At 46.9% G+C, this 116,273-nt stretch overlaps 3 protein-coding genes across 16 annotated transcripts; all 3 read right to left on the bottom strand.

Moving 5' to 3' along the window:
- Positions 1 to 21,227: 21,227 nt before the first annotated feature.
- LOC146023302 (urea transporter 2-like) lies at positions 21,228 to 82,838 on the bottom strand. Of its 4 annotated transcripts, none has more exons than XM_083155355.1 (10): positions 82,737 to 82,838; positions 33,443 to 33,571; positions 31,951 to 32,122; positions 31,531 to 31,720; positions 29,756 to 29,884; positions 28,002 to 28,194; positions 25,664 to 25,811; positions 24,314 to 24,448; positions 23,373 to 23,422; positions 21,228 to 22,004 (listed from the first exon to the last, which is right to left on the bottom strand). In XM_083155355.1, the coding sequence occupies exons 3-10, from the start codon at positions 32,114 to 32,116 to the stop codon at positions 21,831 to 21,833; spliced, it is 1,185 nt and encodes a 394-aa protein (XP_083011481.1). In that variant the 5' UTR covers positions 32,117 to 32,122; positions 33,443 to 33,571; positions 82,737 to 82,838; the 3' UTR covers positions 21,228 to 21,830. The 4 variants fall into 4 exon arrangements, with proteins under 4 accessions (XP_083011481.1, XP_083011478.1, XP_083011480.1 ...); XM_083155352.1 differs by lacking the exons at positions 33,443 to 33,571; positions 82,737 to 82,838 and adding exons at positions 39,219 to 39,242; positions 39,347 to 39,748; XM_083155354.1 differs by lacking the exon at positions 82,737 to 82,838 and adding an exon at positions 39,347 to 39,747.
- On the bottom strand, positions 40,825 to 60,656 carry LOC146023348 (urea transporter 2-like). Of its 3 annotated transcripts, XM_083155356.1 has the most exons (10): positions 60,250 to 60,656; positions 60,124 to 60,147; positions 53,220 to 53,391; positions 52,793 to 52,982; positions 49,774 to 49,902; positions 47,818 to 48,010; positions 45,033 to 45,180; positions 43,890 to 44,024; positions 42,953 to 43,002; positions 40,825 to 41,601 (listed from the first exon to the last, which is right to left on the bottom strand). In XM_083155356.1, exons 1-10 carry the CDS (start codon positions 60,316 to 60,318, stop codon positions 41,428 to 41,430), a joined length of 1,284 nt encoding a protein of 427 aa, XP_083011482.1. In that variant the 5' UTR covers positions 60,319 to 60,656; the 3' UTR covers positions 40,825 to 41,427. The 3 variants fall into 3 exon arrangements, with proteins under 3 accessions (XP_083011482.1, XP_083011483.1, XP_083011485.1); XM_083155357.1 differs by lacking the exon at positions 60,124 to 60,147; XM_083155359.1 differs by lacking the exons at positions 60,124 to 60,147; positions 60,250 to 60,656 and adding an exon at positions 59,980 to 60,003.
- On the bottom strand, positions 61,729 to 107,222 carry LOC146023205 (urea transporter 2-like). 9 transcript variants are annotated; one of them, XM_083155342.1, is made up of 10 exons: positions 103,500 to 103,553; positions 98,988 to 99,047; positions 74,124 to 74,295; positions 73,697 to 73,886; positions 70,678 to 70,806; positions 68,722 to 68,914; positions 65,937 to 66,084; positions 64,794 to 64,928; positions 63,857 to 63,906; positions 61,729 to 62,504 (listed from the first exon to the last, which is right to left on the bottom strand). In XM_083155342.1, exons 1-10 carry the CDS (start codon positions 103,536 to 103,538, stop codon positions 62,331 to 62,333), a joined length of 1,290 nt encoding a protein of 429 aa, XP_083011468.1. In that variant the 5' UTR covers positions 103,539 to 103,553; the 3' UTR covers positions 61,729 to 62,330. The 9 variants fall into 9 exon arrangements, with proteins under 9 accessions (XP_083011468.1, XP_083011469.1, XP_083011476.1 ...); XM_083155343.1 differs by lacking the exons at positions 98,988 to 99,047; positions 103,500 to 103,553 and adding exons at positions 79,376 to 79,399; positions 80,214 to 80,382; XM_083155350.1 differs by lacking the exons at positions 98,988 to 99,047; positions 103,500 to 103,553 and adding an exon at positions 107,125 to 107,222.
- Between the last annotated feature and the right edge of the window lie 9,051 nt (positions 107,223 to 116,273).

Consider the following 116,273-nt stretch of genomic DNA (forward strand, 5'->3'; position numbering starts at 1 on the left):
AAAAGGGGCGTGGTATTGCACATTAGACCACACACCGTAATGCCCATTACACATGATGCCCCACACCGGTGACGCCAATACATATTATGCCATCCCATACAAGTGCCATTTACCCATATGCTCATTGCTAGGAGATTCATTCTCAATGCCAGGGGCTTCATGCTTTATGCCAGGGGTTTCATGCATACCTCCCAACAGTCCCGATTTCAGCGGGACAGTCCCGATTATCAGGGCCTGTCCCGCTGCCGGCAGTGTCCCGCGGTTAGGGGGGGCTGTTGGGAGTCCCCCTGTCGGCTGCTAAACAGCGGGGAATAAACGCTTTGCGCATGCGCACAGCGTCTATTCCCGCAGCCAGGGGGCTGGGGGCATGGCTAGAGGCTCACAGAGCCTCTGGGTCATGCCCCCATAGCGGCAAAATGGGGGCGTGGCCTCACGGGAGAGCTGCGAGTATAGGCCACGCCCCCGAAATTAGGCACCACCCCCGGCGCGCAGCAACAATGTCCCTCCTCCGACACATCAAAAGTTAGGAGGTATGCTTCTTGTTCGATGCCAAGGGGATCTAATGCTCGTTGCCACTGGGGATTACATGCTTGTTGAAACAGGGGATACACATGCATGAATGGAAGCAATGGGGAGGGAGCACCAAGATAGCCATCATCAGTCAGGAGGAAGGATAGGGGCCTTTGCATGAGCTAACCCCTGCAGGAGTGGAGATCAAGAGCAGGCAGTGGGTGCTGTCGGCCGCAGGCTCCCCCATAGTGAGGTGATCCTCCAAGGCTGCGGGAGTTATGCGGCGCCGGGAGCTGCCACAGTGCTGAGCAGCCAGCCAGGCAAATAAATCGAGGCCCAGGCTCTGTTAATGAGGTAGGCCGCAACCGGGTAAATGGTCCCCCGGCTCTGCGACAAGCGTCGGAGGGGGCTGCTGGGTAGCCAATCAGAAGCGGCATTGATAGTACTGATGGCCGCTCCTTATTTGCTGCCGGACCGCTAGCTCCAATTGTCTCGCAGTCACTGCCACTGCTTAACTTTGCCAGTAACTATACAGCCGGGCAGCGCACAGCTCTTGCTGTCACTTCTTTAAATTGTGTTTGATGCGACGGCCGGCGGTCTAATGGGTGGTCCGGTGCACCCCCGGACCACCCCCTAGATTCACCTATGATTGTAGATGAGTAGGGACAATCAGGGCCGGCGCCACCACTAGGCAAATCTAGGCATTTGCCTAGGGCGCCGGCCACTGGGAGGGCGGCATTTTTTGCCGCCCGGGTACCTGTCCTACGGCGCTGTCTATTTAAATCTGGCGGCGGAGGCAGCGGGGGGTCCCTGCAGTCCATTAAAAATCACGAGCGCTACCCGCCGGGCTATGTGGAAGAGCTTCTAGTGTGAAAACTCTGGCAGCACGGCGCACGCTGATCTCAGCCAATCAGCGTGCTGCCAGTGTTTTCACACTAGAAGCGCTTCCGCATAGCCCGGCGGATAGCGCTCGTGATTTTTAATGGACTGCAGGGACCCCCGCTGCCTCCGCCGCCAGATTTAAATAGACAGCGCCGAACGACAGGTACCCCCCCCCCCGGCACCGGGGCGCCCCCAGCCCGACTCGCCTGGGGCGCTCCGGTGCCTTGCACCGGCCCTGGGGACAATATTACTTTACTATTCTAATGGAATTGACTCATATAAACTCCACGATTCCCCATTGATCCGCAAATTGTGACAATTAGTTGTGAGGGGTGGGACTTAGCAATGTCATGCCCATGGTCTCTTCTCTGTTGGGGAGGCAGTTTTCTGGGTACTCGTAAACCCCCCCTGTGTGCGCTAGTTAATAGTGTATAGGATGCATTCAAAATAGGAGAGGTAATAAAAGCAGATCCCCTTTTATTTCAGAACATGTAATTCACAGAAAATTAAGTCATCAAATTTTATCCTTTTGACCTTTTGGGCTTGGACGTGTTTTCGGAGAACTGACCTGTATTTCTAATTAAGACTCACAGGAAAGCAATTTCACCCTCCCTGCTGTAAATACCAAGTGTGACTGAGCTGCTGATTACTGATGTGGCCGGAGACAATCTGTATTATCAAAGGCTTGAAAGAGAAGTTTTTGGCTTCAGATGAACATAAACAGATGGGGACGAGGAACCTGCCTGACAGCTGTTGGAGGCAGTAATTTAAGACTGAAGTCACGTTTCCCAGCGCTAACACAATACACCATTGCCATTCTACATAAACAGGATGCCTGGGTCGCTCGGACAGAATGGATATAAAAAAAACCCATCTTGATAGAATTACAATGGGTGACCTGACTACATACACATTGTTATATTGCCAGACAGTACTGCTGAAGGGGTTTGCGACATTATGAAGGAGGGATACCGGGGATCATGGACCGCTGGTACTGGTTTGTTGTGATGGGACTTAGTGAGTTTTTTTAGGGTGCAGCTTGGCCAGCGTTTAGTCTAGACCAAGTTGTAGCCAATCGGAGCATTAGAACATAACTAAGCTGTAGCCAATCAGACAGTTGCAACGTGCAATGGGTTCAATCCGACTGTGGCCAAAATTACACCCCCATGTATTAATGGCATGAGCGGACAGCGCAGGATCGTGACGCAGATTACAGTGAATGTGAAATGAATGTTGAGCGGCCATGAGACAATCATTGTTTTTGAAAAATGTCTCCATGTTGAAAGCAGTTTGTGCACACTGGATAACTGCACGGTTGTCACGGTTTTGTGCCAAAAAGGGTGTGTGGCCTTATGACCCAAGCCTCACTTTCATCACTCCAGGGGTCTCAGAGATATTGGACTGACCCTGGAGACTGCCTGCATTGCCGGCTCCTGCACTGTAACAGGATCCTTGTGCTGAACATGATGTTACAGAGCAGCACTTGGCTCCTTTCACTGTGGAGGAGCCGGCATATTGGAGTCACTCCTTCTTCTGAACCCCTTTCATCCCCATAGTGATGCCACTGCTAAATGGCATGACGTGGACAAGAGGATGTCCGGAAGCATACACTGTATTAAAAAAAAACTTTAAAATCCCATAACCATAATTAGTTATATCCTACTCCCTATAAGGTATAACTATCAAAGGTTAACGGTTAAAAAAGGTTTAAAATGTAATATGTATTACACAGTAATTTATCCATAAAATAGTATCCCCATAAGGAAATCTAGCTACTAGACAAATACCGTTGCTATGTACTGCTATACCTAATAGAGGTTCCCCCTTTAAAACAGACAAATCAGTGCCCAAAAAACTAGGGCTGAAGAACAAACTGTTTTTTTTCTCCCCACAAATCCCCGAGGAGAGTATAGGGGTGTCCACATTACCTATGTGTGAATCTGACATTTCTGACACTCCTTCCAGCATTCCTGCACCCTCTGCAAATGTGGGGATATGCAGAACAAGTCGAGATGGTGCCACAGAAATTAAGGATGCTACTTTGGAAATGCAACAGTATGATACAGATACAATACATGGACAAAAGTATTTAGACGCCTGACCATTACACCAACAGGGACTGTAATGACGTATTCAAATTATTATATTCTTTACTATTTGTCCTCCTTTTGGAGCTAAATCAGCTTCTACTCTTTTTGGAAGGCTTTCCTCAAGATTTTTAAGTGTTTCTGTGGGAATTTGTGTAAAGCATTTATAGGGTCAGGCAGTTTACGGCAAACATATGTACACGGGAGACATACAAAAAGGACATACACCTGGGTCATTACCATCATTGGACACGTAACGATTTTACTTTACTATTTACTACTAGAGATTTCCCTATACCTTGTGTTCACTTTACGGGAAAGACTGGCTTACAATCTCCATTCCAATTCATCCCAAGATGCATGATTTGGATGAGAGTGCAACGAGTCAGGCAAGGGGACACGCTGCTATGTTTCAGTGTCTGTGTCGACATTTGGTACAAAAAAAATGAAATACCCATGTCGACCTTTTGACTGTCAACCTCTCCCATGTCGTCCTAATGCTTGTGTCGACTGAATGACCCTGTTGACCTAATCCATATCGACCTTCAGTCATGAAGACCTTCCTGCATGTCGACCTTCAGTCATGTCGACCTAATGCTTGTAGACCTAGTGACCGTATCCTGAATACATTGATTCAAAATCTGTAGCTAAGTACATTAAATATTTACTTCATTTTATATGTTGTAGTGTGTGTACTTTTGTTTTCACGTAATACTCCATTGCACTCCTGAAACTCAATAACCTGTACCACCCTGAACATATAGCAATATGGCTCAATCCGATGGGACTCTCCTCAGGATATGTCATTTTTGATATTGGGGCAAATGTATTAAGCATTAACAAGAGATAAATGCAAGGGTGATAAAGAGAGATAATTGTCCAGCCAATCAGCTGCTAACTGACTTTTTTCAAACACGTCCTGTAACATGGCAGTTAGCAGGTGATTGGTTGGATGTTTATCACCCTTGCATTTATCTCTTGTTAAGGCTTAATACATCTGCCCCATTGCGAGAGCGTTACATCTGGGCGAATTTAGAAATGTCCCATGTTTTGCAAACACAATAAAGGCCCTTATTCTGATCTCGGCGGTACGGCCCGCGTGCGGCCGTACCGCCGATGTTTTCACTCTGCACATGCGCAGAGGTCACTCTGCGCATGTGCAGGCGAAATCGCCGCACAAAAAATGTATACGCCGCAAAGGGGGCGTATAGGGGCGTGAGGGGCTTAATAGCCTCATTACCCTATGCATACGCCCAGCGTTTCATGGGCGTTCCCATGCAAACGCGGGGCGTATGCATGGTAATGAGGCTATGACGCCAGTGATGGGGGCGGAAAGCTGACATCGCCGGATGTCAGCTCTCCGCCCCCATACAAGCTTTCACACGGACGATTGTCCGTGTGGTCTAAGCTTGCGGGAGCTGGTGGAGCGTGCGGCCCTGCCTTCGATGGTCGCCGACCATCGAATGCAGGGGGCAGCTCCCACCATGGTGGAGGCGTACGCCCCACCATTTTCATGCGGATCGCCAGCCGTCCGCGTACGGACGGCCGTGGCGATCCGTATTGTAGGCGGGGATTGGTTTGTGCGGCCGGAGCAACGTATGCGGCTCCGGCCGCACAGATCAGAATAAGGGCCAAAGTTTGTGGTACAGAAATTTTATGTATGTATGTACAGACATTTTATGTAAGCTACTGAATCCATTTGAAGTAGTACCAATGAAGTGAGTTCAGTCACTGCAAGTCTGTCAGATGATTCCCCTGATTAAAGTACTGGAAAAGCAGCTAGAGAAACTGAAAAAGGAGATGAAATAAACCAATTACACTTGTAGATCAAGTTCTTTATTTGCTTCACCAGGACTACAGTATTGCCGTTCTCACAACAATGCAAGATCACAGATTTAAGGCATATATATACAGGGCTGCCAAGAGAAATCATGGGCCCGGGTACAACAACTTTCCGGGGCCCCCATGGAGGGCGCTCCCAGCAGACTCCGCCGGCGCGGACTCCCCCAAGCCACCGCAGAGTCTGCGGACCCTTCGCTATGCCAATGCTTCCTAGGTGGGTGCTTACTGAGTGGCAGCTAATATATATATATATATATATATATATATATATATATATATATATATATATATATGGGAAAAAGGGGGGTTTTCCAGAGGGCGCTAGCCAATAACAATCAGGTACAGATCGGTTTTTACCGTTTAATATAAAAGTGGAAAAAAACCCTTATTGGGGTATCACAAATACATCTAATATACACATACAAATATGTGTATATTAGATGTATTTGTGATACCCCAATAATGGTTTTTTTCCACTTTTATATTAAACGGTAAAAACCGATCTGTACCTGATTGTTATTGGCTAGCGCCCTCTGGAAAACCCCCCTTTTTCCCATTTCTATTCTGGGTCTTGTCTAACAGAGGACCCCCCAGAGGTGCTGCTCCCACTTTCTCGAGCGCAGAAAGGGTACCCCCATTTTGCTATATATATATATATATATATATATATATATATATATATATATATATATATATATATATATACTGCCTGATTAAATTTATATGACTTTGCTACAAGACTGGTGAGTGTCTCCTATACAGTATATATATATATATATATATATATATATATATATATATATATATATATATGTATTTTGGTAGGGCCAGCACACACAAATCTCAAATATCAGCAGCTGGGGTGCCAACTTAGGCTTGTAGTCCCAGGGGTACAGCCAAATATAAAGTCCAATATAAAGAGCACTCACCAGTCTTCCAATCTCAATGCCAATAAAAGTTTAATACAATGGTGCAGCGTTGGGGTAGGTGGCACTCAGAAATAAATACAAACCGACGTTTCAAAGGAACATTCTTGCCAGCACCTTGATAAAAAAGCCCACAGGCTTTGAAGCGACGGTAACTCACACCGCCTGCAGTCTTGTATTTATTTCTGAGTGCCACCGCCCCCAACGCTGCATAGTATATCACTGCTAACCCTGCACCCACTCCCCATGCACACCATCCTATCACCGCTAACCCAGCACCTGCGCCCCATGCACACTATACTATCACTGCTAACCTTGCACCTGCTCCCCACACACACTATACTGCCGCTAACCCTGCACCTGCTCCCCCACACTATAGGGATACGGTCATCTGTCAGACCAGACTTAGGTCGACAGTCATTAGGTCGACCACGGAAGGTCGACTGTCCCCAAGGTCGACAGGGTTAAAGGTCGACATGGCTCAAGGTCGACATGACTTAAGGTTGACATGGTTTTAGGTCGACAGTCATTAGGTCGACATGAGTTTTTCACTGTTTTTTTGAGCTGACATGTGCCGACAGGTGGTATTTCATGCCCTACCATCCACTAGGGCGTGGTGGGAGAATAAAATACTGTGCCGAGCACAGCGAGGCACTGTGTCCGAAGCATCGCGAGCGAAGCGAGCGATGCGAGGGGCTGCGGTTCGACTCCAACTGCATCCATGTCGACTGTGTCGACATTCGGGTAAAAAAAACTGTGAAAAACTCATGTCGACATAATGACTGTCGACCTAATGACTGTCGACCTTGGACCATGTCGACCTTAATTCATGTTGACCTTTAACACACCCCCCCCCAGCAGAGTTAGACACACAATCATCAATATAGGTACCGTACATAAGTTTTTTGTGTATGCAAGAGTAGCAGGCAGGCAGGCAGGCACCCCTCCTCTCTCTCTACCTTTCTGTCTCTCTGCTCCAGTCCATAGGTCTCTCTTCATGACCAGGATGCAGCTTCTCTTCTTCTTCCTTCATTTGCAGTAGGGATGGACATCGATGGTCGATGTTTCAGAAACATCGATGTTTTTCTTTCGATGTTAGTGTTTTTACCATTATGGTGACCTTCTGATGTTTGTCACCATCGATATAAGATATGCCTCCCCTGGCTGCTGTGTCTGTGTCAGGGAAACTTCCTAGGTTCGTTGGAGGCTGTCTGGCTTTCTCTCTGCTTCCCTCCCTCTCCCTCTCTATGGTTGCTGTAGCTGCTAGGCAACAGGGCCCACAGGCTAGTTCTGATTGGCTCTCACTGACTCAGAGAGCCAATCAGAGCACAAACCTCACCCTGCAGCACCAGTCACTCAAACAGCAGCAAATTTCACAGACACAATAGCTCTGGAGGATCAGAGAGGAGGAGACAGTGACGTCACTGAATGTTATACCAGCTCAGGCAAGCTACAATAATAATAAGTACACAATACAACTAGCTACAGATATTTGTGAATGTCAGTCACATACAACACTCATTAATAAACTGCATTAGTATTACCAGGCAGCAACCACTATATGATCATCAGTGAAGTGTTGGTCAGAGATTGTCTGTTTCTGTCAATATAGTGAGGAACAATATACACAGTCCTGGGGTACCAGTGGAATGGACCGAGCTAAAGGTGCCCATACACTGCTGTGACGCCTCGCCGCAGTGTACGGACACGGGACAGCCTGCAAGGCACGGACGCATGCGATCCGTTGTGATGGATTGCATGCGTCCCTGCTTCCGGCCCGCCTCACCACCAGGAGGAACGGGTGGACGGCCTGCTGGTCCGACCACCTGGTCGGGTCCGATGCGCACGGGACCCAACGGCATGTCAGGGAGAGGCGATTTGGTCCGATTTAACGGGTCGATTGGTCGCAATTGGCCAAAATCGGACCAAATCGCCTCAGTGTAGGGGCACTTTAACTGTTTTTATATATAGTGAACTATTTTTTATATTACGTGACCTGGTCGCTAGCGATTGGTATTTTACTGGTGACCAGCAATTCTAGCAAGTTCCTGCGACTAGTGACCGCTGGGCTGCGGTGGGAGCGCACACACGGCGAAGGTCACTAGGTATCACCGGCAATATGGTCACTGAGCGACCATATAGCTGATGATGGAAGCTAGAATCGCCTAGTGTGTAACATTATTAGTGGTGCCCCCACAGATCCTGGCACGATAGGCAGCTGCCTAATGGTAGAGCCGGCCCTGCTCTTTGCAATATTTATCTCACCATAAAAATGATGTGATGACCACTGTACCATCATCTCCCTTATTTGTGTGTGTGTAGTTACACTTGCCTTAATAAATAGACATTTTCCTATCTGGAAAAATAGTGAAACCTAAAGCCAGTTAGTTTACAATTTATCTAATTTTATTACATTTTAATTACTTGCTGATAAAGTGTTAATAATGTGTACAAAATTAATATACTACTTCATCATTGGGCATTGTGTGAATATTATATATGTATATTATACACACAATGTCCAGTGATAAAGTAATATGTTGCTCAGAGCCTGGGCCCTGCCACCAAACCCAATTACCACATTACAAATGGCAATACAGGCTTTTGCGCATGCGCTAGTCATATAACTAGTTTTTACCATCGAATACTTTTGATGCGATGGTTAGTTACCATCGCATTGAAAGTTTCAATGGTGGAAGCACTGCCATCATTTGATGGTTGGCTTCCGATGTCCATCCCTAATTTGCAGCAGACTCCGTTAAGCCCCGCCCCCTATTTCACTCTTGTGTTTCCTGGAAAGGAAACCTGGCTCCCCATTGGTCAACGGCGGCCATCTTTTTGGAGCCTGGCATGTAGGCAGTCATTTTCTGTTAGCCCCGCCTGCCACATCTTAGCTGAGCTGCGCAGAGGAGTCAAGAGTCGGAGAGCAGGAGAATTCTCCTACACTGAAGCTGCCGCTGTACACACTGTAAGTGACAGCTGACCCCGCCGCTCTCCTATTCCTCCAGTATACATTCAGCGCCCGCCACGCTCTCCCATCTGCGCGCCCGCCACTACACACAGGCAAAATCATAAAAAAAAAAAAAAGTATGTGTGTTCCCAGCCCGGGACCAGGGCCCCCCTGCCAAGCCCGGGCCCAGGTAAAATGTACCTGCTCCCCTCCCCTCTCGGCGGCCCTGTATATATATATCTTTTGAACTGACACAGATCTTAAGAGATGCAAGGAGATCCTTGCAAGCAAGTTGTCAGCTAAAGGCACATGGCACGGCAACATCTCCTGCTCTAGTTTCCTCTACAAGTGCTGCCTGGTGATGGGGATGGGTGAACTCATCAAAATGAAACAGCATTGTGGCATCTATACAAGCCTAAAATAATTGGCCAAAATTAATGGCACCTCTACCTCAATTTGCTACAGTAACCATGAATAGAATGGTGGAGGGTTATTTTAATGATAATGTACAAAGTAGCGTGGCAGACAGTCCTTTTGAACGTCTGCCAGGGGGGGGGGGGGGGGATGAATAGAATTGCTTTACTTAAGCTGTCCACCTTCCAGTGTGTGACAGTGTTCTGCACAGATAGGCAAGTGTGGAAAAGATGGCCATAAAAATGAGTCCTATCCTGCCAATTACATAAAAAGTACAGACTTACAGTATGTAGTGGTGGATTCCAGTGAGGATGTGCTAATTTTGTGTAATGATGATATTAGCACTTGTGGGGATGAGGAATTGGATGAGGAGAATTACAACTTTCTTTTTTTTTTAAACATTAAATTTTTATTGCAAGAAATTTCGTCTGAAAGACATTTTATATGGGGGGGGGGGGGGGGGGTACAGAAAGGAAAAAGGGAGGGAAGGGAACATGTACTGAAGAGAGATACAGAGAGCATTTGCATTGAATTGCTTATCTAATAACAGTCATATTTGTACAAATAGGTTTCTCTGATCTAGAAGAACAAAAGCATACCAGTATTTCAAACAGTTGGTGTACCGTCTGACTCTAGAGGTATATAGTGTAACAATATATAATATAGGTCAGAGGCTAAGAGCCAACAGAGGAAGAGGTTAGATTTCAGGCCTCAGAAGGATCGCTTAAGAGGTTTGTGGCGCCCACCTTATCACAGTAGAGGGACCATCCAAACCATTTCATCGGGATTGAATTAGATGCAGAGGAGTATTTCGCTCCGGTGGTTTCAAAGGTATAATGTTTGTGAATTTTTTTACGAATGGAGTCTACTGTCGGAATGACCTCTGATTTCCACTGTTTGGCGATCATAGCTTTGGTGGCTATGAGCACATGTCCAACTCGATATCTGTCCGCAGCAGAGAAATAGGGTGGAAAAATGTGAAGCAGTGCAAATGCTGGGTCTGGGGCAATGGGGCGGGTAAGTATAATGCCTATCAGGAGAAATACCTCAGCCCAGAGAGGCCGCAAAGCCGGGCACTCCCAGAAGACATGGATAAGGTCTCCAACCAATCCACATCCCCTCCAACAGAGGTTCGTGGTGGATGGCCAGATCCTATGCAACCTTTCCTGGGGTGAAGTAGGCTCTGTGGATGAGTTTAAAAAACATTTCAGAGTGGTGTAGGCAACGTGAGATCTTAAAACACGACTTGAAGATATCATCCAAATCCTCCTCAGAGAGGGACATTTTTAGGTCTCTTTCCCACTGTGTTTGGGAAGGTGATTTATGCCCATCCGAGGCTGGGGTGAGCTGGGTATACCATCTAGAGATTCCTCCCTTGTGGGAAGGGCCACTCGCTAAATTTTTTAAATATGTAGGAAGGAAGGGGGACTGGCTTGATGCTGGTAGGTGTGCTTGGAGCCAGCTTCTTAATTGTAAATATATAAAGAAGTCCTGCTTTGGAATATTATAATTGTTCTGTATATCCGTGAACGACCGGAGGTGTCCTCCTATGTAGAGATCGCCCACTGAGGATATGCCCTGAGCAACCCATCTATTCAGCTGAGGTATAGGGATTAGAGACTTGAGGGTCTTAAGTGACAAAGGAGGGGCTGGTAGGGTTGCCCTATCTGTAGATCCTACCACTTTATGCCAAGTGTCAAGTGTTACTTGGATAGATTTACACTGTGCTGCGAGTTTACGCGATATCGTAGGGGGTAGCCACAACAAGTCTACCAATGGGATGGGGTGGGGGTAGGAGCTTTCCAGGACTACCCAGGGTTTTTGATCAAGAGGTGACATCCAGTCCCTAATTTGATTAAGGATACAGGAAGCAAGGTAGCGCTCTAAATCAGGGAATGCCACACCTCCACCTGTTTTGGGTTTTATTAGGGTTTTCTTTGCTATCTTCGGTCTAGCCCCCTTCCAGACATATTTAGTTACAAGATGGTTGAATCTTTGAAGAACGGCTTTAGAGGGAAGTCTTGGGATAGACCTAAAAAGGTACATTAATTTTGGAAGGAGAACCATTTTGGCAGCCGCAATTCTCCCCAGCCATGAAACATCGTGCAGCATCCAATCTCTAGTTAATTCTGAGAATACCTTTAATAGGGGGTTGTAATTACAATCAATGATATGTTTTCCAGGAGCCAATTGAATTCCTAAGTATTTTAAAGAACAGGACTGCCAGGAGTAGTTGTAGCTTTCTTTCAACTGAATGACCAGGTCTGGCGGGAGGCCTAACGGTAGGGCCTCCGTCTTACTAGTATTGAGTTTATAGTATGAAACTTCTCAATATTCTCGCAGTACCTTATGTAGGGCAGAAAGGGAGTTTATGGGATCTAGGATACATAATAGAACATCGTCTGCGAATAAACTGATCTTATGGGAAAGATTGCCGATCATCGGACCTAGAATGGAGTCCTCGCATCTAATGCGTTCAGCTAGTGGCTCAATTGCGAGAGCGAATATTAAGGGGGATAGGGGACACCCTTGGCGAGTGCCATTGGTGATTTGGAAGCTTCGTGATGTACAGCCATTGGTGAATACTTTAGCGGAGGGTTGAGAGTAAAGGGCCAAAATAGAATCTAATATACGTCCCTGGAAGCCAAACCTCTCTAGGGCTGATTGCATAAAGCCCCAGTGGAGCCTATCAAATGCCTTCTCGGCGTCCAACGACAGGACCAATAGGGGGATCTTTTCTGCCGAGCAATGTTCAATAACGTCTATTACCCTGCGCGTGTTATCTGGGGCCTGCCTATTTAAGACAAATCCTACCTGGTCATTTTTAATGAGAGAAGGGAGGAGAGGGCTTATTCGATTTGCAACAAGTTTAGCATAGAGCTTCAGGTCCGAATTGAGAAGCGCAATGGGTCTATAATTTTGGACCGATGTAGGAGGTTTACCTGGTTTGGGTATAGTGACTATGCGGGATTCAAGCATTTCTGAGGGGAAACGCTTAGTTTCAGAGGCCTCATTGAAAACTTTGACAAGTAAAGGGGATAGTTGGGATTTAAATGTTTTATAAAAATTTGATGGGAAGCCATCTGGTCCCGGGGCCTTGTCATTCGGAAGGGAGTCAATGGCGCACTGGACTTCCTCCGAAGTCCAGGGGGCATTAAGGGATAAACGGGCCTCCGGGGACAAAGTAGGTAGGGAGATTTTGTCAAAGAAACTCTCCATTCCCCCAGCGTCAGGCTGGGGGGTGGTGGGATCCCCCCGTAGATTATAGAGTTTAGAATAGTATGTCGAGAAAACATTGGCTATCTCGTTCGGATCATATACTTTCGCTCCATGGTCTGAGTATATCAGGTGGATCTTTTCTTTGGCTCTCTTGCCCCTCAACTTCCTAGCCAACATCCTTCCCGCCCTGTCTCCGAGGAGGTAGTATTTTTGGTTCAGCCTAGCAATATTGCGGTGTACCGTGGCTAGATAGTGACCATTAACCTTGTCTCTGGTTTCGTTTAGGCGCTTAAAGAGGGATTTGTCAGTCGGGTAGGCCTTATGGGCCGCCTCCAAGTAGGCAAGGGCAGCTTCTTCTTGTTCTAAGGATTTCCTATATTCTTTTTTAAGCTTTGCCGCTATCTGAATCGCGGATCCTCTTACCACCGCCTTAAGGGCACACCAGTGGGTGAATATGGAGGTGTCCCCTGGGGAGTTTTCTGAGAGATAATGCTCTACGGATTCCTGAATTACTTTGTGGGACACTGGCTGGGTGAGGCTTTGAGAGCTTAGCCTCCAAGGACCCGGGGTGATTTTCCTATTGGCTATGTCCCACTTCAGAAACAGCGGAGAGTGGTCCGACCACGATCTAGGGAGTATTTTGACCTGGTGAAAAGAGTTAATAGACCACTTATCCGAGAGAGCAAGGTCAATTCTTGAATATGTACTGTGGGGATGTGAAAAGAAAGTGTAGTCCTTCACCGTTGGATTTTTAACCCGCCATAGGTCATATAGGTCGTATTCTATGAGTAGCTGCTTGATACTCTTCGAGGGGGGGAGGGAATGTCTACGGGGCGAGGAATGGTTACGAGAGCTATCTATTGATGGGTCTGGTACTAAATTAAAGTCTCCTAATAGTAGTAGGGCTCCTTTAGCTAATTGCTGGATCTTGGTGAAGAGTTTCCTGCAGAATGTAATTTGCTTAGTGTTGGGGGCATAGCAAGATGCTATAGTAACTTCCTTATTGTCTAAGAGGCCCGTTAAAATCAAAAATCTGCCTTCAGGGTCAGAGAATTGGGAAGTGAGGGAGAAGGGGCATTGTTGGGAGATCAAAATTGCAACTCCAGCCTTCTTGGCTGGGCCATTGGCTGTATAACAGTGAGGGAAGTGTCTATCATGAAACATCGGAGGGGCGGAGGCCATAAAATGCGTTTCTTGTACAGCCACAACATTGGCCCTCTGTTTGTGGAAGTATTCTAGTGCTAATCTCCTCTTATTTGGTGAATTGAGGCCCTTGGCATTAATAGAGAGACAGTTAACCATAGTCTAAATATGGGTACATAATATACGATACCATAGTCAGATATAGAGGCGAAAATAGCTGGTATGTGGTGAGAATGACAGGGGAGCGAGGTTGAGGGGAGGGAGAGCAAAGGGGTTGGGTGGGATTGAAACCCCCTGCAGGGGGGATGGTAGGATGCCAAACCATGGCAACTCGGAACATCGGTGGGGGGGTAGTGGATGAGTAGGCGGGGAACCGCCACACCTGGACATTTGATCAGAGTCTAGAAGATGGATAGAAAAGAAGAGAGAGAGGACATGGAAGAGAAAAAAAACAAACACAATAACCTGTCTGACACTTTCAACATTGAAGAAATATGGTAAATAATGAGTCTCTGGGCCACCCAGGTTTCAGCACTAAATACTGCGAGGTATCGACAGACTTTATGTCTGCCGGCAGTATCTTGTCCTACAGGAAGGTCTAATCAACATTTTTAAGTAAATAGACTAATTAAACTAACTTTACTAGATAAATTCAAGTTTTATAGCTAGCGGTAACACACCCATGAGGATCTTAGGGAAAAATATAACAAAAGGTACCGCTTCTAGTGATCCGTGCCCGGGGCAGACCAGTCCAGCTGAAGTCCACTCCCAGACGGGTGACCCAGAGAAGAGCTAGCAGAGTTCAGGCTTGAGAGAAAGTGCTTCCCTTCCTCAACAGTCGAGATTACTACTGTGGAGCCGCCTCTGTTAATCAGCAGTTTAGTTGGGTAGCCCCATCTGTAGAGGATATGTTCTTTTCTGAGGACAGCAGTGATAGGGTACAAGGACCGTCTTTTGGCCAGCGTAGCTTGGGATAGATCCCCAAAAATTCGTAAGGGGCCGAGAGCTTTCGCTGAATCCTCCGATGGTCTGGCCGCCTTCAGGATTGCTTCCTTTATATGGAAGAAGTGGATCCTCATGAGAACGTCGCGAGGGGCGTCTGCTGGGGCACCCTTGTTTTTGGGAAGTCTGTGGATCCGATCTATCAGTAGATCTGAGGATGAGCTGTTTGGGAGGAGTTTCCGGAAGACAGCCGTAGCATAGTCGTTCAAGCTACTGTTAGAAATTGTTTCTGGAACCCCACGTAGTTTGATATTATTTCGCCGAGACCTGTCCTCCAGGTCGGAGAGTTTATCCCGCAGGACAGCAACTTCAGCCTGTAGAGCTTCATGGGAAGAGATCAGGTCATTATGCGAAGCAGCAAATTCACCCATTTTAGATTCCATGTGATCTGTACGGTCTCCCAAATCGTCAATCGATTTCTGGCAATCTTGTAGTGTACTCTTAAACTCCTCTGACACATCCTTCTTAAATTGAGACAAAAGAAGCTTCATTGTGCCTACTGTGAGTGCTTGGTTGTCATCTAAGGCACCAGCGTCTGAAGGAGAGGTGGCCATTGATGCTGAGGGGGGCTGTGTCGGGGAGGAGGAGTGCAGTTTGGGCGAGTTTGAGCCTGACTCACTCGCTTTTTTACTTGAGCTCAGAGAGGGAGACTTAAAGAAGTCCACTTGTGACACCGGTTTGGGCGTCTTGCAGCGCTTGTTGGGCATTTTAGAAACCAATAGCCCTCCTTCAGCTGGGATGAGAAAAGATCAGGATCCAGTAAATAGAGGCGGTAAGGATGAAAGTGACAGGTCTTACATCAATTAAAAAAACATATCCAGGTGTATAGATGCCCGCCTAGGACATAGCTACAGCAACATAGAGGCTGTTGGAAGACGCAGCAATATCCAGCACCTCCAGATGGCGCACCTGTTTAAGGGATTGCTGAGGCAGTGTTATAGAGGCAGAAATAAAGCAGGCACATTGGTAGTTTGTTATATTCAGGAAATTAAAGGAAAGTGTTCAATGGAACTGGGACACACTGCTTAAGTGAGAAATGAGCCCCTCACCAGGTAGGATCCAGATAAGGTAAGGCAACATAAAACACAGGGGTCTTGAGAGAAAAGTGGAAGGCCCAAGCAGGGCTGTTTGTGCATCAGGGGAGAAATACCTGGCTGGTTGCTGTGGCTTGTTTTGGGCTTCCCAAGGAGTTTAGGCACAAGCCAGGGGTCTCCACCAGGCTGGGCAGGTGGCCACTGTGTCAGGGAGGAGGCTGGAGGCCCCGGGGCCTCTTTCTTCGCTTTCCGGAGCCGCCGATCGGCAATGGAGCCCGCGCGGCGGCCGCGGCAATAAATTTAGGCCCCGGCTTCGGTTGTCGAGTAGGCCGCGGTTTCCAAAACGCTGCCGGTTGGAGCGCGGGGACCAGGGACCTCTCCGTCCACCCCGAGTACCACAGGGGAGCCGGAGGGAGTCTCCAGAAGTGCCGGTTTGCCCCCAGGAAGGGTTAAATTCGGTGCGGGGAGCAGGAGCACCAAGATGCGCGTCCTTCCCCGTATGCGTCCAGGCCACGCCCCCCAGAATTACAACTTTCAACTGTACAGAGTATTAACAACACTGTTAGCTGACTTAAGCCCATTGATAGCTTGTTTTGTGGTGGCTCAAATAAACCAAACACTTTAGCCATGAAAGTTGCTATCCCTGTCATTGAAGTGCTTGGTTTGTTCAAGTGTGCATATCCTTTTTTAACATCCAACATACATATGTGTCCCTTTCCGTTGTTGCTCGTGATGCATTTGTGGTGGGGATGTACAATGAATAAATTTGCCTGGTTTGTTTTAACATACAAATCTGTGCCCGCACATAAATTACCTGTCGTGTGCCCCTGACATACCAGCTAGGTAACCCTTTATTTTATAGATAAATAATCAAAGCGATGGCAGACCCATTTCCAATCTATACAGTATATGATGCTATAATGAATATGTATCTCAATCATGTATCTTAGCAGTACAAAAACATTGTTAATAGTTAATCAACAAAGTCATATTCCAATAGTACATAGTAAATAAAAGCATTTAGAGCAACTGTATTATGGAACATTATTACATTACAAAGGTAAAGGTATTTACAATGTATCTCTAGGGTCCTAAATTCCACTAGAGAGTGTAGTGTAAGTGTAGAGCAGGGGTTCTCAAACTCGGTCCTCAGGACCCCACACAGTTCACGTTTTCCAGGACACCCGGCAGGTGCACAGGTGCATTCATTACTCACTGACACATTTTAAAAGATCCACAGGTGGAGTTAATTACTTCACTTGTGATTCTTTGAGGAGACCTGGAAAATACGCACCGTGTGGGGTCCTGAGGACCAAATTTGAGAAGCTTTGGTGCATGTTATAGCATCTAATCAGCTATTAATTGCGGGTGACATAAGATTAAAATCGGTGGTGCCGTGCTAGGAAACAAGTACCCAACGCTTTAGTAATCCCCCCCCCTTGTGTTGTATAATGATATAAGGGTTGAAGCCCTCCTGTATAATCACTACTATCTCTCTAGGTTGATAACATAATAACCTATAGTTATAAAAGTCAGAGGGTTGAAATGATTTTTAAAAACCCACAAAGATTATATAAATTAAATATTTGCTATTTCATAAAACTCACAGCTGTATAATATTAACCTTTATCCTTATTATTATTATATACCACAGTCTCTATTTATACGTTCTATGTGACCTGAAAACCATGTGATTCATGTAGATTAGCGCTATTAATGTATCCTGGAATTTAGGACCGCAGAGATACTGTACATTGTAAATAGCTTTTCCATGCTCTGACAGTCATTTCACTGTATTACTGTACATCACGGGATCTGTTTACTAAGCCTCGGAGAGAGAAGATATATGGAGATACAGTACCAGCTTCTAACTGCCATGTTACAGGCGGTGTTTAAAAAAATGACAGAATCGGATGGGTTGGTACTTTATCTCCATCTACCTTATCTCTCACTGAGGCTTAGTAAATTGACCCTATAGTCACCCTAAATGCCTTCATTATCTAATTATAATTACTACTATGGGCAATTGTTCTGTAATAATCCAACAGATGAATTCCATAAATGCTCATTACCATTATATTGAACATACCTCCATCAGGAGCATACATTACATTGGGCGGTATTCAATGTGGATTTTGGCGATGTGCAGCGAATCCCGTTTAGGACGCCGCAGGGAGCCTGAGGACGGTGGCAGGCAGGGAGATGGAAGTCTCCCTGCCTGCCCCAGAACGTTTGTGGGGGGGAGGTGGCACAGGCTGCCCCCCGGGGGTGCCTTCAGGGGACCGGGTATATTCACTACACCCGATCATGAATATGTAATGATCGGGTGAAGTGAATATATGAATATCTAATGAGCGGCTTGGCTCCGGCCCCCTGCTGGCTGGTCTGTGTAAAAAAAAAAAAAAAAAATTTTTTTTAATTAAATATATATTCATGTGCTTACAGCACATGAATAAAAATAGCATGCCCCTCCTCAGAATAAAATTCCAGATTTTTTGACACCAATTGTAAAACACAAAACACTTTATTTTAAAAGTTCACCTTCCACTTCACCATAAAAAGATAGCGATTGCTACTCGGTGAATCATGGCGAAAAAAACCTTGAAATGTATTCGCCATCTGGTCATTGAATAGGGCGATTCACCGTTTTAGTCAGAAATTCGCCTTAAAATCGCCATAAAAACCTGGCGAATCAGCCTCATTGAATACCGCCCATTGTGTTTGCACTCTTTAACCTGCTGACTTTAACCCTATTGCCACTGTTCTATGTTGACCATTTTTATATGGATAAATGGTGCTCGTTTGGGGTTATGCTTTTTTATTAGATCAGTAATTTGGAAGCCACCACACACAAGATGACGCAGGGTAAATGCATTAAGATGGAGGTTCTATTGAAGATGGGATGTTGCCGATAGCAACATCCCATCTTCCACCACCAACACCTTCATCACCAACATCGTATTTAGTAATCAGATGCAGCCCTTCCCTTTTGGTGGTTCAAGCAAACCCAGCACTTCAGCCGTGAAAGTTGCAGTCCTTGTAGCTGAAGTGCTTGGTTTGTTAAACCGCATGCGCCGCCAAGCTCCTATACCCCTTCTGGTTTCCTGCAGCAAAGCAACTATATCCCAATCCCATGTATTTTAATTTATCACAATTTAACACCATTTTTTATTGTCCAAGATGTTGCTGCACGGCCTCTGCCCTAGTACAAGAACATGATGGGCACTTGGACCCAGAGCCTGCTGGGAGAGTTGCAACCTCTAATCTTATTTGATACTGCAGTCATCTTCTCCACTGTGTAAAATTAAAAAGGTGCCCATACTCTAGTGCAATTTGGGCCCTTTCCATCCGATTCATCAGGCTGAGAAATCGTATGAAATGTGTCAAATCGCATGTGTTTTACCGCAGATCTGATGCGCGGTCAGATCAGAGTCGAAGATTACAATACATCATGTGCAAAAGAACCACATACGATGTATTGTATTCTCTTCTGCCACCCAGATACTTCTTGCTATTACCCCGTGTTTGTTACCACTACAGTTATCCCCTTTATTGCTACCACTGTTCCTGCATTATCCTAATTACCAATAAAAAAAAAAAAAAACACCTTACAGATCCCAGGAGCCCAGAATTCTGCAGGTTAATTTAAAACAAGCAGATGCAATTTCTGACCAGCCATTGGATCGGTTTACTTTGTGTATTCCTGCACCAAGTTGTAGCATCCAATATATAAAGCACGTCCCATTGACTCTCCAACCCCAGGCAGTGGGGAGATGTGCGGTTACTTCCCCCAGCACGACTGACAAGTCATCCCATAAACAGCCCGGACATCATATATACATAGTATTACTAATACAGCCTGTACCTGTAGCCACCAAATATAGCTCCTCTGCTGGCATTCTGTGCCGGTCACTCCTCTGCTAATTCAGTAGTATTTCCAAATATCGAAAACCCCATCAATGATTTGAATCCGTACTATGTAAGCGTCATAGAAGAGACACTTGCGGCTACTCTCAGGCCCTCTGTCTGTTGTGTCTAGTAGGAAGTTACTGGCAACCTCCTCTGTATCCTCTGATACAGCCTCACGGCTTCTGGCAAGTTGTTACAGTTGTTATAGTCGCACACAGGGGCTGTACAAGGCCGCCTTATCTGTGCCACAGCTGCCGCTCACTCCCATAATGCACATGGTAAAGGGAGATAGCAAAAGTGCAAAAGCAACATAAACAAAATGGGATTTAAAAAACAACAAAAAAGAAAAATTTTAAAAGGGGGATTTTTATCAAAGCATAGAGAGAGATATTGGGCCAGATTATCTGAGCTTCAAAAGTGATAAAATAGAGAGTGATAAACATTCAGCCAATCAGCTCCTACCTGACATTTTTCAAACACAGTCTGTGACATGACAGGTAGGAGCTGATTGGTTGGCTGTGTATCACTCTCCATTTTATCATTTTTGAAGCTTAGAGAATCTGGCCTAGAGAGAGATAAAGGGGCAGATTTATTAAGCTCCCGAGGTAATAAAGTGTCTGGTACTTTATCAATGGGCAATCAGCTCCTAACTGTCACTTTGCAGACTCAGACATTAAATTGAGGATTAGGAGCTAAATATATCTGCGCCAAAGTTACAAAACAACAAGCTCCTGACTGTCATGTTACAGGCGGTGTTTGAAAAAGTACAGTTAGGAGCTGATGGGTTGGTATGAGGGGCCTGATTCAGCCTCAGTGTAGTTTAACGAAGATTTACTGAACTACAACTGCCAGCATTAGGCTGCGAGGGGGCCGTTCAGCACAGCACACCAGGTCCTGCCCTGTGATGTGCCCATAAAAAATTTCAGGCACATCGCTAAAGTGCGAGCGCATCGCTACACAGCGCACCACTCGCATTTTACCAGCAGCCGCGGCCCTCCCCCTTATGGTCCGGACACACCTGCCTTATCTGGATCGCTCACACAATATGCGGGGTTGTCAGAGGCCCGGCTAGCACTGATGCTGATCTCCGGTGATCGCAGTTTCAGGGCGCATGCCTGCGATGAAAAGCAAGAACGCTGAATAGCGATTTCTATACTTCTGCTATGTGGTGAATGTGTAACCGTGCTTTTCCTTTTGTACCAAGAGAGTGCTTTGAACCCTGTACTGCAAAGACACAAACCAGATAGGTTGCAGCGATTTCATTATTTTATTCAACGCGTTTCACACAGAATGAAAATAGAATATTAGGTTGCAGCGATTTCATTATTTTATTCAACGCGTTTCACACAGAATGAAAATAGAATATTAAGTCACACATTGTGCGGAGATACAAACACTACTTATTCACAATGATACAGGGTGCACAGAAAGACCAGGACAGCAAGTACTGTAAGTCACTGACATACCACAGTTTTGTGGTATACAGTTCTCATCAATAACCTGAATCATCCCGACAAGGGACACGCGTGAGAACGGTGGCATTGTCCCTCGTAATAAAGCGCTACATGGAACATCGACCCGCTGTATATAAATATCAAAAGGTGCTGGAAATCGGCAGTTACAAAATAATCTACATACAAGCTAATGGCGGTAATGTTACATTCACATTTCCCTTTAATTCACAACAGCCGGAAACAATCTTCTCGTAGGATATAGGTTTTGCAAACCACACATCTTTTCCACCATACCCGTCTTAGTCCTTTTGCCGCGTCGATTTTTACTGGTGCAAAACAGCATGACTGGTCCTCGAAGCGAACAAGTTGTAGAGAGAATGATCCATTATAGATGGGATGATTTCTTAAACCAAAGTAAAAAAGTGCAAAAACTCTTGAATTTTTAGTTCATGTGGCGCTCAGAGATGATTTTTCTCTTTCCGATTCTTCAGGTTGAGATAATAGGTCCTATTCGCCTCCGGGTAAGTGACCTTGGACAGCGGCAGCTTGTAAATGGCCGGGTTGTTCGTCGTGATCAGGAGGAAAGTGAGAGCGGAGAGGCAGAACGGCCAAGTGCAACACGGTAACCCAACCTACAAAGAGAGCGAAAAACAGGAAGAGGCGGAGTTATAGGCCGGTGTAATAAAACAGAAGGTCATTTGTTTCCAGCATTATATTTGAAAAAGGATATCTATGACGTGCCGTCATTCCCGTCCTCCCATAAACTAAGATGTCTGTGGGGTTCCACCGTAGGGACTGTGGCTCAATTTGGAACACACATGATCCTTTATTCAGATCTGATCGCAGTACAAATTTGTTTGGAAAATGGGCAAAACCATGTTGCACTACAGGTGGGGCAGATGTAACATGCATAGAGAAAGTTAGATTTGTGTGAGTTATTTTGTTTCTGTGCAGGGTAAATACTAGCTGCATTATTTTAACACTGCAATTTAGATTTCAGTTTCAACACCAGGGCAGCCGAGAGGAATTCCGGGCCCCGGTAAATGTTGGGGGCGTGGCCTAAGTGTGGGAGGTGTGGGCACCTCCCACACTTAGACCACGCCCCCAAAATGTTTAGAGGAGTGTGAAAGAAAACGCTAAACTGTAATCTCAGCAGCAGCAGCACACACCTACAGCATGTGCTGTGCTGACAGCAGGCTCAGCATTACCTCTCACGCTGTCAGTGAGACACTCATGCTCAGCCTGCTGTCAGCACAGCACATGCTGTAGAATTGTGTGATGCTGTGGCTACCCGGGAGGGACAGAGAGGGAGGGGTGGGGGTCGGACCAGGGCCCCTGCGGGGCCCCTCCAGTAAGCCTGGGCAATTAGTACCCGCTCCCCCCCCCCTCTCGGCTGCCCTGTTCAACACACCCCACCCAAATCTAACTCTCTCTGCACAGGTTACATCTGCCCCACCTGCAGTGCCGCATGGTTTTGCCTATTTCCCAAACAAATTTGTACTGCGATCAGATCTGAATAAGGGCCATGGGTTGACACGTTCTTTAGCAGCCCCTAAAGGATTCTACAGGGGAAATTCTATTTCACATGGGCAACCAATCAGATGCTCTCTATTATCTTCTAGAAGGTGCTAATTAAATTAAAGTAGATTCTGATTGGTTGCCCGAAGCAACATCCCATGTAAAATAGAACTCCCATCTTAGTTAATTTCCCCTTACAGCCTTTGCAGTTGGAAACGGAGGGTGCCAGATCCTCCTGAACTCCTGGGGATCCATAGCTTTTGTAGGGATTCCCAGAATACAGCTCCTGTTGGGGATATCACAACAAAATGACTAATATATACCAGGAAGGCGGCAATACCCTAGATTTATCATACTGGTACAAACATGTGGACAGCACGCCATTATTTTCATATAGTTAAAGCAATGGCAGGCCTAAGCATAACGATATTCCTGCAACAGACGATAAGCGATACTGTTATACAACAAGAAGTGATACTTACCACAGACATCATGTTTCCCAGCGACGCACCCAGGTACGCACAGAAGAGAGCTACAAGACAGAACAAATACATTATAATGGTCTTAGTGTACAGTTCATCGTCACAATGTAATACCACCCAACATACAGAGACCAGCTGCTGCACCACAGTTCAAAATTCAAATAGGGGAGGCACAGCAACTGCCATTCCAACCTGACTCACTGGCAGTGGGTGTGGATTCCCGATTTGAATTTTGAACTGTGCTGTAGCCCCGCCTCTGCAGCCTTCATTGCACAGGACCCATTCGGTGTGTGCACGAATGGGTCCTACGGTGTCGGAAGCAGGGCAGAAGTGGGAGGTCATTGATTGAAAGTCTACTGCCATTTCAGAAGCAGGGAGAGGGCTGCTTGGGAAAACGGCGACATGTGAGCACCGTTTGGGGGTGAGAAGAGTTCAGTGATCTCCATGGTAGAATGAGATTTCCTGGCCTCTGTGACGGGTCACTGGCTCCATAGGGGAGTAATAATCGATAGTGACAGAGTAATCCGATGGTGCGTCTTAGGACACAGGTCAGATCCTTGCGGTCGGAGGAGGCATCTGTTCGTACTAGATATGCAACACGTATGGTATTTTGTGTTTTTCATCTTGCGGGCTCACACTTTGACCTTAGAGGAGATCTGTAAAAAACAGGCACTGCTAGGGGTCCCCGAGGACAGGAGCTGGGAAACACTGCTCTACAGAAAGTGCCCTACAGAGCAATTTGGCCACGCCACCAGATCAGTTCCAGCGTGGCCGGCCCCATTATCATGGGAAGAAGATGAGCCACAAGTTTGATAGTGGCCATTTTCATACTGCATCGATCAATATGTCCAATGGAATTATTGGGTTGACATTTGGACCCATTGGCGGACATCGCAGCACCTTTGTCTAGCGCTAGATTGTCCAAGCTACGATGTACGTACCGCATGCAAGAGCGAGCAAGTGGCTCTGCCAGGTGAGAGCGTAGAACATTCCCCCCACCGCGATGCAAGCCAGGACAGAATTGTAGCCCCACAGTCCAAAATAGATTTTCTCAAATGGCGTTGCGAGGCTTAACCCTGAAAAACAGAAAAACGCTGTCAGAGAAAAATCAGCCAATACAAAATCAGCAAGAAAAAAAAAAAAAACTGGCGAATCTACACTCTTTGCCTGTGCGCCTTGGAAACATGTCTTAACCAAATTTGCACCAAATATAAATACCAATATTTATTGAGGTCCTGATTCAAAGATTGACATAAATGTAATATGTATGCAAGTCTCCGCTGTGTGCAGATCTGCGCATGTTCATGCAGGTGATGTGATATTGCATCTTCAGAATGCAGCAACAGATCAGAGTAGTTGGTAGGAGGCCTCTACTTGGGCACCTCCTGTGCATTTGCATATTGCAGCTGCATATAAAGAAGCAGATGAGGCTCTTATAGCAACCTGGTGGCATTCACATCTCCGCTAGGGATCTGTAACCAGGGCTGCCGAGAGGCATGCCGGGCCCCACTAATCGCGAGAGGCATGGCCACCTTCCATAATTAGATCACGCCTCCAACTTGTTTAGGGGGGGGGGTGAAAAAAAAAAACACTATAATGTGGAGGAGGGAGTGTTGTCCCCCCCCTCAGCAGCAGCAGCAGCACACCTACAGCATGTGCTGTGCTAACAGTAGGCTCAGCATGAGCTCTCACGCGGTCAGTTAAGGTGCCCATACACTAGTAAGATTTATCTTCAGATCTGTCTGGTTGGAACAAAAACATGGTTATGGATGAGTGACAGTTTGTCCGTTTTCCAGCATTTCCAAGCAAATGGTCAACTGTCATTTGCTCTCATCCATAACCATGTTTTTTTTCTAACCACCCAGATCTGAAGATAAATCTGCGTGTGCATGGCCACCTTTAGACGCTCATGCTGAGCCTGCTGTCAGCACACCACATGCTGTACGTGTGTGCTGCTGCCCGGGAGGAATGGAGGGGGGTCAGATCAGGGCCCCTGCCGGGCCCCTCTAGCAAGCCCAGGCCTGGGTAATTAGTACCCCCCTCTCTCGGTGGCCCGGTCTTTAACTGCAGTCTTTTGTGCAGCAGAGAAACGGATATGGGCAAAGGAATGAGAGAATGAGGGAGACCAAAATAATGACACACACAGCGAAACACACGTCGGGAAATTCAGGCTCCAACTTGAAGAAATATAAAAGAGGATACAAGATTTCCTTATGGTTGTAGCTTGACAGCCTAAGAGTATACATATTTTATTTTGCTATACACAGTACATAAGAGAGTCACATATTTACCTGCAATCATGCCCAAAGCTGATCCAATTCCTGCGTGCATGCAAATCACCGGGGAAGAGATGAAAAGAGCAGCCAAGAAGATTCCCCCAGTCCACGGGTTGTCACAGCCGTACACCTGACCGACCCCAACCGGGACAGCCTTCAGCAACTGCAAGACGGAACGCAGAGGATTACTATACACCAGTCCACACAGGTCCAAAGGAACCGAATGTTTCCTACAGAACTTACTGCGCCTTGTGAAGAAATGTGAAAGAACACCAAAGAGGAATAGTTCAGTTCCTCCAAAATACACAATTCATACCCAAAAAAATGGGTATTTCTAATCTCGCTCAATAAATAATGTGAAGTAAGGATATATTTACGTATCCAGGTATTATGGATCCAAATGGAAGGGTGCGTACACAACTCCTCCGACATCTCGTATATGTAAAAAAAATCAAAAAGAAAATCTACATAATGTAATACTGTAAAGAAAAGTCTCTTAAATTCCATTTTGGGGCCAATATATTAAGAGACTTTTCTTTACAGTATTACATTATGTAGATTTTCTTTTTGATTTTTTACATATACGAGATGTGCCGGAGGAGTTGTGTACGCACCCTTCCATTTGGATCCATAAAACCTGGATACGTTTATATATCCTTACTTCACATTATTTATTGAGCGAGATTAGAAATACCCATTTTTCCATACAGGTCCAATGTCTGCATTCTCTTAGATTTACCATGGTGCTATTCCGCTATAGCAGGAGAGGATGGATGATGTAGGGCAGGCATTCCCAACCACGGTCCTCAAGGCACACCAACAGTGCAGGTTTTAGTGATATCCAGGCTTCAGCACAGATGGTTTAATCAGAATCACTCAGATACTAATTAAGTCACCTGTGCTCAAGCCTGGATATCTACAAAACCTGCACTGTGGGTGGGCCTTGAGGACCGTGGTTGGGAATGCCTGATGTAGGGTTCGCTGGTTTCTGCTAGAACGTCAGTCACATAGATATTAATTACTCATACTTAAGGAACAATGGATTATAGCAACAGGCGGGGGCTGATTTAGGGATGAAGGCGCTCCTGCTCCGCTCTCTGAATGTCACATCCAAAATGGCCGCCCTACAGCAGACCATTATTTAGGATGCAAGATTCTGCGGCGGTTATAGATTCCACAGACCCCGTGGTGCCCAAACTTCCCCAAGCGACCGCGGGGGCTGAGGAGCTATTGCTACGCCACTGACTAAGGGGCCCATTTATCATGGATTGGATTTACAATGCGATCTTTGTGGAATGCTACCAATGCAATCCCATCGGAGGTATGTATCATACCTGAGGACAGGGCTCTGAAAAGAGCCCGTTCCTGTGATGGTCTGAGCAGGAAGCCTGTGGGGGTCTGCGCATGCGCGGTTAGTGCAGACTCCCCGCCGGCCCTGGTGGCAGTGCGATCATCCCACAGCCATAGGCTACAATGGGCTATCGGGGGAAGGATAGAGGTACACCATACGGTGTCACTCTGCGCTCTCCATCACTAGTGAAAGGGTTTCAGTAAGGTAGAAATAAATTACTATACCGTGGTTTCAAATGGATGATCTTTATATTGTACAGTACCTCTATCCTTCCCCACATTCTGTAAGGGATCTGTAGTGTACCTATTATACACTCCACCGCCCAATCACCAATACAGTCCACAGCGCAACCTCCTACCACCCCACCTTACAATGGGCTATCGCCATTCTGAGATGGCAATAGCCCATTGTAAGGTGGGGTGGTAGGACGCTGCGCTGTGGACTGTATTAGTAGCCCAGGGATGCCAAGCCGGGCTGCGTGATGATCCATCGGGCAGATTCGCATCCCCCCATAGAAACCTATGGAGGATGCGGCCGGCGGCGGTGAGGGGGGCATCGCAGCAGGGGATACTTAATATTTGCGGCTAAACCCAGAAAACTGGTGTTTTCGGGGATTTTGACGCAAAATATGGTTTGATAAATGTGGCCCTAATACTCCATGTTATATTATGTGCAGTTCAAGGTTAAAGTTTATACTACCTCCTATTCTCTGTGGCACTAAAAAAAAACCATCCCATTGTCAGCCTAATTCTGGTGTTGACCTAACCCTTGTTGACCTTCTGTGTTTGACCCATGACCCTTATAGTTGTAGATATAAGTCACACACTAAGAAAACAAGATCATATTTAGATACAAGAAACAAGGACAGCGACAGCTTAAAGAACATGCTAAATAGATAAGTAGAGTCTCATTGGTTTCCCATAGCAACATCCCATCTGAAAGAGAACTCCCATCTTGGTATATTCCCCCCAATGTATGACAACGGAACAGTGTTGAACCTACCTGCGTTACTTGGACATCGGACCAGGTGATGTTCGGAACAGCATCTATAGGTCCGATATCCACAGTGGGAAAGAATATATTGTACGGCCCAGTGGCGGATAAGTGCAGGCACACGGCAATGTTAAAGGGTAGCGTGAACACCGGCAGGTCCCATTTACTGAATACGGACGCCAACGCGCTGGACAGGACCGGGCTGGAGAGAGAGACAGTTACCGGTTAGAACGATGCAGTGACACAATGACAGATCGCTTTATTCTCCCAGATCAGAGATCCATTCAGCAGATTACGGTAACCTTGTTATATATAGAGAGCCGCTCCAAGAAGATCATACTTAGCCATTACGTAACATCTAATGATATGCACGATAACGATAATTTCATGCATCTTGTTAACGACGAGCACTCCTGCAACTCATTAACAATGTCCACCATCGAACTGCAAGTACAGATGATGGAGGACATCATTAATGAGGGCAATTTGGTCCCCGCTCCACCCCCACACCATCGTTGTTGCCGTCGGTCCATACCCTCCAACTGTACGTTTTTGGCGTGACCAGTACCTTTTTGTATGGCCTGTAGCCTTTTGTAGGTGCCCAACTGCCCAATTTAAGTATAGGAAAAAGGGCGTGACCACACACCCTTTACCTGCGACCAAGCCCCCTTTCCGAATTTGGACTGGTTTTTGCTCTTCAGATGTTGGAGGGTATGACGATATAGTCCAATGTGTGCCCAGATCATTAAGAGGGAGAGGCTATCGCCTTATACATCGGGGAAAGAGCTACTGTGACTGCTAAAATTTATAATTCTCACAGTAGGAGATGGTTTATTATAATATGTTGTTTTTATTAAACTTTTTTCTTTTCCCGTTATTTTTCATAGGGGGTTTATTTAAATTTGTATGTTCCTTGATTACCACGGTGTGCCTTCATCTTCTGCACTGTAATCAGTGGCGTAGCTACATATGTGGCAGACCCTGCGGTGGCTTGGGGGAGCGGGGCCAGTGGGGTCTGTGGTGGGCACCACTGGCTGAACTGACAGAAGACCAAGGCAGCAGGGAGCACTGAGCTGGTCCCGCCCTGTACATATCTAATGAGCGGGGATGCAGTGCAGTACATATTGAATGAGCGTGTCCCCGCCCCGTGCATATGTAATGAGTGGGTCCCGCTCATTACATATGCATGGGACGGGGACCCCGCTCACTGCTGCCTGGGTCACCTGTCAGCTCAGCCAGCGGCGTCCATAGTCAATCGCCTAACCCCTTCTTGAGGGGGCGCTGGAATTTTTTTTGCCAGGGGGAGGGGGGGGGGATTTCTAGCTACGCCACTGACTGTAATATCTTGCAGATAATAAAAAGTACTGTTGTCAGAACACCATACTTGCCTACCTGACCCACTGGGTTCCTAGGTAATGTATGATTGCCATCACCTGTGGTGAAACACCTTTCTTATCAATTACCTAGCTCCCCCTACAAGTGATGGCAATCATACATTACCAGGGAAGTCCAGGAACAGAGCATTTTCTCCCTCATGGAGAGGGGCAGGTAGGCAAAAATGAAGGACACCAAAGGGTCCAATCTGCAAATCATACAATATTTGAGCAATCTCGAATACCAGGGGAGGGGTTGTACTACTCAACAATGTATAAATATGCCCCAAAGAACTGCTGAAAATTATTGCATCACTAACAGAGTCCAGACAGAGCGATGACATCATAAAATCAAACGTTTAAAGCAGTAAGTAGTGATGTAGAACTTACCAAGTCATGGACATGACGGCCACAGGAATCAGCAGCCACCAGTACCAGTCTCCTTTAGCAGAAAACACTGCCATGAGCAGGCCTACCAGGATCCCGTTGTAGCCATGGAGACCTGCGGCTATGGCCGATCTGTGGTTTAAGGCAGACATGATGGTTAGAGTAAAATAGGTGACCTTTACTTATTGAGGACTACCAAGTTACTAGAACCAAGGTCTAACATATTTAAGATCAATTATGCAAAGTTACTACACAAGTCCATCATCCATTCCTAGAGTTTGGTTCGGTTCTTGATTTGAACCACAGAAAAAGAAAGAAAAAAAAAAAAAAGTGGAAGGACGGACAAGGTGCAAGAATAATTCCACCATGTAATCTGCTGCTCCTTACAGAGTTAGTGTCCCTGATGTGTGGGAACCAGAATTGCATCCTTGTCTGACATTTTCCAGTCCAGTACAGATTCATGCATTAGGATTTGGACACTTCCACCATTAGGAGAAGATTCTCATTAAAGCAGATTTAAGGATCAGATTTATAAAAAAAATATACATATTTGTGTGAAATTATAAACACCACAAATACTGTATTATGCATATGTGGGAAGTATCTTAGGAGGACCACAGCAGGCATTGGCGATATCTGCTGTGATCGAATTTACAATGCCATTAGCCATACTGTACCTCTCAACATTGTTGTTGGGGGAGCAGCATAAGTGCCCTAAAAGGGCATCAACTGAAGTGGGCGTGCCACAACAGCGATTGACTTCACTGTGACCGTTTGACGTCGCTCAGAGCGGCTGGACATGCGCCCATGTCCCACTTTCTCCCTGAATACATGCTGTGCCATTGCAGAGCAGCAAATGACAGAGGGTCTCCCAACCACAGGACGCTTCTACCTGCGGTTTGGAAAATGGGACAGGCCCAAAAGACATGACTGTCCCATTTTGCTGATACCATAATATTGGATCGCCAAATTCTAATTATCGAGTCTAAGCTCAACAAATTTGCCCCGTACTAGTGAGGCAGCATGGGAGTATATTGTGTCCTAATCTCATTATTGAGCCAAGGATCCAGCGACCTGTCCAATCAATGATGCAATGTTCCCCATGCCTTACTGAGCACACCGACTGATAACGACTTCGTAGACCGCGTGCTCATGAAAATTACAGCACACCACAGAATGGGTAATGGACGTGTGGCGGCTCTCGGGGTAGGGCTGCAGCATAGTTCAAAATTCAAATAGGAGAGCCACCAACTGCCACCGACATTTCACTTGCAGTTGGTGCGTCTCCCCTTTGGAACTGTGCTTCAGCCCCTCCACTACAGCCACTGGTACAAACCAATGGGTATGAACAATATCGACAGGGTTTAAAAAAAAGGTCTACACTGTGGTTAGGACAACATGTAAAAGGTTGACAGGACAAAAAGGATCAAGACATTTTTGAATTTTATTTCGAAGAAATGTACGTGCTCTGCAAGTTACTATTCCTGGTCGTAATCCACATGGCCGGTATAGTATAAATAGAAAGAAAGAAAAGGTTTGGCTAAATGTGTCCACCATATGCACCGACTCCACCATGCCAACCTAATTTGTCTCTTCCATATGGTCTTGAGCTATTGATTGTTGACCTATCATCCTGATACCCCACAAATTAGCTGGGTGTACTGTAAGTAACCGTACACATTGACTCCCCAGCCTAACACTTGCTCTGGACGTATATACTCCATTCTTTGCTACTCAGATAGGATATCTAACAAAGACCTACAGTATTTGGTTAATACCTGTCCTGGCTGAGAAGGAGAGCGGTCAAAGTTGACACGGCCGTCCCTAGGCAGCCGGCAATCGCCCACCATGGATTCTGCAGGAAGAGTCCAGCAATAATTATAAGTCCGCTGATGGGATTGTTGACAAACATAACCTGGGACGTTCCACGCAAGAACCAGTCAATGAACTGGAACGGGACGGGTTTATCTGGAACGGAAGGAAATATTACATGATACTTGCTGTTACAGATAAGATAGTTTGTGCATTATGTACTGTACAGGTCACATTCTGTAGTCATTACCAACAAAACTAACCAATATTGTAGAAATAATACAAGAGTAGCCAAGACCGCTTCTGCCACATTGACGGTCAACCGGAAATAAATGGATCGGGTTATCCGAGTGCGATAGACGTGCAACCCATCCACCCGCCTTTACCTTTCAGCCAGTTTCCAAATTCCTTCATCTCTCCTGAAATGTAATGGACCGCCGTACACAATATCCCAGAGCTAGTGGTGCACCGCCCCGGACTCGCCACCGGCTTTTTCTCCTCCGTTTGGACCATATTTATGGGAATTTGACTCTCCATGGTTTGTACTTTCATGTATTGCTAGAAAAGAAGCATTGGATATTGAGTATATTAACACCACGTAGATAATCGATACATCACAATCACGTGGCAGGTGAGGACTTTACGCCAATACCCTACTACACCAATGATCCACATTTTTTGTGACTGTCCTTCAGTTGTGTATTCGGTTAATGTCTAGTTCTGAATTACTTGATCACAATTATTAAACGGTACAAAATGGTCTATGTTAGGGTTGCCTACCCTCCCTGAATGGCCGGGAGGGTCCCAGAAATCGGGTCCCCCTCCCGCAAAGGTGGGCAACCCTCCAGCACAGCCCTCCATCTCCCGTGAACCGCCCCTCGGCAAGGGGGTCAGTGTGTCAAATGACGTGTTCATGTCATTTTAGCCCTGCCCCCACAGTGCAAAGCCTGAGATACTGGCATTGCGTGGCGGAGGGTGTGTGGCATAATGACACGATTACTCTAGCCATGCCCACAAACAGGTCAGCCGGCCGTCCGTGGCTCAACCTCAGCTCCGCCACTTTTCGTTCCTGTCGATGGACCCACCCCCCACCTCAGGGCATACGGTCGTATTGTCGACCAGACTTAGGTCGACAGTCATTAGGTCGACACCGTTGTGTAGACAGGCAACAAGGTCGACGGGGTTCTAGGTCAACATGGTGTGAGAATAAAATAGTGTGCCCGAAGCGAGGGGCTGCAGTTCACTTCCAACTATGTCGACATTCAGGTAAAAAAAAAAAAACATGTCGACCTAAACCCATGTCCACCTAGAACCCTGTCGACCTTAGCATTGTAACCATACAGAATGGGATTATTGGATAGACAGTAACTAGGTCAACACCACTAGGACAACATGGGTTAGGTTGACAGGTCATTAGGTCAACATGGGGTTTTTCACTTTTTTTTTGGGTCCCGAAACTCAACACAGTTGACATGGACACTGAAACGTAGCACCGCGCCCCCACGCATAGCTCGCCATGCTTCGGGCATGGTGCCTCACTACACTCGGCACACTATTTTATTCTCCCACCACGCCATAGTGGATGGTAGGGCATGAAATACCGCCCGTCGGCACAAAAAAAAACGAAAAAAAAAAACCCATGTCGAACTTTTCACTGTCGTCCTTCAGTCATGTCGACCTAGTTACTGGAGAGCTAGTGACCGTGTCCCACCTGTGATCCCCTTACCACACATTGCACTCTATGGATCAGTACACTACACCGGTTCCTGTATAACAGGAGATACACAAGGTCTGTCCACTGGAATACATTAGTGGGAATCTTTTGGGACATATAGAAAAGGAATTTACCCTATAGAATTATATTTGCTCCCAACATACCTCAATTTACTACAGATACAGAACCAGCAGGTATTAGGATATTGTTGCTATGGGCAACACCTTAACTTGATGCCTTGGGAAGATTTGGTATTAAACAAACACCCATCACGCACAAAACGGCCTCATGACCTGAAGGACAAGATGGAAACTTCAACATATACTTATTTATTGGCCACAAATAGCAGATAAATGATAACACTGCCATCTGTAGCTGGTTTCCCTACCTGACACCCCAGTCATGTGGCCTACCCAGTCAGGGGTGTGAGATGTATAGCTTAGTACTTCTGCTTGGGTAGGCCGCCGTACAGTATATTGCACTAATGGCCGGTTACTGTGAAATGGTTTCTAGGTTTGCCATGTACAGCGCAGCGTACACTGTTGTGGCAGCTTATAAGTAAAAGCGAATCACAACAGTATCCGGCAGGCCCCTGCCAATGCCTGTACCTGCTGCTGAGCATTCCGGGATTTGCACGATAACAGTCAGCCGAGGATGGTTGACAGGTGGTCACTGACAGGACGGCTGTATGGGCTATTCCAGTGGTCCTTAAACGTGGTCTTCAGGACCCCAACAGGTCCTGTTTTCCAGGTCACCCGGCAGGTCGACATGTGTATAACCACCTGTCACATTTTCAAGATCCACTGGTGACCATAAACTGAGGGCTGAGCTTGAGACACTGGTGCTACCTACGTGGTCATCATGACACAGGGCAGAGTTTATAATGAAAACCTTTGTATCTGTAGGGAAGTATGGGTTAGTGGTGCCAGCAGAGGCCCAGGGCACAGAGCCACCATGGGTGTACTATTGGGGACCAGGTGGTTTTTTTTAAAAAAAATGGTGACTGAAACGTTCAGATAAGGAACAGAACGATATAAGATCAATTTAAGCTTTTCTTCTTCATTGCAGACTCATAATTCAGTGACAATGGGCGGTCAGGACGTCCTCAACAAGGAGATGAAATATGTAACCAGCTACAGAGGAGATCAATAAAGCTTTGATTTGTGCTCGTCTGTATTTACCAGCTATGCCGTCTTTGCCCTAAATATTTTGAATACATTCCACAATTGAATACACAGGGATGTAGTTGGCCTCACGGCGGGCAAGACGCTGGTGGTAAGGAGACCAGCGCAGGAATCCGTAAACCACTGAATACCAACAGTCACCATCTTGAACATAAGTATACCGGGGTGGGATAGGGCAGTGGTTCCCAAACTTTTTTGACTCACGGCACCCTAGAGTATCAGAATATTTTTCAGGGCACCCCTAGGCCAAAAGTTTGTTACCAAAAATAAAAATAATAATTAAAGTTGTGCTTAAATGTCATCCTTAGGTCCAGTTATATAGTGAAGAAAATGATTCACTTCTGTTTATCCACATATTTTATAATTGAAAGCCACAAGCACTGATTTTGCCTATTACATTGAACATAAATAATTTGAATTGGTTTTGGACCAACAATCTGAGGCACCCCTGCAAGTGCTCCGAGGCACCCCAGGGAGCCTAGGCGCACAGTTTGGGAACCACTGGGATAGGGGGAGGGTAAGGAGAAGAAATAACAAGCTTCCTAAAATTCGTCAGAATTCTAACTGTCAGAATGCAGCTTAGTGTTCATTCTTGCACCCGTCATCTTTGAAAACCCATGCAGTTCCTGTTCGCTGTTCCTGGGGGTGGGGTGTCGCTGTCTGCTGTGGTGTTTCTAGCACAGTTCTGGTTTACATATCAGTTCTGATATACAGACCACACTGTGCTAGAAGCACTAAAGCAGACAGCGACACCCCAAGCAGGGAAGAGGAACTGCATGGGTTATCAAATATGGCGGGTGCTAGAATGAACACTACCACTGTCAATATTCTGTCGACAGCCCATTACCAACCTACTGTAACGGTATAATAATGGCACAGATCAGTAACAGGGGGTGTGGACTGAAATGTCTACATGCAATAGGTGGACACAGACAAAATTTTTACATAGAAAATGTCCACGCACAATCGGTCGACAGGGCCAAAAGGTTGACACAAGCAAAATGTTTACATGGAACATATCGACATGAGTTTTTCACTTTTTTGTCAGCACCTGTCAACACGGGCCCCCAATTACTGTAGCGCGTACCCTCACACATGAATGGTAAAGTATGGAGAATTCCAAAAACTGAAAAACAAAAATTTGTGAAAAACTCATGTTGACCTTTTCCTGTGTTGACCTCGTCAATGTCAACCTTTCGGTGTCGACCTACTGACGGTCTATCTAAGATTTCTGAATGGCGCCACTGCACCCATTTACTTATACAGTACATACGGTACTGTGCAGACATCGGAGCCTAATTAGCACATTCCGCAGCTTAAACGTTTGGGATGTGATGAAATAACTTCTCTAAACAAAAATTTATACTTTTTGCTCAAATATTTGCATTGTTCTCCTGCTGAGACACGGACTCCGATAAGAGCGCGTCCCGCCAAATAACGGAGAGCAGAGCGATGACTAATACGGTCATTTATGGGTTCAGACCCCGTCACCCTAAAACTGGTGCACAGCTTTAGCCCATAGGGCAAATGCCATCTTTAAAACGGGGGCTTTTTGGAGGGCCAGAATGCCCATCCAAGAAAGGCCGGTGGGCCGATCCAGCACCGCAGAGAGAACGAGGCAGGCCAAGCAGCATAGATAGTTAGACCCCACATGATTCGCCCATGATTACATGCCAGGGCAGTTATACAGGTCCTGTCCATCCCTGGCTGCTGGTAGGATTTAAATAGAGGAAAGATCTGCCGTTGTCCCACACTAGGGATAGACACTGCATTGCGATGGTTCCAGTGGCGTAACTATAAATTTTGCTCCCCCCTGCCAAAAAGTTTTGTGGCGCGCCCCCCCCCCGGGCTCCTCTCCAGCGTGTTTCCCCAGCGTGTGCTGTGATGACGTCACACGCATAATGGAGAAGCTGAAGCAGGATAGAGGAAGAGAGACCAGCAGACACTGCAGCTTCCCCTGGCTCTGACGCATCCCAGGCCGCCCTAGCACTTCCATCTGCCGGCTCATCCGGTACACAGTAGCCAATAGCCGGCTCTGTGTACAGTCAATTGAATCAGTGGGAGAATTTGTCATCTCTGCCATGGCCACACCCGCGATGCGGCTGACTCGCCTCCAGTGCTCAGTCAGTGGGCAGCGGCAGGCAGCAGCATGTCAGTGCGTCGAGCGGGTGCCGGCGCCCACACAGGCCCTGCTGCTGCTTGCTCCCCCAAGCGGCTGCTGGGGCTGCCTTACAGTAGTTACGCCACTGGATGGTTCACAAACATTGATGTTTTTGTTCCGTTGTCAGCGGCTTTTACCATTCGATGGTGGTATTGCGATGTTTGGCGTCAGGGAATGGCATACACATAGGCGAATCTAGGGGGTGGTCCGGGGGTGCACAGGACCACCCATTAGCCCTTTGTAGCTGAGGGATGGGGCTTTCCAACAAGCCCAGCCCCGTGTCTCTAGCCCCCTGGGAACCGGAGATACTGCCAGGCAAAGCTGGAACGTTTTCCCTATAGGATAACATGGGACCCGCTAATTCCGACCCCCCACCCAGTTCAACGGCTGCCAGTTCTCCCTTCAGCATCACTGAAGCTAGAGGTTGATCTCAGTCAAACCCAAATCGCTGGGCCTTTAATCTGATACCAGGCTGGATCCATATGGGTTAATTGGTTCCAGGGATATTGAGGTTAAACCGTTTTTTTTTTCATTTCTTAAATGTAATTTCATGACATGTTTATGTTCTTTGAGGACAGATTTCTCTGGAACCAAACAGCCCAGATTCACGGGACCAAAATCATTCAAAGCCAACTCAAAAGTTCTTCAATATGATACTGGTCTCATGTAAATGGGTCATTTGGTTCCGAAGATAGAGCTGGTTGGTTAAAGGGGGTAGGGAGAGGGGAGTGGTTGTCTCTCCCCCTCACACCAGAAAATGCAGGGACTAGGCTGGTGTATAAGGGGTCAGCCTGGGAATGTCCCTGCATGATCCTGAGACAATATACCCGGGTAAATCCCTGCATTTTCTGTTGTGAAAGGGGTATTATTTCAAACAGCCGTGACCTGCAGTGCTCTGAATACAGCCAGGCAGCCCCCTGCTCTCTGCCCAGCTGTCAATGACTGTCACCCCTGCAGCTTCCGCTCCAATTCTTCTCCCCGCTTTCTCCTCAGCCCGCCCCCCCCCCCCTAATCATGTGGTGCCGGTGCCCCCCGACGTCACGCACAACAACAGCGCGCACAATATTTCAAATGTCCACTCGGCAAGAGGGGACACTAGGAGGGGAGTGGGAGCGTGTTCTGCGCTGCGCTCTGCTCCTCTCCCCATAGAAGCAGCTGCACCGCTCTCCATCTCTCCCTGCAGCAGCAGCGAAGGCTCATATAAAAATTTACAGTAAGTGGCACTTTTGGGGGCATTGCTTAAGGGATGCTACAAGTGGCGGTATGTGGGGGCATTACGCATAATGTGTGGCTTAATGTGTAAGGGGCATGACGGTGTGCAGCATCATGTGTAAGGGACATTATGCGTGCAGCATCATGTGTAAGAGCATTATGTGTGCAGCATCATGTGTAAGGGACATTATGCGTGCAGCATCATGTGTAAGAGCATTATGTGTGCAGCATCATGTGTAAGGGGCATTATGTGTGCAGCATCATGTGTAAGAGCATTGTGTGTGCAGCATCATGTGTAAGGGGCATTATGTGTGCGGCATCATGTTTAATGGGTACTATGGTGTGCGGCATCATGTGTAATGGGTACTATGGTGTGCGGCATCATGTGTAATGGGTACTATAGTGTGCGGCATCATGTGTAATGGGTACTATAGTGTGCGGCATCATGTGTAATGGGTACTATGGTGTGCGGCATCATGTGTAATGGGTACTATGGTGCCATCAAGCAAGAACCCCCTAGCAAGGAGCACGTAGGTAAGCAGCACTTATGTGGCAAATATGTAATGGGCATTACGGTTTGTTATATCGTATGTAATGGGCATCATGATGTGTGGCACAATGTGTAATGGGCATTATGGTGTGTGTGGCCTTATGTGTAATTGGCATTACGGCGTGTGGCTTTATGTGTAATGGGTATTACGGAGTTTGCTAAAATGTGTAATTGGCATTACTGTGTATGGTCTAAAGTGTAATAACACACCCCTTTTTGTGATGCCACGCCTCCTTCCCATGAGGCCACACCCCCTTTTTTGATGCGCGGCTACGCCGCGCAAAGGACCCCCTACTTTTATGTCTAGATCTGGGACCACCCATTACCTTAATTCTAGATTCGCCTATGGGCATACACTAATTGTATTGCGATGGTCCTACACCATGTCCCATCCCCAGCCGGCCACATATTTTAATCATGGTTACATCATACATACGTAGTCATCTTTCGGCATTCTTTATGAACAGCACCATCGTGACCTGTACATTGGCGATACAAATAATACAATGTCCAATGCGTATAGGTAACAGTTTACCACCATTGTATGGTGTGCCGTCATTAGTTCAACACCATCTAGGTTGACAGTCATTAAGTCGACCCCTGAAAAATGTCAACATGCATTAAGTTGACATGGTCAAAAGGTCAATATGAGTTTATGTTTTTTTTGAGCCGACCCGTTTATACCTTACCAAGCTATTGAGCACAGCGAGACACGCGAAGGGGCTGCGGTACACTATTGCAGCGTCCAAGTTAACCTATGTCGACAAAGACACCAAAAAATGAGAAAAACTCATGTAAGCCTTTGTTCCCCATGTAGACCTACTGACCCGTACCTTATTAAATGTCAATATCCAGTTCTAGAAACAAAAAAAAGTTTTGTTTACTGTGATCATTTTTGATAAGTATTTCTTCTTAAATACTCCCCCCCCCCCCCCCCCACAAGTGCCAGACACATACTCACCAGGTTTAATAACACTGGACGGTTTGTTTGCCAACTTACAAGTTGTAGCATCCAATATATAAAGCACATCCAATTGACTCTCCAACCCCAGGCAGCGGGGAGATGTGCGGTTACTTCCCCCAGCACGACTGACAAGTCATCCCATAAACAGCCCGGACATCATATATACATAGTATTAATAATACAGCCTGTAGCCACCAAATATAGCTCCTCTGCTGGCATTCTGCACCGGTCACTCCTCTGCTAATTCAGTAGTATTTCCAAATATAGAAAACCCCATCAATGATTTGAATCCGTACTATGTAAGCGTCATAGAAGAGACACTTGCGGCTACTCTCAGGCCCTCTGTTGTGTCTAGTAGGAAGTTACTGGCAACCTCCTCTGTATCCTCTGATACAGCCTCACGGCTTCTGGCAAGTTGTTACAGTTGTTATAGTTGCACACAGGGGCTGTACAAGGCCGCCTTATCTGTGCCACAGCTGCCGCTCACTCCCATAATGCACATGGTAAAGGGAGATAGCAAAAGTGCAAAAGCACAAAAGCAACATAAACAAAATGTCACTTAAAAAACAACAAAAAAGAAAAATTTAAAAGGGGGATTTTTATCAAAGCATAGAGATAAAGGGGCAGATTCTCTCAGCTTCAAAAGTGATAAACATCCAGCCAACCAGCTCCTACCTGACATTTTTCAAACACAGTCTGTGACATGGCAGGTAGGAGCTGATTGGCTGGCTGTGTATGTGTATCACTCTCCATTTTATCACTTTTGAAGTTTAGAGAATCTGGCCTAGAGAGAGATAAAGGGGCAGATTTATTAAGCTCCCGAGGTAATAAAGTGGCTGGTACTTTTCACAATGGGCAATCAGCTCCTAATTGTCACTTTACAGACTCCGACATTAAATTGAGGATTAGGAGCTAAATATATCTGCCCCAAAGTTACAAAACAACAAGCGCCTGACTGTCATGTTACAGGCGGTGTTTGAAAAAGTGCCGTTAGGAGCTGATGGGCTGGTATGAGGGGCCTGATTCAGCCTCAGTGTAGTTTAACGAAGATTTACTGAACTACAACTGCCAGCATTAGGTTTGCGAGGGGGCCATTCAGCACAGCACACCAGGTCCTGCCCCGTGATGTGTCCATAAAAAATTTCAGGCACATCGTTAAGTGCGAGCGCATCGCTACACAGCGCACCACTCGCATTTTACCAGCAGCCGCGGCCCTCCCCCTTATGGTCCGGACACACCTGCCTTATCTGGAATGCTCACACAATATGTGGGGTTGTCAGAGGCCCGGCTAGCACTGATGCTGATCTCCGGTGATCGCAGTTTCAGGGCGCGTGCATGCGATGAAAAGCAAGAACGCTGAATAGCGATCTCTATACTTCTGCTATGTGGTGAATGTGTAACCGTGCTTTTCCTTTTGTACCAAGAGAGAGCGCTTTGAACCCTGTACTGCAAAGACACAAACCAGATAGGTTGCAGCGATTTCATTATTTTATTCAACGCGTTTCACACAGAATGAAAATAGAATATTAAGTCACACATTGTGCGGAGATACAAACACTACTTATTCACAATGATACAGGGTGCACAGAAAGACCAGGACAGCCAGTACTGTAAGTCACTGACATACCATCGTTTTGTGGTATACAGTTCTCATCAATAACCTGAATCATCCCGACAAGGGACACGCGTGAGAACGGTGGCATTGTCCCTCGTAATAAAGCGCTACATGGAACATCGACCCGCTGTATATAAATATCAAAAGGTGCTGGAAATCGGCAGTTACAAAATAATCTACATACAAGCTAACGGCGGTAATGTTACATTCACATTTCCCTTTAATTCACAACAGCCTGAAACAATCTTCTCGTAGGATATAGGTTTTGCAAACCGCACATCTTTTCCACCATACCCGTCTTAGTCCTTTTGCCGCGTCGCGGCATGTTTATCTGGTGCAAAACAGCACGACTGGTCCTCGAAGCGAACAAGTTGTAGAGAGAATGATCCATTATAGATGGGATGATTTCTTAAACCAAAGTAAAAAAGTGCAAAAACTCTTGAATTTTTAGTTCATGTGGCGCTCAGAGATGATTTTTCTCTTTCCGATTCTTCAGGTTGAGATAATAGGTCCTATTCGCCTCCGGGTAAGTGACCTTGGACAGCGGCAGCTTGTAAATGGCTGGGTTGTTCGTGGTGATCAGGAGGAAAGTGAGAGCGGAGAGGCAGAATGGCCAAGTGCAACACGGTAACCCAACCTACAAAACAGGAAGAGGCGGAGTTATAGGCCGGTGTAATAAAACAGAAGGTCATTTGTTTCCAGCATTATATTTGAAAAAGTATATCTATGGCGTGCCGTCATTCCCGTCCTCCCATAAACTAAGATGTCTGTGGGGTTCCACCGTAGGGACTGTGGCTCAATTTGGAACACACATGGTCCTTTATTCAGATCTGATCGCAGTACAAATTTGTTTGGAAAATGGGCAAAACCATGCTGCACTGCAGGTGGGGCAGATGTAACGTGCATAGAGAGAGTTAGATTTGTGTGAGTTATTTTGTTTCTGTGCAGGGTAAATACGGGCTGCATTATTTTTACACTGCAATTTAGATTTCAGTTTCAACACCAGGGCAGCCGAGAGGAATTCCGGGCCCCGGTAAATGTTGGGGGCGTGGCCTAAGTGTGGGAGTGTGGGCACCTCCCACACTTAGACCACGCCCCCAAAATGTTTAGAGGAGTGTGAAAGAAAACGCTAAACTGTAATCTCAGCAGCAGCAGCACACACCTACAGCATGTGCTGTGCTGACAGCAGGCTCAGCATTACCTCTCACGCTGTCAGTGAGACACTCATGCTCAGCCTGCTGTCAGCACAGCACATGCTGTAGAATTGTGTGATGCTGTGGCTACCCGGGAGGGACAGAGAGGGAGGGGTGGGGGTCGGACCAGGGCCCCTGCGGGGCCCCTCCAGTAAGCCTGGGCAATTAGTACCCGCTCCCCCCCCCCCCTCTCGGCTGCCCTGTTCAACACACCCCACCCAAATCTAACTCTCTCTGCACAGGTTACATCTGCCCCACCTACAGTGCCGCAGGTTTTGCCTATTTCCCAAACAAATTTGTACTGCGACCAGATCTGAATAAGGGCCATGGGTTGACACGTTCTTTAGCAGCCCCTAAAGGATTCTACAGGGGAAATTCTATTTCACATGGGCAACCAATCAGATGCTCTCTATTATCTTCTAGAAGGTGCTAAATAAATTAAAGTAGATTCTGATTGGTTGCCTGAAGCAACATCCCATGTAAAATAGAACTCCCATCTTAGTTAATTTCCCCCTACAGCCTTTGCAGTTGGAAACGGAGGGAGCTAGATCCTCCTGAACTCCTGGGGATCCATAGCTTTTGTAGGGATTCCCAGAATACAGCTCCTGTTAGGGATATCACAACAAAATGACTAATATATACCAGGAAGGCGGCAATACCCTAGATGTATCATACTGGTACAAACATGTGGACAGCACGCCATTATTTTCATATCGTTAAAGCAATGGCAGGCCTAAGCATAACGATATTCCTGCAACAGACGATAAGCGATACTGTTATACAAGTGATACTTACCACAGACATCATGTTTCCCAGCGACGCACCCAGGTACGCACAGAAGAGAGCTACAAGACAGAACAAATACATTATAATGGTCTTAGTGTACAGTTCATCGTCACAATGTAATACCACCCAACATACAGAGACCAGCTGCTGCACCACAGTTCAAAATTCAAATAGGGGAGGCACAGCAACTGCCATTCCAACCTAACTGGCAGTGGGTGTGGCTTCCCGATTTGAATTTTGAACTGTGCTGTAGCCCCGCCTCTGCAGCCTCCATTGCACAGGGCCCATTCGGTGTGTGCACGAATGGGTCCTACGGTGTCGGAAGCAGGGCAGAAGTCGGAGGTCATTGATTGAAAGTCTACTGCCATTTCAGAAGCAGGGAGAGGGCTGCTTGGGAAAACGGCGACATGTGAGCACCGTTTGGGGGTGAGAAGAGGTCAGTGATCTCCATGGTAGAATGAGATTTCCTGGCCTCTGTGACGGGTCACTGACTTCATAGGGGAGTAATAATCGATAGTGACGGAGTAATCCGATGGTGCGTCTTAGGACACAGGTCAGATCCTTGCGGTCGGAGGAGGCATCTGTTCGTACTAGATATGCAACACGTATGGTATTTTGTGTTTTTCATCTTGCGGGCTCACACTTTGACCTTAGAGGAGATCTGTAAAAAACAGGCGCTGCTAGGGGTCCCCGAGGACAGGAGCTGGGAAACACTGCTCTACAGAAAGTGCCCTACAGAGCAATTTGGCCACACCACCAGATCAGTTCCAGCGTGGCCGGCCCCATTATCATGGGAAGAAGATAAGCCACAAGTTTGATAGTGGCCATTTTCATACTGCATCGATCAATATGTCCAATGGAATTATTGGGTTGACATTTGGACCCGTTGGCGGACATCGCAGCACCTTTGCCTACTGCTAGATTGTCCAAGCTACGATGTACGTACCGCATGCAAGAGCGAGCAAGTGGCTCTGCCAGGTGAGCGCGTAGAACATTCCCCCCACCGCGATGCAAGCCAGGACAGAATTGTAGCCCCACAGTCCAAAATAGATTTTCTCAAATGGCGTTGCGAGGCTTAACCCTGAAAAACAGAAAGACGTTGTCAGAGAAAATCAGCCAATAAAAAAATCAGCAAGAAAAAATAAAACTGGCGAATCTACACACTTTGCCTGTGCGCCTTGGAAACATGTCCTAACCAAATTTGCACCAAATATAAATACCAATATTTATTGAGGTCCTGATTCAAAGATTGACATAAATGTAATATGTATGCAAGTCTCCGCTGTGTGCAGATCTGCGCATGTTCATGCAGGTGATGTGATATTGCATCTTCAGAATGCAGCAACAGATCAGAGTAGTTGGTAGGAGGCCTCTACTTGGGCACCTCCTGTGCATTTGCATATTGCAGCTGCATATAAAGAAGCAGATGAGGCTCTTATAGCAACCTGGTGGCATTCACATCTCCGCTAGGGATCTGTAACCAGGGCTGCCGAGAGGCATGCCGGGCCCCACTAATCGCGAGAGGCATGGCCACCTTCCATAATTAGATCACGCCTCCAACTTGTTTAGGGGGGGGGGTGAAAAAAAACCCACTATAATGTGGAGGAGGGAGTGTTGTCCCCCCCCCTCAGCAGCAGCAGCACACCTACAGCATGTGCTGTGCTAACAGTAGGCTCAGCATGAGCTCTCACGCGGTCAGTCATGCTGAGCCTGCTGTCAGCACACCACATGCTGTACGTGTGTGCTGCTGCCCGGGAGGAATGGAGGGGGGTCAGATCAGGGCCCCTGCCAGGCCCCTCTAGCAAGCCCAGGCCTGGGTAATTAGTACCCCCCCTCTCTCGGTGGCCCGGTCTTTAACTGCAGTCTTTTGTGCAGCAGAGAAACGGATATGGGCAAAGGAATGAGAGAATGAGGGAGACCAAAATAATGACACACACAGTGAAACACACGTCGGGGAATTCAGTCTCCATCTTGAAGAAATATAAAAGAGGATACAATATTTCCTTATGGTTGTAGCTTGACAGCCAAAGAGTATACAGTACAGATTTTATTTTGCTATACACAGTACATAAGAGAGTCACATATTTACCTGCAATCATGCCCAAAGCTGATCCAATTCCTGCGTGCATGCAAATCACCGGGGAAGAGATGAAAAGAGCAGCCAAGAAGATTCCCCCAGTCCACGGGTTGTCACAGCCGTACACCTGACCAACACCAACCGGGACAGCCTTCAGCAACTGCAAGACGGAACGCAGAGGATTACTATACACCAGTCCACACAGGTCCAAAGGAACCAAATGTTTCCTACAGAACTTACTGCGCCTTGTGAAGCAATGAGAAAGAACACCAAAGAGGAATAGTTCAGTTCCTCCAAAATACACATTTCATAATAAAAAATGGGTATTTCTAACCATGCTCAATAAATAATGTGAAGTAAGGATATATTTACGTATCCAGGTATTATGGATCCAAATGGAAGGGTGCGTACACAACTCCTCCGACACATCTCATGTAAAAAAATCAAAAAAAAAATCTACATAATGTAAAGAAAAGTCTCTTAAATTCCATTTTGGGGCCAATATATTAACTCTCCCCACCTATATATGGGATAAATAGAACATCCATACCCAATTGGTGTTGAATTAACCACACTGGATTTTGTCTGCAACTAATTGTGTTTTTATGAAATTGTGTTTTTTATCACTGGCAAGTGTTATATACTATATGTGTATTTAAATATTTTTTTTAGTCTATTAAATATTTGCATTAATTCTGATAAATATTGTTTCCAGCGCGTTATATGTTTTTTCTCAATATATAAAGAGACTTTCCAGTATTACATTATGTAGATTTTTTTTTTTTTTTTTTTTTTAGAAGATGTTTTGTCGGAGTTCAAAGTGTGTACGCACCCTTCCATTTGGATCCATGATACCTGGATACGTTTCTATATCCTTACTTCACATTATTTATTGAGCGAGATTAGAAATACCCATTTTTTCCATACAGGTCCAATGTCCACATTCTCTTAGATTTACCATGGTGCTATAGCAGGAGAGGATGGATTATGTAGGGTTTGCCGGTTTGTGCTAGAACGTCAGTCATATAGATATTCAGTACTCATACTTAAGGAACAGGCGGGGCGGATTTAGGGATGAAGGTGCCCCTACGCACAGCAATAACGGCAGACCCTCCTGCCTAATTGTATTATTTTCATTGATTAGGTATAAGCCCTCATTTGAGGATAGCAATATAATAGAATAATTAAAAAATGCCACTAACTGACATTTTTTATTGTTTATTATTGATACAGATTTACTTAGTAGAATAGCGCACAGGGGCAATATCTGCATGTTCTCTCCATTTACATTCTATTCAATATGGAACTTAGTACAGTACAGTGGAAGTATTTTGCATTGTACATTTCAAAATGACAGTACTATCACAAGCATCCAAGTCCCGACCCCCAGACATGTGCCCAATGGGAATTTCGGCACTGGCAACAGGTAGAAGATTCACATATGCTTGAGAATCTGTTTGTTGTGCCAGTGTACTCTGTTGTGGTCTTCTTTCTGTTACTTAGGGCAGTGGCCCGGCGCTCCTGCTCCTCTCTCTGAATGTCACATCCAAAATGGCCGCCTTACAGCAGACCATTATTTAGGATGCAAGATTCTGCGGCGGCAATAGATTCTGCAGACCCCGCGGCGCCCAAACTTCCATAGCGCCTCCAACGACTGCGGGGGCGGAGGAGCTATTGCTACGCCACTGACTTAGGGGCCCATTTATCATGGATTGCAGTTACAATGCGATCTGGGTGGAATGCTACCAATGCGATCCCAATCGGATGTATGTATCATACCTGAGGGTGCAGGGGCAGGGCTCTGAAAAGAGCCCGTTCCTGTGATGGTCGGAGCAGGAAGCCAGTGGGGGTCTGCGCATGCGCCGTTAGTGCTGACTCCCCGCCGGCCCTGGTGGCAGTGCGATCATCCCACAGCCATAGGCTACAATGGGCTATCGGGGGAAGGATAGAGGTACACCATACGGTGTCACTCTGCGCTCTCCATCTAGTGATGGAGAGCGCAGAGTGACACCGTATGGTGTACCTCTATCCTTCCCCCGATAGCCCATGAAATGGTTTCAGTAAGGTAGAAATAATTACTATACCGTGGTTTCAAATGGATGATCTTTTATATCGCCCAATCACCAATACAGTCCACAGCGCAACCTCCTACCACCCCACCTTACAACGGGCTATCACCATTCTGAGATGGCAATAGCCCATTGTAAGGTGGGGTGGTAGGACGCTGCGCTGTGGACTGTATTAGTAGCCCAGGGATGCCAAGCCGGGCTGCCTGATGATACATCGGGCAGATTCACATCCCCCCATAGAAACCTATGGGGGATGCGGCCGGCGGCGGTGAGGGGGGCATCGCAGCAGGGGATACTTAATATTTGCGGCTAAACCCAGAAAACTGGTGTTTTCGGGGATTTTGCCGCAAAATATTGTTTGATAAATGTGGCCCTAATACTCCATGCTATATTATGTACAGCTCAAGGTCAAAGTTTATACTATTCTCTGTGGGACTAAAAAAAAACCTTCCCATTGTCAGCCTAATTCTGGTGTTGACCTGACCCTTGTTGACCTTCTGTGGTCGACCCAATGACCCATGACCCTTATAGTTGTAGATATAAGTCACACACTAAGGAAACAAGATCATATTTAGATACAAGAAACAAGGACAGCGACAGCTTAAAGAACATGCTAAATAAATAAGTAGATTCTCAGTGGTTGCCCATAGCAACATCCCATCTGAAAGAGAACTCCCATCTTGGTATATACCCCCCAATGTATGACAACGGAACAGTGTCGAACCTACCTGAGTTACTTCGACATCGGACCAGGTGATGTTCGGAACAGCATCTATAGGTCCGATATCCACAGTGGGAAAGAATATATTGTACGGCCCAGTTGCGGATAAGTGCAGGCACACGGCAATATTAAAGGGTAGCGTGAACACCGGCAGGTCCCATTTACTGAATACGGACGCCAACGCGCTGGACAGGACCGGGCTGGAGAGAGACAGTTACCGGTTAGAACGATGCGGTGACACAATGACAGATCGCTTTATTCTCCCAGATCAGAGATCCATTCAGCAGATTAGGGTAATCTTAAATATATATAGCCGCTCCAAGAAGATCATACTTAGCCATTACGTAACATCTAATCATATGCACGATAACGATAATTTCATGCATCTTGTTAACGACGAGCACTCCTGCAACTCATTAACAATGTCCACCATCGAACTGCAAGTACAGATGATGGAGGACATCATTAATGAGGGCAATTTGGTCCACGCTCCACCCCCACACCATCGTTGTTACGGTCTGTCCATACCCTCCAACTGTAACTTTTTGGCAAGTACAGTACCTTTTTGTATGGCCTGTGGCCTTTTGTAGGTGCCCAACTGCCCATTGTAAGTATAGGAAAGGGGACGTGACCACACACCCTTTACCATTGACCAAACCCCCTTTCCGAATTTGGACTGGTTTTTGCTCTTCAGATGTTGGAGGGTATGACGATATAGTCCAATGTGTGTCCAGATCTGACAAAGAGATCATTAAGAGGGAGAGGCTATCGCCTCATACATCGGGGAAAGAGCTACTGTAAACCAAACTATACCAACATACATATATTCTCTTATCTCAAAATATCATCCAACACGACCTCTACGCTCCTCCCAAGATCTGTGTCTCTAATCCACACTCACTACTCGCTCCCATTCCCGACTGCAGGACTTTCTACGGGCTGCACCCACTCTGTGGAATGCCCTCCCAAGCACAATAAGACTCTCCTCCAGTCTCCAAACCTATAAGCGTTCCCTAAACTCATCTCTTCAGGCAAGCTTATCAAGTTCCAGAACCAGTCATAGAACCTTGCGTTCTGGTGGAATCAATGCAATAAAGAATAAAGTATCTATCCTTATGTATCAATGCCTATTTCCCTATAAATTGTAAGCTTGCGAGCAGGGCCCTCCTACATTTTGACTGTCTGTAAATACCCTGTTTTGTTGTATCACTGTCCCCTATGTAAAGCGCAACGGAATATGCTGCGCTATATAAGAAACTGTTAATAAATAAATAAATACTGTGACTGCTAAAATAAATTATTCTCACAGTAGGCAAAGGTTTATTATAATATGTCATTTTTATTAAACCTTTTTTTCTTTTCTCGTTATTTTTCATAGGGAGTTTATTTAATGTTGTATGTTTTTCATAGAAAAGTTAATAATCACAGCTGTATGAGGGGCTTATACAGTATCTCTGCGGCAGTAAGAGGGGAGAAGGGTACGGGGGTGCAATTTATGGTTCCTTGATTACCACGGTGCGCCTTCATCTTCTGCACTGTAATATCTCGCAGATAATGCAAAGTACTGTTGTCAGAACACCATACTGGCCTACCTGACCCACTGGGTTCCTAGGTAATGTATGATTGCCATCACCTGTGGTGAAACACCTTTCTTATCAATTACCTAGCTCCCCCCACAGGTGATGGCAATCATACATTACCAGGGAGGTCCAGGAACAGAGCATTTTCTCCCTCATGGAGAGGGGCAGGTAGGCAAATATGAAGGACACCAAAGGGTCCAATCTGCAAATAATATAATATTTGAGCAATCTCGAATACCAGGGGAGGGGTTGTACTCCTCAACAATGTATAAATATGCCCCAAAGAACTGCTGAAAATTATTGCATCACTAACAGAGTCCAGACAGAGCGATGACATCATAACATCAAACGTTTAAAGCAGTAAGTAGTGATGTAGAACTTACCAAGTCATTGACATCACGGCCACAGGAATCAGCAGCCACCAGTACCAGTCTCCTTTAGCAGAAAACACTGCCATGAGCAGGCCTACCAGGATCCCGTTGTAGCCATGGAGACCTGCGGCTATTGCCGATCTGTGGTTTAAGGCAGACATGATGGTTAGAGTAAAATAGGTGACATTTACTTATTGAGGACTACCAAGTTACTAGAACCAAGGTCTAACATATTTAAGATCAATTATGCAAAGTTACTACACAAGTCCATCATCCATTCCTAGAGTTTGGTTCGGTTCTTGATTTAAACCACAAAAGAAAAAAAAAAAAGGGAAAGGACGGACAAGGTGCAAGAATAATTCCACCATGTAATCTGCTGCTCCTTACAGAGTTAGTGTCCCTGATGTGTGGGAACCAGAATTGCATCCTTGTCTGACATTGTCCAGTCCAGTACAGATTCATGAATTAGGATTTGGACACTTCCACCATTAGGAGAAGATTCTCATTAAAGCAGATTTAAGGATCAGATTTATAAAAAAAAATATACATATTTGTGTGAAATTATAAACACCACAAATACTGTATTATGCATCTGTGGGAAGTATCTTAGGAGGACCACAGCAGGCATTGGCGATATCTGCTGTGATCGAATTTACGATGCCATTAGCCATACTGTACCTCTCAACATTGTTGTTGGGGGAGCCGCATAAGTGCCCTAAAAGGGCATCAACTGAAGTGGGCGTGCCACAACAGCGATTTACGGTACTCTTTACCTAGAAGGGCGCCAGCGATTGAAATCGCGGGCATCGGGGGTAAAAAAATCGCGGCCATCGCGGGTACATTAAAATCGGGTACCCGCGATGACAGCGATTTTCCCATAGGGATCAATGTTAAAAACGGTGATTGACCGCGATTTTAATGTTAAATGCCTCAATGCCCGCGATTTGGCCATAGGAATCAATGTTAAATGGGCCACAGAGCCCTAATAGTCACCGTGAACTCTGAAATGGCCCCCACAATTGTTACCGCCACCCCACGATCAACGTCAACCCGAAGCGTGGCGAGCGCAGCGAGCCCGCGAGGGGCGGCGGTACGCGTCCTCCGACCTTTTCATGCCCTACTATCCACGTCGGCGTGGAGTTGAGAATAGAATAGTGTGGCGAGCGCAGCGAGCCCCCGAGGCCCGAAGCGTGGCGAGCGCAGCGAGCCCCGCGAGGGGACGCGGATACCTTTACAGGTAAACGCGTCCCCTCGCGGGCTTCACAGGTGTCCGCTTTTCGCCACGGACACCTGTGAAGCCCGCGAGGGGACGCGTATAACTGTGAAGGTATCCGCGTCCGCTCGCCACGCTTCGGGCCTCGGTGGCTTGCCACACTATTCTATTCTCAACTCCACGCCGACGTGGATAGTAGGGCATGAAAAGGTCGGAGGACGCGTACCGCCGCCCCTCGCGGGCTCGCTGCGCTCGCCACGCTTCGGGTTGACGTTGATCGTGGGGTGGCGTTAACAATTGTGGGGGCCATTTCAGAGTTCACGGTGACTATTAGGGCTCTGTGGCCCATTTAACATTGTTTCCTATGTAAAAATCGCGGGCATTGAACACTAAAATTGGGTCCAATCTGATTTTTAACATTGGTCCCTATGGGAAATCGCGGCCATCGCGGCCATCGCGTCGCACCCGATTTTTAGTGCATTCAATGGTCGCGATGGTCGCCCTTCTAGGTAAAGAGTACCCGATTTAGTTCACTGTGACCGTTTGACGTCACTGTGTGGGCATGCCCAGATCTCTGAGAGCGGATGGACATGCGCCCATGTCCCTCTTTCTCCCTGAATACATGATGTGCGCACAGTACTATACCTATTATCGCAGAGCAGCGGATAACAGAGGGTCTCCCAACCGCAGGACGCTTCTACCTGCAGTTTGAAAAATGGGACAGGCCCAAAAGACATGACTGTCCCATGAAAATGGGACAGTTGGGAGTCATGCATTAGACGATATAGCTTTTGGGCTATTTACGGTACAATCCACCGGTAGAGGATTCTGCAGCAATGGCTTCTCGCTCTTGCGCATTCCGATGATGCAGTAACAGACCCCAAACCAGGAAGTACATTAATTACATTAGCGATCACTTTACTTTGAATTGATAGCATTGATGGGCTCTTATTGCTGCCCCTGCATGTGGGTATTGGCCCATTTTGCTGATACCATAAACCATAATATTGGATCGCCAAATTCTAATTATCGAGTCTAAGCTCAACAAATTTGCCCCGTACTAGTGAGGCAGCATGTGAGCATATTGTGTCCTAATCTCATTATTGAGCCAAGGATCCAGCGACCTGTCCAATCAATGATGCAATGTTCCCCATGCCTTACTGAGCACACCGACTGATAACGACTTCGTAGACCGCGTGCTCATGAAAATTAGAGCACACCACAGAATGGGTAATGGACGTGTGGCGGCTCTCGGGGTAGGGCTGCAGCATAGTTCAAAATTCAAATTGGAGAGCCACCAACTGCCACCGACATTCCAAACAGTTTCACAGTTGGTGCGTCTTACCTTTGGAACTGTGCTACAGCCCCTAGTCTGGAGCCGCCACTGGTACAAACCAATGGGTATGAACAATATCGACAGGGTTTTAAAAAAAAATAGGTCTACACTGTGGTTAGGACAACATGTAAAAGGTTGACAGGACAAAAAGGATCAAGACATTTTTGTACGTGCTCTGCAAGTTACTATTCCTGGTCGTAATCCACATGGCCGGTGTAGTATAAATAGAAAGAAAAGGTTTGGCTAAATGTGTCCACCATATGCACCGACTCCACCATGCCAACCTAATTTGTCTCTTCCATATGGTCTTGAGCTATTGATTGTTGACCGATCATCCTGATACCCCACAAATTAGCTGGGTGTACTGTAAGTTTCCCGTACACATTGACTCCCCAGCCTAACACTCGCTCAGGACGTCTATACTCCATTGTTTGCTACTCAGATGGGATATCTAACAAAGACCTACAGTATTTGGTTAATACCTGTCCTGGCTGAGAAGGAGAGCAGTCAAAGTTGACACGGCCGTCCCTAGGCAGCCCGCAATCGCCCACCATGGATTCTGCAGGAAGAGTCCAGCAATAATTATAAGTCCGCTGATGGGATTGTTGACAAACATAACCTGGGACGTTCCACGCAAGAACCAGTCAATGAACTGGAACGGGATGGGTTTATCTGGAACGGAAGGAAATATTACATGATACTAGCTGTTACAGATAAGATTGTTTGTGCATTATGTACGGTACATGTCACATAGGTTTTGTGTAGTCATTACCAACAAAATTAAACCAATATTGTGGAAATAATACAAGAGTAGCCGAGACCGCTTCTGCCACATTGACGGTCAACCGGAAATAAATGGATCGGGTTATCCGAGTGCGATAGACGTGCAACCCATCCACCCGCCTTTACCTTTCAGCCAGTTTCCAAATTCCTTCATCTCTCCTGAAATGTAATGGACCGCCGTACACAATATCCCAGAGCTAGTGGTGCACCGCCCCGGACTCGCCACCGGCTTTTTCTCCTCCGTTTGGACCATATTTATGGGAATTTGACTCTCCATGGTTTGTACTTTCATGTATTGCTAGAAAAGAAGCATTGGATATTGAGTATATTAACACCACATAGATAATCGATACATCACAATCACGTGGCAGGTGAGGACTTTACGCCAATACCCTACTACACCAATGATCAACATTTTTTGTGACTGTCCTTCAGTTGTGTATTCGGTTAATGTCTAGCTCTGAATTACTTGATCACAATTATTAAACGGTACAAAATGGTCTACTTTAGGGTTGCCTACCCTCCCTGAATGGCCGGGAGGGTCACGGAAATCGGGTCCCCCTCCCGCCCCCCCGCAAAGGGGGGCAACCCTCCAGCACAGCCCTCCATCTCCCGTGAACCGCCCCTCGGCAGGGGGGTCCGTGTGTCAAATGACGTGTTCATGTCATTTTAGCCCTGCCCCCACAGTGCAAAGCCTGAGATACTGGCATTGCGTGGCAGAGGGTGTGTGGCATAATGACACGATTACTCTAGCCATGCCCACAAACAGGTCGGCCCGCCCGTGGCTCAACCTCAGCTCCGCCACTTTTCGTTCCTGTCGATGGACCGACCCCCTGCCTCACGGCATACGGTCGTATTGTCAACCAGACTTAGGTCGACAGTCAATAGGTCGACACCGTTGGGTAGACAGGCAACAAGGTCGACGGGGTTCTAGGTCAACATGGTGTGAGAATAAAATAGTGTGCCCGAAGCCAGGGGCTGCAGTTCACTTCCAATTATGTCGACATTCGGGTAAAAAAAAAACCATGTCGATCTAAACCCATGTCCACCTAGAACCCTGTCGACCTTAGCATTGTAACCATACAGAATGGGATTATTGGATAGACAGTAACTAGGTCGACACCACTAGGACAACATGGGTTAGGTCGACAGGTCATTAGGTCAACATGGGGTTTTTCACTTTTTTTTGGGTCCCGAAACTCGACACAGTTGACATGGACACTGAAACGTAGCACCGCGCCCCCACGCATAGCTCGCCCTGCTTCGGGCACGGTGCCTCGCTACACTCGGAACACTATTTTATTCTCCCACCACGCCATAGTGGATGGTAGGGCATGAAATACCGCCCGTCGGCACAAAAAAAAACAAAAACCATGTCTAACTTTTCACTGTCGACCTTCAGTCATGTCGACCTAGTTACTGGGGAGCTAGTGACCGTGTCCCACCTGTGATCCCCTTACCACACATTGCACTCTATGGATCAGTACACTACACCGGTTCCTGTATAACAGGAGATACACAAGGTCTGTCCACTGGAATACATTAGTGGGAATCCTTTAGGACATATAGAAAAGGAATTTACCCTAAAGAATAACATTTGCTCCCAACATTCCTCAATTTACTACAGATACAGAACCAGCAGGTATTAGGATACTGTTGCTATGGGCAACACCTTAACTTGTTGCCTTGGGAAGATTTGGTTTTAAACAAACACCCATCACGCACAGAACGGCCTCATGACCTGAAGGACAAGATGGAAACTTCAACATATACTTATTTATTGGCCACAAATAGCAGATAAATGATAACACTTCCATCTGTAGCTGGTTTCCCTACCACACCCCAGTCATGTGGCCTACCCAGTCAGGGGTGTGAGATGTATAGCTTAGTACTTCTGCTTGGGTAGGCCGCCGTACAGTATATTGCACTAATGGCCGGTGACTGTGAAATGGTTTCTAGGTTTGCCATGTACAGCGCAGCGTACACTGTTGTGGCAGCTTATAAGTAAAAGCGAATCACAACAGTATCCGGCAGGCCCCTGCCAATGCCTGTACCTGCTGCTGAGCATTCTGGGATTTGCACGATAACAGTCAGCCGAGGATGGTTGACAGGTGGTCACTGACAGGACGGCTGTATGGGCTATTCCAGTGGTCCTTAAACGTGGTCTTCAGGACCCCAACAGGTCCTGTTTTCCAGGTCACCCGGCAGGTCGACATGTGTATAACCACCTGTCACATTTTCAAGATCCACTGGTGACCATAAACTGAGGGCTGAGCTTGAGAGACACTGGTGCTACCTACGTGGTCATCATGACACAGGGCAGAGTTTATAATGAAAGCCTTTGTATCTGTAGGGAAGTATGGGTTAGTGGTGCCGGCAGAGGCCCAGGGCACATGGGTGTACTATTGGGGACCAGGTGGTTTTATTTAAAAAATGGTGACTGAAACGTTCAGATAAGGAACAGAACGATATAAGATCAATTTAAGTTTTTCTTCTTCATTGCAGACTCATAATTCAGTGACAATGGGAGGTGAGGACGTCCTCAACAAGGAGATGAAATATGTAACCAGCTACAGAGGAGATCAATAAAGCTTTGATTTGTGCTCGTCTGTATTTACCAGCTATGCCGTCTTTGCACTAAATATTTTGAATACATTCCGCAATTGAATACACAGGGATGTAGTTGGCCTCACGGCGGGCAAGACGCTGGCGGTAAGGAGACCAGCGCAGGAATCCGTAAACCACTGAATACCAACAGTCACCATCTTGAACATAAGTTTACCGGGGAGGGTAAGGAGAAGAAATAACAAGCTTCCTAAAATTCATCAGAATTCTAACTGTCAGAATGCCGCTTAGTGTTCATTCTTGCACCCGTCATCTTTGAAAACCCATGCAGTTCCTGTTCCCTGCCTGGGGTGTCGCTGTCTGCTGTGGTGTTTCTAGCACAGTTCTGGTTTGCATATCAGTTCTGATATACAGACCACACTGTGCTAGAAGCACTAAAGCAGACAGCGACACCCCAGGCAGGGAAGAGGAACTGCATGGGTTATCAAATATGGCGGGTGCTAGAATGAACACTACCACTGTGAATATTCTGTCGACAGCCCATTCCCAACCTACTGTAACCGTATAATAATGGCACAGATCAGTAACAGGGGGTGTGGACTGAAATGTCTACTGCAGGTTAATAGGTCGATATGCAATAGGTGGACACAGACAAAATTTTTACATAGAAAATGTCCACGCACAATCGGTCGACAGGGCCAAAAGGTTGACACAAGCAAAATGTTTACATGGAACATATCGACACGAGTTTTTCACTTTTTTGTCAGCACCTGTCAACACGGGCCCCCAATTACTGTAGCGCGTACCCTCACACATGAATGGTAAAGTATGGAGAATTCCAAAAACTGAAAAACAAAAATTTGTGAAAAACTCATGTTGACCTTTTCCTGTGTTGACCTCGTCAATGTCAACCTTTCGGTGTCGACCTACTGATGGTCTATCTGAATGGCGCCACTGCACGCATTACTTATACAGTACATACGGTATTGTGCAGACATCGGAGCCTAATTAGCACATTCCGCAGCTTAAACGTTTGGGATGTGATGAAATAACTTCTCTAAACAAAAATTTATACTTTTTGCTCAAATATTTGCATTGTTCTCCTGCTGAGACACGGACTCCGATAAGAGCGCGTCCCGCCAAATAACGGAGGGCAGAGCGATGACTAATACGGTAATTTATGGGTTCAGACCCCATCACCCTAAAACTGGTGCACAGCTTTAGCCCATAGGGCAAATGCCTTCTTTAAAACGGGGGCTTTTTGGAGGGCCAGAATGCCCATCCAAGAAAGGCCGGTGGGCCGATCCAGCACCGCAGAGAGAACGAGGCAGGCCAAGCAGCATAGATAGTTAGACCCCACATGATTCGCCCATGATTACATGCCAGGCCAGTTATACAGGTCCTGTCCATCCCTGGCTGCTGGTAGGATTTAAATAGAGGAAAGATCTGCCGTTGTCCCACACTAGGGATAGACACTGCATTGCGATGGTTCCAGTGGCGTAACTATAAATTTTGCTCCCCCCTGCCAAAAAGTTTTGTGGCGCGCCCCCCCCCCGGGCTCCTCTCCAGCGTGTTTCCCCAGCGTGTGCTGTGATGACGTCACACGCATAATGGAGAAGCTGAAGCAGGATAGAGGAAGAGAGACCAGCAGACACTGCAGCTTCCCCTGGCTCTGACGCATCCCAGGCCGCCCTAGCACTTCCATCTGCCGGCTCATCCGGTACACAGTAGCCAATAGCCGGCTCTGTGTACAGTCAATTGAATCAGTGGGAGAATTTGTCATCTCTGCCATGGCCACACCCGCGATGCGGCTGACTCGCCTCCAGTGCTCAGTCAGTGGGCAGCGGCAGGCAGCAGCATGTCAGTGCGTCGAGCGGGTGCCGGCGCCCACACAGGCCCTGCTGCTGCTTGCTCCCCCAAGCGGCTGCTGGGGCTGCCTTACAGTAGTTACGCCACTGGATGGTTCACAAACATTGATGTTTTTGTTCCGTTGTCAGCGGCTTTTACCATTCGATGGTGGTATTGCGATGTTTGGCGTCAGGGAATGGCATACACATAGGCGAATCTAGGGGGTGGTCCGGGGGTGCACAGGACCACCCATTAGCCCTTTGTAGCTGAGGGATGGGGCTTTCCAACAAGCCCAGCCCCGTGTCTCTAGCCCCCTGGGAACCGGAGATACTGCCAGGCAAAGCTGGAACGTTTTCCCTATAGGATAACATGGGACCCGCTAATTCCGACCCCCCACCCAGTTCAACGGCTGCCAGTTCTCCCTTCAGCATCACTGAAGCTAGAGGTTGATCTCAGTCAAACCCAAATCGCTGGGCCTTTAATCTGATACCAGGCTGGATCCATATGGGTTAATTGGTTCCAGGGATATTGAGGTTAAACCGTTTTTTTTTTCATTTCTTAAATGTAATTTCATGACATGTTTATGTTCTTTGAGGACAGATTTCTCTGGAACCAAACAGCCCAGATTCACGGGACCAAAATCATTCAAAGCCAACTCAAAAGTTCTTCAATATGATACTGGTCTCATGTAAATGGGTCATTTGGTTCCGAAGATAGAGCTGGTTGGTTAAAGGGGGTAGGGAGAGGGGAGTGGTTGTCTCTCCCCCTCACACCAGAAAATGCAGGGACTAGGCTGGTGTATAAGGGGTCAGCCTGGGAATGTCCCTGCATGATCCTGAGACAATATACCCGGGTAAATCCCTGCATTTTCTGTTGTGAAAGGGGTATTATTTCAAACAGCCGTGACCTGCAGTGCTCTGAATACAGCCAGGCAGCCCCCTGCTCTCTGCCCAGCTGTCAATGACTGTCACCCCTGCAGCTTCCGCTCCAATTCTTCTCCCCGCTTTCTCCTCAGCCCGCCCCCCCCCCCCTAATCATGTGGTGCCGGTGCCCCCCGACGTCACGCACAACAACAGCGCGCACAATATTTCAAATGTCCACTCGGCAAGAGGGGACACTAGGAGGGGAGTGGGAGCGTGTTCTGCGCTGCGCTCTGCTCCTCTCCCCATAGAAGCAGCTGCACCGCTCTCCATCTCTCCCTGCAGCAGCAGCGAAGGCTCATATAAAAATTTACAGTAAGTGGCACTTTTGGGGGCATTGCTTAAGGGATGCTACAAGTGGCGGTATGTGGGGGCATTACGCATAATGTGTGGCTTAATGTGTAAGGGGCATGACGGTGTGCAGCATCATGTGTAAGGGACATTATGCGTGCAGCATCATGTGTAAGAGCATTATGTGTGCAGCATCATGTGTAAGGGACATTATGCGTGCAGCATCATGTGTAAGAGCATTATGTGTGCAGCATCATGTGTAAGGGGCATTATGTGTGCAGCATCATGTGTAAGAGCATTGTGTGTGCAGCATCATGTGTAAGGGGCATTATGTGTGCGGCATCATGTTTAATGGGTACTATGGTGTGCGGCATCATGTGTAATGGGTACTATGGTGTGCGGCATCATGTGTAATGGGTACTATAGTGTGCGGCATCATGTGTAATGGGTACTATAGTGTGCGGCATCATGTGTAATGGGTACTATGGTGTGCGGCATCATGTGTAATGGGTACTATGGTGCCATCAAGCAAGAACCCCCTAGCAAGGAGCACGTAGGTAAGCAGCACTTATGTGGCAAATATGTAATGGGCATTACGGTTTGTTATATCGTATGTAATGGGCATCATGATGTGTGGCACAATGTGTAATGGGCATTATGGTGTGTGTGGCCTTATGTGTAATTGGCATTACGGCGTGTGGCTTTATGTGTAATGGGTATTACGGAGTTTGCTAAAATGTGTAATTGGCATTACTGTGTATGGTCTAAAGTGTAATAACACACCCCTTTTTGTGATGCCACGCCTCCTTCCCATGAGGCCACACCCCCTTTTTTGATGCGCGGCTACGCCGCGCAAAGGACCCCCTACTTTTATGTCTAGATCTGGGACCACCCATTACCTTAATTCTAGATTCGCCTATGGGCATACACTAATTGTATTGCGATGGTCCTACACCATGTCCCATCCCCAGCCGGCCACATATTTTAATCATGGTTACACCATACATACGTAGTCATCTTTCGGCATTCTTTATGAACAGCACCATCGTGACCTGTACATTGGCGATACAAATAATACAATGTCCAATGCGTATAGGTAACAGTTTACCACCATTGTATGGTGTGCCGTCATTAGTTCAACACCATCTAGGTTGACAGTCATTAAGTCGACCCCTGAAAAATGTCAACATGCATTAAGTTGACATGGTCAAAAGGTCAATATGAGTTTATGTTTTTTTTGAGCCGACCCGTTTATACCTTACCAAGCTATTGAGCACAGCGAGACACGCGAAGGGGCTGCGGTACACTATTGCAGCGTCCAAGTTAACCTATGTCGACAAAGACACCAAAAAATGAGAAAAACTCATGTAAGCCTTTGTTCCCCATGTAGACCTACTGACCCGTACCTTATTAAATGTCAATATCCAGTTCTAGAAACAAAAAAAAGTTTTGTTTACTGTGATCATTTTTGATAAGTATTTCTTCTTAAATACTCCCCCCCCCCCCCCCACAAGTGCCAGACACATACTCACCAGGTTTAATAACACTGGACGGTTTGTTTGCCAACTTACAAGTTGTAGCATCCAATATATAAAGCACATCCAATTGACTCTCCAACCCCAGGCAGCGGGGAGATGTGCGGTTACTTCCCCCAGCACGACTGACAAGTCATCCCATAAACAGCCCGGACATCATATATACATAGTATTAATAATACAGCCTGTAGCCACCAAATATAGCTCCTCTGCTGGCATTCTGCACCGGTCACTCCTCTGCTAATTCAGTAGTATTTCCAAATATAGAAAACCCCATCAATGATTTGAATCCGTACTATGTAAGCGTCATAGAAGAGACACTTGCGGCTACTCTCAGGCCCTCTGTTGTGTCTAGTAGGAAGTTACTGGCAACCTCCTCTGTATCCTCTGATACAGCCTCACGGCTTCTGGCAAGTTGTTACAGTTGTTATAGTTGCACACAGGGGCTGTACAAGGCCGCCTTATCTGTGCCACAGCTGCCGCTCACTCCCATAATGCACATGGTAAAGGGAGATAGCAAAAGTGCAAAAGCACAAAAGCAACATAAACAAAATGTCACTTAAAAAACAACAAAAAAGAAAAATTTAAAAGGGGGATTTTTATCAAAGCATAGAGATAAAGGGGCAGATTCTCTCAGCTTCAAAAGTGATAAACATCCAGCCAACCAGCTCCTACCTGACATTTTTCAAACACAGTCTGTGACATGGCAGGTAGGAGCTGATTGGCTGGCTGTGTATGTGTATCACTCTCCATTTTATCACTTTTGAAGTTTAGAGAATCTGGCCTAGAGAGAGATAAAGGGGCAGATTTATTAAGCTCCCGAGGTAATAAAGTGGCTGGTACTTTTCACAATGGGCAATCAGCTCCTAATTGTCACTTTACAGACTCCGACATTAAATTGAGGATTAGGAGCTAAATATATCTGCCCCAAAGTTACAAAACAACAAGCGCCTGACTGTCATGTTACAGGCGGTGTTTGAAAAAGTGCCGTTAGGAGCTGATGGGCTGGTATGAGGGGCCTGATTCAGCCTCAGTGTAGTTTAACGAAGATTTACTGAACTACAACTGCCAGCATTAGGTTTGCGAGGGGGCCATTCAGCACAGCACACCAGGTCCTGCCCCGTGATGTGTCCATAAAAAATTTCAGGCACATCGTTAAGTGCGAGCGCATCGCTACACAGCGCACCACTCGCATTTTACCAGCAGCCGCGGCCCTCCCCCTTATGGTCCGGACACACCTGCCTTATCTGGAATGCTCACACAATATGTGGGGTTGTCAGAGGCCCGGCTAGCACTGATGCTGATCTCCGGTGATCGCAGTTTCAGGGCGCGTGCATGCGATGAAAAGCAAGAACGCTGAATAGCGATCTCTATACTTCTGCTATGTGGTGAATGTGTAACCGTGCTTTTCCTTTTGTACCAAGAGAGAGCGCTTTGAACCCTGTACTGCAAAGACACAAACCAGATAGGTTGCAGCGATTTCATTATTTTATTCAACGCGTTTCACACAGAATGAAAATAGAATATTAAGTCACACATTGTGCGGAGATACAAACACTACTTATTCACAATGATACAGGGTGCACAGAAAGACCAGGACAGCCAGTACTGTAAGTCACTGACATACCATCGTTTTGTGGTATACAGTTCTCATCAATAACCTGAATCATCCCGACAAGGGACACGCGTGAGAACGGTGGCATTGTCCCTCGTAATAAAGCGCTACATGAAACATCGATCCGCTGTATATAAATATCAAAAGGTGCTGGAAATCGGCAGTTACAAAATAATCTACATACAAGCTAACGGCGGTAATGTTACATTCACATTTCCCTTTAATTCACAACAGCCTGAAACAATCTTCTCGTAGGATATAGGTTTTGCAAACCGCACATCTTTTCCACCATACCCGTCTTAGTCCTTTTGCCGCGTCGCGGCATGTTTATCTGGTGCAAAACAGCACGACTGGTCCTCGAAGCGAACAAGTTGTAGAGAGAATGATCCATTATAGATGGGATGATTTCTTAAACCAAAGTAAAAAAGTGCAAAAACTCTTGAATTTTTAGTTCATGTGGCGCTCAGAGATGATTTTTCTCTTTCCGATTCTTCAGGTTGAGATAATAGGTCCTATTCGCCTCCGGGTAAGTGACCTTGGACAGCGGCAGCTTGTAAATGGCTGGGTTGTTCGTGGTGATCAGGAGGAAAGTGAGAGCGGAGAGGCAGAATGGCCAAGTGCAACACGGTAACCCAACCTACAAAACAGGAAGAGGCGGAGTTATAGGCCGGTGTAATAAAACAGAAGGTCATTTGTTTCCAGCATTATATTTGAAAAAGTATATCTATGGCGTGCCGTCATTCCCGTCCTCCCATAAACTAAGATGTCTGTGGGGTTCCACCGTAGGGACTGTGGCTCAATTTGGAACACACATGGTCCTTTATTCAGATCTGATCGCAGTACAAATTTGTTTGGAAAATGGGCAAAACCATGCTGCACTGCAGGTGGGGCAGATGTAACGTGCATAGAGAGAGTTAGATTTGTGTGAGTTATTTTGTTTCTGTGCAGGGTAAATACGGGCTGCATTATTTTTACACTGCAATTTAGATTTCAGTTTCAACACCAGGGCAGCCGAGAGGAATTCCGGGCCCCGGTAAATGTTGGGGGCGTGGCCTAAGTGTGGGAGGTGTGGGCACCTCCCACACTTAGACCACGCCCCCAAAATGTTTAGAGGAGTGTGAAAGAAAACGCTAAACTGTAATCTCAGCAGCAGCAGCACACACCTACAGCATGTGCTGTGCTGACAGCAGGCTCAGCATTACCTCTCACGCTGTCAGTGAGACACTCATGCTCAGCCTGCTGTCAGCACAGCACATGCTGTAGAATTGTGTGATGCTGTGGCTACCCGGGAGGGACAGAGAGGGAGGGGTGGGGGTCGGACCAGGGCCCCTGCGGGGCCCCTCCAGTAAGCCTGGGCAATTAGTACCCGCTCCCCCCCCCCCCTCTCGGCTGCCCTGTTCAACACACCCCACCCAAATCTAACTCTCTCTGCACAGGTTACATCTGCCCCACCTACAGTGCCGCAGGTTTTGCCTATTTCCCAAACAAATTTGTACTGCGACCAGATCTGAATAAGGGCCATGGGTTGACACGTTCTTTAGCAGCCCCTAAAGGATTCTACAGGGGAAATTCTATTTCACATGGGCAACCAATCAGATGCTCTCTATTATCTTCTAGAAGGTGCTAAATAAATTAAAGTAGATTCTGATTGGTTGCCCGAAGCAACATCCCATGTAAAATAGAACTCCCATCTTAGTTAATTTCCCCCTACAGCCTTTGCAGTTGGAAACGGAGGGAGCTAGATCCTCCTGAACTCCTGGGGATCCATAGCTTTTGTAGGGATTCCCAGAATACAGCTCCTGTTAGGGATATCACAACAAAATGACTAATATATACCAGGAAGGCGGCAATACCCTAGATTTATCATACTGGTACAAACATGTGGACAGCACGCCATTATTTTCATATCGTTAAAGCAATGGCAGGCCTAAGCATAACGATATTCCTGCAACAGACGATAAGCGATACTGTTATACAAGTGATACTTACCACAGACATCATGTTTCCCAGCGACGCACCCAGGTACGCACAGAAGAGAGCTACAAGACAGAACAAATACATTATAATGGTCTTAGTGTACAGTTCATCGTCACAATGTAATACCACCCAACATACAGAGACCAGCTGCTGCACCACAGTTCAAAATTCAAATAGGGGAGGCACAGCAACTGCCATTCCAACCTAACTGGCAGTGGGTGTGGCTTCCCGATTTGAATTTTGAACTGTGCTGTAGCCCCGCCTCTGCAGCCTCCATTGCACAGGGCCCATTCGGTGTGTGCACGAATGGGTCCTACGGTGTCGGAAGCAGGGCAGAAGTCGGAGGTCATTGATTGAAAGTCTACTGCCATTTCAGAAGCAGGGAGAGGGCTGCTTGGGAAAACGGCGACATGTGAGCACCGTTTGGGGGTGAGAAGAGGTCAGTGATCTCCATGGTAGAATGAGATTTCCTGGCCTCTGTGACGGGTCACTGACTTCATAGGGGAGTAATAATCGATAGTGACGGAGTAATCCGATGGTGCGTCTTAGGACACAGGTCAGATCCTTGCGGTCGGAGGAGGCATCTGTTCGTACTAGATATGCAACACGTATGGTATTTTGTGTTTTTCATCTTGCGGGCTCACACTTTGACCTTAGAGGAGATCTGTAAAAAACAGGCGCTGCTAGGGGTCCCCGAGGACAGGAGCTGGGAAACACTGCTCTACAGAAAGTGCCCTACAGAGCAATTTGGCCACACCACCAGATCAGTTCCAGCGTGGCCGGCCCCATTATCATGGGAAGAAGATAAGCCACAAGTTTGATAGTGGCCATTTTCATACTGCATCGATCAATATGTCCAATGGAATTATTGGGTTGACATTTGGACCCGTTGGCGGACATCGCAGCACCTTTGCCTACTGCTAGATTGTCCAAGCTACGATGTACGTACCGCATGCAAGAGCGAGCAAGTGGCTCTGCCAGGTGAGCGCGTAGAACATTCCCCCCACCGCGATGCAAGCCAGGACAGAATTGTAGCCCCACAGTCCAAAATAGATTTTCTCAAATGGCGTTGCGAGGCTTAACCCTGAAAAACAGAAAGACGTTGTCAGAGAAAATCAGCCAATAAAAAAATCAGCAAGAAAAAATAAAACTGGCGAATCTACACACTTTGCCTGTGCGCCTTGGAAACATGTCCTAACCAAATTTGCACCAAATATAAATACCAATATTTATTGAGGTCCTGATTCAAAGATTGACATAAATGTAATATGTATGCAAGTCTCCGCTGTGTGCAGATCTGCGCATGTTCATGCAGGTGATGTGATATTGCATCTTCAGAATGCAGCAACAGATCAGAGTAGTTGGTAGGAGGCCTCTACTTGGGCACCTCCTGTGCATTTGCATATTGCAGCTGCATATAAAGAAGCAGATGAGGCTCTTATAGCAACCTGGTGGCATTCACATCTCCGCTAGGGATCTGTAACCAGGGCTGCCGAGAGGCATGCCGGGCCCCACTAATCGCGAGAGGCATGGCCACCTTCCATAATTAGATCACGCCTCCAACTTGTTTAGGGGGGGGGGTGAAAAAAAACCCACTATAATGTGGAGGAGGGAGTGTTGTCCCCCCCCCTCAGCAGCAGCAGCACACCTACAGCATGTGCTGTGCTAACAGTAGGCTCAGCATGAGCTCTCACGCGGTCAGTCATGCTGAGCCTGCTGTCAGCACACCACATGCTGTACGTGTGTGCTGCTGCCCGGGAGGAATGGAGGGGGGTCAGATCAGGGCCCCTGCCAGGCCCCTCTAGCAAGCCCAGGCCTGGGTAATTAGTACCCCCCCTCTCTCGGTGGCCCGGTCTTTAACTGCAGTCTTTTGTGCAGCAGAGAAACGGATATGGGCAAAGGAATGAGAGAATGAGGGAGACCAAAATAATGACACACACAGTGAAACACACGTCGGGGAATTCAGTCTCCATCTTGAAGAAATATAAAAGAGGATACAATATTTCCTTATGGTTGTAGCTTGACAGCCAAAGAGTATACAGTACAGATTTTATTTTGCTATACACAGTACATAAGAGAGTCACATATTTACCTGCAATCATGCCCAAAGCTGATCCAATTCCTGCGTGCATGCAAATCACCGGGGAAGAGATGAAAAGAGCAGCCAAGAAGATTCCCCCAGTCCACGGGTTGTCACAGCCGTACACCTGACCAACACCAACCGGGACAGCCTTCAGCAACTGCAAGACGGAACGCAGAGGATTACTATACACCAGTCCACACAGGTCCAAAGGAACCAAATGTTTCCTACAGAACTTACTGCGCCTTGTGAAGCAATGAGAAAGAACACCAAAGAGGAATAGTTCAGTTCCTCCAAAATACACATTTCATAATAAAAAATGGGTATTTCTAACCATGCTCAATAAATAATGTGAAGTAAGGATATATTTACGTATCCAGGTATTATGGATCCAAATGGAAGGGTGCGTACACAACTCCTCCGACACATCTCATGTAAAAAAATCAAAAAAAAAATCTACATAATGTAAAGAAAAGTCTCTTAAATTCCATTTTGGGGCCAATATATTAACTCTCCCCACCTATATATGGGATAAATAGAACATCCATACCCAATTGGTGTTGAATTAACCACACTGGATTTTGTCTGCAACTAATTGTGTTTTTATGAAATTGTGTTTTTTATCACTGGCAAGTGTTATATACTATATGTGTATTTAAATATTTTTTTTAGTCTATTAAATATTTGCATTAATTCTGATAAATATTGTTTCCAGCGCGTTATATGTTTTTTCTCAATATATAAAGAGACTTTCCAGTATTACATTATGTAGATTTTTTTTTTTTTTTTTTTTTTAGAAGATGTTTTGTCGGAGTTCAAAGTGTGTACGCACCCTTCCATTTGGATCCATGATACCTGGATACGTTTCTATATCCTTACTTCACATTATTTATTGAGCGAGATTAGAAATACCCATTTTTTCCATACAGGTCCAATGTCCACATTCTCTTAGATTTACCATGGTGCTATAGCAGGAGAGGATGGATTATGTAGGGTTTGCCGGTTTGTGCTAGAACGTCAGTCATATAGATATTCAGTACTCATACTTAAGGAACAGGCGGGGCGGATTTAGGGATGAAGGTGCCCCTACGCACAGCAATAACGGCAGACCCTCCTGCCTAATTGTATTATTTTCATTGATTAGGTATAAGCCCTCATTTGAGGATAGCAATATAATAGAATAATTAAAAAATGCCACTAACTGACATTTTTTATTGTTTATTATTGATACAGATTTACTTAGTAGAATAGCGCACAGGGGCAATATCTGCATGTTCTCTCCATTTACATTCTATTCAATATGGAACTTAGTACAGTACAGTGGAAGTATTTTGCATTGTACATTTCAAAATGACAGTACTATCACAAGCATCCAAGTCCCGACCCCCAGACATGTGCCCAATGGGAATTTCGGCACTGGCAACAGGTAGAAGATTCACATATGCTTGAGAATCTGTTTGTTGTGCCAGTGTACTCTGTTGTGGTCTTCTTTCTGTTACTTAGGGCAGTGGCCCGGCGCTCCTGCTCCTCTCTCTGAATGTCACATCCAAAATGGCCGCCTTACAGCAGACCATTATTTAGGATGCAAGATTCTGCGGCGGCAATAGATTCTGCAGACCCCGCGGCGCCCAAACTTCCATAGCGCCTCCAACGACTGCGGGGGCGGAGGAGCTATTGCTACGCCACTGACTTAGGGGCCCATTTATCATGGATTGCAGTTACAATGCGATCTGGGTGGAATGCTACCAATGCGATCCCAATCGGATGTATGTATCATACCTGAGGGTGCAGGGGCAGGGCTCTGAAAAGAGCCCGTTCCTGTGATGGTCGGAGCAGGAAGCCAGTGGGGGTCTGCGCATGCGCCGTTAGTGCTGACTCCCCGCCGGCCCTGGTGGCAGTGCGATCATCCCACAGCCATAGGCTACAATGGGCTATCGGGGGAAGGATAGAGGTACACCATACGGTGTCACTCTGCGCTCTCCATCTAGTGATGGAGAGCGCAGAGTGACACCGTATGGTGTACCTCTATCCTTCCCCCGATAGCCCATGAAATGGTTTCAGTAAGGTAGAAATAATTACTATACCGTGGTTTCAAATGGATGATCTTTTATATCGCCCAATCACCAATACAGTCCACAGCGCAACCTCCTACCACCCCACCTTACAACGGGCTATCACCATTCTGAGATGGCAATAGCCCATTGTAAGGTGGGGTGGTAGGACGCTGCGCTGTGGACTGTATTAGTAGCCCAGGGATGCCAAGCCGGGCTGCCTGATGATACATCGGGCAGATTCACATCCCCCCATAGAAACCTATAGGGGATGCGGCCGGCGGCGGTGAGGGGGGCATCGCAGCAGGGGATACTTAATATTTGCGGCTAAACCCAGAAAACTGGTGTTTTCGGGGATTTTGCCGCAAAATATTGTTTGATAAATGTGGCCCTAATACTCCATGCTATATTATGTACAGCTCAAGGTCAAAGTTTATACTATTCTCTGTGGGACTAAAAAAAAACCTTCCCATTGTCAGCCTAATTCTGGTGTTGACCTGACCCTTGTTGACCTTCTGTGGTCGACCCAATGACCCATGACCCTTATAGTTGTAGATATAAGTCACACACTAAGGAAACAAGATCATATTTAGATACAAGAAACAAGGACAGCGACAGCTTAAAGAACATGCTAAATAAATAAGTAGATTCTCAGTGGTTGCCCATAGCAACATCCCATCTGAAAGAGAACTCCCATCTTGGTATATACCCCCCAATGTATGACAACGGAACAGTGTCGAACCTACCTGAGTTACTTCGACATCGGACCAGGTGATGTTCGGAACAGCATCTATAGGTCCGATATCCACAGTGGGAAAGAATATATTGTACGGCCCAGTTGCGGATAAGTGCAGGCACACGGCAATATTAAAGGGTAGCGTGAACACCGGCAGGTCCCATTTACTGAATACGGACGCCAACGCGCTGGACAGGACCGGGCTGGAGAGAGACAGTTACCGGTTAGAACGATGCGGTGACACAATGACAGATCGCTTTATTCTCCCAGATCAGAGATCCATTCAGCAGATTAGGGTAATCTTAAATATATATAGCCGCTCCAAGAAGATCATACTTAGCCATTACGTAACATCTAATCATATGCACGATAACGATAATTTCATGCATCTTGTTAACGACGAGCACTCCTGCAACTCATTAACAATGTCCACCATCGAACTGCAAGTACAGATGATGGAGGACATCATTAATGAGGGCAATTTGGTCCACGCTCCACCCCCACACCATCGTTGTTACGGTCTGTCCATACCCTCCAACTGTAACTTTTTGGCAAGTACAGTACCTTTTTGTATGGCCTGTGGCCTTTTGTAGGTGCCCAACTGCCCATTGTAAGTATAGGAAAGGGGACGTGACCACACACCCTTTACCATTGACCAAACCCCCTTTCCGAATTTGGACTGGTTTTTGCTCTTCAGATGTTGGAGGGTATGACGATATAGTCCAATGTGTGTCCAGATCTGACAAAGAGATCATTAAGAGGGAGAGGCTATCGCCTCATACATCGGGGAAAGAGCTACTGTAAACCAAACTATACCAACATACATATATTCTCTTATCTCAAAATATCATCCAACACGACCTCTACGCTCCTCCCAAGATCTGTGTCTCTAATCCACACTCACTACTCGCTCCCATTCCCGACTGCAGGACTTTCTACGGGCTGCACCCACTCTGTGGAATGCCCTCCCAAGCACAATAAGACTCTCCTCCAGTCTCCAAACCTATAAGCGTTCCCTAAACTCATCTCTTCAGGCAAGCTTATCAAGTTCCAGAACCAGTCATAGAACCTTGCGTTCTGGTGGAATCAATGCAATAAAGAATAAAGTATCTATCCTTATGTATCAATGCCTATTTCCCTATAAATTGTAAGCTTGCGAGCAGGGCCCTCCTACATTTTGACTGTCTGTAAATACCCTGTTTTGTTGTATCACTGTCCCCTATGTAAAGCGCAACGGAATATGCTGCGCTATATAAGAAACTGTTAATAAATAAATAAATACTGTGACTGCTAAAATAAATTATTCTCACAGTAGGCAAAGGTTTATTATAATATGTCATTTTTATTAAACCTTTTTTTCTTTTCTCGTTATTTTTCATAGGGAGTTTATTTAATGTTGTATGTTTTTCATAGAAAAGTTAATAATCACAGCTGTATGAGGGGCTTATACAGTATCTCTGCGGCAGTAAGAGGGGAGAAGGGTACGGGGGTGCAATTTATGGTTCCTTGATTACCACGGTGCGCCTTCATCTTCTGCACTGTAATATCTCGCAGATAATGCAAAGTACTGTTGTCAGAACACCATACTGGCCTACCTGACCCACTGGGTTCCTAGGTAATGTATGATTGCCATCACCTGTGGTGAAACACCTTTCTTATCAATTACCTAGCTCCCCCCACAGGTGATGGCAATCATACATTACCAGGGAGGTCCAGGAACAGAGCATTTTCTCCCTCATGGAGAGGGGCAGGTAGGCAAATATGAAGGACACCAAAGGGTCCAATCTGCAAATAATATAATATTTGAGCAATCTCGAATACCAGGGGAGGGGTTGTACTCCTCAACAATGTATAAATATGCCCCAAAGAACTGCTGAAAATTATTGCATCACTAACAGAGTCCAGACAGAGCGATGACATCATAACATCAAACGTTTAAAGCAGTAAGTAGTGATGTAGAACTTACCAAGTCATTGACATCACGGCCACAGGAATCAGCAGCCACCAGTACCAGTCTCCTTTAGCAGAAAACACTGCCATGAGCAGGCCTACCAGGATCCCGTTGTAGCCATGGAGACCTGCGGCTATTGCCGATCTGTGGTTTAAGGCAGACATGATGGTTAGAGTAAAATAGGTGACATTTACTTATTGAGGACTACCAAGTTACTAGAACCAAGGTCTAACATATTTAAGATCAATTATGCAAAGTTACTACACAAGTCCATCATCCATTCCTAGAGTTTGGTTCGGTTCTTGATTTAAACCACAAAAGAAAAAAAAAAAAGGGAAAGGACGGACAAGGTGCAAGAATAATTCCACCATGTAATCTGCTGCTCCTTACAGAGTTAGTGTCCCTGATGTGTGGGAACCAGAATTGCATCCTTGTCTGACATTGTCCAGTCCAGTACAGATTCATGAATTAGGATTTGGACACTTCCACCATTAGGAGAAGATTCTCATTAAAGCAGATTTAAGGATCAGATTTATAAAAAAAAATATACATATTTGTGTGAAATTATAAACACCACAAATACTGTATTATGCATCTGTGGGAAGTATCTTAGGAGGACCACAGCAGGCATTGGCGATATCTGCTGTGATCGAATTTACGATGCCATTAGCCATACTGTACCTCTCAACATTGTTGTTGGGGGAGCCGCATAAGTGCCCTAAAAGGGCATCAACTGAAGTGGGCGTGCCACAACAGCGATTTACGGTACTCTTTACCTAGAAGGGCGCCAGCGATTGAAATCGCGGGCATCGGGGGTAAAAAAATCGCGGCCATCGCGGGTACATTAAAATCGGGTACCCGCGATGACAGCGATTTTCCCATAGGGATCAATGTTAAAAACGGTGATTGACCGCGATTTTAATGTTAAATGCCTCAATGCCCGCGATTTGGCCATAGGAATCAATGTTAAATGGGCCACAGAGCCCTAATAGTCACCGTGAACTCTGAAATGGCCCCCACAATTGTTACCGCCACCCCACGATCAACGTCAACCCGAAGCGTGGCGAGCGCAGCGAGCCCGCGAGGGGCGGCGGTACGCGTCCTCCGACCTTTTCATGCCCTACTATCCACGTCGGCGTGGAGTTGAGAATAGAATAGTGTGGCGAGCGCAGCGAGCCACCGAGGCCCGAAGCGTGGCGAGCGCAGCGAGCCCCGCGAGGGGACGCGGATACCTTTACAGGTAAACGCGTCCCCTCGCGGGCTTCACAGGTGTCCGCTTTTCGCCACGGACACCTGTGAAGCCCGCGAGGGGACGCGTATAACTGTGAAGGTATCCGCGTCCGCTCGCCACGCTTCGGGCCTCGGTGGCTCGCCACACTATTCTATTCTCAACTCCACGCCGACGTGGATAGTAGGGCATGAAAAGGTCGGAGGACGCGTACCACCGCCCCTCGCGGGCTCGCTGCGCTCGCCACGCTTCGGGTTGACGTTGATCGTGGGGTGGCGTTAACAATTGTGGGGGCCATTTCAGAGTTCACGGTGACTATTAGGGCTCTGTGGCCCATTTAACATTGTTTCCTATGTAAAAATCGCGGGCATTGAACACTAAAATTGGGTCCAATCTGATTTTTAACATTGGTCCCTATGGGAAATCGCGGCCATCGCGGCCATCGTGTCGCACCCGATTTTTAGTGCATTCAATGGTCGCGATGGTCGCCCTTCTAGGTAAAGAGTACCCGATTTAGTTCACTGTGACCGTTTGACGTCACTGTGTGGGCATGCCCAGATCTCTGAGAGCGGATGGACATGCGCCCATGTCCCTCTTTCTCCCTGAATACATGATGTGCGCACAGTACTATACCTATTATCGCAGAGCAGCGGATAACAGAGGGTCTCCCAACCGCAGGACGCTTCTACCTGCAGTTTGAAAAATGGGACAGGCCCAAAAGACATGACTGTCCCATGAAAATGGGACAGTTGGGAGTCATGCATTAGACGATATAGCTTTTGGGCTATTTACGGTACAATCCACCGGTAGAGGATTCTGCAGCAATGGCTTCTCGCTCTTGCGCATTCCGATGATGCAGTAACAGACCCCAAACCAGGAAGTACATTAATTACATTAGCGATCACTTTACTTTGAATTGATAGCATTGATGGGCTCTTATTGCTGCCCCTGCATGTGGGTATTGGCCCATTTTGCTGATACCATAAACCATAATATTGGATCGCCAAATTCTAATTATCGAGTCTAAGCTCAACAAATTTGCCCCGTACTAGTGAGGCAGCATGTGAGCATATTGTGTCCTAATCTCATTACTGAGTCAAGGATGCAGTGACCTGTCCAATCAATGATGCAATGTTCCCCATGCCTTACTGAGCACACCGACTGATAACGACTTCGTAGACCGCGTGCTCATGAAAATTAGAGCACACCACAGAATGGGTAATGGACGTGTGGCGGCTCTCGGGGTAGGGCTGCAGCATAGTTCAAAATTCAAATTGGAGAGCCACCAACTGCCACCGACATTCCAAACCGTTTCACAGTTGGTGCGTCTTCCCTTTGGAACTGTGCTACAGCCCCTAGTCTGGAGCCGCCACTGGTACAAACCAATGGGTATGAACAATATCGACAGGGTTTTAAAAAAAAATAGGTCTACACTGTAGTTAGGACAACATGTAAAAGGTTGACAGGACAAAAAGGATCAAGACATTTTTGTACGTGCTCTGCAAGTTACTATTCCTGGTCGTAATCCACATGGCCGGTGTAGTATAAATAGAAAGAAAAGGTTTGGCTAAATGTGTCCACCATATGCACCGACTCCACCATGCCAACCTAATTTGTCTCTTCCATATGGTCTTGAGCTATTGATTGTTGACCGATCATCCTGATACCCCACAAATTAGCTGGGTGTACTGTAAGTTTCCCGTACACATTGACTCCCCAGCCTAACACTCGCTCAGGACGTCTATACTCCATTGTTTGCTACTCAGATGGGATATCTAACAAAGACCTACAGTATTTGGTTAATACCTGTCCTGGCTGAGAAGGAGAGCAGTCAAAGTTGACACGGCCGTCCCTAGGCAGCCCGCAATCGCCCACCATGGATTCTGCAGGAAGAGTCCAGCAATAATTATAAGTCCGCTGATGGGATTGTTGACAAACATAACCTGGGACGTTCCACGCAAGAACCAGTCAATGAACTGGAACGGGATGGGTTTATCTGGAACGGAAGGAAATATTACACGATACTAGCTGTTACAGATAAGATTGTTTGTGCATTATGTACTGTACAGGTCACATAGGTTTTGTGTAGTCATTACCAACAAAATTAAACCAATATTGTGGAAATAATACAAGAGTAGCCGAGACCGCTTCTGCCACATTGACGGTCAACCGGAAATAAATGGATCGGGTTATCAGAGAGCGATAGACGTGCAACCCATCCACCCGCCTTTACCTTTCAGCCAGTTTCCAAATTCCTTCATCTCTCCTGAAATGTAATAGACCGCCGTACACAATATCCCAGAGCTAGTGGTGCACCGCCCCGGACTCGCCACCGGCTTTTTCTCCTCCGTTTGGACCATATTTATGGGAATTTGACTCTCCATGGTTTGTACTTTCATGTATTGCTAGAAAAGAAGCATTGGATATTGAGTATATTAACACCACATAAACAATCGATACATCACAATCACGTGGCAGGTGAGGACTTTACGCCAATAACCTATTACACCAATGATCAACATTTTTTGTGACTGTCCTTCAGTTGTGTATTCGGTTAATGTCTAGCTCTGAATTACTTGGTCACAATTATTAAACGGTACAAAATGGTCTATGTCAGGGTTGCCTACCCTCCCTGAATGGCCAGGAGGGTCCCAGAAATCGGGTCCCCCTCCCGCCCCCCCGCAAAGGGGGGCAACCATCCAGCACAGCCCTCCATCTCCCATGAACCGCCCCTCGGCAGGGGGGTCCGTGTGTCAAAAGACGTGTTCATGTCACAGTGCAAAGCCTGCGATACTGGCATTGCGTGGCGGAGGGTGTGTGGCATAATGACACAATTACTCTAGCCATGCCCACAAACAGGTCGGCCCGTCCGTGGCTCAACCTCAGCTCCGCCACTTTTCGTTCCTGTCGATGGACCCACCCCCCACCTCAGGGCATACAGTCGTATTGTTGACCAGACTTAGGTCGACAGTTATTAGGTCGACAGGCAACAAGGTCGACGGGGTTCTAGGTTGACATGGTGTGAGAATAAAATAGTGTGCCCGAAGCGAGGGGCTGCAGTTCACTTCCAACTATGTCGACATTCAGGTAAAAAAAACCATGTCGACCTAAACCCATGTCCACCTAGAACCCTGTCGACCTTAGCATTGTAACCATACAGAATGGGATTATTGGATAGACAGTAACTAGGTCAACACCACTAGGACAACATGGGTTAGGTCGACAGGTCATTAGGTCAACATGGGGTTTTTCACCTTTTTTTTGGGTCCCGAAACTCAACACAGTTGACATGGACACTTAAACGTAGCACCGCGCCCCCACGCATAGCTCGCCATGCTTCGGGCATGGTGCCTCGCTACACTCGGCACACTATTTTATTCTCCCACCACGCCATGGTAGGACATGATATACCGCCTGTCGGCACAAAAAAAAGAAAAAAAAAAACCCATGTCGAACTTCAGTCATGTCGACCTAGTTACTGGAGAGCTAGTGACCGTGTCCCACCTGTGATCCCCTTACCACACATTGCACTCTATGGATCAGTACACTACACCGGTTCCTGTATAACAGGAGATACACAAGGTCTGTCCACTGGAATACATTAGTGGGAATCCTTTGGGACATATAGAAAAGGAATTTACCCTATAGAATTACATTTGCTCCCAACATTCCTCAATTTACTACAGATACAGAACCAGCAGGTATTAGGAAACTGTTGCTATGGGCAACACCATCACGCACAGAACGGCCTCATGACCTGAAGGACAAGATGGAAACTTCAACATATACTTATTTATTGGCCACAAATAGCAGATAAATGATAACACTGCCATCTGTAGCTGGTTTCCCTACCTGACACCCCAGTCATGTGGCCTACCCAGTCAGGGGTGTGAGATGTATAGCTTAGTACTTCTGCTTGGGTAGGCCGCCGTACAGTATATTGCACTAATGGCCGGTTACTGTGAAATGGTTTCTAGGTTTGCCATGTACAGCGCAGCGTACACTGTTGTGGCAGCCTTTAAGTAAAAGCGAATCACAACAGTATCCGGCAGGCCCCTGCCAATGCCTGTACCTGCTGCTGAGCATTCTGGGATTTGCACGATAACAGTCAGCCGAGGATGGTTGACAGGTGGTCACTGACAGGACGGCTGTATGGGCTATTCCAGTGGTCCTTAAACTTGGTCTTCAGGACCCCAACAGGTCCTGTTTTCCAGGTCACCCGGCAGGTCGACATGTGTATAACCACCTGTCACATTTTCAAGATCCACTGGTGACCATAAACTGAGGGCTGAGCTTGAGACACTGGTGCTACCTACGTGGTCATCATGACACAGGGCAGAGTTTATAATGAAAACCTTTGTATCTGTAGGGAAGTATGGGTTAGTGGTGCCAGCAGAGGCCCAGGGCACAGAGCCACCATGGGTGTACTATTGGGGACCAGGTGGTTTTTTTAAAAAAAATGGTGACTGAAACGTTCAGATAAGGAACAGAACGATATAAGATCAATTTAAGCTTTTCTTCTTCATTGCAGACTCATAATTCAGTGACAATGGGCGGTCAGGACGTCCTCAACAAGGAGATGAAATATGTAACCAGCTACAGAGGAGATCAATAAAGCTTTGATTTGTGCTCGTCTGTATTTACCAGCTATGCCGTCTTTGCCCTAAATATTTTGAATACATTCCACAATTGAATACACAGGGATGTAGTTGGCCTCACGGCGGGCAAGACGCTGGTGGTAAGGAGACCAGCGCAGGAATCCGTAAACCACTGAATACCAACAGTCACCATCTTGAACATAAGTATACCGGGGTGGGATAGGGCAGTGGTTCCCAAACTTTTTTGACTCACGGCACCCTAGAGTATCAGAATATTTTTCAGGGCACCCCTAGGCCAAAAGTTTGTTACCAAAAATAAAAATAATAATTAAAGTTGTGCTTAAATGTCATCCTTAGGTCCAGTTATATAGTGAAGAAAATGATTCACTTCTGTTTATCCACATATTTTATAATTGAAAGCCACAAGCACTGATTTTGCCTATTACATTGAACATAAATAATTTGAATTGGTTTTGGACCAACAATCTGAGGCACCCCTGCAAGTGCTCCGAGGCACCCCAGGGAGCCTAGGCGCACAGTTTGGGAACCACTGGGATAGGGGGAGGGTAAGGAGAAGAAATAACAAGCTTCCTAAAATTCGTCAGAATTCTAACTGTCAGAATGCAGCTTAGTGTTCATTCTTGCACCCGTCATCTTTGAAAACCCATGCAGTTCCTGTTCGCTGTTCCTGGGGGTGGGGTGTCGCTGTCTGCTGTGGTGTTTCTAGCACAGTTCTGGTTTACATATCAGTTCTGATATACAGACCACACTGTGCTAGAAGCACTAAAGCAGACAGCGACACCCCAAGCAGGGAAGAGGAACTGCATGGGTTATCAAATATGGCGGGTGCTAGAATGAACACTACCACTGTCAATATTCTGTCGACAGCCCATTACCAACCTACTGTAACGGTATAATAATGGCACAGATCAGTAACAGGGGGTGTGGACTGAAATGTCTACATGCAATAGGTGGACACAGACAAAATTTTTACATAGAAAATGTCCACGCACAATCGGTCGACAGGGCCAAAAGGTTGACACAAGCAAAATGTTTACATGGAACATATCGACATGAGTTTTTCACTTTTTTGTCAGCACCTGTCAACACGGGCCCCCAATTACTGTAGCGCGTACCCTCACACATGAATGGTAAAGTATGGAGAATTCCAAAAACTGAAAAACAAAAATTTGTGAAAAACTCATGTTGACCTTTTCCTGTGTTGACCTCATCAATGTCAACCTTTCGGTGTCGACCTACTGACGGTCTATCTAAGATTTCTGAATGGCGCCACTGCACCCATTTACTTATACAGTACATACGGTACTGTGCAGACATCGGAGCCTAATTAGCACATTCCGCAGCTTAAACGTTTGGGATGTGATGAAATAACTTCTCTAAACAAAAATTTATAGTTTTTGCTCAAATATTTGCATTGTTCTCCTGCTGAGACACGGACTCCGATAAGAGCGCGTCCCGCCAAATAACGGAGAGCAGAGCGATGACTAATACGGTCATTTATGGGTTCAGACCCCGTCACCCTAAAACTGGTGCACAGCTTTAGCCCATAGGGCAAATGCCATCTTTAAAACGGGGGCTTTTTGGAGGGCCAGAATGCCCATCCAAGAAAGGCCGGTGGGCCGATCCAGCACCGCAGAGAGAACGAGGCAGGCCAAGCAGCATAGATAGTTAGACCCCCATGATTCGCCCATGATTACATGCCAGGGCAGTTATACAGGTCCTGTCCATCCCTGGCTGCTGGTAGGATTGAAAAAGAGGAAAGATCTGCCGTTGCCCCACACTAGGGATAGACACTGCATTGCGATGGTTCCAGTGGCGTAACTATAAATTTTGCCAAAAAGTTTTGTGGCGCGCCCCCCTGGGCTCCTCTCCAGCGTGTTTCCCCAGCGTTTGCTGTGATGATGTCACACGCATAATGGAGAAGCTGAAGCAGGATAGAGGAAGAGAGACCAGCAGGCACTGCGGCTTCCCCTGGCTCTGACGCATCCCAGGCCGCCCTAGCATGCCCATCCGCCCGCCCATCCGGTACACAGTAGCCAATAGCCAGCTCTGTGTACAGTCAATTGAATCAGTGGGAGAATTTGTCATCTCTGCCATGGCCACACCCGCGCTGCGGCTGACTCGCCTCCAGTGCTCAGTCAGTGGGCAGCAGCAGGCAGCAGCATGTCAGTGCGTCGAGCGGGTGCCGGCGCCCACACAGGCCCTGCTGCTGCTTGCTCCCCCAAGCGGCTGCTGGGGCTGCCTTACAGTAGTTACGCCACTGGATGGTTCACAAACATTAAGGTTTTTGTTCCGTTATCAGCGGCTTTTACCATTTGATGGTGTTATTGCGATGTTTGCCGTCAGGGAATGGCATACACTAATTGTATTGTGATGGTCCTGCACCATGTCCCATCCCCAGCCGGCCACATATTTTAATCATGGTTACACCATACATACGTAGTCATCTTTCGGCATTCTTTATGAACAGCACCATCATGACCTGTACATTGGCGATACAAATAATACAATGTCCAATGCGTATAGGTAACAGTTTACCACCATTGTATGGTGTGCGGTCATTAGTTCAACACCATCTAGGTTGACAGTCATTAAGTCGACCCCTGAAAAATGTCAACATGCATTAAGTTGACATGGTCAAAAGGTCAATATGAGTTTATGTTTTTTTTGAGCCGACCCGTTTATACCTTACCAAGCTATTGAGCACAGCGAGCCACGCGAAGGGGCTGCGGTACACTATTGCAGCGTCCAAGTCAACCTATGTCGACAAAGACACCAAAAAATGAGAAAAACTCATGTAAGCCTTTGTTCCCCATGTAGACCTACTGACCACATCAACCAATAGTGGTTGCCTACTGACCCGTACCTTATTAAATGTCAATATCCAGTTCTAGAAACAAAAAAAGGGTACTCTTTACCTAGCACGGCGCCCACGATTTTGATCGTGGTCATCGCAGGTAAAAAAATCGCGGGCATCGCGGGCATTAAATGCACTAAAAATCGGGTGCGATGCGACCGACGCGATGCCTGCGATTTCCCATAGGGAACAATGTTAAATGTCTCAATTGACCCGATTTTCCTGTTCAATGCCTCAATTGACCCGATTTTTCCATAGGAAACAATGTTAAATGGCCCACAGAGGCCAAATAGGCACCCTGAAGTGTAAAATGGCCCCCACAATTGTTAACGCCACCCCACGATGAACGTGAACCGGAAGCGTGGCGAGCGCAGCGAGCCCGCGAGGGGCGGCGGTACGCGTCATACGACCTTTTCATACCCCCACTATCCACGTCGGCGTGGAGTTAAGAATAGAATAGTGTGGCGAGCGCAGCAAGGCGAGCGCAGCGAGCCCCGCGAGGGGACGCGGATACCTTCACAGGTATCCGCGTCCCCTCGCCACGCTTCGGGTTCACGTTCATCGTGGCGTTAACAATTGTCGGGGCCATTTCACACTTCAGGGTGCCTATTTGGCCTGGTCAATTGAGGCATTGAACAGGAAAATCGGGTCAATTGAGACATTTAACATTGTTCCCTATGGGAAATCGCGGGCATCGCGTCGGTCGCATCGCACCCGATTTTTTTGTGCATTCAATGCCCGCGATGGGCGCCGTTCTAGGTAAAGAGTACCCAAAAAAAGTTTTGTTTACTGTGATCATTTTTGATAAGTATTTCTTCTTAAATACCCGTGCCCAACACATACTCACCAGGTTTAATAACACTGGACGGTTTGTTTGCCAACTTACAAGTTGTAGCATCCAATATATAACGCACGTCCAGTTGACTCTTCAACCCCAGGCAGCGGGGAGATGTGCCGCTACTTCCCCCAGCATAACTGACAAGTCACCCCATAAACAGCCCGGACATCATATATACATAGTACTAGGTGATTCATCGCGCCCTCCGGGCGCTCTTCACACCGTCGTGAGGGGCTACGCCCCATTAGAAGTAGAAATATATGTGAGATCTAGTGTAATTGAGATAGGGATCGGAGGGAGAGAGGGAGAGGGATCGCAGAGAGAGATAGGGAGGGATCGCAGAGAGAGAGAGATAGGGATCGCAGAGAGATAGAAATAGGGATCGCAGAGAGATAGAGGGATCACAGAGAGAGAGAGGTAGGGATCGCAGAGAGAGATAGAGGGATCACAGAGAGAGATAGAGGGATCGCAGAGAGAGAGAGAATCCCTTTCGTGGGCACCCCTCCCCCCACCCGAGACCCCCCCTCCCAAAATTCGCGGGCACCCCTCTCCCCACCAGCGACACACACACCCCAATTCACGGGCACCCCTCCCGCAACACACACCCCCCCAATTTGCGGGCACCCCTCCCCCCACCCCGAAAATCGCGGGCACCCCTCCCCCCACCCGCGACACACACCCCCCAATTCGCGGGCACCCTTCCCGAAATTTGCGGGCACCCCTCCCCCCACCAGTGACACCTCCCCCCCCCCAATTCGTGGGCACCCCTCCCCCACCTGCGACCCCCCCTCCCGAAATTCGCAGGCACCCCTCCCCCCACCCGCGACCCCCCCTCACGAGAAGTCGCGGGCACCCCTCCCCCCACCCGAAAATCGCGGGCACTCCACCTGCGACACCCCCCCTCCCGAAATTCGCGGGCACCCCTCCCCCCACCCGAAATTCGCGGGCACCCCTCCCCCCACCCGCGACCCCCCCTCCCGAAATTCGCGGGCACCCCTCCCCCCACCCGCGACCCCCCCTCCCGAAAATCGCGGGCACCCATCCCCCCACCTGCGACCCCCCCTCCCGAAATTCGCGGGCACCCCTCCCCCCACCCGCGACCCCCCCTCCTGAAAATCGTGGGCACCCCCCCCCCCATGTGGGGGGTGCCATGCCACCTTCAGCAGGGGCTGTACGCTGAGTACAGAAGTACTCACTGTGGATGTCTGGCCAGGGAGGAAGGAGCTGGCAGGAGGACTAGGAGAGTACACATGAGCCACTGCAGCAAACTTAAAGGCATCCTGGGTCACAGTCAGTGTGCTGGGGTGGAGGGGGTGGTGTTCAGCCGTGGGGCGGGGTTTGGGTGGTATTTGGCCAGACATGGGGAGTGGTGGGAGAGTAGGGGACAGGAGCTTTGTTTAGGACATAGGATGTGTAGAACTTGTAATGCAGGTTCTGCATTGTGGATAACGGTGGATGGGCCTGTCAATCACCCGTGGAACCCCGCCCACCATTACCTACACTGCTTTTGAGTGACGGATCTGGCTAAATATATAAGACATACCTCCCAACAGTCCCGATTTTATCGGGACAGTCCCGATTGTCAGGGCCTGTCCCGCTGTCCCACCCGCGGCCAGCAGTGTCCCGCGGTGAGGGGGGGCTGTTGGGAGTCCCCCCTGTCAGCTGCTAAGCAGCGGGGAATAAACGCTGTGCGCATGCACACAGCGTCTATTCCTGCAGCCAGGGGGCTGGGGGCATGGCTAGAGGCTCACAGAGCCTCTGGGTCATGCCCCCATAGCGGCAAAATGGGGGCGTGACCTCGCGGAAGAGCCGCGAGTATAGGCCACGCCCCCAAATTAGGCGTCCTGCCTGCTGTAGTTCCAAAGTTGGGAGGTATGTATAAGAGATTACTAATACAGCCTGTAGCCACCAAATATAGCTCCTCTGCTAATTCAGTAGTATTTCCAAATATAGAAAACCCCATCAATGATTTGAATCCGTACTATGTAAGCGTCATAGAAGAGACACTTGCGGCTACTCTCAGGCCCTCTGTCTGTTGTGTCTAGTAGGAAGTTACTGGCAACCTCCTCTGTATCCTCTGATACAGCCTCACGGCTTCTGGCAAGTTGTTACAGTTTTTATAGTGGCACACAGGGGCTGTACAAGGCCGCCTTATCTGTGTCACAGCTGCCGCTCACTCCCATAATGCACATGGTAAAGGGAGATAGCAAAGTACTATCACAAAAATAAACCCCCCAAAAAAATAAAAAATAAAAAAATAATTTAGTTTTTTTTTTTTAAGTTGTTGTTGTTGTACCCCTAGAACATGGGCTGTGGGACCCATGGAAATGCCAATACATGTATATCATCCAAGTACAATTCTTGTGTAGCTTACAGGACACTTATAACAGCTTGTGTGCATCCTAACAGTGGCCTGGGTGGGAATAAGGACACACACCAGGTACTGTACATGGCTTAGGAAGCTAGTTTAACTCCATTTTTGACACTAGCCTCTTTCCAGTAGTATTCCCCCCAGGGTATGATGACACTCACCGGTCGGTGGCAGCGTGCGCTCTCACTTCACTGCGACGTTATCACAGAACTTCAGAGCTCCAGAGATTTGGGAACCTGCAGAGTAAAGTGTTCTCTCCTTGTTCTCTCCTCTGCTGCTCAGACTTACCATTAATTGCTTCCTTCTCTTCAGGTGGTGGTTCAGGGTGACTATCAGCTCAGAAGGAAAGGTGGGACAGAGAGATACTTATACGCTTTTCAGACAGATTGGTCTGTAAATCCCGCTCATTTTGCCGGTCCTAAGCCCTGCACATCGTTTTCTATTCCATCCCGATTCAATCGCAGTGAACACATTTGATTTATACTATATAGTACAGATCTATAGTCGCTCATCGAGATCGAATGCAGCTGAAAACCGTTTGGTTTGGATTCGATTTCAATTCTATTTTGACTATATAAGCAAAATCGAATAGAGAGTTAGTCAAAATTGAACTGTGTGTACGGGGCTTTAGTCTGACTCCCCCTTTCACACAGAAAAGCAAATTACCGGGTTCAACATTTGTACCCGGTAATTTGCTGATTAACATGGATATTTTTTCTGTGTAAAAAGGGTCAACACCCAAGAAAATGATGGGCGGACACGTACAATACCTTTCCAGAGTCCCACCTTGGGCGCTGCAGTTGCACCGCCATTTGCGATGTGTAAGGGGTATATAAGGAAACATGTGGAGAGATGGGGCAGGATGGTGAGACCAATTTTTTTTTCTAAGATTTTCAGGAGGGCCGGTCTTTGTGTAGTTTCCATAGTAACAAACCCGGCCCACAAGTTCATCCATGACCCTGCTCCACCAAGTTACTGACCCTCAAGGTGGCCATACACACGCAGATTTATCTTCAGATCTGTCTGGTTGGAACAAAAACATGGTTATGGATCAGAACATTTGCTTGGAAATGCTGGAAAACTGACAAACTGTCACTCATCCGTAACCAGTGCTATTTTTCTGCAGGCTCCAGCAGGAACTGAGGCCCTTATTCTAGTTCACTCTTTCTGACAAAATCCTTCTTAGATGGACAAAACCATGTGCACTGCAGGTGGGGCAGATGTAACTTGTGCAGAGAGAATTAGATTTAGGTGGGGTTTTACTTCAAAGTGAGATCTATATTGCAGTGTAAAAATAAAGCAGTCAGTAATTACCCTGCACAGAAACAAAATAACCCACCCAAATCTAACTCTCTCTGCACATTTTACATCTGCCCCCCTGCAGTGCACATGGTTTTGTCCATCTAAGAAGGATTTTGTCAGAAAGAGTGAACTAGAATAAGGCCCTCTGTTCCTGCTGGAGCCTGCTGAAAAATAGCACTGTCCGTAACCATGTTTTTGTTCCAACCAGTCAGATCCGAAGATAAATCTTACTAGTGTATGGGCACCTTTAGAGGAGTGGGCGGGGCTCTCAGGCAGTGGGACCCACCAGGAATTTCCCTTGTTGGACAGGCCCAGTCTGTGAATTATATATACCGCCATCTGCTGGTGACTGATGGTAATACATTTCAACAAATAAATAGTCCACTTCCATATATTGCCGATACGTTTGTTGTAATGACCTTTATATATTGTGTAAATCATCCTGGATTGCGCACCCTTCGGCTGTAAGTGAACATTCCTAGCACCTAGCAACAATGCAGTCTGCATAGTAAATTTACTAAGATGGGAGATTGTAGATGGGAAGTTGCTATGGGCATACAGATACAGATTCTGGGGCAAATTTACTAAGATGTGGATTCTACTTCACATGTGCTGTTGCTATGGGCAACCAATCAGATCCTGTCTAGTAGATTCTGATTGGCTGCCTATAGCAACATCCCATCTGAGATAGAACTCCCATCTTAGTAAAGGGGTGTACACACGCTTCCATTTTGACAGGTTTTTGATTCGATTTTGCTTATAGAAGGAAAATCGAAATCGAATGGTTTTTAAGATGCTTTGGATCTGCATTCGATTCGATACACGCTCCCGTTTTCTCTATATATCGAAAAGAAAAATAGACTGTGCCGGCCAGGAAATATCGAATTAGATCCGGTAAATCAAATGTGTACAATGTACCTTGAATGTAAATGGAATTCGATATCGAATGCAAAAGTGCAGATTGAATGTGAAATCGAATGTGAAAGGCCAAATCGAAAGGGGGTGGAGTTGGGGAAATCAAAAGCAAATCAAATTGAAATTAAGGTAAGGGGGCATGGCCTATTCCCACGAGGTCACGCCCCCCATTTTTGACGCGATGGGGGCATGGATAGCGGCTCTGTGAGCTGTTGGCTGTGTCCCCAGTCCCTCAGGCTGGAGGAATAGATGCATGTGCACAGTGTCTATTCATGGGTGACAGGGGGGAGTCCCAACTACACCCCCCCCCCCCCCCCGCCGTGGGACACTGTCATGGGACCAAGGAACGTCCCCAAAAAACTGGACCTTCCCGCGGAAAGCGGGACAGTTGGAAGGTATGATAAATAAACCTGACACGGATCCCTCCCAGCATTGCCGCAGCCACTACAGTCTCTACACATGTGTCACCAACTCGGAAGTCCAGGCAGCAACAGAGATCGCAAAGGGCAACGCTGCCCTTTGTGTGGCTCATCGCATATATCAGTACATATCACATATATCAGTACACATAGGCGCTGATTTATGTTTTTGCTGGTGGGTGCTCAAGCCAAAAATATAGGGGAGTGGCTTCATGGGAAAGGGGCGTGGCCACAAAATAATACTGATTTATATTACGCAGCACAGTTGTCTCCAATATTCAAATTATGGCAACAGTGCCAAATACATAAATGCCCCCACAGTGCCAAATACATAAATGCCCACACAGTGCAGGTACAAAAATCCCCCCCACAGTGCCAAATACATAAATGCCCCCACAGTGCCAAATACATAAATGCCCCCACAGTGCCAAATACATAAATGCCCACACAGTGCAGGTACAAAAATCCCCCCCACAGTGCCAAATACATAAATGCCCCCACAGTGCAGGTGCCCACACAGTACCTGTGCCAGCGATGAAGGAGAGGGAGTGCAGCGGGACACGGGCGGATGGGCCGCTGCTGAGCGGGTGGGTGCTCATCAATTTCTGTGGGTGCTCGGGCCCTCAAGCATCCACAGAATCGGCACCTATGTCAATACATATGCGATGAGCATCATGTTGATGGGCTGTGTGATGTACCGCCGCTGCTTCGTATACCCCACCCATAGGATGAAAGGTTTACAGTAGGAAGTGTGTGTGTGTGTGTGTGTGGGGGGGGGGCGGTGCATGTGCAAATGTGTGCAAGCCCTTTAACTGACAACTTATCCTTCTACAGGTCATCCAATAGACACACTCAATATACCAAGATCAGTTGTTATGACAATTTAGCTGTAGCGTTTGATAATGTGGACATAGTCAACTGCAGATTACAGGTTTCATTTCTGGGACCACCCACGCTTAGATCAACTTCCTCAATGGAAATGTAAAAAACACCACAGCACAGGGTGTGGCAGGGACGGCATACTTCCACATGAAGGTATTGTGGTGGACCCGGTCCAGGTTTTAGAGCAGTAGCAGCAGCAGGAAAACTGATGTGATCTAGGTAGGGCTGATTAGCAGCACTTGTGCTCTCCTGATATAAGTGTTTCCAGGGCAGAGGGTCAGAGCTCCTGATGGTGGAAAAGCTGCCCAGGTGATACCTGGAGGTTTGGGCTACGGTAAGGACCACTGGAACATACTGAGGAGTTTGTACTATGCGGTGACACCTGTATGCTGCAATGCTGGAACCCCGCTTGCCTATGCTGTTTACCTGGTATGCTGTTTACCTGCTACAAAATAAAGAACAAGTCATCATCTTATCCAGTCATAGGCGAATCTAGAATTATGGTAATGGGTGGTCCCAGATCTAGACACAGCAGTAGGGGGACCTTTGCGCGGCAAAAAGGGGGCGTGGCCTCACAAAAAGGGGTGTGGTATTACACTTTACAGCATACACAGTAATGCCTATTACACATAAAGCCACACGCCGTAATGCCAATTACACATAAGGCAACACACCATAATGCCCATTACACATTGTGCCACACATCATGATGCCCATTACATACTATATAACAAACCAAAATGCCCATTACATATTTGCCACATAAGTGCTGCTTACCTACATGCTCATTGCTAGGGGGTTCTTGCTTGATGAATTGCTAGTACCCATTACACATGATGCCGCACACCATAGTACCCATTACACATGATGCCGCGCACCACAGTACCCATTACACATGATGCTGCACACATAATGCTCCTTACACATGATGCTGCACACATAATGCCCCTTACACATTAATCCACACATTATGCATAATGCCCCCACATACCGCCACTTGTAGCTTCCCTTTAGCAATGCCCCCAAAAGTGCCACTTACTGTAAATTTTTATATGAGCCTTTGCTGCTGCTGCAGGGAGAGATGGAGAGCGGTGCAGCTGCTTCTATGTGGAGAGGAGCGCAGAGCACGCTCCCACTCCCCTCCTGGTGTCCCCTCTAGCCGAATGGACATTTGAAATATTGTGCGCGCTGTTGTTGTGCATGACGTCGGGGGAACACGCCGGGCGCGAGCACCACATGATTAAAGGGGGGGCGGGCTGAGGTGAAAGCGGGGTGAAGAATTGGAGCGGAAGCTGCAGGGGTGACAGTCATTGACAGCTGGGCAGAGAGCAGGGGGCTGCCCAGCTGTATTCAGAGCACTGCAGGTCACGGCTGTTTGAAATAATACCCCTTTCACAACAGAAAATGCAGAGATTTACCCGGGAATATGGTCCCAGGATCATGCAGGGACATACCCAGGCTGACCCCTTATACACCAGCCTAGTCCCTGCATTTTGTGGTGTGAGGGGGAGAGACAACCACTCCCCACTCCCTACCCCCCTTAAACCATCCAGCTATAACTTCGGAATCAACTGACCCATTTACATGAGACCAGTATCATATTGAAGAACTTTTGAGTGGGCTTCGAATGATTTTGGTCCCGTGAAACTGGGCTGTTTGGTTCCAGAGAAATCTGCCCTCAAAGAACATAAACAGTCATGAAATTACATTTAAGAAATGAAAAAAAAAAAAAAAATGGTTTAACCTCAATATCCCTGAAACCAATTAACCCATATGGATCCATCCTTGTATCAGATTGAAGGCCCAGAAATTTGGGTTTGACTGAGATCAACCTCGAGCTTCAGTGATGCATACCTCCCAACTGTCACGATTACAGCGGGACAGTCCCGATTTTCGGGTCCTGTCCCGCTGTCCCACCCGCGGCAGGCATTGTCCCGCTGCGGGGGGTGGCAGTTGGGAGACCCCCCAATCTAATAGAATAGACGCTGTGCGCATGCACACAGCGTCTATTCTCGTATGAAAATGAGGTTGCGGCTTATGCTAAGCCGCGCCCTCATTTGCATACGCCCCGCCCCTTTTCGGGCGCTCGTGCGGCTTCGCCGCGCGAGTGTCCCTATTTCCCCAACACAGAAGTTGGGAGGTATGGTGATGCCGAAGGGGGAACTGGCAGCCGTTGAACTGGGTGGGGGTAGAAATTAGCGGGTCCCATGTTTTCCTATAGGGAAAATGTTCCAGCTTTGCCTGGCAGTATCTCTGGTTCCCAGGGGGCTAGAGACACGCGGCTGGGCTCGTTGGAAAGCCCCATCCCTCAGCTACAAAATGAGCTAATGGGTGGTCCTGTGCACCCCCGGACCACCCCCTAGATTCGCCTATGTATCCAGTGTATGTGATTCCTTGTCACAAGGGGTATTCCCAGAGCTGCTGGGTTTTGCTACTCAGTTAGGGGACAGAATTGCTTCTGTAGAAGTCACTGCATCTTTATTCTTGTACCTCCAGAGCGCCCTGATTAGTGTTCAAAGAGTCGCCAGTTCTCCAGAATCCGGTCACACACATTCCCTGCCGGGGTTCTTGCTTGCTCCCTGAGAAAGTGTCACCAAAGTCTTTACCTCTTTCTATATAACCTAATGTTCCCTCATAAATACATCATCTTTTATTTACATAAAACCAACAGCACAAGGTAGTTTCTGCCATAAACTTTTATAGGAAATGCCTGGGATTAGGTCCAGTGTCAAGGAGAATTTTTCTCCAGACATTAATGTAGCCACCTACCCACCATTGTGTCTTGTGTTTGTCTACCACACCTTATCTTTTACTTTCTTACATCTAAACGAGATAAACTAGATGCATTTGAACTTTAGAACTGTAAATATGTTAACGAGTAACCTATATGATTTTTGAACAACAAACTGGAGATGATTCTGATATAGCAGACCATCGCAATGATAAAAAGGCAAAAAAACATATAAGTCGCTGCTAATCACACAGCGAAAGGTGTGCGAAATTATTTTATATACCAACAAAGAGAACACTACATTTTTTAAGTATTCCACAGAGGAATCTGCTACATTGCAGGAGCTCAAACCTCTTGGGGAAGCAGCAGAACCAGTTTGGAGTACTGTAGGTCGGTCTTCTACATGCTGGGTGAAGTCTTCTACTGCAGCTTCACTCCGAATGAATCCCAGGCTTCTTTGGCTTGATATATGCGACTGTACGGTGGATGCCCAGGTCTGGACTGTATGGTGGATGCCCAAGCTCCTGGAGGCGTTCTTGGGCAAGAAAATATATCACTTTCCTGGACTTGGGCAGGAGCATTGTTGTGTTGGAGAAGGTCGCCACTAGTGCATTCTTGGGCAGTGTCTGGAAATGGCTTTAGCACTTGTGGAGACATTAATTGGCATACCAACCCTAAGTGATGGTGTGCTGGTGAATGAGTGGTATGGTAGCTACATGACCTCATGACCAGTCTTAGCCACAAAAACAGTCACTGTCTTTTTTGCCCCATGTCGCAATTTCTTTGGTGGCACTACTTCAATGGGGGTCCACTAGGCCAACTGTAGTTTGGTCTTAGGGTAGAAGGTGTAGATCCAGGATCCATCACCACTGATAATATCCCAGACAGATTTTGAGCGACGGACACCAAATCTGTGTAGCTTATTGTGCCACAAAGTCAATTGAGTCTCATTCTGCCCTTGGGTCAGCTGATGGGGACTTCATCGTGAAGAAACTACGCTCAGGCCAAGATTTTCCTGGTGTTTCAAGCTGGATGAGTTGCCTAATTCATTCTCTAACTGAGCCATCGCTCCTGATCTTCTACGGACCATATCTCATGCAGAAATTCTCCAAACCACCCAAACACAGTGTTTCAGGATGGTGCCTCCTCCCCCAAATCATCTCTTAGTCAGCCAGTACTCTCCTGCTGTCGCAGATCAATCTTGTATACATAGAAAACATTGGTTCTCTATTGGCCTCTGTTGAAACCCATATATAAGAAGTGACCATGCTATATATAAGAGATGCTTACATACGGTTCTGTTCCTTGTCAGAGCTTTAGTCAGAAATGAACAACCACAGAGTTAGATTGTGTCTACTCTACCTACGCACTGCACATCTGGAAACGTATTGCAAACCACTGGTATATGTCACTTCCCTTTGAAACATTCAGTCAGTCCTGTCACCAAGGGCCAGATGTACTAAGCCTTGAATGGTGATAAAGTGGAGAGTGACAAAGTACCAGCCAAACACCTCCTTACTTTGATGTTACATGATGTTATTAGCTGGTTGGTTGATAGTTTATCTCTCCACTTTATCACTTTTAACGGCTTAGTACATCTCGCCTCAAATGTTACTCTTTAGTATTTTGCTCCATTTATGATATGAAGGAGAGAGATGATAATTCCAGATGATTATTCCCATAAAACAAACAAACAAACATATACATAAATATGAGGCCGATTCAGGCTCGTTTGTTTGGGTCTGAATTCAGCCCCGCTTTTGATGGAGAGGGTCTGCTCATGTTCGCTGGGCTGTGAATATACTTAGCGCACAGGTCTGAATCAGGCCCATGGTGCATTAGGTCAAACAAGATAAAAGTTCTTTTAACTGTATAAAAATGTGGTCAACAACCTTGTAGGTTATAACAGGATAAACGATAAATCCCATATACAACATACACTACAGTGTTGTACATGAAACTGTACTGTGTCCAGCTCGTGGAAGGACCAGAAGGAAGCTTGAATTGGGAAGTTCTGGATTATTTCCTGGTGTCCTTCAGACTGATTGCAGTCACATACTGTGCAGGTTACTTTCGCATAACCGGTCAGGAAACCAAAAGCATCCCAATTGAGATATGCACAGGTAGGTACAGGCAAGAATGCCATGTATCCAACGCTTTGAGACGCCTGGAGCCCTCCGTGATTATTACATTGTCATTGTTAATTTGCAAAAAAAAACAACGATATAGCAGCGCACAATTTTGATAATAAATGAAAAACAATTTTACAGTAGATTGGATGATCTTTAACCAAAATTTTAATAACACATAGTATGATTTAAAATAATGCGCATATAGCATAAAAAAGTTATAAAACAATAGAAGTGAACCCCAATAATATACTTAATGCCATACTATTGGGGTTGGTTCAAACTTCAATCTGGTATAGATGGGCAAAATAGGGGTGTCCAAACACCTCTCTAACGTGTTTCGCCACTCTGGGTGGCTTTATCAAAGGTGGGTCACACACCCGTGTTTCGCCACTCTGGGTGGCTTTATCAAAGGTGGGTCACACACCCGTGTTTCGCCACTCTGGGTGGCTTTATCAAAGATGGGTCACACACCCGTTTTTCGCCACTCTGGGTGGCTTTATCAAAGGTAGGTGACCCACCTTTGATAAAGCCACCCAGAGTGGCGAAACACGTTAGAGAGCTGTTTGGACACCCCCATTTTCTACAAAGAGAACTTTGTACCACCCTTTGTACCACCCTAATTGCATCTACTACAGCAATTCTCTGCAGAAGTCCCCACACCCACAGTTTTGTGGACTGGACATACCACCAATCCTACGGCTATCGGTAATTTGTGCCATCTTGGACCGACCGTACGGTGGACTGTTGGAGGACTCACATACCCTATTAAGGGTGGTAACTATCTCTACTAAGATCATCTATTCCCAGGGGAATAATAAAAACGGACTCTCCGGTGGCACTAAGCATATTATTGGGGTGCTCTTCTATTGTTTTATTACTTTTTTATGCTACTGTATATGCGCATTATTTTAAATCATATTGTGTGTTATTAAAATTTTGGTTAAAGATCATCCAATCTAAAATAGTTTTTCATTTATTCTCAAAATTGTGCGCTGCTATACCATTTTTTGTTGTTGCAATTTTTCTACGGGACTAACGATCCCCACTATCAACCAGCTGCAGGTGATTCCACTCCTGGTGAACGCCACCCAGCTCTGTCCCTCAGGGTCAGTTCCAGTTGTATATTTATTGTCATTGTTAATATTGTTTTCTTAGCATTAGGCCATGTGTGTGTGTGTGAGAGGTTTAGGCACTAGTTGAGAGTTAGCGTTGATGTTGGGGGGGGTTAAGGTTAGGCTGCGGGAGGAAAGAATTAGGGTTACTGTGTGGCATAATGGGAATTGTGGGCAATGCTCTGTAATGTTATGTCAATAAGTGGCACTACTGTCTGGCATAATTTGGGTTTGCGTGGCATAATTTGATAAAAGGCAGACTACTGCGTGGTGTATAGCGGATAAGGGCAGCTACCGTGTGGCATAATGTGAATAATGTGCATTAATGGGTGCCATAATGTAAATTGAGGGCACTATTGTGCGGCGTGTGTCCAAACAGCTTCCTGACATGTTTCACCGCTCTGGGTGGCTTTATCAATGGTGGGTCACCCACCTTTGATAAAGCCACCCAGAGTGGCGAAACACGTTAGAGAGCTGTTTGGACACCCCCATTTTCTACAAAGAGAACTTTGTACCACCCTTTGTACCACCCTAATTGCATCTACTACAGCAATTCTCTGCAGAAGTCCCCACACCCACAGTTTTGTGGACTGGACATACCACCAATCCTACGGCTATCGGTAATTTGTGCCATCTTGGACCGACCGTACGGTGGACTGTTGGAGGACTCACATACCCTATTAAGGGTGGTAACTATCTCTACTAAGATCATCTATTCCCAGGGGAATAATAAAAACGGACTCTCCGGTGGCACTAAGCATATTATTGGGGTGCTCTTCTATTGTTTTATTACTTTTTTATGCTACTGTATATGCGCATTATTTTAAATCATATTGTGTGTTATTAAAATTTTGGTTAAAGATCATCCAATCTAAAATAGTTTTTCATTTATTCTCAAAATTGTGCACTGCTATACCATTTTTTGTTGTTGCAATTTTTCTACGGGACTAACGATCCCCACTATCAACCAGCTGCAGGTGATTCCACTCCTGGTGAGCGCCCCCCAGCTCTGTCCCTCAGGGTCAGTTCCAGTTGTATATTTATTGTCATTGTTAATATTGTTTTCTTAGCATTAGGCCATGTGTGTGTGTGTGAGATGTTTAGGCACTAGTTGAGAGTTAGCGTTGATGTTGGGGGGGGGGGGGGGGTTAAGGTTAGGCTGCGGGAGGAAAGAATTAGGGTTACTGTGTGGCATAATGGGAATTGTGGGCAATGCTCTGTAATGTTATGTCAATAAGTGGCACTACTGTCTGGCATAATTTGGGTTTGCGTGGCATAATTTGATAAAAGGCAGACTACTGCGTGGTGTATAGCGGATAAGGGCAGCTACCGTGTGGCATAATGTGAATAATGTGCATTAATGGGTGCCATAATGTAAATTGAGGGCACTATTGTGCGGCGTGTGTCCAAACAGCTTCCTGACATGTTTCACCGCTCAGGGTGGCTTTATCAATGGTGGGTCACCTACCATTGATAAAGCCACCCAGAGTGGTGAAACGCAGGTGGGCGACCCACCTTTGATAAAGCCACCCAGAGTGGCGAAACACGGGTGTGTGACCCACCTTTGATAAAGCCACCCAGAGTGGACACCCCTATTTTGCCCATCTATACCGGATTGAAGTCTGAACCAACCCCAATGTTTGGCATAATGTGAATTGGGGTCATTATATTACCTATACTGTAACACTGATTATATTAATGTTATATTACTGATGTGGACAACGATGTGTACAAAATTAGGCATTCAAAATTTAAACATGATCCCTCGAATAAACAATTCCTAGCATGAACATAGCATTGGATCACCATCACTACCATAGTTAGCGATGTTTACAGCTTCGGCAATCTAAACAATGGTTAATCAAATTGGCTGCAATATCTGTGCTGACGAGGCCAGTATATCTGCAGCGGAATATGCAGGCACTAGCCTCGGCACTGCCAGCAAAGGGGTTTATATGCAGAGCTGTAACTAGACCTATTAGTGCCCTGTGCCTGAAAGAGAATTGGTTCCCCTCCACTCGGGACATAAGGCACGAGCCCTTGTGATGAAGGGGCATGCCAAAACTGATCCCAGAGAAATGCCATGTTATGATGCCTTTTCCCACAATAAAGAATCACAATTCCCTTTATTATAAATCAATGTATTGCCATACCCAGGATTCAAACCTATACCCTGTTGCATTCTAGTTAAACACACCACTCACTGAAATTTTTTGATCCTGCATAAGAAGTGAGCAGATAGATGTAGTGTGCAGCCACATAGCCAATCCCCTGCAGCCGCACACTACATAGATCTGCTCAGCTACAATGCTAAGAATTGTTTTGATGAAGTACAGAGTGCACCCACAGAAATGCTGGGCATATGCAGGTGTGTCAATGCCTACTTGGGGCAAATTCACCCATCTCCACCCAAAATAAAAGTCAGTCTAGTGGTGAGTGACCTTCGAATGATTTTTCTCCTGTGCGGCCGCATGTGAGCGGATGTGTATTGCGAACGACTCTGTTCGCATGCAAGGGTGGGTGTTCGCTTGGCGGAGGGCGTGCATTTGGTGGGGCGCCGTTCACGTGTTTACTAGGCAGCGAATAGACGCTGACTAGCGAATCTGAATCAGGCCCAATGTGAGAAGTTGAACTATAAAAACTGTCAATACATAATAAATTATGAGACCCAGTGGTGGTTTTTACCTATATCCCATAGGCAGCCCCCCCTAGGTAAAATCCCCCACTGTGTGAAGCCAGATGCAGTCAGTGGGACTACTCTGGCTTCACTGGGATTGGCAGTGACTTCCTATTGGAAGTCAGACCTGCCAGTCACTCAAGGCAGTCCCATTGGGAGCATAGGCGAATCTAAGGGGTGGTCCAGGGGTGCACCGGACCACCAGCCTCTTAAAATTTAACGAAATGACAGCCGGGCAGAGAGAGCTGTGTGCTGCCCGGCTGTTTAGTCTAAGTAATTGCTCATTGCCAAGGGGTATGTCTCACGCCGCTGGACGCACCTAATTGAAATATATGACAGCCGGGCAGAGAGCGCTGTGCGCTGCCCTGTTGTAGTCTAAGCAGCGGCATCGATATTTTCAGTTTTCCCTTTGGACCGCCGGCAGCCAATCAGGAGCGGCATTGGTGGTATTGGTAGTCGCTCCTGATTGGCTGCGGACCCCAACAAGCAATTCCCTCCCTCCTTGGCAATGAGAAATTCCCTCCCCCCTTGGCAATGAGCAATTTCACTCCCTCTCGGCAACAAACATGTATTCCCCCATGGGATCGAGCACGAAACCCCCTTGGCATCGAGCATGAAGCCGCCTTGGCATAGAGCAAGAACCCCCTTGCAATGAGCACGTAGGTAAGCGGCACTTACTGTATGTGTCAAATATGTAATACGTTTTGTTACATAGTATGTAATGGGCATCATGATGTGTGGCACAAAGTGTAATGGGCATTATGGTGTGTGGCCTTATGGGTAATTGGCATTACGGCATGTTTATTTATGTGTAATGGGTATTACGGAGTTGGCTAAAATGTGTAATGGGCGTTACGGTGTGTGTGGTCTAAAGTGTAACACCACGCCCCATTTTGTGATGCCATGCCTCCGTCCCATGAGGCCACGCCCCCTCTTCGGTGCACGGCTTAGGCCCCCCCTACTTAGATATTTGGATTTGGGACCACCCACTGCCATAACTCTAGATTTGCCTATGATTGGGAGGTGTTCCCTCCCTCAAGGATGCCTCTGCGGGGCTGCCCCAAAACCTGGTTCTGTGCATGGGCCATACCGCGGACGATACTGCTTATGCACCGGCCCTGGGACGTCAATACAATTCTACGGGATTGCTCCTGAAGCAGCCCCATAGAGGCTGGGGCCACGGTATGCACAGTACCAAAGAGGCTACCCTGCATGCGCTGGTCCCATGATGGTGATCAGGACAAAAAGATGGAGGAGGCGGGGACCTGCGGGGACCAGCAGTGGCGGCATTGGAGGGGGGGGGGGGGCGTCATCTTGGCAGCTCCTCTCCTCCGACGAGGTAAGAGCCGCCATAACTAAAGGCATTTTCTTTTTTTAGCTTTACAAATACAATATCCAGACTGCCGGAGCGAAGTCACAGGGCAAGTAAAGGGTAAGGACCCTTTTTTCCCAGCCATAAACATCCTATTCCCAGACGGCTTTCCAGAGGTGCAGACATATCGGAAAAAGAGCAATAACATTATCACTAAGCAGTAACTCATTTTATTGCTGTTATTTGACTTTAATGCTGTTTTTATTGTTTTATTGTTTTATTGCTCGCTGACACAAGCTACAGTAACGTGTTATTACAACTAACACACGTGTGCTCTAGCACACACCAGCGTAAGCCTTGAATACAATTTATAGACCACATAAAGATTCTCTTTACATATAGTTAACTTTCACTTTCTGAACAGATCTAAATCATCTGTTTGGTTGCTACGGGTTACAGAAAATCTGTGCAAATGACCATTTAGGTGTGTCATGCTTACTAACCCTTTAACTCTTTGAGTGCCAAGTGAATTTGTCAAAATTGGTGTGAAAGTTGCAGCGCACATATTTTTTAGTCATCATAATGACCTGTAATGTTTCATTATATAGGAAATATAAACTCTTTTTACACAACAATTTCATTTGAATTTATATAACTAATGTGAATGACGCTGGCATTTTTAGCAGATATTCAGTGGCGCACGCAGGGGTCTAAGGGCCCTATACTGAAAGCTGAGGGTCCCCTCTTTCAATGGGTAGAAGAATTTTAAAAATCGGCCCTTGGGAACCGGAGATATCTGACTTCAAAGCAGTGGTCCCCATCCAAGCCTGTTAATTGCTCTTCCCAGTCAGATATTTCAGGTTCTGTCTTAGAGTTTCTGAGGGTAAATTCCAAAAGCTGGGACTCTCCCCCTTTGATGAACACTAGTAGCTTGTCTCTACTGTTCCCAGAACCAGAGATATCAGCCTTCCAGCAGCTGGTTACTGATCCAGCTCCACACACCTGGTATGTACAGATGGAGCGGGACTTATCTATCATGGGGATGGCGATGGCGACGCCAGCCGCCATCCCCTGCCCCGCGCCATCTGTATGCCGGAAGGGGACGCGCACGCACGAGGTGCGCACGCGTCCCCTTCCGACGGTGCTGCCGGCGGTCGCCCGGTGTCTACACCGGGTCCCTGCACCCCCCCGCATCCCCCTGAAGCCCCCCGCAGCCCCCTGAAGCGGGAGGCGGACAGGATTGCGTCCGCCTCGCCGCCCCGCCGACCGGATACTGAGACGCGCGTGCGTGGGGGACGCACGCGCGTCTCAGTCAGATGGAGCGCCGTGTTGCTGGCGGATCGCCAGCAACAATAAGACCCGCTACATCTGTAGTTTTATATACTCATTGGCAGTTTGCTCTGCCTGCTGAACTCTGATCCCCTAGTCCCCAATACCATTTGGTAGGTGGGATTCTCTAGTTTTTAATTCCATTAAAACCTAAGAAATCTATTTCCGGGAACTGGAGATATCTGGAGTCAAGCAAGCTGTCCTCCCACCAGAAAATTATGAATAATAAGCCCACTCCACTATACACCCCTCCTCTGCATATTAAACATCCTCTACCACCCTGGAAGTTATGTATCAGGGCCCCTTCATTCAGCCCAATGCCCCCTTCTCCCACCATCTGTGCAGTAAAGGGGTAATTAGTGGAAATTACTGATCCAGGCCCTACATGCTGGGTCACCTACTGTAAGTGTCCATCTACGTGCTTTGCTCAGCCCCTCTGGAAACCCCCTTCTGAAAATCCTGCGTTTGCCCCTGATATTTTACGCATCTCTCACAGAGGGCCTTATTCTAGTTCACTCTTTCTGTCAAAATCCTTCTTAGATGGACAAAACCATGTGCACTGCAGGGGGGGCAGATGTAAAATGTGCAGAGAGAATTAGATTTGGGTGAGTTATTTTGTTTCTGTGCAGGGTAAATACTGGCTGCTTTATTTTTACACTGCAATATAGATCTCACTTTGAAGTAAAACCCCACCCAAATCTAATTCTCTCTGCACATGTTACATCTACCCCACCTGCAGTGCACATGGTTTTGTCCATCTAAGAAGGATTTTGTCAGAAAGAGTGAACTAGAATAACCCCCAGAGAGGGTTAAAGAAGGAACTTGAACCGATGAACATGGCAGTTGGTCTAAGCATTTAAACCATGATAAAATGATGTGTGCAAAATGTCTTGTACTGGATCACTGAAAGCAGGATCTTATTTGGATCTGATCCTCACAGAGCACTGTGAGTTGAGTCCTGCAACTATTGCCATTATTATCCTAGTTGCCCGGAGGCAAGATGAATGTCGGTGCCCCCCTCCCCACGCCTGATTTAAAGCTGACTTATTGTTATGAATATATATATATATAATTATATATATATATATATATATACATTAACGCACACACATATATACATTCATATGTACACACACACGCGCACACATAAATATACCCAGAAAAGGGGGTGTGGCCATTCAAAAGGGTGTGTGTCCTTAAGTGTAATGTACCACACCATATACCCCTCATACACCACAATAATAGAATCCCTTATACTATCTAGTAATAGTGCCTTTTATACATTATGCCACATGGAATGAACCCCAATTCACATTGTGCCACAGGGAATGAGTAAAAATTCACATTATGCCCTACAAAATGAGCCAAAATTCAACATTATGTCACACAGAATGAGCCAAAAGTCACATTATGCCACACGGAATGACGCAAAATTCAGGGATAGAGAGTGACAGCATGGACGTAGTGACAGAGAGAGGGACAGCAGGGTTATAGGGATAGAAGGGACAGAGAGAGTGATGACAGAGAGAGTGACGACAGACAGAGTGAGACAGGGACATACAAGTGGGAGAGAGAAAGGCAGCAGGGTAAGATTACTTTACCTTAGGCTGTGATCGGCAGAGGAGGAGATTGTGGTCGGCTGATCGGCTGTGTGGTGGAGGCTGTGGTCAGGACAGAGAGAATGACAGCAGGGTCAGAGAGAGTGACAGCATGAACAGTGACAGCAGGGACCGAGAGAGCGACAGCAGGAACATAGTGACAGGGAGAGGGAGGGCAAGGAGAGGTACAACAGGGACATGGAGAGGGACAGCAGGGACACAGAGAGAGTGGCAGCAGGGACAGGAAGAGGGACAGCAGGGACAGAGAGAGGGACAGCAGAGACCTAGACAGGGACAGAACGGACATAGTGACAGGGAGGGCAAGGAGAGGGACAGCAGAGACAGAGATAGGGACAGCAGAGACATAGGGCCTTATTCTGATCGGTGCGGATATTCCCGCATGCGGACGGACCGCCGATGTTGATCGTCTGCGCATGTGCAGGCGATTTCGCCGCACGGATTCTTTATACGCCGCACAGGGGGCGTAGAGGGGCGTGAGGGGCTACTTAGCCTCATTACCCTATGCATACGCCCCGCGTTTCATGGGCGTTCCCATGCAAACACGGGGCGTATGCATGGTAATGAGGCCGTGACGCGTGGGTACGGGGCGGGCATCTGACATCGCCGGATGTCAGCTGCCCGCCCCCATACATGATTTCACACGGACAAGTGTCCGTGTGGTCTTGTGTTGCGGGACCTGGTGGAGCGTGCGGCCCTGCATTCGATGTTCGGCGACCATCGAATGCAGGGGCTGCTCCCAAGACGGAGGAGGCGTATCCCCGTCCAATTTCATGCGGATCGCCACATATCCGCGTACGGACGGCAGGTGGCGATCCGTATGGAAGGCGGGGATTCGCCTGCACGGTTGCGGCCGCATATTCTGATCGGGCCGCACCGATCAGAATAAGGCCCATAGTGACAGGGTGAAGGGACAGCAGGGAGAAAAATGACAAAGGCAGGGAGAAGGACAGGGAGAGTGACAGCAGGGACATAGGGAGAGGATTCGAAGGGACGCAGGGAGAGAGACAGCAGAGGAAGGGAAGGCAGTGGCAGGAAGAGGAATGGAAGAGGCAGGGAGTGGGATGCAGGAAGAGGGACGGCAGGGGCAGGAAGAGGCAGGGGCAGGAATACAGGGGCAGGGAGAAGGACAACAGGGCAGAGTGACAGCAGGAACTGATAGTGACAGCAGGGCCATAGGGCCATCAGGGACAGCAGGGATAAATTTACAACAGGGGAAGGTGTTAATACAGCTGCAGAATCCAGGGCAGGAAGATGGAGGAGAGCCAGGCCTTCCAACATGCACCCGGCGGGGACCACAGTGGTGGTAAGAGGAGGTCTATCCAACCTACAGGGATCCAGCTGTGGGTGGGGGGAGGAGAGCTGGGCCTGCCCATGTGGCGGGGACCACATTGGCAGCGAGTGGATGGCCATCCATGTCGACACCATGCTTGGACGCCATGCTTCGGGGATGGTGCCACGCTGAACTCTGCACTATTTTATTCTCCCACCATAGTGGATTGTAGGGCATGAAATCCTGACTGTCGGACGTTTCGTTTGAGTGCCAAGAAAAATGGATGGCGTGGATGTTAAAACGCTGGTAGTGATAGTGAAAACGGAGCGTGCTTAAGCCTGCTTGGGGAAGGGAGTAAGATCTCTGCTGCAGAACCGGCTGAATAAGTCCTAGCCTACATATAAAGCGGCTGCTTTATATGTAGTCTAGGACTTATTCAGCTGCAGCGGCTGCTTTATATGTAGTCTAGGACTTATTCAGCTGCAGCGGCTGCTTTATATGTAGTCTAGGACTTATTCAGCTGCAGCGGCTGCTTTATATGTAGTCTAGGACTTATTCAGCTGCAACGGCTGCTTTATATGTAGTATATTACTTATTCAGCTACAGCGGCTGCTTTATATGTAGTCTAGGACTTATTCAGCTGCAGCGGCTGCTTTATATGTAGTCTAGGACTTATTCAGCTGCAGCGGCTGCTTTATATGTAGTCTAGGACTTATTCAGCTGCAGCGGCTGCTTTATATGTAGTCTAGGACTTATTCAGCTGCAGCGGCTGCTTTATATGTAGTCTAGGACTTATTCAGCTGCAGCGGCTGCTTTATTTGTAGTCTAGGACTTATTCAGCTGCAGCGGCTGCTTTATATGTAGTCTAGGACTTATTCAGCTGCAGCGGCTGCTTTATATGTAGTCTAGGACTTATTCAGCTGCAGCGGCTGATTTATATGTAGTCTAGGACTTATTCAGCTGCAGCGGCTGCTTTATATGTAGTCTAGGACTTATTCAGCTGCAGCGGCTGCTTTATATGTAGTCTAGGACTTATTCAGCCGCTTAGAGATTCTGCTAAGGACCCTTGGAGAACTCCGTCAATGGTGAGTGAAATATGAATGGATTTGGACATATATTCGCTGTGGATGCGCATCCGTACACACCCATGTGCAAACCGAGCTCACACATTCGCAAGGCAGGATTATACTGCAGCGGGGTGGAGGCAAAAGTGATCGTCGTCCGGCCAAATTCAGTCTGAATCAGCCCCTTTCTTAATAATGAAACACACTTTAACCCTTTGAGTGCCAAACATCTCTGCGAGAGAGCGCCGGCGTCGCTCCCATTCGTTATATAAATTCAAATAAAAAATGTTGTGTAAAAAAAGCTCATATTTCCTATATAAGGTAACATTACTATTACGATGAATACAAATGTTTGCTTGGCAATTTTTACACCAATTTGGACAAATTCACTTGGCGCTCAAAGGGTTAACAATAAGGGGTACATTTTCTAGCGCTTCTAAAATTGAAAAGTGGTGTTGTCCCTAGCAACCAGTCAGGTACTGTCTAATCCTTTCTCTATTGCAGGGGTCTTCAACCTTTAAGACAGCGTGGGCCACCTAAAAAAATCCAGTGAAGCCCGAGGGCCACTATACTCTACCCCCCCCCCCCATATATAATTTGATATTGAATAAATTGCACGCGCCGTAGGCGCGCTCCCAAAAAAGGGGTGTGGCCTAATTATAACGAGTGTGAACTAGCAGGAAAACAATTACCTGACACCTCTTTTGCAACCTGCATGACCAGACATTGGTTACCGCAGGAATGGTCGTTGTCCTCACACGCTTAAGTTGACTGAAGGCTGCACAGTGACATATAAACATGAAGGCCCACACAGTGACCTAGTACGCCTCACAGATCGAACCCAAACAATGAAAGGCTACTTAAATCAATATACACTGTTACACTGTTTATCCATAATACACATTACACATTATGCCGCACACCGTGATGCCCATTACACATTAATCCACACAAAAATTATGCCCATTGCACATTATGCCCCAAACTGATGCCCATTATGCCACAGACCATAATGCCAGCAGTACTCCTGCTTATACATATGATGCCCCAGCAGTGCCCCTCACCTAATGCCCCAGCAGTGCCCCTCACACACAATGCCCCAGCAGTGCCCCTCACAATGCCCCAGCAGTGCCCCTCACACACAATGCCCCAGCAGTGCCCCTCACACACAATGCCCCAGCAGTGCCCCTCACACACAATGCCCCAGAAGTGCCCCTCACACACAATGCCCCAGCAGTGCCCCTCACACACAATGCCCCAGCAGTGCCCCTCACACACAATGCCCCCAGTAATGCCCCACACACAATGCCCCCAGTAATGCCTGCAGCATTGCCAGGTCCCCTGCTCCCGCCAGCTGTACCTCCTCATCCTGCAGCTTTGCCGGGTCACCTGCTTCCACCATCCATGCCTCCTCCTGCAGTTTCGCCGGGTCCCCTCCAGCAGCTGTGCCTCCTCCTCCTGCAGTTCCAGCACCGGGTCCCCTGCTCCCGCCAGCTGCGTCTCCTCCTCCCGCAGCTTCGCCGGGTCCCAACTCCCCAGCTCGTGACCAGACGTGCCTCCTCCTCCCTCAGCCGCGCTGGATCCACTCTTCTGCCCTGCCTGCAGCCAATGGAAATCGGGTAGGCGGCACCCGGGGGGACTCCATTACGCTGCCTCCCTCGGCAGCGTTTTCTTTTACTTAAAAAAATCCTGTGCATGGCGGGCTGGCGGGCAGTGGGCCACTGAGATCAGCTCCGCGGGCCACTCGTGGCCCGCGGGCCATGGGTTGAAGACCCCTGCTCTATTGCATCCTAGAAAATGATTGACAGAATCTGATTTACCATGTAGCATACAAATAATATAAAATGCCTTGTTCTGCATTCCCCAAAATCCATCCAACAATATGTAACATTGTGTTATATATATATATATATATATATATATATATATATATATATATATATATATAACAGTAATTGCTGCCTAACTTTACTTCAACTCTGTGGACAGTACAGGATGGAAATAGAATGTCACAAAACAACTTAAATCATATAGCATATTCAAAATTCTACAGCTGTCTAAAACCATTATTCATGGTCTATATACAGTAATACAATACAGAGATACAGAGGACATAGAAATACAATAATCCTCCTCATACTGCAGGTGGTACAGTCTTACCTGGGGCACCAGTGTGGTAGGAATGTCTGCACTTCTCATGAGCTCTGAGCTGTGGAACGTCAGTGGAGACTTTTATTACTGCATTAGAGTCCACTGTCCCACCCTTTTCTGGGGTCTGTTTACAATCCCAGCAGATCCTTCCTCTAATGAGGGTCTGGAAAATCACCAAAACCTCCAAATAGCAAATCACCCATCGCTCCTTCGCCGGGTATCTGACAGCTGTAGATCACATTGTTTTATAACGGTAACCGGAATGAGCCCCTAACGCAGCCAGCAGCAATGCAAGAATGGTGAACCTGGTGTCTTATATAATAGACTAGGTTAGGGTCTGCTGTCTATCTATACATAATACATATATGTACAGCACCTCTCTTATCCTGCACAGATTTGTAATACAGCTTTACTGCTCCTCCTAGAGTTTCAAATTCAATTCCTCACTCAATCACTCAGCCATATGTCCGTAGTCCAAAGTTAGTTTATTGTTCCATGAAGAAAGTTTATGTCAGTAAACTTAAACAGAAGAGGTCATGTATATGGGTGAGTGATTACTATACTATAGTATGTATAGTATGTATACCTGTACATCCCTTTAGACCCTAAGGGAGAACATTAAATAAGATTATACTTCTATTTTGAAAGGGATGTTGCTGTGAGCAACCAATCAGATCAAAACTATACCTTTCTCTGCGTCTCATCCTGAGCTGCTTTGGCAAACATTTAAAGATAAGCGAAGCCGCCACAAGTATTATTAACACCCCGAAAAAAGTCCTAAGGGATGAAACGCGTTGGGTGGTTCTGAGAATCTGGATACAAACTGGACTCTAACAAGGTTCACCCCACTACAGACGTACAAATTGTATCCTCTCTGGATGTATTATGTGTGTCTGATGTGATATCAAGTAAATACAGCTGATGGTATATCATCTCTTGAGTATCTACAGTATCTGAACACATTCGGGTATTCCATTAAGAAAAGTTTACCAAATCATTGGTTTCAGATAAGGGGTGGGGTGGGGGGCAGATGTACATTTAAGATAAAATGGAGAGTGAAAAGGACCTAGGAATCCAAATGAATACATTTAAAATAAGGTTGGGCAAACATATATATATATATATATATATATATATATATATATATACAGTTTTCCAAAACGGCACTCAAAAAACGTAGGTAACAACAGTGGTGCAGGGTCCAATGTAGATTAATAGAAGTAGCACTTACCCAACCTTGCAGTAGGAAAGAAGACAGACCAGCACTCATTTTTAGGTAGAACAAAGAAAAATGGATTGAAGAATATTTGCAACATAGCAAACATCTTATAGAACATCAAACTGACCCGACAGGCTATTTCCACTGGATTCAAACCAGTTTTCTTCAGGGGTGACCAACCCCTGGTTGGAATCCAGTGGAAACAGCCTGTCGGGTCTGTTTGATGTTCTATAAGATGTTTGCTATGTTAAAAATATTCTTCAATCCATTTTTCTTTGTTCTACCTAAAAACGAGTGCTGGTCTGTCTTCTTTCCTACTGCAAGGTTGGGTAAGTGCTACTTCTATTAATCTACATTGGACCCTGCACCACTGATGTTACCTACGTTTTTTGAGTGCCGTTTTGGAAAACTATATATATATATATATATATATATATATATATATATATACATTCAGGGGTAAAACAGATAAACATAACTTAGCCCAAAGTTGAACCAATGTAAATACAGTCATTCAAATAATTCAAATGGGGATATCACATCTAGACCACACCCTCCAACAGGTGCTGCAAAAGGTTGGATTTAAAGGACAAACTGTACATCTTTTTTTATCCTCCACTAATACAGTAGGTTACTATGTTACTATTTTATACGCCCCTGATGAAGTATTGGCAAGCGATGAAACACATTGGGATTTCTCTCACCGTTCCTCTATAATGAGAAATAGGGAGAAGGAATTTTGTCAGTAAAACGGATACTGTTCCTTACGCATATGATTTTATGTGGACTTTTAAGTAAATATGTTTAACTGGAACTTAAACATTTATTCGCAACTTGCGCGCAGGACAGATATCATTCGATAGTCACCGACCATCGATTTTCACATAAATGCTTATGCTTATGCGCAGCAGCAAAACATCGCTCCCTTGTGCGAACACGCAGGGGACGGTACAGTCTAGAATCACCTCCACAATGTGTTTTAACAATGTGCTTATGATCCATTGTGCGAATCAGCTGCCACATACAATCGATCGCCAGCGGAGTGGGAGTGTCCTGGATTCTGCCAGCCAAATGAGGCCAGTCGTGTGATCCATCGGTTACAGTATTTCACTTATATTTCCAGACAAGACCATGGGGGTAAATGTAACAGGGTCTGAGTTGCAGAAGGTGCAGGATTTTGGGTGAGAACTTTTGTATTTTTAAAGCGGCAAAACCATTTGCAGGAAGTCTTAAATCTCCATCATCTAGGACGGGATGCAGTCAAAATCCCGACGGACAAAATAACGACAGGGTCAAAATCCCGAATGGGTCATAATACCGACAAGGAAAAATCCCGACAAGGTCAAAATCACGACATTTAAAATCCCGACAAGGACAAAATCCCGACATTTAAAATCCCGACAAGGTCAAAATACCGACATATAGAATGTACAGGTGAAACTCAACATGACTTTCGGTCGACAGGTCGCGAGGTCGATATGGGTTTTTTCACAGTTTTTTGACCCGACATGCCCCACCATCCACTAGGGCGTGGTGGGAGAATAAAATAGTGGGCCGAGCACAGCAAGGCACAATGCCCAAAGCACTGCGAGCGAAGAGAGCGATGCGAGGGGCTGCAGTTCACTTCCAACTGTGTCTATGTCTACTGTGTCGACATTCGGGTATAAAAACAGTGAAAAAACCCATGTCGACCTCGCGACCTGTCGACCGAAAGTCATGTTGAGTTTCACCTGTACATTCTATATGTCGGTATTTTGACCTTGTCGGGATTTTAAATGTCGGGATTTTGTCCTTGTCGGGATGTTAAATGTCTGGATTTTGACCTTGTCGGGATTTGGACCTTGTCGGTATTATGACCCATTCGGGATTTTGACCCTGTCGGGATTTTGACCGTTGGGATTTCATACCGAATCCTCTAGGATTATTACATGTACCCCTATGTGTTTCTAAAGCAAAGTTCAATGTGTTTCAAGCATTTACTAATCTTTCCCTAATCTATTTATATTACATTGTTATTTATTCATAACATGGGCTGTTTCATCCTTTGTAGAACACATGTTCTGTTCTGTTACTTTGCATTGATGTCATATCATCCGAACTCACCACTTCTAAGCGATAACATCGGTTTACAGAGATATTTGCAGGAGATTATACATCAACATCACTCGTCTGTTATATATTGATAAAATCACTTGTTATAAGGTAAAACATCTCCCCTATTTTACCATCCACTGTGACATAAAAGACTGAACTCCAGTAACTTTCCAAAACTTTCAGAGCACTGAAGCATGTGTCAGTCTAGCGGCGATAATCTCCTTGGCATCTGTCCACCTGCGTGCCCGCAAGAAACATTGTAAACAATAGTTCATCAATAAAAAGTATATTCAATGAAAAACATGGGTTTTATCCACTTACTAATGCAGGGTGCGTAGTGTTTTCTCCTTAGGAGCCTTTTCACGATCCGCACAGCGATGCAGAACCCCACAGCTCTGCCAAGTGTTCCTGAAACATGATGTTCTGCAGCGTTTGGTCACATGAAAGACTTTTCCTACCAAATCTCTAACAATACCCTGTTGTGTCAGGGAGAGGTAAGAGGTGATGCTCTGCAGGGCACCCAGCACCTCCACTGGCTGCGGAAATTTCTGTCCAGAATCTGAGTGGGAAATTTACTAAGTTGTGAGTTCTATTGCGGATGTTGCTATGGGCAACCAATCCGTATCTATGTATTTATTTAGCACCTTCTAGAAGATAATAGATAGTGGGGGTTATTCTGGTTGGTTGGCGCAGATGTGCAGGGCCAGCGCCACAACTAGGCAGCCTTAGGCATTTGCCTAGGACGCCGGCCACTGGAGGGCGGCAATTTGGAGCAGGTCCCCCCACCCCGGATGGAGGTGAGTGGTGGCAGCGTCCGCAACACCCCCCTCTCCCTGGACCCGTTCCCCTCTCTTCCTGTGGACTTGTTCCCCTCCCCACCCCTGGTGGCACTGGCCGCATCCCCCGTCACCCCCCGCCCCTGACAACCCCCCCGTGGAACAACGCGGCAGCATCCCGGAACCCACCTGTGTGGACCGGCCAAATACCCAGCACCCCGGTGCCGGCAATACCGCCCCTCGTGTGGAGCGGCTGGTCTGCCGGCGCAATGCCCGGGGAAGCAGGTGAGCGCTGGCACCCCCCCTCCCTGTGGAGCGGCGCTGGTCTGCCGCAATCCCCGCCCCCCCCCAACTTAGGGAGCTGGGGAACAGGTGAGCGTCGGAGTTCCCCCAACCCGCCTGGGGGCTCCTGTGTCCGGCACCGGCCCTGCAGATGTGTATTCACATCATTGCGAGTCAACCTAACCCAGCCTTGCAAATGGTGGCACGCTGGCCCACCATTCGCAAGGCGCATTCCTTTGCACTGGCAGCGGGAACACCCACATAATTCAATAGTCGGCGACCATCGAATGAAGTGGAACGTGCACGCATATGTAAGGGTGCTCTGAGTTCAAAAGGAAGTGGGCAGCTAGCTGGCATCCGGTGATGTCAGCTGCCCAACCCAGGCGCTCATGCCACGGCCTGATTACAATGAGAACGCCCAGCTTTCCAATGGGAATGCCCATAAAACAGTGGGCGTTCACATATGTCCTGGGTGCATGCACCCGACGATTCAACTACTCACAGTGGGCGCACGCACCCTGCATATGTGCAGAATGTGCATGCACAGTAACTAAACATTGGTCCCCCTGCGAACAAACGCCCTTTGCAAACAGACCTGAATAAGGTCCAGTATCTGATTGGTTGCCCATAGCAACATGCCAACTGGAATAGAACTGCTATCTTAGTAAATTTCCCCCTGAGAGTGATATAGGGGTAAAAAAATAGCAGAACGTGCGTAAGATTAGGTAAGTGTTACTGGAGGCAAGACGATCAGGCACCCCGCGACCCCCCCTCCCACGATTCGCGCCAACCCCCCGGGCCCCCCTCCCGTGGTTCACGGTGGCCCCCACGACCCCCCCTACCGCGATTCCCCACCCCTGACCCCCCCTCCTGTCATTGTGGCAACCCCCCACCCCCGCAACCCACCCTCCCGCGATTCACTGCAACCCCCCGTGCCCCCCCCCATCCCACGATTCGCGGCACCCACACCCCCCCGCGACCCCCCCTCCCGCAATTCACGGCATACACCCACGACCCCTCCTCCCGTGATTCGCTGACACCCCTCACCTCCTCCCTCCCCCCCCCACCCCCGTGCGTGATTCACAGCAACCCCAGGATTAAATGGCACATGCAAAACACTGGCACGGCTATGGTCGACAATGAAAAAGGGTGACATGAGTTTTTGAAGATTTATTTTTCTTTTATTGAATGTTTTCATATTCATTCTCATGTGTCGACATGGACACCGATGAAGTGCCACACTTATGTCAACATTTACATGTGTTGAACTTTCTGTGTTGATTTTTTCTTGTAGCAATTTTTTTCCAGTGACAACTTTGAACTATGTGCACGTCAACCTACACATCATCAACCAATTCTTTGTATAATACATAACACCTGTTCTGTTTTACTGTAGGTGTTTTCAGTCAGACCTTTTACTGCTACTATTACTGTTTATGTAAATGCATTCTGAATGACAGCAACATCCTACCATCCTTCTACAAGAATATATAACCAACTAGGTGATTAATCGCGCCCCGTGCCCCCCCCCCCCTCCTGCAATTCACGGACCCCCCGTGTACCCCCTCCCGCGATTCGCAACCCCCCCTCGCGCAATTCACGCCCCCTCCCACGCTTTGCGGACCCCCGCCCTCTCCCGCGATTCACCGACACCTGCGCCCCCTCCCTCCCTATATTCATGGCACCCTCCGCGCCCCTCCCGCAATTCAGGGCACCCCTAAGCCCCTCTTTAGTCCCCCGTATACTCACACACCCCTATCACTACCCAGCTTCCTGCTCTCCTGACCCGTAACTTCCACCACTGGGGAGTCGCTGACGCTGTTTTGCCCACATGCCCCTATCATGCCTCATAGCCCAGCCTCCTGCTCTCATGCACCCAAACTCCCACCCAGTAGGAGGAGACACTGACTAAGGGCCACCATCCTGTACTGCCACGCTGGACCCTCACCCACTGGCAGAAGTTGCACAGTATCTCCCACCCTCCTCTTTAGTCCCCCTTATGCCCACACACCCCTTTCACTACCCAGCCTCCTGTTTTCCTGTGTCGTGACCTCCGCTAGTGGGGAGCCGCTGACTCAGAAACACCCTACTATACTATTGCACACACACACCTAAACAACATGCACACACAGCCCCCCCCACACCCACAAATGTCACTGTACCATCCACACTATCAATGTACATCTTACTCTGTAACCGCTTTTTAATTAAACAAAACAATACACACCCCCTTCCACATCATATGCTCTCTATTTAACACATTTCACCTATAACTCAAGTTGCAATACAGGCATATTTCATACAATTCTAACCATCTTTCTCATATACAAATGTTCACAAATTAAGGGGGCGCAGCCCCTTACGACGGTGTGAAGAGCGCCCGTAGGGCGCGATGAATCACCTAGTTTGAAATAATTGGTTTTGTCTGGGGAGAAAAGTTTGGTTGACATGCATTGGGTTGAGAAGGTTGGAACGTTGACACAAGCAGCAGGTCGACAATGGCAAGGTTGACAGTCAAAAGGATGACATGGAGTTTTTCAATATTTTCTTAAGGCAGACACGTGCCGACAGGCGGTATTTCATGCCCTACCATCCACTATGAATTGGTGGGAGAATAAAACAGTGTGCCGAGCGCAGTGAGGCACCGTGCCCAAAGCACGGTATGTGCAGCGGGCCATGCGAGGTGACACGGTACACACAGACAGTGTCCACCCAATGACCCATGCCCCTTCAATGGGCAAGTATATCATACTGTATGAAGTCAGAATGCATTTTATTTTCAAAAACAAAAACTCTAATCCAGTCAACATTTTTGACATTCCAGCAGAATCTGCAGCATAAATCCACAGATATGTATTTTCCAAAGTCTGTCCCTGGGTGACTTAATGACATAACACAATACCGTCTTAGCACGCAAAGCTGGGCACGCTCAAAGCAATGTATCATGCGTCCAATCGAATGACCAATATATCGCGAGCCCGTTGGTGGGTAGTACCCCAAATATGTCTGTGAATGATGTTGTTCGAAGACATATCCATACCGTCCAACTTTGATAACTTCTAAATTGTCCGAAAAGAGGGCAGGGCTAAGGGGAGAGTGGGTGTGGCCTTGGGTGCAGGGGGCGTGGCTTTGTCCTGCAACCTCTGTTTTTGTCATTTGAAGGGGCTTGCCCAGCACTCTCCTAGCAACTGGGAAGCCCCCGGGCCCCCTCCCTCCTTTTTCCCTGCACTGAACAGATGCCGTTAATCATACCTCCCAACATGACCCTCTCCAGGAGGGACACAATGCTCTGTTTCTGGACTTCCCTCATAATGTATGATTGCCATCACCTGTTTCACACAGGTTAATTGATAAGAAAGGTGTTTCAACACAGGTAATGGCAATCATTAATTAAGGGAGAAGTCCAGAAACAGAGCATTGTGTCCCTCCTGGAGAGGGTCATGTTGGGAGGTATGCGTTAATTATTTATCCAGCATGCTGGATATTGATTGGTCAGGGCCAGTGTTGTCACTGGAGAACACTGACCCCGACAGTTCATTAACACATCACTGTGCGCTGAGCAAATCTCTACATGTATAAGCCACATAAATTCATCCCAGTCGTCCGGAGGCGAGTTGGTAATTTATTGACCCCTCCCCTTAAATAAAAAAAGTGTGAGCGTTACCAGGCAGGAGCCATCCTGTCCCCTATATCAGGTGTTGACATGGCAACAGCAGTGGGCGTGCCACAGAGCTAAATATGCAGGTGCCCCTTTAGGGCTTAGAGCCCGGAGTCAGGTGACTCCATTGTCTTTGGGAGTTAGTTACGTCTTTGGTTCTCCAACAGAGCTTTGCAACTACTCACTGCTTTGTGAAGATATACGGATGGGTCCACACTCACCTGTATGCTTAGGTAAAACATTTTCAACTCTGCTGTAGGTATCAGATAAAGTGCTTTAAGAATTTAAATAGCAAAACCATTATTTGCAGACTTAAAGGGCCAGATGCACTGAGCTTCAAAAAGTGATAAAATGGAGAGTGATAAACTGCCAGCCAATCAGCTCCTAGCTGCCATGTCACAGACTGTGTTTGAAAAATGTCAGGCAGGAGCTGATTGGTTGGTTGTTTATCACCAGTGGCGGATTTGGGGGGGGGGGACCTGGGCACGAGCCCAGCCCTGTGTCTCTAGCCCCCCAGGAACCGGAGATATCGCCTGGCAAAGCTGTAACATTTTTTTCCCCCTAAGATAATATGGGACCCGTCAATTCTGACCCACACCCGGTTTCGACGGCTGTCAGTTCCTTCCCTGGCATCACAGAAGCTTGTGGTTGAATCATTCAATTCCAAATCGCTGGGCCTTCAATATGATACCAGGCTGGTCCAAATCGGTCAATCGGTTTCAGAGATTCTTTGAGGGCAGTTTACTCTGGAACCAAACGTTCCAGTTTCACTGGACCAAAATCATTCAAAGCCCACTCAAAAGTTCTTCAATATGATTCTTGTCTCATGTAAATGGGTCAGTTGGTTCCGAAGATATAGCCGGTTAAATGAGATAACTGGTTAAAGGGGGGGAGGGGTGGTTTTCTCTCCCCCTCACACCAGAAAATGCAGGGACTAGGCTGGTGTAAGGGGCCAACCTGGGAATGCATTTTCTGGTGTGAAAGGGGTATTATTTCAAATAGCCGGGACCTGCAGTGCTCTGAATACAGCCAGGCTCTGCCACTGTCAGTGGCTATCACTTCTGCGGCTGTCCCCCATTTACTGCGAGCATGTATTCCCCCTTGGCAATGAGCATGTAATCCCACATGGCAACGAGCATAGAACCTCTGGCAATGAGCATGGAACCCTTGGCAATGAGCATGTAGATAAGCAGCACTTATGTAGCATAATTTTTAATAGGCATTATGGTGTTTGGCATAATACATAATGGACATAATGGCGTGTAACTTAACGTGTATTGGATATTATGGTGTAAATGTTTAATGCGCGCCTTTGGTGGACAATGTCCCTGTTTATGAAGCGTATTGTGAATTTTGGCTTAATCTGTGTGGCATTATGTGAATTCTGGCTTAATCCGTGTGGCATTATGTGAATTTTGGCTCAATCCATGTGGCATTATGTGAATTTTGGCACATTCCATTTGGCATCATGTGTAAGGGGCAAGTATAATGGGGTCTAGTATTTTGTTGCATAATGTGTAGAAGTTGTATATGGTGTTGTACACTACACTCAAGGACACGCCCCTTTTGAGTGGCCACACCCCCTTTTCCGGAGCGCGCCTTTGGCGCGCGCACAACTACATTCTTCACTTTTTTTGTCGCCATGGTGGGCCTGCGTACTTTAAATGCCAGCGCCTTTTTTTTATTCCCATTCCCACCCTCTCTCTGCCGCTCTCGTAGCATGTACACTGGCACCACAAACACCGCCCCTTCCCAAATCCTCTTTTATCATGGTGCCCCCCCTGTCCTTTTATCCTGGATCCACCCCTGTTTATCACTCTCCATTTTATCACCTTTGAAGCTTAGTGCATCTGGCCGTTTGGTCCATATCCTCCAACTGTTCTGATTATGGTGGGACAGTCCCGCTAATTGTACACGTTCCCAATGTCCCACCCGATTGACTCGTGTGCGGGGGTGGGCGGGTGTATTGGACTGGTTTGGTGAGGAGTCCCCCTTAGCAGAGCGGGGAATAGATGCTGTGTGCAAGTGCACAGCGCCTATTCACAGAGACAGAAAGGAGAGGGGGCAGGGCCAGTAGCACTCAGAGCGCTGGCTAGGTCCCAACAGCATAAAAACGGGGGCGTGGCTTTAAGACTGCTGACATTCTGTGAAACCATGCCCCTTTTAACAAAGACCATGCCCTCAGTACTGCAAATACCGAGATTTGCAGGTCTTTGAGGAGGAGGCGGGGCTAAAATGATGCACATTGCTTCATTTCAGCCCTGTCCTCTCCCCCGAAAAAGTTGGGAATCTTGGTATTTAAATGCCGACATCGAGGAGATGTCTGGGGGAGGTCTGGAGCTGCATTGTTAATCTGGCCCTACCCCTTACTGCCGACTTCCTGCAGTTTCCCTTTCAGGAGCCAGCACCATCACTACACTTGGTTATCCCTGCCTTCCAAGGGATTCTCTCTGGGCCATTATGAACCCCTGGGTTTCTTCCACTGATACCACTTCTTCTGTTGCTCTCTCTGCTGAGGGCCTCATATTCTCACATATTACCTGGGCCAGGGGTCACCACGGTCCTGGTGTTGGGGTCAGTGCCGTGGCTAGACATTTTGATGCCCTGTGTCAGAAAGAGAGTTGGTGCCCCACAACCCACAGCCCCACAAGCCACACAGAGTGTGCCGAAGGCATGTATCAATAATAAAGGGGCATATCTTTGTGGGGAATGGGTGGTACCATAGAATATTACCAATTCACATTACACCACACAGTAGTGTCCCTTATACATGTTACACCTCACAGTAATACCTATTATATATTACACCGCACAGTAGTTTTCCTTATACACATTACACCAAACCATAGTGTCCCTTATACACATTGTACCACACAGTAGAAGCATTGTCAATTCCCTGCGGACTCCGGTTCCTGTAAACTGGATGACATGGCTATCTATATAATACTGTTTTTGATTTTTTTTAAAGGTGGGGGGGGGGGCAAACTACAACTTGCCTCTGGGCGACTGGGATGAACTTATGCCTCTGCTACTGGTACCTATTGTTTTACATTTAAAAGGAAATAATGTAAATGTAGAACGAGTTTATTTAGGTTACTTTGTTTTTGACACATACTGAGATAAATGGTACATTTTATTTTGAATACCTGCATATCTAATGCATTCTATAACATATTCCTTACACTTACACACACCCCTATCACTACCCAGCTTCCTGCTCTCCTGAACCGTAACTTCCACCACTGGGGAGTCGCTGATGCTGTGTTGCCCACATACCGCTATCATGCCTCATAGCCCAGCCTCCTGCTCTCATGCACCCTAACTCCCACCCAGTAGGAGGAGACACTGATTTAGGGCCACCGTCCTGTACTCCTGTACTGCCACACTGGACACCCACCCACTGGCAGAAGCTGCACAGTGTCCCCCACCCTCCTCTTTAGTCCCCCTTATGCCCACACACCCCTATCACTACCCAGCCTCCTGTTTTCCTGTGTCGTGACCTCTGCCAGTGGGGAGCCGCTGACTCAGAAACACCCTACTATACTATTGCACACACACACCTAAACAACATGCACACACTCCCCCCCCCCCACACACCCACAAATGTCACTGTACCATCCACACTATCAATGTACATCTTACTCTGTAACTGCTTTTTAATTAAACAAAACAATACACTCCCCCTTCCACATCATAAGCTCTCTATGTAACACATTTCACCTATAACTCAAGCTGCAATACAGACATCTTTCATACAATTCTAACCATCTTTCTCATATACAAATGTTCACAAATTAAGGGGGCGCAGCCCCTTACGACGGTGTGAAGAGCGCCCATAGGGCGTGATGAATCACCTAGTGTTTAATAAATTTGCCCTGCTCATGCACACCTCCCAACATGACCATCTCCAGGAGGGACACAATGCTCTGTTTATGGACTTCTCTCTTAATGTATGATTATATCCACCTGTGGTGAAACACCTTTCTTATCAATTAACATGTGTGAAACAGGTGATGGCAATCATACATTATGAGGGAAGTCCAGAAACAGAGCATTGTGTCCCTCCTGGAGAGGGTCATGTTGGTAGGTGTGCTCATGCACACATTCTGGAAAACAACCTTACAAATTGTTAACTTGGACATTGATGTGTAAGCAGCAAATCTGCTCCTAACTGTCTTTTTCACACTCTGTATGTAAGATGGCAGGTAGGACATGATTGACACCACCTATCTCTGGTGAAGGATTCCTACATCTGCCCACCACTCTGTAACATGGAATTTTGAACCTTATTTGGTGACGGTTTCACACTAACCATTTTTACATGCTTGGTGGAAACACACATCTTGACCTCTACCACTCACTATCACCGTCCATCAATGCTGTTTGGGAATCGAGGACACATCTGTATTCCTCTCTTACAAATGTCACATTAACCCCATGGTTGCCTACCTGACCCTCTCCATGAGGGAGAAAATGTTCTGTTCCTGGACTTACCTGGTAATGTATGATTGCTATCACCTGTGGTGAAACACCTTTATTCTCAAATAACTAGCTCCCCACAGGTGATGGCAATCATATATTACCAGGTAAGTCCAGGAACAGAGCATTTTCTCCCTCATGGAGAGGGTCAGGTAGGCAACCATGATTACGCCATCACTTCATCCACTTCAACAGCATACTCAATGATGTGTGTTACACATACAAACAAATAATGTATTGGTGTTCCACACTGCACACAAAACATTTCTCATCCA

Source organism: Crinia signifera, chromosome 1 (assembly GCF_055691185.1).
Source record: "Crinia signifera chromosome 1, ASM5569118v1, whole genome shotgun sequence".
Classification (NCBI taxonomy): Eukaryota; Metazoa; Chordata; class Amphibia; order Anura; family Myobatrachidae; genus Crinia; species Crinia signifera.

What these genes read in the sequence shown, in the direction of transcription:
- LOC146023205 (XM_083155342.1), bottom strand. Translation starts at nt 103,538, where the DNA reads ATGAGAAGTGCAGACATTCCTACCACACTGGTGCCCCAG. An exon ending in CTCCTTCTCAGCCAGGACAG is followed by an intron (nt 70,807 to 73,696) that starts GTATTAACCAAA and finishes CTTAAACCACAG; the next exon opens with ATCGGCAATAGCCGCAGGTC. An exon ending in CTTGCTCGCTCTTGCATGCG is followed by an intron (nt 63,907 to 64,793) that starts GTACGTACATCG and finishes TCTGTCTTGTAG; the next exon opens with CTCTCTTCTGTGCGTACCTG.
- LOC146023302 (XM_083155352.1), bottom strand. Translation starts at nt 39,415, where the DNA reads ATGTGCTTTATATATTGGATGCTACAACTTGTAAGTTGGCAAACAAAC. An exon ending in ATTTGGAAACTGGCTGAAAG is followed by an intron (nt 31,721 to 31,950) that starts GTAAAGGCGGGT and finishes CTTCCGTTCCAG; the next exon opens with ATAAACCCGTCCCGTTCCAG. An exon ending in TGGGAAACATGATGTCTGTG is followed by an intron (nt 22,005 to 23,372) that starts GTAAGTATCACT and finishes CTCTCTTTGTAG; the next exon opens with GTTGGGTTACCGTGTTGCAC.
- LOC146023348 (XM_083155356.1), bottom strand. Translation starts at nt 60,318, where the DNA reads ATGTGCTTTATATATTGGATGCTACAACTTGTAAGTTGGCAAACAAAC. An exon ending in GCCGTGATGTCAATGACTTG is followed by an intron (nt 48,011 to 49,773) that starts GTAAGTTCTACA and finishes GTCTCTCTCCAG; the next exon opens with CCCGGTCCTGTCCAGCGCGT. An exon ending in CCGATGTCGAAGTAACTCAG is followed by an intron (nt 45,181 to 47,817) that starts GTAGGTTCGACA and finishes TCCGTCTTGCAG; the next exon opens with TTGCTGAAGGCTGTCCCGGT.